Source organism: Canis lupus, chromosome 1, assembly GCF_011100685.1.
Source record: "Canis lupus familiaris isolate Mischka breed German Shepherd chromosome 1, alternate assembly UU_Cfam_GSD_1.0, whole genome shotgun sequence".
Classification (NCBI taxonomy): Eukaryota; Metazoa; Chordata; class Mammalia; order Carnivora; family Canidae; genus Canis; species Canis lupus.
In genome coordinates, this window is record NC_049222.1 from 35,826,856 (window position 1) to 35,954,801 (window position 127,946).

The window sequence follows — 127,946 nt, forward strand, 5'->3', positions numbered from 1 at the left end:
TATTTACTGAGTTCTTACTTTCATGTCAAGCACTCTCAGATCTTTACATAGTAAACTCACTAATCCTCATGTAGACCCTATGACATATGTATCCTTTTTACCTTGACTTTCAACTTTCAGATAATGAAGGAAGCAGAGGAAGGTGAAGTAATTTGGCCCAGGTCATCCAGCCACTATGGGCAGAGCCAGACTCTGAGCCCTGATGGTCTTACTCTTAATCTCTGCATCATATTGCCCTCCAGCCCTAGCCTTTATCAGGTCCCTTAGATGCAGTCCTGTTCACCTGATATCTCCTTCTAGAGCAGGAGCCATTTGTACCAGTAGAGGACCCAGTACCATGAATACTCAGCAAACTCTATTGTATGAATGAGAGAAGGAAGGAGGAATGAAGGAAGTATACAAACATGTTCTGAGAAGTTGGAAAAAGAAGAAATTCATTTAGAGTAGGTAGGGTAGGAAGAAAAATTTCTATCAAGAAGCCTTGAATAATGGTAGAATTTCTGTAGGCAGAGATAAAGAAAAGGGAATTTCAGGTGGAAAAATGATACAAATTCAGAGACATTGGAAAGCCTAGAGATACATTCAGGGAATAGCAAGTTGTACCAATTGGCAGTGGCTTAGTCTTCAGCTAACATGAATGAAGGTAAAGCAAGGAAAGGTCTGATCAGGTTAACTTGAGGTTATTTTGCTGAATGTTTTTGGGTTTGTTTTTTTTTTTTTATCTTAGCAGTTTTTATTTAAAAATGTATGTAAGATTACTTTATTCCTGAATCTTCCCAATTGTTTCCTCCTTATATCTGCCCTTTTCCTTTCCTACTTGGCGAGATTTGGCTTTATATTCAAGGATCTTTTCGTGGCCTTTGTCCACTGTTAGTCTAGTGATAACCACCTTGTAGGGTGAAGGCCCAAATGGATAGTTGTGCCATTTGCCTTATCTCACTGTACTCATTCAATGTAGATGACAGATTTCTTCTTGTAAACCTGGACTATTTTGCCAATTTGCTGACCTTTATGGTATTCTTGCACAACCTGTACTTCATCATCCTTTTGGATGGGCATGGATCAAATATTGTACCTCTGTCTCAGCTCTTTGGGAAGAAGGGAAGACATAATCTTCCTGTGAATGTGGGAAGGTTCATTGAAATGCCTTTTATGGTTCTTGCTCCTTCCTTCAGAAGTCAGAAAAGGATTAAACTTCATTTTGGCCACTAACGCTTCAGCAATGGTTGCAAAAGGAAAGAAGTGCTGAACGTTTTAAATAGACTGAACGAATTACTGCTTAAGGAACTGGACACCTCTGGAGGAGTAAGACTATAAAAATTTTGAGACTGTGCTTTTGGGAAACTAAATGTGTCAGAAATTCAGAGCAGGGGCTGCTGCCCTATAATGAATGAATACCTGGATGAGTCTTAGGAAGTCTGTGGAGCCTTGATAGACATACAGAATTTTGTCTGTATTCATGTATGCACACATTTCTACTGAGGCTATACCTCTTAATGATTTTCAAAAATTATGACCCCCTGCCCCAAACAGGACTGCCCCAAGACAAGCTTCTGAATAGATGCCACCATTCTGTATATTTAAATATCTTAAGATTATAAATGAATTTAAACCATTAAATAAAATCTGTTCTTCATCCCATCTTAGCAAATATAATCTCACAACATATAGTATAGTAATGATATTCAAATTTTACTTTGAATTTACTTTTATCAAAAATGTAAGTTAATGTAAACATTCAAAATCTCAAAATATTAAGCAATATATTAAAATTATCTGTTAAAACTAAAAAGCAATTAACATAAAAATGAGATACTACTACACACTTATTAGAATGACTAAAATCCAAAACACCAACAACACCAAATACTGGTGATGATGTGGAGAAACAGGAGCTCTCATTCACTGCTGGTGGGAATTCTAACACCACTTTGGAAGACAGTTTGACAGTTTTTTTACAAAACTAAACATACTATTATCATATGATCTGACAATCCTGCTCCTCAGTTGGTGAGTGGATAAACAAACTGAGCGCATCCAAACACTGGTATATTATTCAACAACAAAAAAGAAATGAATTATCCACCTACAGCACAGAGGAAATTTTAAAGCACATTACTTAGTGGAAGAAGCCATTCTATAAAAGAATATACTGAACAATTCCAACTATATGACATTTTGGGAAATATCAAGACTGTGGAGATAATAAAAAAAAAAAATTAGTGGTTGCCGGGGGTAAGGGAGATAGGATGAATAGGTGGAACACAGGAATTTTTTAAGCAGTGAAGCTATTTATTATGATACATATGAATACATTTGTCAAAACCCAATTAAAGAAAAATCACACATACACACACATACATGCACATACACTCCAGAGAATGTACAACACAAAGAGTGATTCCTAATATAAACTATGGACTTTAATAATATATCAACAGTGGCTCAACAATTGTAACAAATGTACCCCACTAATGAAAAAGGAAGGTGGTGGTGGGGGGAGTACTCTATACTTTCTGCTCAATATTTCTTGTAAATGTAAAACTACCCCTGTAAAAATAAAGTCTACTAATTAAAAAATTAAAAGGAGGGCAGCCCTGGTGGCTCAGGGGTTTAACACCACCTTCAGCCTAGGGTGTGATCCTGGAGACCTGGATCCTGGGATCGAGTCCCATGTCAGGCTCTGTGCATGGAGCCTGCTTCCCCCTCTGCCTGTGTCTCTGCCTCTATCTCTCTCTCTGTGTCTCTTGTGAATAAATAAATAAAATCTTAAAAAAAAGTAAAAGGAAAAATGCAAATTATAATGGATATAAAAACTTGAAAATTATTTAAATAGATTAGAATTTATTAATTTATCACTTCATACATTTGGAAGCTGATATTGGTACATAAACCTAAGATTATTTCTTTCGAGTTAATTGATTTCTTTACCATTATGAAATTACTTTCTTTATACTACTAGTATTTCTGCTCTGAAATGTATTTTCTCTGACATTAATGGAACCACTTTTGCTTTCTTTTGGTTTGTGTTAGCATGCTGTATCTTCTTTCCATTCTTTTACTCATTTTGAGTCTTGATAGTTAATAAGTGATTTTCTTGTAGGCAGCATATTGTGGTTTGCATCCAATCTGACCATCTCTGCCTTTTAACTGGGAAGATTAGACCACCTACATTTAATGTAATTATTATGTGTCATATTGAAATCTAATCTTGCTAGTTGTTTTCCAACTGTTCTTTGTTCTCTTTTCTCTCTTTTTCGGTTTTTTTTTTTTTTTTTTTTTTTTTTTATCAATTGAGCATTTTAATGATTCCATTTTTTTCACTTTTACTAGCATGTTATTTTAAAATTTTAGTTGCTTTGGGTTTATAGTATCCCTCATTCACTTATCTCAGTTTACTTTTGAGAGATATCATAACACTTTACAAATGGTTTAAGAACTAGGATGGCTGGGTTGCCCAGCAGTTGAGTGTTTGTTTGCCTTTGGCCCAGGGCATGATCCTATGAGCTGTAGTCACCTTGATCTCCCTGGACATTCAGCTTCATCTCTTTAACTCAGGGAATCTACCTGGCTTCTTCTCTGGGCCATGTACTTGAAACTCTCTTCAAGGAGCAAGCTGGGACAGAAAGGGCTGACCTTGTGTATTTTCCATATCTTGGAGATCACAGTCCTTCATTATTTAGTGCTGAATATCTTGAAAATTGGTGTTTATATATTTTGTCTTTGCTGTTGTTATTAATTTGGGAGGATACATCTGGTCTCTGTTACTCCATCATGTTTGGAAGCAGAAGTCAATGTGTAAGTATTAACTAAATAGTAGAGTATCAAGGCTCATTTTACTCAGTTGGGGGCAGAAAAATGACTTAATAACCAAGACTTACAGTGTAATTCCATGAGTTGCTGAATTTAGTATAAACTTTTAGAACTAGAAAGATATACAAAAATTATGTGGCCTAAAAGGATATGATGCCTGTGAATAGTCTAGGGCAGAAGGCATAAGAATGAAGGGTTTTACTGACCATGAACTAATAAATATCTTAACTTAGAGATTAACTATTCTAGAGATTTTTGCACAGGCCCAACATTGGCTATAATAAAAAGTTTTAAAAATTATCCAGTCCTACTTTGATTTGGTAAAAGAGAGTATGATCTGTAAAAGAGGGTAGGTATGTGGCTCTGTTGGCACTAGCATGAGGATGATAATAGTATCATCATTTCATCCTGCACAAAACAAAGAAATAAAAGAAGCAATGAGTGTTTGCAGAAAGGTGAGTAGGTCTGATTTATTGTGATGAAAGTTTGTGATTGTTGCAAATAGAGCTGAAAAGTGATGATGATAATCATGATTATAGCAGTTTACTACTTTCTAGGCATGGTTTATGAGCAGTTTGCATGAGTTATCTCATTAAATTCTCATAACTTTTATATATATGATAGTCTGCAATTCATATTTTTTCACATTTTGACATTTCCAAGGATGGGTCTCTTGACTGTTGGTATAGTAGAGTTACTGTTAATCTGGATAGTTTAGTATTTTCAGAGAGGGTGTGCCTTTGTTTCAGTCAGTCATTTGGTAGCATAATCAAACCAGTCCATTATAAATTAGGCTTGAGGCCCTTTGTCCCATACAGGTAATATGAATTCAGACTTAAAATTTCCATGACTACCAACTTTATACAAATCTCAGAGGAGATTTTTACCCCCTTACATCTAGTGTCAAATTGAATTACAAATAGGACCTGGACTGAGACAAGATGGTGGGCCTGCAATGAGAAGTTGTCAAAGGATAAAAATTGGTGTGATTAGAAGTAGATTTTTAAAATTTTATTTTATTAGAAGCAGATTTTATTTTATTTTTTTTTAATTTTTATTTATTTATGATAGTCACAGAGAGAGAGAGAGAGGCAGAGACACAGGCATAGGGAGAAGCAGGCTCCATGCACCGGGAGCCTGATGTGGGATTCGATCCTGGGTCTCCAGGATCGCGTCCTGGGCCAAAGGCAGGCGCCAAACCGCTGCGCCACCCAGGGATCCCTAGAAGCAGATTTTAAAAGCGGTTTCTATCAACACATTTTTTTCCACTATACATGATTAGCATCTTGATTGTCTATGGCAGTAGCAGCAGTAAAATAGGCAATATTAAACAGAACTATCTTGAAATAGTTCAATTTTATTTCCAATTCCAAATGGAGCTTTATATTGTGTTTGCCTTAAATTTATGTATCTTTTCTTCCAGATAATTATAAATGCAAAGTAGAGCTTGTTTTGAACTTTTCAACAATGAATACATCATCCACACAGAAAATCAATACAGAACCATTGGACTTACACTATGTATTAGAACAGATGGACTTAACGGACATTTATAGAATATCCCATCCAACAGCAGAAGAATACACATTTTATCAAGTGCACCTGGATGTTCTCCAGGATACATTATTTGTTATGCCACAAAACATCTCTTACTAAATTTTAAAAGATTGAAATCATATCAAGTATCTTTTTTGACCATAATGGTATAAAACTGGAAATCAGTTACAATAAGAAAATTGGAAAATTCACAAATATGTGGAGAGCAAACAATGTGCTACTGAACAACTAATGTATTAAAGAATAAGTCAAAAGAAAATTCAAAATTCCTTGAGACAAATGAATATGGATGCACAAGCTACCAAAACTAATGTGATGGAGCAGAAGAAGTTCTAAGAGGGAAGTCCATAGCAATAATTGCCTCTATAATAAAAAAAAGACCACTTAAACAAACACTTTTACTTAAACAAACAATTTTACTCTACCCCTCAAAGAAATAGGAAAATAAGAATAAATCAAGCTTAAAGTTAGCAGAAGAAAGGAAATAACAAAGATGAGAGTGGAAATAAAGGAGGTAGAGACTAATAGACAATTGATCAATGAAACTAAGAGGAAGTTTTTTGGAAAAGATAAACAAAATTGATAAACCTTTATCTAGAGTCACTTACCAAGAGAAAAAGAGAGAAGACTCAAAGTTAGAACAAAAAAGGAGATGTTACAACTGATACCACAGAAATACAGAGGATCATGAGACTAAAAATAAGTATATGCAAAAAAATTGGACAACCTAGAAGAAATGGAAAATTCCTAGAAAATATACCCTACCAAGACTAAATCATGAAGAAATACAAAATCTGAACAGACCCATTACAAATAGGGTGATTAAATCAATAATAAAAAACCCTCCGAACAAAGAAAATCCAGGACCAAATGTCTTCATTGGTGTATTCTACCAAGTATTTTAATAATGAGTACTAATCCTTTTCAAACTATTCCAAAAAAATAGAAGAGAACAGAACACTTTTGAACTCATTTTACGAAGTCAGCATTACTCTGATACCAAATCCAATCAAGTACAACTACAAGAAAACAAAATTACAGACCAATATCCCTGATGAACATAGATGTAAAAATCCTCAACAAAATATTAGCAAACTGAATTCAACAATATATTAAAAAGATCGTACACCATGATCAAGTGGAGTTTACTTCAGGGATGCAAGAATGGTTCAACATCCAACATCCACAAGTCAACGCATGCAATACACCACATTAAAAAAGTGAGGAATCAAAATCTCACAATAATCTTAATAGATGCAGAAAAAGCATTTGACAAACTTCCACATTGATTCATGATAAAATCTTGTAATAAACTGAGTATAGAGTGAATTTACCTCAGCATAATAAAGGCTGCAAGTGACAAGCCCACACCTGTCATACTCAATGGTGAAAAGCTGAAAACTTTCCTTCTAAGATCAGGATCAAGACAAGGATGCTCACTCTTGTCATTTTTATTCAGTTTAGCACTAGAAGTTCTAGCCAGAGCAATTAGGTAGGAAAAGAAATAAAAGTCATCCAAATCAAAAAGGAAGAAGTAAAACTTTCTCTATTTGCAGATTAAATATAATAGAAAACCCTAAGAATTCCACCAAAAATTGTTAGAAATTATTTTAAAAATCAGTAAAGTTGAAGGATACAAAATCAATATACAAAAATCAGTTGTGTTTCTATATCATGCCAATGAACTATTAGTAAGAGAAATCAAGTAAACAATCCATTTACAATTACATCAAAATGAATGATATACAAAGAATAAATTTAACCAAAGAGGAGAAAGATGCACTGAAAATTGTAAGATATTGATGAAAGAAATTGGAGAAGACAATAATAAATGGAGAGATATTCTTCTGTGCTTGTGGAATTAGAAAAATTAATATTGTTAAAATAGTCATACTACCCAAAGCAATTTGATAGGGATTTAATACAATTCCTATCAAAATTCCAATGGTATTTTCCACAGAAACAGTATGGTATTGGCATAAACACAGACACATAAATCAATGGAACATAATAAGAGCCCAGAAATAAACTCATGTATATGTGGTCAACTAATTTTCCATAAATAAACCAAGAATATACAATGGAAAAAAATAGTCTCTTCACTAAATGGTGTTGGGAAAACTGGACAGTCAAATGCAAAAGAATGAAATTGGACCTCTGTCTTACACCATACACAAGTCAACTCAAAATGGATTAAATACTTGAATATAAGACCTGAAATTATAAAACTCTTAGAAGAAAACATAGGGGGTAAGCTCCTTGACTTCAATCTTGGCAGTGATTTTTGTTGTTGTTGTTGTTGTTTGACATCAAAAACAAAGATAATAAAAGCAAAAATAAACAAGTGAAACTACATCAAATAAAAGCCATAAACAAAATGAAAAAGTAACGTACCAAATGGGAGAACATATTTATAAATCATGTACCCTATAAGGGGTTAATATTCAAGAAATATAAAGGATGCATACAACTCAAGCAAAAACAAAACAAAACTATTTATTTTTAAAGATTTTATTTATTTATTCATGAGAGGCACAGACTGAGAGTCAGAGACATAGGCAGAGAAAGAAGCAGGCTCCATGTAGGGAGCCCGATGTGGGACTCGATCCCAGGACTCTAGGATAGTGCCCTGGGCCCAAGGCAGACATTCAATTGCTGAGCCACCTGGCATCCCAAAACAAAACATTTTAAAAATGGACAGAGGAACTGAACAGACATTTCTCCAAAGAAGATCTACAAATGGCCAACAGGTAAATGAAGAGGTGCTCAACATCACTAATTATCAAGGAAATGCAAATCAAAAGTACAATGTTAGAATGACTGTCATCAAAAAGAAAAGAGATAATAAGTTGGAAAGGATATGAAGAAAAGAGACCACCTGTGCATCATTGATGGGAATGTAAATTGGTGCAGCATCTATGGAAAACAGCATGAAAACTCAAAAAATTATGGGACACCTGGGTGGCTCAGTAGGTTAAGCGGTCTGTCTTTGGATCAATTCCAGGATCCTGGGATTGAGCTCCGCCTAGCTCCCTGCGCAGTGGGGATCTTGCTTCAGGATCAACTAATTTTTGCTTCTCAGCCTTTTGGCTAAGATCAAGTGTAAGATAAAAGCATCTGTTTCTTGGTTTGTCTCTTTTTTTTCCCCCTTTGTGTGTTTGTTTCTTAAATTCCACATATGATTTGTTTGAATTTTATAGTTTTCTAATGATGCTGTAATCATAAGGAATTTATATCATGTTTATGTAAAGTATTTATGTTATATTAATTTGTCAACACTGAGTGCCACAATATTCTTTTTCTCTGAAGAGAAGTCTACTCATTACTTAAAGTTGGAGAGTTGATGTCCTAGGCCCTTGAAAGAAATAAGGCATGAATGGATTATATGCAGTACCCACATTTGCATTGTCATCAATTACGAATTCTGATTTGCCTGGGGGCATTTGTTTTGTAAATGTTTCTTTGTTACTAGGGATGTAGAGTTGTGGCAAAAGTTCCTGTTTCATAACTGATCTTTACCCATCACCAACTTGTAGAAAATAGGGTTTAAAGAAATCGGCTAGAGTGGCCTGCTTTCAACACTGAGTGATGCAAAGCCATGTCAGCTCCTACCAAAGATTCCTATTTACGCCCTAGGCACATAAGTAAGGAAAGGAGCTGTGGACTGAGAGGTACATCTGTCAGCTTCCCCAAGGTCTCTTCAACATGATCATCATTCCAAGAGCAGGTACCTGTAAGAAGGCTGTCCACTGAATCTGTGAGTTTACTGCTGAGACTTCGATCTGTTTTCACTGTGTCACTTTTAGTAAGTTCATCTTTAAAACATATTCGTCATTTGAAATATGTTTGCTTTTGGAAGTGCCAATTTGTACTTTTAAATTTTCTTTAGAGTTATGGGAGGTTGCTGGCCATGGTCCATGCACTCACAAAAATTATAAGCCATTTTTGAAGGATTCAGTCTACTTGAAGATTGTGCTAAAGGGAAAAGTAAGACAAAATCATGGAGCTGCAAGAAGAGGATGAAATGGATGAAGAAAAAGAGAAAAAAACCATGTCTCATCCCCAAAGTAAGGCTTTTTGGTCTAGAAAGACATAGTTTCTAAATGGATGACACAAATTCATCTAAATGACCAAAATATGGATTATAAAAATGTTTAGTCTGTCTGTGAAAATTATGCTTGTTGAGAACAAATTTAATTATTCCAATTCAAAAACAATATTTAAAGGCTTACAATGAAACTATTACTTTATTAGTAATAGGCATGGCTTATTTGTTACATTCTGTTTATGCTTTTGCTTTTTCTGTTTCACTTTTATCAGTTCCGCAGGGCAGGGTGATGGTGCAAAATGAGTTTACCAGAAGTGAGTATTGAGCAACAGTCTCGTCTTAAAATAGTCTTGCAACTTGTTATGCAAAATCACAGTTGCAGAAAAATCATTAAGAGCCATTAAGCAAATCAATTATACTATCTCTAGACTTGGTATTTTTTATCCCATTCTCTTTCACAGAGAATGTTCTATTTGCATGCATAGGACAGCCAGTACATGCTCACCTTCAAGCCTCTTGCAAGTATGCCAATGTATCAGAGGGAAGTTTTCACTTAATTGTAAATTGGGCTAAAATAAAAATACAACCATGTCATTTCAGGAATTGCTGGCAGGAATAAGATTTAACAATACCAAAATAGTACATTTTCACTGCTAATTTTCTACTCCTCCTTGTGTACCATGCACAGAAAAATAAGCTTCCTATACAATAAGAAATTTGCTTTTCTATGAGTTATCTGTTGCATTCTTTTCTTTCTTTCTTTTCTTTCTTGTCTTTGTCTTTCTTGCTTTTCTTTCTCTGATTTCATTTTCTTTCATTTCTTTCTTTCATCTTTCATTTTGACGGACGTGCCTAGCCTTCCTTCCTTCCTTCCTTCCTTCCTTCCTTCCTTCCTTCCTTTCTAGTTCCTTCTTTCTTTTTTTCTTCTTTCTTTCTTTCTTTCTCTTTCTTTCTTTCTTTCTTTCTTTCTCTCTTATTTTTTTCTAATTTTTTCTAAGCTTATTTAGATTTAGACATCGCTCTTTGAGTATAGGTAAGAGGATAAAAGAAATCATTTGCTTTGGATAGTCCTTATTTTTTGGTTCTTCTGTGGTCTTTGATGCTGTTCTTGGATTCTTTATTGGCAGTTAAGAACATGGGCAGCTGCAGTGGCTTAGCGGTTTAGTGCCGCCTTCATCCTGGGGTGTGATCCTGGAGACCCGGAATCAAGTCCCACTTCAGGCTCCTTGCATGGAGCCTGCTTTTCCCTCTGTCTGTGTCTCTGCCTCTCTCTGTGTGTCTCTCGTAAGTAAATAAAATCTTTAAAACAATGGACTTTTGTGTTGGACATGAGGATCTGAATCTAGGGTCCTTTGCTTGCTGGTACTGGTGCAGTGGACAGGAGACTTTAAGGCTCATTTCCTCCTCTGTCAAATGGAGTTGAGTTGTATACACCTCATATATATATGAGGTTATATATGACCTCATATGAAATATATGAATATGAAATATGAATAATATTTCATAAATATGAATATGAAATAATATATTTATTTCATAAATATATGAAAGTGTTAGCATAGTGGTTGGCCCATTGTAACTGAGCAGTAAGTTTCAGTTATCTCTAATATAGGAATTAGCATTATGGGGCTTATATATTTTTAAATGAGCTGCTACTAATTGCATATTTAAATATTGAGCTTCAAATGGTGTCTTAGTCCATGTAGGCTATATGCTATAGCAAAAATACTCTAGACCTTATGGCATATAAATAGCAGAAATTTATTTGTCACAGTTCTGGAGGCTGGTAAGTCTAACATCAAGGTGCCAATAGATTTGGTGTCTGGTGAGAGCCTACCTCCTGGTTCACAGATGGCTGTCTACTTGCTGGTGTTCTCACATGACAGAAGTGGCAAGAGAGTTCTCTGGGGCCTCTTTTATAAGAACATGAATCCCATTCTTGAGGGCTTCATCTTTATGACCTTATCACCTTCCAAGGCCCCACCTCCTAATATCATCACATTGGGTATTAGATTATGATATGAATTTTGGGAGACGCAAACATTCAGTGTATAGATAGAAACCATGTTCTCTGGTAAGTTGTGTATACTGAGTAATGAAGGTTTGTTTGCAGTACTGAGGTACAGATTTTCTCACATATCTGGAAGTAATTTAAAGCTTATTGGATATTAAAATATTTAATATTTTAAACTTTAACCTATTTATTTTATAGTTTTCTTTATATATTTTCATAAACAATATTTTATGTAGAGAAGCTATATCCAAAAAGATTTGCCTGTGATTCAGAATATTTTTCTAGTCTGTTTACTGGAGAAAAATTTATTTATTGTATGACTTACAACATAGTTTTTTCATAAAGCTAACTGGTGGATTGGGATAAAGAGATGCTAACATTATCAGGGAACATTTTTTTTAAAAGATTATTTATTTATTTATTTATTTATTCATTCATGAGAGACACACACACAGAGAGAGGCAGAGACACAGGCAGAGAGAGAAGCACGCTCCATGCAGGGAGTCTGACATGGGACTCAATCCCAGGTCTCCAGGATCATACCCTGGGCTGAAGGCAGCACTAAACTGCTGAGCCACCTGGCCTGTCCTATCAGGGAATATTTTTGTAGGACTGTAGGTATAAAATATTCAAAGCAGGGATTTGGACACTATGTTCTAACTGATTAAGGATCCTGTTCAGTGTTCCAACATGAAACAGATGGCACATTCAAATTAGAACAATTTAATGAAGCTTTATAAATAAAGGTAATATTATAAAGCTATAGGCAGAGTGGAAACCATAGGGACTCCTGGGTTGTCATACCCCAGGCCTGAGAACCATGAGTAGGGAGAGGTATTCAGAACCAGGAAGGAGAGGGAATCATATAGAACAGACCATCTTAGAGGAACCTTCTGTTGAGGAACACAGACAGCCTTTTGGCTTGGAATACCTCATTCCCTGCTTCCACTCTCCTGCTAGATCTCCCTATGGGCTAAGCCCAAGGGCATAGAAACCTATTGCAATAATCCATTAGGATTAACCATCCAGGCTAGAGAGTAGAATGGAGGGAGGTAGAAAGTAGATCTGAAGGGGCAAACAGAAGATAAGATGTCTGCACACATGCTGGCATTATTAAAATCTAGAATTTCTTTCTTTTTAAGATTTTATTTATTTACTCATGAGAGATACAGAGAGACAGAAAGGCAGAGACACAGGCAGAGGGAGAAGCAGGCTCCATGCAGGGAGCCTGACGTGGGACTCAATTCCGGGACCCCAGGATCATGCCCTGAGCCAAAGGGCCATAGACTTTTTAGGCAGCATATGTGCTCCCTCCTAAAAGAAAGACTTTTATCTTAAATTTTAAGCTGGCCAATTCTGGAAAAGATTATCCAAATATGATTTGTGAGACAAAGCCCAGGGTACTAGCAGGATCTAGAAAGCACTGCCCAATATATAGTAACAAAAGAACTGGTAGCATTCATGATGATGTTCTGGTGATGTTCTACTCTGTACAGTCGAATGTAGTGGACACTAATAACCACTAGTTATGGTGGCTGTTATGCACCAAAAATGTCACTGAGACTGAGGACTTGAATTTAAATTTTTGCTTAATCTTAATTAATTTAAATTTAAATAACTACCTGTGGCTACAATAATGGGCAGCGTAGATCTACAACAAGATGTGCATGTTAGGGCTTGCTGATTCATTTAACCTCATTTCCCTTTCCAACAGGGTTAACAATTACTGTTTGTTGACTCATACAACATCATGTGCCTAGCAGTATGTCACACAGAGAGGAAGTCAACGATAGGTTATAAGAAGTAACAAGTGTTGGCAAGGAGGTGGAGACATCAGAACTCTTGTGCATTACTAGTATGAATATAAAACAGTGCAACTACTGTGAAAAATGGTGTGATGATACCACACACAACAAATTACACAGAGAATTGCCATATGATTCAGCAATTCCACTCATGGTTATATACACCAGAAAAATGAAAGCAACAACTGAAAAAGAACTATTTTTCAGCCTTTAAAAGGAAAAAGATTCGGACACATATGCTATAACATAGATAAACCTTGAAGACATTATGCCTAGTGATACAAGCCAGTTGCAAAAGGACAAATATTGTACCATTCCACTTATACGACATGTCTAGATTAATCAATTTCATAGAGGCAGAAAGTAGAGCAGTGGTTGCCAGGGGCTAGGGAAAGGGGGATTGGAGAATTAGTGTTTAATAGGTACAGAGTTGTCAGTTAGGGTAGATAAAAAATTTTGGAAAAGGGTGGTGATGGTTACATAATAATGTGATTGTACCTATGGAACTGAACTTTACGCTTTTAAAAGATGACAATGGTAAATTTTATGCCACATATATTGTATCACACACAAAATATCTTCAAGGACTTTGAAAACTAGCATGGCAAAGAGAAATGGTGGTTGCTGAATGCTACACAGTGAGGGGATAAAATATGACTATTTAGCTGAGGGCTATGGAGTAATTGTACTTGAGAGGGTTGGCTGGGCTAGATGACCTCCAATCATGAAATTCAGTGGGTTCATGAGCACTTCAAATTTGGGATGGCAGTAGGATATAAGATGGTGTATACATAGGACAGGACTTCATGCAACAGCTGTGCCCCTCTCCATGTACTTGTCCTGCTTTATTTGGGTTTATCCTTGAGTCCTCATCCATACTCATGGTTCAAAAAATCCAAACTGGAGGTGAGAGCCAACCTCTCAGAAAAAAAAAAAAAAGTATAAAACATAGGACACCCACCTGGGAGCCTAGAAGGAGTCGTGCACATCAATTGCAGAAAGCCCAGGTCCATCTAGACTGCCATTATGTATCTTCATTCCTTCATCATCTAAGTCTCAAAGATCTCACTCTCTGATAACCAATTTGCATTTTTCCAACTGAATCTCCCTAATCCCCTACCGTGTAATTCCTTGACACCCCAGAACCTCTAATCCATTAACCTAACACCTTTTCACTTTGCCTCAACACCATCATTCATGTCCTCTCTTCTCTCTTTCCTTGGTTTAAATGCCATGGTTGTTCCTTGTAATCATTCCCCTGCACAGATGCTCCACACTCTTGTTCCTCTCTCCTCCATGATGCTCAGACTCCAGGCTCCGGCTGTATCTGGATCTCTGCCTAGCACTATTTGTACCCAAATAAGCAAATGAGGCTAGTGAGAATACACAACTATACCAACTGCCCCCTCCCCCCCCATATATCATGGTCCCTGACTCCAAGTGAATCTTTAGTATTATCCAGCAATCTGACTACATTTTCAAAATCTATTTACATTCTCACTGTCCCTGAATGATATTTCATCCTTTCTACCCTCTTCTCAAACTTCCTCTCTCCTCTTCACTTTCTGCTGCTAACCTTGTTAACTTCATCGATAAAACATGTTTCTGCCTCCACATTTATCAGCATCTGTGCCCATTTGTTCTGCCTCCCCTCCAGCTATCAGAAAAGAATTCTCTACCTTCTCCAATTTAACCCCAACATTCCTTTTGCATTGGATTCTATCCCTGCTCATCTACTCAAGAACATTGCTACACAGTGATTTTAGCTCTCTTACATCATCACTTTTTCCTTGTCTTTGGCTCATGCCCATGAGCATACAAATAGGCATATTATCCAATTAAAAATAAAAATCTCTCTCTTGACCATATATTTCCTTCCAGCTATTGTCACATTCTTCTGTCTCCATTTACTCTTTTTTGATTCTCTCTGGGCCTAATCGGAGTGCTAGCAGGCAAAGTACCATGAACATTACCAGTTATTTGGTTACTATATTGGGCAGTGCTTTCTAGATCCTGCTAGCACCCAAAGAGGATCTGGGCCCTTCTTGACAACTCCAAACTTAAAGTGTCCAAAATGGAGCTCTTAATCCCCAGCAATCCTTCCCTCCCCTCCCCCAACCTTACAACTTGCTTCTCAAGTAGTCTTCCCCCATTAGCATAAGGAACCTCTTTTCTTCTAATTGTTCCAAGTAAAAACCTTGACTCATCCTGACTCTTTTTACTCTCTTATGTCCTACATCCAATTAATCAGCCAGTACTGTCATCTTCTCCTTAGGAATATATCCAGAACCTGCCCACTTCTTACCAGCTCTACTGCTAGGGTTTTTAAATCAGTGAATCAGAGAAACAGAACCATGTATTTATAAATTAAACATATATATTATGGAGGCTGAGAACTGTCAAGAACTGTAGTCTGCTAGATGGAGACCCAGAAAAGTTGGTGGTATAATTCCTGAGTCCAAAGGCCTGAGAAGCAGGAAAGTAAATGGTATAACTTTCAGTTTGAGGGCAAGTCTGTAGGCAGGAAGAAATGGATGTTCCAGCTCAAAGACATGTCCAGAGAAGACAAATTCTCCCTTACCCAGCCTGTCTGGTGTTCTATTCACTGCTTCAAGACTGGATGAGGCTTACCCATACTGGGGAGGGCAATTTGCTTTACTCATTCTATAGATTCAAATGTTAATCTCATCTAAAATATCCTTACAGATACAGACACATCCAGGATAATCTTTAACCAAATACCTGGGCACCCCATTGCCCAGTCAAGTTGACAGACAAAATTAAACAGCACAGCCTCCTAACTGGTTGGCCTTCCTCCATTGTTTCTCCTAATTTGTTAACATAATAGTAAAAAAAAAAAAAAAAAAAAAAAAAAAAAAAACCACACACACACAAACAAACAAAAAACTCAAAACCATGAGGTCACTGCTGTACTAAAAATTCTTTGACGTCTTCTTTTCAATCAGGGTAAAATATTAAAACTGTCATGACCACCAAGGCCCTACATACTCTGTTCCCCACCCCTAGCTCCAAGATCCATTGCTCTTCCCACACTCATTTTGTTCCAGCCACACTGCTACTACTCCAAGCATGCTCCTGCCTCAGGGCCTTTACATCTACAGATCTCTGCTTGAAATGGTCATAATCCATATTGTTTCTTCCCTCAAACTGTTTTCTTATCTTAGAGGTCTTTGAAATAAACCTTTTGTTTTGTTTTTAGTTTATTATAGCACCCCTCATCTCTTATTTTCTTTTAAAATAAACTTTATTTTTTTAACAGTTTAAGATTTACAGAAAAATTGCAAGAGTAGTATAGAGGGTACTCATAAACCTTGTTCCCATTTTCCCCTATTATTACCATCTTACAATTAGTATGGCACATCATCATAACTAATGAGCCAATCTTGATACTATACTACCAATGAAAGTCCATACTTTATTCAGAGTTCTTTGTTTTTTTTTTTTTAAGACTTATTTATTTATTTGCGAGAGAGAGAGAGAGAGAGAGTGCAGGAGTATGAGTGGGGGGAAAGGCAGGGGGAGAGGGAGAATCTCAAGCAGACTCCTCACTGAGGGGTGAGCACTCTAAGGTTCCATCTCTCAACCCTGAGGTCATGACCTGAGCTGAAATCAAGAGGCAAACTCTTAATTCATTCAGTCACCCAGGTGTCCCCTCTTTAGTTTTTTACCTAATGGCCTTTTTCTGTTCCAGGATCCCATTCAGTATACCACATACATTCAGGTGTCATGTCTCCTTAGACTCCTCTAGGCTGTGGCAGTTTTTCAGACTTTCCTTGTTTTTGATGACGTTGACAGCTTAGAGAAATATTGGTCATGTATCGTAGGATGTCCCTCTTTTGGAATTTGTCTGATGTTTTTTCTTATGATAAGCTGGGGGAAGAGGTCACAGAGGTAAAGTGACATTTTAATCACACATCAAGAGTGTATACTATCAATATGATCTATAACTGCTGCCGTTGACATTGATCATTTGGCCAACCTCTTGTTTTTAGGTGTCTGGGTTGTGAAGTTACTCTTTTCCCTCCTTTCCACACCTTACTTTTTGGGAGAAGTCATTAGGTGCACCTCATACTTAAGGAGTGGGAAGTTATGCTTCTCCTCCTTAAGGTTGGATATCTGTAAATTTTTACAAATTCTTTTGCAGGGGAGATTTATCTCCTCTCCATCATTTATTTATTCATTAAACTGCTTATATCATTAGGCACTCATGGGTTTTCTTCTTACTTTGTAGTCTAATACTACTTTATTAATTTTGTTGCTCAAATTGTTCTAGCTTCGGCCTTTTGGGAACTCTTTTAGTTGGCTTCTGAGTTTCTCTGAAATTTTCCATCAGTGAGGGGTTGTTTTGTTTTGTTTTGTTTTTTTGGGGGGGTGTGTGGTTAAGCAAGTCCTAATTTTGAGCTTCAGTCTTTTTTTTTCCATTAGAAAAGATACCATTTCGCATAATACACACTTTATCTGTTTCTCGTTCTGCAGTGGAACGCCAGGTCTTTGAGGGCGGGGTCTTGGAGCTATTTTTAACCAGGGCAAGTATCCTCAGCCCTCGAGTGGACGCTCAGTTGGGAATGAATGAATGAATGGATGGATGAATGGATGGATGGATGAATGGATGAGTGAGTGAGTGAGTGAGTGAGTGAGTGAGCGAACGAACACACGGACGACCCGGCTGGGGCTCAGGCCACTGGGGAGGGCTGGGTCTGCGGGCCCTGCAAGGCGGGGCTGCGCCCGAGCGGCCTCTCCCAGGCACACCCACACTCCGGGCCGCCCCGCGTCAGCAGCGCCCGGGGATTCCCGGGGAAAGTCCGGCGCCTCCCGCCCGCCTGTCCGGGCGGGGATGGGGGCAGGTGCCGGGCGGCGGGCGGCACGCGGCACGCGGACGGCGGGGAGGCGCTCCTGCGGGCGGGGGAGGCGCGGCCGCTCTCGCTCTCGCTCTCGCTCTCGGGGCGCAGGAGCTCGGGGGCTCCGGGGGGGCGGGCGCTGCGGTCCCGGGGCGGGGCCTGCTCCCGCGGCCGTGGGCGCTCCCGACGCCGGGGCCGGGCGGGCGGCGCGGAGCTCAGGCGGCCGACGAGGAGCCCAGCCCGGGCCGCGGGAGGCGCCCGGAGCCCCGCCGCCAGGAGTCGCGCAACAGGTTTCCTTCCTCCTCGCGGCGCGCAGCGCGGGACCGGCGCCCGCGCAGGACGGGGCTTCTCGGCTCGCACGCTCCGTCCTCCTGCGGGTTCGTTTTCCCCCTCTACGTCTTCCTCTCTCCTTACTGCCCCGGGAGCCGAGGGTCGCCGGGGGCCGGGGGCCTCGCGGGCTGGGGCTTCGAGCGCTGTCTGGGGGGCACTTGGGGTCCGGCCCCGGGCTCACCCCCCGCTTCGCGCCTCCGGGCACTCGGCCTTGCCTTTCTCCTGCACAGCGGAGTGATTTCTCCTTTTTTTCGCCTGGTGGGCAAGGGACTGCGCATTTAGGGCTTCGTAGAAACTATGTCAGGTACCGGTGGGGAGGCTTCCCTTGCAAAGTGTGCGCCTAAGACTGCTTTTGTTTTGATTCGAGAAGAAGCTGAAGTTCTTTGGACGAATTACCGGGGATATCACTTAGGTGTGATCACCTGTACACTCCCTTGTTTTAGGTTACACTTTCTTAAAAACCCCAGAATGGGTACTTCTTGACTTGAACTTGACAGTAGGACTCAGGAGCCAGGAAATACGGATAAATTGATACTGCCTTGAAATAGTTCCTTCCAAGCCCACATAAGAAAGGCTCTATTTTTAGAAGAAGGAAGACAAGCAGCAGTGGCAACGTGACAGCAAGAGCCACGCCATCCTGGGAGGGAATGAATACTGGACTCCTCTGACAATAGCTAAGGCCTGTATTATTACTTCCTGTGGTTCTCATGCACTTGTTGAGCCATTTCTCAGCAAAGGGAGGAGTTGTTATTTCCACACGGGTATCCAGAAATGACTCACAGGGCTGCTCTTTTAATTGTGAGACTTTGTTAATGAACTTTTGAAAAGTGAGGTTTTTTCCTGGGTGTGTGTAAAGTGAGATTAAGATGTAAAATGCATGCACGCCTAAACTGGGCCGGGTGGTATAGGAAGTAACAGTTCAAGCTTTCAGTTTCCTAAAACGACAGATGGTACCGCCGACCAGCTAGGGTCACTGAGCCGATATAAGATAATCACTCACATCCTGTGCTTTGCTACAGAGGCCCAAGAGAAAATTAAGTTTGTTATTCAATAACCATCTGTTATTACGTTAATTGGTATGGTATGGTAGAAATATATCATCTTACATAGTGATTGTCACTCTCTGAATCCACATATTGGAGACAGATTGGGCCAAATCACAAACCCTCATGTGCCATGTTGGACCTGTGACTTTTTCCTATAGAAGATTTCAGCAGGTGAATGATATTGTCAGACAGGCGTTTTGGAAAGACCATTTAGAATTAAGATGGAGGACAGATTGGATGAGGACAACCCTAGCCTTAGGGGGACACATAGGAGATTACCGTAATATTTAAGAGAAATTGGAAAAGGCTTGAGTCAAGCTGTGATAGGAGTGGAAAAGAGGGAAGGAGCTGAATGGATAAAAGGCAGAACTTGACCATATCTTTAGGGGTGGGAAGTGAGGGAGAGGAAGGAGTTTAGGATGATTCCTACATTCCTAGTAAATGACTAGGATTGGAATGCAAGTAGAAGAATAGGTTTGTGGTAAAGGACCATGAGGACCTTAGGCTGAATTCACATGATGAGTCTAGAATAGTGCCTGGCACTAGGCACTGTGTACATTTTAGCTATTATTATTATTTATTTAAAAACTTTCAGGAGCACTCATTATTGTGAATTCAATCTTTAACTCCTTACTGCATTGCTGTGGGTTAGGTACTATAATCAACTGCTTTTGACAGGTGAAAAAAGTGTTATGTTAGTAATTGATAGAGCTAGGAACTGATCCCACGCACTTGGTTCCAGAACTTACATTCTGAGCCACATTGCTTTGGTATGATATCTCTAACAATGAATAGATAATGAATGAGTGAATGAATGAATGAAATCTCCGACACTGTGATAAACTCAAAGTGGAGTCACTGTCTTGATGCCCACAATTCTTTCTCATCCAGGAATGGCCTCATATATAAGATGGGCCCTGAGTGGCCACATTGTGCTGCATGGTACCCATCCCCCTACCTTCACCCCAAAATATATTTGGTTGATCTAGGAATAGGCCTAGAATAATCAGAAAATTTCTCCTGTGAATTGTAGACACTTTTATGGAGACTCACTTTGGCTGAGAGTTCCCAGAGCTTCAACAAATGTGCCTTTAGAGCTGCTTAGGATACGACTCTCACCGAACACTGAGTGTTGACTGCTTTGCATTCCTTAGATGCGGTCAGTGATCTGTCACTGAAATCTGTAGTATCCCTCTTGTGGGGAAACAGAAAGGCTGGCCAGGGGTATTAATCCACAGAGCAGTGCCTTCTGGGGCCTGTTTTATTCTAGTTTTACCCTAAGCAGGTGTTTACCTGCCTGTCTTGCCTCTAACTTCTAGAATCTTATTAATTAAACTGGCCTGCAGTATCCCCTGTCCTCTTGATTTTAGCTGGGCAAATGACTCAGATTTCTAGGGGTTAGGGCCTGTTTTCTATTTTCAGAATCCAGGTAGATTCCTTTGGTCCCTATAAATTTTTGACAAACAAGCCTAGCTCCCCCGCTTCCTCCCAGAATCTGGCCTCAGCTCTTCACTCTTCTCATTGTTTCATGAGTTGGATTAAGACTTTGATTGTTCACCAAGCAGGGTCTAAATTATCTTTTCCTCAAAAGCCTCTACTTTGAACTATTTAAGGATTATGAACAGTGAGTTAATGTTCTACCTAAACCGAATCAGCAAACCATTTTAAGTTTGAAGGTTTTTTTTGTTTTTTTTTGTTTTTGCTTTTTTAAGAATTTACTTTTTCATGAGAGACACAGAGAAAGGGACAGAGACATAAGCAGAAGGAGTAGCAGGCTCCCTGTGGGGAGCCCGATGTGGGACTCGATCCCAGGACCCCAGGATCACAACCTGAGCTAAAGGCAGCTGCTCAACCACTGAGTCACCCAGGTGCCCCTGAAGTTAGAAGTTTTAAAGTTTTTTCTCCATGTGTGAAGGAATGTTTCATTCAGCATTTCTTCAGATTTAGCAGGACATCAAGGAATTTATAGCTTCCTATTATATGAGATTGACAGGAAGCCTTCCAGAATGATCCAGCCCACATGTTCACACCTTTGTCTGAATTCCTGTATGCCTGTCTGTAATTCATTCAGTGCTCAAATAATAAGGAAGGGTTTTGGTTAATATTTCATGTGGGTTTGTTTGTCTTGCCTCTTCATTTCAACTGTGGTTTCTCTGAGAGCAGAGAATCACTCAAGTTGGGGGCTTTATAGCTCTCTCAGCTTCCTTCCTTCCATTCTGTGACTTCTGCTAATAATAAAGCCATCGGTCAGATTAAGTCATTGTTAGCCACTCCTTCTGAGTCTGTGAATAGCAGACATTATTCATTTAACCTCTTGTAAGTCTCAATAATTTGGTAATTTTTCATATAAAGCATAGTTTTAGAATTGATAACTTCCACTTATCCTTCTTGAGCTGAGTGCTTCCAACTTGATTTTGTATTGTTGTGTTTTTTTTTTTTTCTTTTCAGTGGATACAGTATCAGGGTAATCCAGAAAATATTAAACTGCCCAAGAAAATATTCATCATTTTGTATACTTGTTTCTGTATTCAGAGATGTAAAATGTTATTCCATTACTCATTGCATAACTAACTTATTGGGTAAAAATGTGAATTCTGACTTTACAGAGTAGTGGAAATTGCTCTCTTGCTATCTTCAGATGGAAACAGAGTGAACAAATATGGTTCTGTCTTCTGTTTCAGTTTCAGGATTGCAGCAATGCACAACTCACCTCTTGGTTTTATTTCTAATTTTTTATTTTAATTTTTTATTTTAGATTTTATTTATTTATTTGACAGAGAAAGAGAGAGAGCACACAAGCAGGGGGGAGCAGCAAAGGGAGTGGGAGAAGCAGGCTCCCCAGTGTGCAGGGAGCCCAATGCAGAGCTCAATCCCAAGACCCCGGAATCATGACCTGGGCTGAAGGCAGATGGTTAAGCAGCTGAGCCACCCAGGTGCCTCTATTTCTAATTTTTTTTTATTATGTGTCCGGCTGTACTGATTAGTGACACAAATCTGTTGATTTGAGAAAGTGACACACAGTGTGTAAGCTGAATTGTACCGTATTGGTAGATATCCTCCATCCTCCTTCCCTCTTCCTTGATTACTACATGGTAAGCCAGGATGCAATGATGTTAGCCGATAGTATCATACAGCTCTTCTTCATTAGTTACAAAGGACTCTCATATATATTTTCTCTTTTAATTCCCATAAAAACCTGGCAAAACAGAAATGGTATTATTGTTGCTGTTGTCATCTGTATTTGAATTCCATACTTGAGGAAAGACACACTTGGAGAAATTAAGTGACCCCTTGATTACTCAAGAAGTCAGGTACAGAGGCCCATGACCCAGTGCTGTTAGTGCTTAACTGAAAAAGGCAAGTTTAGCATCTTAGGTCACATTCCCTGCAAATAGACGGTGAGATTTGCATACAGAAGGTTTATGGGAGATGCCGTGGGAATAACACTTGTCAGGGAGAAAGCAGCAGGATTATGCAGAGGGAGAAAATGAACTTTAGCGCCTGTACAATGGAGGCCTCAACAGCAGGAAACTTTGAAGGAGGAATGGCCCCCTCAGAATTGTTCGGCAAGTAAGGGAGCTAGCTAGTCATCTGCATTCTCTGCAAGGACTAGTTAGTGGCCGTGGGCTACACCCAGGCACGAGGTGCACTCTTGGACTAAGCAGCTTCCTTCAGTCAAAGGCAATTCCTGGAACTCTGAGCCTTCAGTAAGCCAACGTTTCTGGCAACTGGGGGACTGAGGGCCTTGGTCCTGAAGGAGATCAGCATACCACATAATCTACAACCTTTGTGTGCAAGAGAGCATCCTCCTCCACTAGAGCCTTGTTTGTGTCTTTCTGACCCAAACTGTTGCCCTGCTGAGTGGAGCCCAGAAAGTTGTCATTTTGTCCAAAGCCCTTAAAGGCTTAGAATAGCTGACCAGATAGCAAAAAGACAAAGTAGCCTTAATCCTAGGAAGATTAGGAGCAGAAGGGGAGCCCGGTGAGGGAAGACTGGGATGAAAGCAGTGATGTGCCTTGTAGAAAACTAACTTCTGATGCCCATGGCTAACAAAAGGCCCTTGGCTGTCCAGACCTAGAACAAAAGTGTAACGAATTGTGGTCTTTGCTGTAATTTGGGCTTTATCATTGTTGAATGGTAAACAATTTTGTGATATTGACCTGCATTTCCTCTGTTTTCTCCTTTCATCCCCCCTCATCTTTCTATGCCTTTGAAAAGCCTCAGACCAGTCCAGTGACTCTCAGTATGTAGCCTGTAGATTGTAATCATCAGAATTACTTGGAGCCTCTAAAAAAAAACTCCCCAAAACAACAACAAAAAAGAAAACAAAGTCCAGGCCCACATTTGATATCTATTGGGACAGAATCTTTAAGAGTGGCGCATATGAATTGATATTTTCAAAAAAATTTACCCAGGTGATTTTTATATGTGTTCTACTTAGAGAACCATTGACCTAAACTATTATGCTTTTGATGATGACTAAGCCTATTGGGATTTTTCAAATTAGCAAGAAGTTACAAAAAACAGTGGGATAACAGAGCAACACATGAGCCTTGATCCCAGCAGGTTTAATAATTCACCCCTTGTCTTTCATAGCAAATTCTTGGTGTGGCCATGAGAGACTGTCCCCAATTCCCTGGCTGGCTTCTGCCCAAAATTTCTAGAAAGAGAGAGGGATGAGTCTGATTTGGCTTTTTAGTAGCTAAATGAGAGATGCCAAATTCTTTGAATAGTCATAGGGGGGAAGTCAGTGAATTTATAGGAATCAGTAAACTTTCTAGGAGAATAAGAAAGTTCCAAGACATTTTATCTCAGATGAAGCTTTGAGGTGCTGCCTTATAACTAAATCCACTAGGATGAGAGAGAACTATGACAAGAAAATATATTATCTTCTTCATTGAAATAGGGAATGATTATTGTTCATCAAAGGGAAAAGCACTTCTAAAACTACCAATTCTGAGTCTGGTCATTGCAGGAAGTATCAGACTCACTTAAAGAGTCTGATAAACTCCTAGGGCATTTTGATGCTCTGTGCTGGGTGCTCTGGGGTATATGCCAAATGCAACAAGTACAGCCCCTCATGGAACTTATAGGCAAGCAGAAAGGATGGGCAGTAAAAAAATTAACAATAGAATATAGTAAATATCAGGAAAGAGGAAGTACCACAAAGTGTGAGATCATAGAGCCAGTCCAGTTTAGTCTAAGGTCAGAGGGTTTTCCATTCTCATGAAACATATAAAAATAGAAGCTGTGAGGCTGGCTTTGGTTATAACACAAAGGGCCTCTTTGTAACAAAGGAAAATCTTTTGATCTATCTAGTTTAAAATCGACCGATCCTGCATGTGTGTGTGTATCTGTCCAGTATGTGAGCACACACATTGGTAAAGAGAGGTAAGAACATGACTCCTTCACTTAATGAGTATAAAACACAGAGCAAGGAACAGAGAAGGAACTCTCTTGGTAACTCATTCGATGTACCATTGCTTGAAGTTGATTAATGTTTTAACATGTAATATATGGTAAAAAGAAAATAAATTTAAAGTCTGAAAATCATGAACTTGTATGACAACTTTTAAAAGTTAATTTTAAGAATCTGATGATTATGGCCTAGGAGGGTACTTGACAGATTTGCCTTCGGGCTCTGTTTCAGTTCAAGTTTGAAGCACATTTCCTCAGAGGTCAGCATGTGTTCTTGCTTCTCATCTTCCTGCTTCACATTCTTGACCCTGGTGAGAGAAGATGCAGCAATGCTGTTGAAGTTTGTAGCTTCCGCCTGGCTTGGCAGGTCATGCTAAGTTCTTGTTCCTTTTTTCTGGCCAGTTCTTGCTCTTTTAGTATTTCTTTTTTTTTTTTTTTTTTTTAATTTGCTCTATTTATTCATGAGAGACACACACACACAGAGAGAGAAAGAGGAAGAGACACAGGCAGAGGGAGAAGCAGGCTCCACGCAAGGAGCCAGATGTGGGACTCAATCCCGGGTCTCCAGGATCATGCCCTGGGCCGAAGGCGGTGCTACATCGTTGAGCCACCCAGGCTGCCCTGCTCTTTTAGTATTTCTGTATCTGCTTCTTTTCTCCCCTTAAATTATAAATTTAGTCTAGGGCAGGGATTATGATTTCTGGATTTTTAAATCTTTGAATCTCCTGCAGCTCTTCTATTATACTTTATTACATTAAATAAATAACCTAAAATGTAATATCTGGGTTAAGAGGTGATCCTTGGGTTGAGAAAGTAACCAAATGGGTTCTCTATTAAGAACATACTTGTTGGGGATCCCTGGGTAGCTCAGCGGTTTAGCACCTGCCTTCGGCCCAGAGCGTGATCCTGGAGTCCTGGGATCGAGTTCCACATCGGGCTCCCTGTGTGGAGCCTGCTTCTCCCTCTGCCTGTGTCTCTGCCTCTGTGTGTGTGTGTGTGTGTGTGTGTGTGTGATGAATAAATAAATTTTAAAAATCTTAAAAAAAAATCATGTGTCTCGAAGATGGGGGAAAAAATCATTAAAAAAAAAAGAACATACTTATTTAACCTGACATCACAAAGCAGATATGCCAAGTGCAAACATGCATATTTAGTCTGTGAATGTCAACGTTAATTACTAAAAATACCATCCACTTGGCTGAGTGCAGGGAAGGGATCATTAAGTCATCATGGAGCAGCACTTATTAGATGTAGATGGTGGTATAGAATGTCCTGCCGGGTCTCACTTGAATCAGCTTAGACACATGTCTACACCATCCAGCATCTTAGAATAACACTGATTTAAAGATTAGGATTTAAAACCATAGTGCAAATGAGAATATAACTCAGGCTTGAAGTGTGACTTCAAGTGAACAGACATGTGATGTCTTATGATGACCATTGACCATGTTTTCTTACATCTTTCTTCCTCTGCTTTGGCATGTTCCTTGGCTTATTTCAGGTATGACTCAATTTATGTTCTAATGTTTTGTCTTACTTTTGCTGTATATAGGAAGTATATGAATAGTTAGGAAATCATTCTCAACATTTGTTCTTCCACTTTCTATTTTGTATAGTTCAAACTTGATTTATTGCTGAAGTACAGGTTATGAGTTAGTCCACTCTGAACCCGGTTGAATACTTTAATTGTAAATTAGCTCAACTTTTAGATTTTCGTTAAGAATTGGAATTTTTATTTTTTTAAAGATTTTATTTATTTATTCATGAGAGACCCACAGAGAGAGAAAGAGAGGCAGAGACACAGGCAGAAGGAGAAGCAGGCTCCATGCAGGGAGCCCGACATGGGACTCGATCCCGGGTCTCCAGGATCCAGGATCATACCCTAGGCCGAAGGCAGGCACCAAACTGCTGAGCCACCCAGGCTGCCCAGGATTGGGATTTTTAAATTCCAAGGCTATGTTGGTGGGGTGCCTGGATGGCTAAGTTGGTTAAGTGTCTGCCTGTGGCTCAGGTCGTGATCCCAGCGTCCCAGGATCCAGTCCCACATCAGGCTCCCTGCTCAGTGGGGAGTCTGCTTCTCCTGCGCTCTCTCTGCTCCTCCTCAACGCAGTCTTGTATGCTCTCTTTCAAATAAATAAATAAAATCTTTTTTTTTTCATAGAAAAGACTATCTTGGTGAAATGAAATATTTTTCCTTTTGAAAACTCTTTAGAAGATAGAGCTTGTTTCCTAAAGAATCAAAATGTTGGTAGTGTCAACTCATCTGAAAAGAAGAAAGCCCCAGTTAGGCAGTATACTTTTGTTGTTTAATTGGAAAGTTTGTCGAGTTATTAATTACCCTTGCTGAAACTCAGAATGCTAGAGACACTTTCTCCTGTTGACATCTGGTTACCTATACCCACCACTGATAACAGCATGAACACAGAATGAGGATTTTTTAAAAATTTACTTTCAATTGAAGCATAGTATATAGAATATTGTATTAGCTTCAGGTGTATGACATAGTGATGTGAGATTTATATACATTACAAAATGCTCACCACAGTAAGTATAGTTACCATCTCTCGCCGTACAACATTATTGCAGTATTATTGGCTGTATTCCCTGGACTGTACTTTATATTCCTGTGACTTATATATTTTATAACAACCAGTTTGTACTTCTTCATCTCCTTCACCTACTTCTCCCAGCCCATCACCTCCCATGCCTCTGGCACCATCAGTTTGCTCTCTGCACTTATGAGTCTGTTGCTGTTTTGTTTTTTCATTTGTTTTGTTTTTTTAGATTCCATGTGCAAGTGAAATCATATGATATTTGTCTTTGTCTGACTTTCTAAAAAAGATTTTATTGATTTATTTGACAGAGAGAGAAGCAAGGAAAGCAGCAGAGGGCGAGGGAGAAGCAGGAGCAAGGAGCAAGGAGTCTGACGCGGGGCTCGATCCCAGCACCCTGGGATCTGACCTGAACTGAAGGTAGTTGCTTAACCAACTGAGCCACTCAGGTGTCCCAGAATTGTCCCAGGTTGTCTTTGTCTGTCTTATTTCACTTAGCTTGCATTATACCTTCTGTGTCCAGTCATGTATACAATATATGCTTTCAGTTTGTATTCTTTCCGTATAGTCTTAGTAACTAAAGCATAGATAAGTCTTATATTCTGATTATTAAGATAATAAGTCTAAACTAATGTATTATTTTTAATTTGTATTTATTTGCTAAACAGTAGATAATAATTTCATATTTTTATTAAGAATATTTTGTCTCCTGTGAAATACCTTTCTATATACTTTGCTCGATAATTTGTCATGTTATTTTCTTACCAGTTGGGGTTGTCTCTGCATATAATATTGAGTACCTATACAATGTTTGTTATATTTTGTGTGAATATTTTCTTCTGTCTTTTGCTTGAATCCTTAATATTTGTTATTCTTTTTTTTTCCAGAGAGATTCCACATTTTATTTAGTCAAATTTGGTTATCTTTTTTCTTTGAGATTTCTTCCATAGCCTCACATCTCATAGAAAGTTATTTTCCCAGATTACTGATATTCAACTTTTCTTTCCATTAGTGTTTCTGTTACATAACGATTTTGCATTTTTAAGTCTTTGATGTCTCTGAGGCATATTATAGGGTCTCCAGTAAGGATTAGAGAGGAATAAATTCTTGCTGCTCAGTTTTACCAGCCTAGTTGTTTACATTTTTTCCCCTCTATTACTTTTTGGTGGTTGCTTCCTCATATACTAACATTTTATATATAATTGGTCTGTTTCTCAGTGTTGTGCTCATATCCATTAATCTAATTTTTATGTTTGTAAAAAGATTATGCTTTTAATTACTGTCTTATGACAAGTGGTAATATCTGCTAGGGCTTTCCTCAATCCACCAGTGCTATTTTCTTTTCAATTTAGAAAAAAAAAAACTTTAATCATTTATTATTTGAGTTTTATTTAAGGATCATTTTCTTTTTTTAGAATTTTTTTAAATCCTGGTGGGAATTTTGGATTTAGTTCAGTCAAAAAATTAACTTGGGGAGAATTCCAGATTCCATTTACAAATGTGTCTAGGTGTGCGTTCTAAAGTGGAATCTGTGAAGAGATGGTTATGTGAGAGAGAGAGAGAAAGTAGTAAGCAGGCAGGATTGAGAACTCCTGGTTACCCTCCAGCCAAAATTCACAACATTACCCTGTTAGCATTACCAAAAAGCCCATTTTGTTCTTTTTTCCTGTTTGTTTCTCTCTTTCTCCCTGCCTCCCTTCCTTCCTTGCTTTCCTTACACTTGTCTTCTTTCTGTAGTTTTTAATTTTATCAAACATACATACATAATTAAAGAGTCAAAAAGTTCTATAAAACTAATGAAAAATGAAAGTCTGATGGAAAAAGGTCAGTCCCTTTCTATTTCATCTCACCATCCCCTAAGTCAACTGTATTAACTCTGTTTACATTTTCTTTTATGTTTACTATGTTTACTGATTCTTTTGGTTTTTATATTTATATCTTGAAATAACATACTATTTCTTGATTTTTCCATTTTGGGCATTATCTATTGATTTTCCTTACTGAAGATAATTTAGCTCATTTTAGTCCTCTCTGTTAGAGACACGTACCCCTCTTGTTCCTTTCCCCATCCTTCCAATACAGCAGAATCCCAATTTGAGTTAGATCAGTATTTAGTAATTATAGGCTTATGATTAGGAAAATGCTAATCACAAGAGATCCATGGTTTATATCAGGATTACTGTCCTCTGACTACATAATCTGTTTTAGCTTTCCTGGAGGTTAACTGTCTGCATTTTTTGTTGTTGTTAATAGTTTAGTTTTATTTATGGTTATAATCTATTCAACCCCAAATTGTCTACATCTCCTCCCAAGGAATTTTGACCCATCAGGAATTTTGAGTTTCATCTTTCTGAAGAGATCTCTCCTGTCATCTCACCTAATCTAGACAGATGGGCTTTCCAGTCACGTGCCAGCTCTTATCTTAGAATTTCCCATTGCCGTCATCCTGGGATGCCCTCTGCCTCTCTCCTCTGCTGGATTTCATGTTAGGATTCTATAGTCTATCTTTTTTGCTTCACTTCCTTGTTTTGTTGGAACACATTCTCCACTCTCTTCCTGAGAAAGGGCATAGGAAATGTTTTTTGATGCTTTGTATAACTGAACATTATTTATTCTACTTCATATTTGATTGATGGTTTGGCTGAGTATAGAATCCTGGGCTGAAAATACATTTTCCTCAAAAATTTAAAGGTATTGTTTCATTATTTTGTTGTTTCCGATGTTGCCGTTTAGAAGTCCAAAGCGTTTTGACTCTTGTTGCTTCATAGGTGTGTTTCTGTGCTTTCCCCCTACCCCACCACTATATGATGTCTTCTCTCTGAAATTATTGTTACGCAGAATTTTAATTTAAAGTAGTGGACCTCCAAATTCTTCATTTTCTCTATTATTTTTCACCTCTTTATTTCTCCTTTGTACTTAATGGAAAAGATCTCTTATTGTCCTGTCTGTAGGATCTGGGTTGGTTTGCTGGACAGTAGGTGAAGGAAGAGGGCTTGAAGGTCCACATTTCATATTAAAAAACATTCTTCTCATCCTCCTTTCTTCAGATAAGTACCTCTCCCTTGGTATAGGTTCAGAATCTAGCCTGCACTCTCATGCCAAGATGGGATAAGGGATGACAGATCCTTTCCTTTTCTTAAAAAGGCTTTAACCAAACTCAGTTGTTACTCCATCACCTCCTTTTTCATAGATACTTGGCCTTCTAATTTGGATTCCTGGGTATTTATCTTATGCTTGTTTCTTAGCTTAGGATTCAAATTTTAAAATATCTACTATGTTAGTTATCCCTCATCCACTTGCTTTACAACTTTCAGAATTTTATTGTTGATCTCTTCTCTCTGCTCTTTCTCCCTGTTGGTGTATGCCTTTGTGAAAGTTCTTTTAGTAGGATCTTGGAAGGGAGCAGAAATACTATTTACTTTGCCATTTTATCCAGAATACAAAGATCATCTTTAAAAATACAAATGTGCGGGGATCCCTGGGTGGCTCAGTGGTTTGGCGCCTGTCTTCAGCCCAGGGTATGATCCTGGAGACCCGAGATCAGGTCCCACATTGGGCTCCCTGAATGGAGCCTGCTTCTCCCTCTGCCTGTGTCTCTGCGCCCCTTTCTCTCTCTCTTTCTCTCTTTCTCTCTCTCTTTCTCTCTCTCCCTCTCTCTCTCTCTGTCTCTTATGATGAATAAATAAAATCTTAAAAAAAATACAAATGTGTTTTCTAGAATAAGCGTGGTAAATTAAGCTACAAGCACATAAGAATGGATATATTCATCAAAAATAGCTATTATTGCCTTAAAAAGCAGAGGCTGGAACATAGGACTGCGATGTTTAAGTGGACAAGTTTGGATTTGCATGGGGTTGGGGCGGGGTGAGAGTCATCTCTGATTGGAAGGCATGTCTAGAAGGAAGGCAGGATAAAATGGCGGTAGCGAAGCTTCTATAGGCCAAGACAGATTGAGGGCAGTTAAGTAAAAAGCAAATAACTATAATCTACAAATTCTCTGTTGATGTTCATGGAGAGTGTGTATATTGACCATCAGGAGTAAAACTATAGGTCTTGCATTTGTTGAGAATTCACTCACTGTGTATCAGGCACCTTAGTGAGGACCCCTTGAGGTTGGTAGTATTATTCCAGTTTGCTCAGAGCTGGGAGTCCAACGCAGGTTTATTAGACTTTGCTCCCTCTTTTAAATACTAAGCTATTATGTCTTTGTATCATAGCTGACACCAGTTACTGAAACTAAGAAACTTTTTGCCTTTGCACAGAAAACCAAAAATGTATCTCCCTTCATTATCTTCGTAGTTCTGTCTTTAAGTGTGTTGAAAATCAGGAAGTTACATAAGTCAGTTTTGTTTCAGCTATCTTTGTACTTTAAATATATCAGAAGCCTATTTCACATTTCTGAATTTTCATTTCTTTCTTCCTATAAGTTTTTTGTGCTGTTGTTGCTTATTAAAAAAAAAAACACTTTTAAGGAACTGAGACCACATTTCTTTTGCTCATTGAGCTAACTTCATCCTCTCATATTGCCTGGCACACAGTAGGTACTCACTAAGTACTTGTTGAATAAATGCATTAAAGTCTCTGTCATAGTAGTCCATGCAAACACATATGTCCTGAAAGATGTGCACAAGAACAGCAACCCCATAGCCTACTTTATGAATGTGACTTAAAGGTTAGTTAACAGGGTGCCCAACTTGGTTTATGAAAATAAAATAAATCTAACATGCCATCATTTGTATGCTGTTATATATAGTTTAGCTAATAAAAGAGATATTTTAATATGATGCTAAAATCTAATAAATGCTCAACAGAAAGTTATGGTATTTAAATTTATGCATTTTACAGTTGGAATGAATCTACGGGGATATTGACAGTCTGTGCATGGGGGAATAGATAAAACTATTCTTTAGAGAATTTTCTACAATCTTGAATAGATAGGAATTTATTTATTGATTCCAATTATGAATGTTACCAAAATAGAAGCTCCCCAATAAGGGAATATGTAAATTCTATTAATATTAAAAGGTCTGTAGGATTACTTTTCAATATCTAAAGGTGTTGATTCTATATAGCACTAAACAGCATGACTACTGCATGGAATGTTTATATTCGGGTAAACGTGTAAGAAATTTGGTCAGCTCCGCTTTTTAGTTTGTTAGTTTTGCTTTGCAAGGAGCTGGTTTTCTTCTTTGACAGGCATAATGTGAGATATTCACTTTGAAATAAAAGTTTTCATTATAAATGAGTTTATTCCCTTGGCCCTCCTTCATATAGTAAATGAAAAACATCCACATTCCTGGGGTTCTGAGTGAATATAGGGCATTAATATTCTGTCCCCTGAGTAATTTAATAATATAGAAATTGCTACTAGAATAGTTCTGTGGTTTTATAGAGTCATTTTATTTTTTTTCATTACATAATTTATTTTATTTTTTTATTTTTATAAATTATTTTTTATTGGTGTTCAGTTTACCAACATATAACACCCAGTGCTCATCCTGTCAAGTGCCCACCTCAGTGCCCGTCACCCAGTCACCCCCACCCCCCACCCACCTCCCCTTCCATCACCCCTAGTTCGTTTCCCAGAGTTAGGAGTCTCTCATGTTCTGTCTCCCTTTCTGATATTTCTCACTCATTTTTTCTCCTTCCCCCTTTATTCCCTTTCACTATTTTTTATATTCCCCAAATGAATGAGACCATATAATGTTTGTCCTTCTCCGGTTGACTTATTTCACTCAGCATAATACCCTCCAGTTCCATCCACATTGAAGCAAATGGTGGGTATTTGTCGTTTCTAATGGATGAGGAATATTCCATTGTATACATAGACCACATCTTCTTTATCCATTCATCTTTCGATGGACACCGAGGCTCCTTCCACAGTTTGGCTATTGTGGACATTGCTGCTATAAACATCGGGGTGCAGGCGTCCCCGCGTTTCATTGCATCTGTATCTTTGGGGTAAATCCCCAGCAGTGCAATTGCTGGGTTGTAGGGCAGATCTATTTTTAACTCTTTGAGGAACCTCCACACAGTTTTCCAGAGTGGCTGCACCAGTTCACATTCCCACCAACAGTGCAGGAGGGTTTCCCTTTTTCCACATCCTTTCCAACATTTGTGGTTTCCTGCTTTGTTAATTTTCCCCATTCTCACTGGTGTGAGATGGTTTCTCATTGTGGTTTTGATTTGTATTTTATAGGGTCATTTTAGATCACATGGTCTATACGTGTTTCTTAAGGGGTAGTACTTGTAGTATTTTGAATAAACTACCTCATGAAGTAAAGTGATTATAGGTAGCAAAGGTATAAAATAATAATTCCTAATACTATGTTTGTAAAATACTTTAAAATATATAGAGTGCTTTTACATGCATTATTTGCATTTAATGGTTTCCTTCATCCCCACCCACACCCCCACCCTAAAAAGATCATTGTGAGAAAAGTAGTGTTACTACCATTTTACAGGTGAGGAACCTGCCACTCAGAGTCATGAGATGTTTTGCTCGATTTTATATAGCTGAAGATGGAAGTGGGGCTAAGACCTCTGATGGCTAGCTGAGCACCCTCTCTCCTATACCACATTTGCTTTCAGGACTCATATCAGTTAGCTGAGGAGCAAAACATCTTCATGCTCCTGTATCCTACTGGAAAGCAAAACAAAGCCCACCACTACTACCAACAGAACTTTACTAATGTGGTGGGGAATAGGGCGGGCTTACCTTCCCAAGACAAGTATGAGGGAGATGTTCAGTGGATGTTTATGGAATTAAAATTGTTAATCGGCTCCCCAAAGAACACCTGGTCACTGACTTCATAAACACTCAATCTTGAAGATACTGGTCCTCAGACTGACTTAGCATTTCTACCATCTCTGGGGTGTGTGGAATTAGGGTCACCATTTTGAGATTCTTTTTTTTAAAGATTTTATTTATTAATTCATGAGAGACAAAGAGAGGCAGAGACACAGGCAGAGGGAGAAGCAGGCTCCATGCAGGGAGCCTGAGGTGGGACTCCATCCCAGGACCCCAGGATCAGAACCTGAGCCAAAGGCAGATGCTCAACCACTGACCCACCAAGGTGCCCCACCATTTTGAGATTCTTAAACATGAAAACAAAACAGAAGGATTCTCTTCCCTTTTAGAACTCCCTTTCCATTTCCAAGTTGTTTTCACTGTTCCTGATTTCACCTGCACCAAAATGTGGATGGTAGAAAGTGCAGTGACACCAGCCCTAGGGACCTGCATCGCTGAGGGATGCCTCTGGCAGGAAGAAACTCCAGAGAACTCCTGTGGTTTACTGTCGAACCATTTCATATGTCAGTGTCAGGATCAATTCAATGCTGTCTCTTAAGTGTTCATGACCTTATAAGATAAAAAAAAGAGTCTGGATTGGTTATTTTATATGGTTATATATATTATATATAGTAGTAGTAGGTGATGTGAAATTTTTTCTTTCCATGTAAAAAAATTCTGTATCATGTGATTTCTCTTCCTCCTCCTTTTTCTTTAAAAAAGAGCATGTTTTGCATTTTCACTCAAGAAGAGATTTCACAATAAAATAATTGAAACAAAAATTATTTAAAACCCCCAATATTAGTGTTCTCTTACGACTGTAGGTGAGATGGGCAATAAACTGTTAGTAGTATGTTAGCAAATGCATTATTTATAATATTAGTTGCTGAATATCCATTGGTTTGAGTGAATTAAAAATTACAGAAGAGACAATAGTATATACAGAGAGCTTACTCCACCAGGCACTCTTCAAAGATCTTTATGTGAATTATCCCATTTTATTTTCTCTACCATCCCATGCAGAAGGTATTTATACTTGGGGAAGATAAAGTAGAGAGAAGAAATGTGATATAAACAGAGCTTTGAAAAGCACCCATCTATTAGGCACTGCCCTCTCTTACTGCTGGGAACTCTGCAAGCAGGGAGGCAGTCAGGATAGACCCAGTGGTTGCAGAGCTGGCTCAGTGCTTATAGCCACTCTGTTATAGTTCCCTGAGCATATGCCGAATTCTAAGCAGACTCTACAACTCTGAAAAGAAGTATCCTGATTGCCTTTAACACTCGGAGAGATTAATAGGACCATAATCAATTTCTGATGTTTCTTATAAACCTAGTTCATGTCCCACTATTTTTTTTTTTTTTTTTTTTTTAGTACAATAGCAAGAAACTTCTGTGGTCATCCTGGATGGCAGAGGAAGGTGTGGCATATGGCAGTGGAGTCATGTTTGAAAGTTGCATTTTGTCTGCCCAGTGTTCTTAATTTTGGCAATCTGAACAACAGACTTGTGGCACACTTGAAACCATCTACCTCCATTTCAAAACTGGCTCTTCAAGTTCTCAGAACCTCTTATCAGACTGAAATTAAGCCAAGGTTAAAAGTGCTGTGTCTTTGTGCTGTCCTGCCCCCGCTGCTCAAGAACTCTTACTTAGCACACTGCATTACTAAACAGTTTCTGGCCTTTCTTGTGGAGGCTGCTTGTGTCTGAGATCATCTTTTTTTAGCATCGTTTTTTTTTTTCTTTCTCTTTACTCTGATTATGACCACAATCTTCAAATGAAAGGAAGGCTGTCCTCAAACATGTTAAGAAATACATACTTCTTTTTTGTTTACGTTTTATATTAATGTTTGCATGCAGTATGAACATTATTATATATAATGAATATTATAAATGTACAATCTATTAAAATTCAAGTATGTAAATGAACCATGATCATCAAGTAGGTGACATAGAGCATCAGGAGAATCATTTGGTACATGCTGCTTATGTTTGTGTTTTTAAAATACAAACGAAAAACTTTCATGTTAAATGCCTGAGCATTTATTTTTTTTTAAATTGTGGTTTATCCATGATTCATGTAATTCTCTTAGGTCCTCTTTAAAGAAGGAAGTACAGAGAAATCTAAAGTGGGGCATGTCAATTAGCTTTGTCAGTATAACAAATCATACTGTTATTTGTCACAGGAGGATTCAATGAGGTCATTCATATAAAGCTTCTACCACAGTATGTGGCAGAAAGTAAGTACTGGGTATTTCTTCTGCTTGGCTCACCTGAATTCAGTCACACAGGTTAGTGGTGGGTGACCTGGGAGCTGCCTTTGTCTCCCTGGGGTCCTCATCCTCCAGGATGCTAGCCTAAGCTTCCATGTAGTGGTTTCAGTATTCCCAGCAGTAAGAGAGGGCAAGCCCCAGTATGCTGTGTTTTTCAAGCCTCTGTTTGCATCATGATTTCTATTGTTTTCTTGGTCAAAGCAAGTCTTACAGCCAAGCCCAGATTCAAAGGATGGAGAAGTTGACACAACTTCCTGCTTAGAGGTACAGCTAGAATTTGTGGACCTTTTTGTGCAGTTGAGTATAGTCTGCCTCTGGCAAAGTGTATTCACATTTCTCCTATGCTTCCCCCCCATCCTAGGATTCCCAGAAGTCTCATTATGGCATCAGCTTCTAAGTCCAGAGGCTTATCCATGATCTACATCACATCTGGACACTTCTGGGACTTCTCAGATACACCTCTTTGAATGTGGATACTCTTGATCCTGAGACAATAAAGTAAAAAAAAAAAAAAAATTAGTTACCTCCCCATACACACCCAACAAATAATGACAAAATATAGGGAAAGTATAACCAAAAGACATAATCCATTAAAACAAAAACTAAAACACATTAACAGGGTACAAATAACCATCACAGTTCCATGGCAGTTCTATCTAGGTCCATGTTGCTAGGTACTCCACTCCTGGGCCAGGTGGTGATTGGTTAGGGCCCAGTTATGCATCTCAGGACTAGTTCACTGGTACCTATTTCTCCAATGCTCTTGGCTCCATCTTCTGAAACGTTCCTCTTTTCCTGTATGAAGTGGCTTATTTCTGCTTCTAAATAGCTTCTTTAGCCCACTTCCTGCTCCTAGAAAAGCAGGCACACAGAGGCCTCTCTTCCTCTGAATAATTTCTGTCTTGATTTTGTCCTCATCAGGAAAACTTTCTTTAAAACCTTGTGGATTCTTAAGAATCCCATAGAGTCCCTGCCCCTAAAACTCACATCCACATTTCTTTTTTCCAAGACAGATTTCTCTCTCTCTCTCTCTACTTTGGGCGGAGTGTCACGCTGCTGTGAGAGAGCCCCTTCAGGCATCTCAGAGACCCTTTTATCCAGCTGAGAAGGTCGATGAGGCATCACAGTAAATTTCACAAAGGTCTTTACTCTGAGGCCACTTTTTCCTATAAAAATCTTTCCTTTCATTATGCTGAGTGAAATAAGTCAATCGGAGAAGGACAAACATTATATGGTCTCATTCATTTGGGGAGTATAAAAAATAATGAAAGGGAATAAAGGGGAAAGGAGAAAAAATGAGTGGGAAATATCAGAAAGGGAGACAACATGAGAGACTTCTAACTCTGGGAAATGAACTAGGGGTGGTAGAAAGGGAGGTGGGTGGGGGGTGGGAGTGACTGGGTGACGGGCACTGAGGGGGGCACTTGATGAGATGAGCACTGGGTATTATTCTATATGTTGGCAAATTGAACACCAATAAAAAATAAATTTATAAAAAAATATTTCCTTTCAACTGAAGAGACTGAAGGCAAACGGTTTTATTTTCCAATCTTGTGAATACTGGCTCTATAAAATGCTTATAAATTAGATCATGTTTTAGCACATCTGTCTCTTGCAGAACCTTATATGCAGCTAGAAGCACTCAACAAACACTTTCAAGCCTTCTGCCTGGAGACCTTTGCAGCTGGAGCCAGCATTCACTGTGTGCATTTTCAATTTTCTGTGCTGCTACAAATACTGCCTTGCTGCTACATAATACGTGTTGCCTTTCCCCCAACTGCTGCATGGTTTTCTCATCACCTTCCCTACCTCCACTAACATTTTGAATGCCATGTTCCCAATTTTTGCTAATAGCTACCTCCCTGCTTTTCACCTGCTGTCTGGTCCCAAAGCCATTGATGAATGTTTTAGGTTTTTGTTATGGCAGCGTGCTACTTCTAGTCACTAATTTCTGTACCAGTTAGTTTTTGCTGTGTTTTACTGCAACTCCCTGTGGCGAGCCCTCTTGCACAGTGCCTTATGAGACTTGCTTGCATCATCATATTTGCTGATGTCCCATTGACCAAAGCAAGTCCATTGACCACAGTCAAATTCAAGAAGTTCAGGAATAGTCATATATACCTCTTGATTGAAAAAACTGAAAAGAATGTGTAGTGAATTTTTGTTTCAACTTTCCCCAAAAGAGTATGTACAAATTTGGAGAGAAAGAGTGAGGGCACTTGGGAGGTCAGGTCAAGAAAACAGGATGTGAATTGATGGTCATCACATCATGGAAATTAACAATTTGATGCTTTCATAGTTCAGAGACTATGTGGTACTAAAATAGTAAAATTAATAGCAATTATTTATTGAGGTTCCTTTATTGGAGTTCCAACATATGCCAGGCTTTTGAAAATGCTTTACATATTTTAGAATCTTTTTGCTATAAATGGAAACATCTTTCATAAGAGTTTCCCCCTTATTAATAGCCATCTCTTCACCATTATTTGTAGGTTACTTAAATACAATGAGCTTCTCTTTCTTCATCTTTAAAATTAAGGCATATAGGTACAAGACAATCACTAAAGTCTTTTTCTGCTTCTCTGATTTTACTTAACATAATTATTGGGTTGATTGAGAAGGGAACACAATAAATAGCTTCCCCTTTACTCATCTGATTTCCATACCAATTGAAATAGGAAAAAGCAGTCAGAGGCCAAAGTGTTTGTTACCTTTGTTACCAATAAAGACAAGGTTGGAGGAAGTGGCTTCATTGAAGGGGGACTGTGCTTTATGTCTCTGAACCTAGAATTAGATGGACTTGCCCTCTCCAGCAGCAGACATCTCCACTTGCACCCAGGAGCAGAGCAGAGAACACGGGTTCTTGGTGGCAAACCAACTTTCAAAAAGAAGAGGGAAAAAGAGGCTGGGCTGCCACAAGTAATTTCTCTTTCCAGATTCACCAGTCAGATAAGCAACTCTATGTCCTTTGGCAGGAGGAAGTGGAGAGAGATGTCTATAGGGAGGGAAATGTCAGAGTGGTGACAAATATTTGTTCTTAACAACACTTACATCATATACCCTGAACTCTCCTCAGAGCTTCAACGTCAGATTGAGTGGACAGAACATGAACATAGGATCTGGACAGATGTAGGCTACATCCCAGCCTTCTCACTTGCTAATGAGATGGCTTGGATAAGGAACTTAACTTTTCCGGGATCCAGTTATTAGTTAATTGAAAATTTTGTTATCCTCCTCACATAGTTATTGTGAGATTGTTGACGGATTGTCTGTCAGTTGTCTGGCACAGGGACTGGCTGGTATTGGACACTCAGTTTGTCACTGACATTTGTTTTTCCTTCCTTGCTTTACTTCATAGGTTTGATTCCAGAGGGTTGCTGACCTACATGTAGCTTTCCAGTATTAAATGTTTGGCTTTTATATAATTTCTTTTTTTAAGATTTTATTTATTTATTCATGATAGAGCGAGAGAGAGAGAGGCAGAGACACAGGCAGAGGGAGAAACAGGCTCCCCGCCGGGAGCCCAATGCGGGACTCGATCCTGGGACCCCAGGACCACGCACTGGGCCAAAGGCAGGCGCTAAACTGCTGAGCCACCCAGGGATCCCCATGTAATTTCTTACCTAATTTCTGTTACCAATGTAAAGGGAATGAGAGGAATATCCATAGCAGTAGCAGTATATAACCTTAGTTATAAGGTAAGGTTTGACATTTTAACCCTGAGGCAAGAGAAACATTTGAAAACAAATGCAAGTGTACCACATGGTTCAGTGATGTTAATAATGACAAACTGAGTCACCAATAAATTGTATCCAAAGTCCCCTCTTTGAAGAAGAAAAGTACATCAGTGCATTTTATTTTTTATTTTATTTTATTATTTTTTTTAATTTATTTTTTTATTGGTGTTCAATTTACTAACATACAGAATAACCCCCAGTGCCCGTCACCCATTCACTCCCACTCCCCACCCTTCTCCCCTTCTACCACCCCTAGTTCGTTTCCCAGAGTTAGCAGTCTTTACGTTCTGTCTCCCTTTCTGATATTTCCCACACATTTCTTCTCCCTTCCCTTATATTCCCTTTCACTATTATTTATATTCCCCAAATGAATGAGAACATATAATGTTTGTCCTTTTCCGACTGACTTACTTCACTCAGCATAATACCCTCCAGTTCCATCCACGTTGAAGCAAATGGTGGGTATTTGTCGTTTTTAATGGCTGAGTAAGTGCATTTTAGAAGAGGATTTCCAACAAAAATGAATGAACACCTCTCATCCTCTCATATTTGAAGGGAGAAGACTCACTTAAGTAAAGGTCATTTACAGGGAAAAACCTTCATTGATGATGTTGGGTAACAGATTTTTCTGCAATCATGTACAAATTATCAGCTAGAAATAATAATTTGTTTCCTTGAAGAACTGAAGAGGAGTAAGCAGCCAACAGGATGAGAATCAGTGACTCACAAGACTTTGTCTCAGCGAAAGAGGAAGAGGAAAAAAAATCTAAAAATTCTTTGGGATGGTCCTCAGCTGCTATTATGAGTTGGGAAAGAAAAGGCCATTAATGATTCTTGAAAACTCTACTGATTTCCTTTTTTTAAACAAAATACCCTGTGGAATACTTATAAAATATGAAAGTTTAATCAAAGACATATTGGACTAAACATTTATTCCCCACAATGTTTTCTTTCTACATTGGATTCCTTCTGTATTTTGCTTCACATTCCAGGGCCAAAGCCAAATCAGATGTGGAATACAGTAACTGGTTCTTGTTTGTAAATCCTCATACAGATAAGAGTGGAAAAACTTGTATAGACAATTCAAACCTTGACCCTGGAATTCTATTACCTTTACTCTTTCCCTTACCAACCTCATTCATTAGCCTTTCTTCTGTTATCACTTCCATGCTCCTGGCTGTAAAATTTCTATTCCCAAGATCAGTGCTAGGTTATTTCAACAGTTGAGTCAGTCTTAACTACAGTAAATCTTTGTTATAAGAGAATTATCTATGACTGTTAATTCTGTGGACTTTTGGCAAATTGCGATGAGTTACTCTTGTCTGATAGGGTAACAGAGGCTCTAATAATGAAAGCTTTGCAATGTTGGGGAAATTCTGATGTGAGGAAGTTTATGAGAAAGAAGGTAATGGTTCTGATGTTGCAAAAGTTTCCATGAGTTCATTCAGATCTAGGTTTTTAGATGCTAATAATTGTTGCACATATAAAACCTTGATTGGGGAACAGTATGGTCTGAATGCTTGGGTCCTTCAAAATTCACATGTTGAAATCCTAACCCCCAACAGGTCTTTGGAAGGCAGTTAAGTCATGAGGGTGGGGTGCTCATGAATGGGAGTAGTACCCTTATGAAAGATGCCCCGGAGAACTTGCTTGTTCTTACTGCATTATGAGCACACAGAGAGGAGACAGCCATTTATGAACCAGGAAGCTGGCCACTATCAGATGCAGAACCTAACCATGCTGGCACCCTGATCTCAGATTTCCAGCCTCCAGAGTTATGAGAAATAAATTTCTGTTGTTTATAAGCCACCCTGTTTGTGGTATGTTATAGCACCTCAAATGCACTAAGACAGGGAATGGTTTGCTAGAAGATTAAAGATTTCTCCCCCCCCCCTTTTTTTTTCAAATTTTGGTTTAAATTCTAGTTAGTTAGTAGCTACAGTGCAATAATGGTTTCAGGAGTAGAATTTAGCAATTCATTGCTAACATGCAATACCCAGTGCTCATCAGAACATGTGCCTTCCTTAATATCCATCACCCATCTAGCCTATCCCCCACACACCTCCCTCCATCATCCCTCAGTTTGTTCTCTATCTTTAAGAGTCTCTTATGCTTTGTTTTCCTCCCCCCGCCATCTTCATCTGTTTTATTTCTTAAATTCCACATCTGAGTGAAATCATATGGTATTTGTCGTTCTCTGATTGACTTATTTTGCTTAGCATATAATACACTCTAGGTCCATCCACATTGTTGCAAATGGCAAGATTTAATTATTCTTGATGGCTGAGTAATATTCCATTTTATAATGGTATATAATATATATTACATAAATATAATAATGGAGTATGTCACAGGAAGAGTAAAGATTTCAAAGCCTTTATCAGGGAATCACTGGAAAAAGAATCTAATGTAGCTTTATGGTTTACAGATGGGCTCAAGTCAGTTTTTCTGGATTCAGGCCTCAGCTCCACATTTATTAAGTGTGTGACATTAGGTAAGTTGCTTAATTCATTAGGCTTCAAATTTCCTCTCCTGTAAAACAGGGATGACAATAGGGCCTCATAGGGACTGCACATTCTTAGCACTGTGTTGGATGCTCTACAAGTACTGATATAGCTGATCAATGTAAGCTCTAGAGCAGAATGTATAGGCTGATGAGTAGAGGAGTAGCTACTTTGATTTACAGTGCATATCTGCAGGATGCATCTGAAAGCATATTGCTGCAAGTAAAGTTCCTACTTCCTACTGCCCACTGGCTGTTTACTGGCCATGCATACGGGATTGCCTTCTCTTCAAACACTGGCTGAAAAATCTGAGGGAACTGAAAAGTGAAAGTTTCAGGAAGCATCAAATGAATAGAGTGACTAAAAAGTGGAGGCTATCTGCTCTTTTAGATTAGATTCCCCGAAAAATGCTTTGGAAAAACTTCTGGTTTTGCTTTAGCGAAGAGGGGGAAAAGAAATATTTCTAGCCTCAGACTTGTATAATTATAATTCATCTCTACTAACACTCCTCAGACTCTCAGATTGTACCTTGAGTGAACCGCAAGAAATTAAACAATTAAATGTGTTCTTGCCAGTGCACTTTGGATTCGATACAACTTTTTTTAAAATTAACTTTAGAACAGTAAGAAGATAAATCTTTTTAGGAACTCTTTCTATTTTAGCCTATAATTTTCAGAAGCTCAGAGAAGGATTTTTACCTCTTCGATGTGTCATTTTTTAAATCAAGAAACAGGGCAGAATGCCAGGTTTTACTCATTTGACTGAAATTATTATTTGTGGATCTGAATCAACCCGTTTGTGAAAGTACACTTGTTGTGTTCCTATGCTGTGTCCTGGAAGGTAACTAACTGCTAACTTACCATGACATGGGACCTATGGGACTTCCTGGCCCCTATGAGACTCTCCTGGCAGGAGAGTCAAGAAGGGAGTACTCAGGGTGACCACACAGGGCTGTGCAGACTGTGCCCAGTACAAGGGTTGACTCGCCACGAAGATGAGAGCGACTGGAAGCCCATCCCATACCCAGTTCTCCAGATGGAGATGCTGTGCCCTGATGCAGGGCCGCATCACTCAGAGAAAGGGGCACCCTTCTAGCATTCACAAGAATGTCATATGGACCCTACACAATGGCTCTTAAGGTTCCATATGGACCAGTGGTGGGCCTAGACATAAAGACACATTCTGATTTGTAATCATCATTTTATGTTTACAAGACTTAAAGTATTGCCGTAGAATCAGGACATAGGAGATACAGATTATACAATCAGAAAATGAGAATATGGACACTTCATTATTGAAGTAAGGGAGTCAAAAGTCCTCATTTGGAGCATCTATTATGGGGCTGGATCTTTTTAGTTTCATTAATGGCTGATGACTTTATACAAAGCCTATATGTGTGTGTGTGTGTGTCTCTCTCTAAATGTGTTTTTTTAGTTCCCATTGAAGCAAGAATCCTAAACTTTCTGAACTCAAGTAAAGAAGAATAAAGTTTCTTTCTTTTTTTTTTTTTTAAGATTTTATTTATTTATTTATTCATGAGAGACAGAGAAAGAGAGAGGCAGAAACACAGGCAGAGGGAGAAGCAGGCTCCATGCAGGGAGCCCGACATGGGATTTGATCCCAGGTCTCCAGGATCATGCCGTGGGCTGAAGGCAGCGCTAAACCACTGAGCCACCCAGGCTGCCCAGGAATAAAGTTTCTAAAACATTTCTTTGTCATAAATACAGAAAGGGAGGTCCTTCCGTGCTTTTGGATTTGTTCACCTCCTGTAATCTACAAGTTGATCTTTGTAATAAACCTCACATGGTTGACACATTTCCCTGCATTGAATTGTGTATCCCCACATCTGAAGCTTCTCACTACTTGTAAAAATACTTTAACATATTGCTGTGAAACAAAGGAAGTTTTTGTTTTCTGGGAGTAGGTAAAATTTGCTTAATGTATGTATTGCTTAGGGACCCCTGGGTGGCTCAGTGGTTGAGCGGCTGCCTTTGGCTCAGGTTGTGATCCCGGGGTCCTGGGATTGAGTCCCACATTGGGCCCCACAGGGAGCCTGCTTCTCCCTCTGCCTATGTCTCTGCCTCTCTCTGTGTGTCTCTCATGAATAAAATAAATAAAATCTTTCTAAAAATGTATGTATTGCTTAGTGTATAATAATACATAGATTATATAAAGACATCCTTTTAAATTCTCTCTTTAAAGACCTTATCTCCAAATAAGGTCTTGCATTCTTAGGTGTTGAGGTTAGAGCTTCAATATATGAATTTGGGTGGGTGATACAATTTAGCCTATAACAATGTATGAGCATTTTTGTTCTTGTTTCTCTTAGAGTAAGTAAGCATGAAGTTTCTCTTTTACAATCAGAGATATGACCATGTGTTCTGTTTACAGCTAGTTCCCTTAGAAGCACAGAAGAGCTTTCGTGGTTGTTCTTTGTAGCACCGGGCATATGGGTTATTTATGTATTCAGACCCCCACTCATTGACCTTCTGAGTATGTGCAAACCTGACTTCTGAATCTTTCTTATCCTGTCTTTCTGAATCTTTTCCTATCAAGTTTGCTCATGAAGACTGCCCCCCAACCTGAGGACTTTTATAAGTTGTCCAGAATTGCATTATGTTTATAAATAAGAAGCTGTCATGATAGTTATCTATAGCATGGGTCACAAGTTTGAGTGTACAGTGGAATCACCTGAAGATCATCCTAGAAGTACTGAGTCAAAAACTCTAGGGACCCAAGCATCTTTAGTGTTTGCAGCTCTCCAGAAGATTCTATTGCCTCCTAAAGTCTGGGAACCTCTGAGCTACCATCAGTTCTCTGTTCCTATTTTTCTTTGTACATAAACTAATTGCTCAATGAAAGAAGGTTTATGCAATTTTCCCTTTCTTCCTTGTGGGACCTTGTTCTCAGGACAGATGATATGCATGCCTGAAAAAAAAATTAAAAGCCACAAGATTTCTGGTAGTTGGTCATAAAATTTAGTTTGAATTTTTCATCTTATGTAACTCAAAGCAGGATTTACTTTAGCAACTTTATGAATATAATTTACTAAAATGTATTAGATTATTCTTTACCATACTGAGACAGGATGGTCAATAGAATTGTTTAATTTTTCCTTCTCATTTGTTGTAGTTTCCTTCTTAGTATTTCACAGTATAAAATCAAGCTACTGGAGGTATAGGTTAATTTGATGTTCTTTTGGTGCCTACTTCTGTATTTTGGTATAACTACAGCAAGGAATACATTTTAACCTTTTGAGGCGAGATTCTTAGAAATAAGCAGCTTCTTGGTTGACTCTTTTTCCTCTATTTTTTATATTTATATTTTATTTTTAAATTTTTTCCCCAAATTTTAATTTAAATTCCAGTCAGTTAACATAAAGTGTAATTAGTTTCAGATGTAGAATTTAGTGAGTCATCACTTACATATAACACCCAGTGCTCATCACAAGTGCCCTCCTTAATACCCATGACCCTCTTAACCCACCCTGCCACCCACCAACAACTCTCTGTTTGTTCTCTATAGTTAAGTGTCTGTTTCCTGGGGGTGCCTGGTGGCTCATTGTGTTGAGTGTCTGACTCTTGATTTCGGATCAAGTCACGATCTCAGGGTCCTGGGATTGAGTCCTGCATTGAGCCCTGTGTCAAGCTTCCTGCTCAGTGGGGACTCTGCTTCTCCCTCTCCCTGTGCTCCTCTCCCCTGCATGCCCTCTCTCTGTCTCACACACATAAATAAATAAAATCCTAAAAAATGATTCTTTATATATTTTGGATACTAACCCTTTATCAGATATGTCATTTGCAAATACCTTCTCCCATTCGATAGGTTGCCTTTTAGTTTTGTTGATTGCTTCCTTCTCGATGCAGAAGCTTTTTATTTTGATCAAGTCCCTGTAGTTTATTTTTGCTTTTGTTTCCCTTGCCTTGGGAGACATATGTAGTAAGAAGTTGCTGTGGCCCATGTCAGAGAGTTTACTGCCTGGGTTCTCCTCTAGATTTTGATGGTTTCCTGTTTGACTGGCTTTCTGTTGTAGTTTTCTGAATGCTCCCTGGCAACCAGGAGACCTCTGGGTCAGTGGACCTACTAATCTGGGTTGGGCTGGGTCAGGCAAGGTTGGTAGGAAGGCAAGGTAAAGGCCACCTTCTTGTTTATACCTCCATAGAGAATCTTCACTTCCCTACACTGTTCCTTTCACTCCCCTTACCTGATTATGGACTTGAGCCTTCAAATGAGCTTAGGCCTGCACTTGATTTAGGATCCATGCCTTTATGGTTTTCAGGTCTTGAGAAGGAATAACTATTTCTGAACATCTTCCAAGGCCATCTTCTGTGTGATTGAAGTGTGTTTTTCTCCTGATATTATAAATGAGATGATTCCCCCATGGCTTTTTCATGGCTTTAGGAGTGCAACCCAGAGCATGGGACCTGTCTAGGACTAGTGAGAGACCAACAAATGGGTTCCTAATGTTGTGGTGTGTGGTGCTTTACCTTAACCACCCGTTACCTTGTAGTGCCTCCTAAGTCTTGGTCAAGAAGCAAGGATAACACCTGTTCTTACCTTGTTCTCAAAATGTATACATTCTCTGTACTATTTACCTGATGTGTAGTAGAATATATTGGATACTAACCTAACCAGATAGATACAGCTCAACTCCATACCAGCTAACTAATGTATTTTGTCCACGTCACATAAGGCATTAAGACATATGCATTGCAATCAGTTGCATGTCTTAAAGAAGGATGTTAAGGGTTTAGTCCTTTAAGCGAATAACATTTATAGCTTTGTGAGATTTTATTTAATTATAAAATCTACATGGGCATCATAAAAATTTTGGAAAATACATAAAAGCACAAGGAAGTAATTAAAACCATTTATAATTCCACAATTCAAAGAAAACAACTATTAACATTTTGATGTATATTATTCAAGTCTTTGTTTCAGCATGTATGTGTAGTACCGCTACATGTTCTCTTTTCCTTACCTAGCTTTTCTACCTAAGATGGTATTTATTCTTTCCTACCATTCGGTAGCCTTCTAAACTGTGATGATTTAGCAGCCAGTACCTCATTTTTTTACATTTAAAGCATTTCTGAATTTCTGTAAAAACATCATGACTATGGAACTATTTACAGCAATGGGCTTCACACACATTTGCATATATATTTTAGAATAAATGTACATGGGGCAAAACAAATACACATTTTAAAAATACATGTTGCTCACCTCCCCTCCAGGAAGATTCTATCAATTTGCTGTCCTACCAGCATTTTTTCAGAGTTCTCAGAATCCTCACCAATTTTAAACAGTATTGTTATTTTTTAAATCCTGGCAGTTTGGTAGGAGGAAAAATTGCAGTGGTTAAATTTGCATTTCCTTGTTTAATAGTGAAATCCTTCATGACTCTCTTTTATATATTTATTGAAGAAGTTTAGTGTAGTGGCTAAGTAGGGCTGCTCTGGGGCCCAAGTGTTCACTTCCTGACAACCATGGGTAAATTCTTTAATCTCCCTCTGCTCACGTACCAGCTCTGATAATGACAATACTTACTTCATGGAGTCTGTATGAAGATTAAAGAGGATATCACATGACAAGTGCCTAGAAAGCAGTTGGTATTACAGTAAGTACCTGATATGTATCAGCTACTCCTCTAGCATTTAGCTTTCTTCACATATGAATTGGCTTTTCATTGTCTTTGGGCAAGTGGTTTTGTTTAGTTTTGTTTTGGCAGGAGGTTTTGGTATATTAATTAAGTCTGTTAACCCATTGCCTGCCTATGTTGCAGTTTCCCCCAATTTGTGGTTTGCCTTTAGATTTTGTTCAAAGTGACAACATTTTTGGGCATCAGGAAATTCAGGCTGGGGGATGGCATAGTTGTCGTCCAGCCTGGATCTTTTTTTCTGCCGCTCTGTCTTGCCTCTAGGAGAGTCACTTCCTTATCATTGAGAGGTTCTGGTATTGATTCTTGTCACCAGAGCAGAAATGGCATTTTAAGCAGGATGTTAAAAATCATCATCTTGAATAAAACCTCTGCTTAATTTATGTAAATAATGATCATAGCAGATGAGAGGCCATGGTTAATATTTCACCACTTGCCATTTATCACTAAATCCAACTTGTCAGCATTTCATGGTGAAATAAAATTAATTACTTCAACTTGAGAGAAGCTTTAAATTTGAGATTAAGATCCCTCATAGATTGAGTATCCGTTAAGTGCTACTATATTTTCCTTCTTTCCTACAAATTATGTAGTAGAAAGAGAATCTTTCTAGCCACAAAATCTTGTGCGTAAGGGGAAAATGTTCATTATTTTGGCATATATACATGCTACTAAAAATGAAAGTTTTTCACTTCCCTGGAAAAAATGTGGACATAGAAAATATTATTTTACTTCGTATGTAGAGACAAATTAGAACAACCCTGATCGGGGGATCCCTGGATGGCTCAGGGTTTAGCGCCTGCCTTCAGCCCAGGGTGTGATCCTGGAGTCCCGGGATTGAATCCCACGTCGGGCATCCTTGCATGGAACCTGTTCCTCTGTCTGTGTCTCTGCCTCTCTCTGTGTCTCTCATGAATAAATAAATAAAATCTTAAAAAAGAAAAGAAAAGAACCATCCTGATGAAAACATGGGAATTCTATATTGCAGATAACACCTGAATGTATACACAGATGCACAATTCCACTATAAAAGTAGTATCTGTGTTCATCGGTGTGTACATCTGATCCAGATCCAGTTTATACTCCTCCAGTTTATACTCCTCCCTGATTTGCTGAGTCTCAACTACCCTCTAGTTCTTGGCTGTCTGATCAGAGAAGAACCAAGAGCCCAGCTCCTTCCTCTGTCACCTCATCCCCTAACACTGCTATCTTTCTCAGCCTTCTGTGAGGACCAGACTTTGGCAAGGCCTCCGTAACATCCGCTGTGGTGGAGGCCGCCACAGCTCCAGGGTGACCTCTGCACCCACAGAGGCTTAGGTGCCCTTATGTCTGGTTTCAGAGAAGCACCAGGTCACGATGGGCATAGGACTTGGTTTCCCCAGTGGCTGCCCTGAGGATGTGGAATACACAACCTGAAAGTGTACCGAGGTTTTAATGTCCATTGGATGAAATTTGACAAGACAGGAGACAGGAAGGAACCAATAAATAAATAACTCCCTTTTTCTCATCCTTGTGGACTATTCCAGGTCTTTCTGGTGACTTCTTGTGAGACTAAGCAACTGTTGTCTTGTGACGCTGAAGCCTGCTTAGTACTTGTCTCAATTCTTTCCCACCTCACTTCCGTTTTCTGCCTCACCTTGGTGGCCCTGGGATTATATCACTAGTAATAATATGTTGGCCCATAAAATTTGCTTCAGACTCTTTCTTGGGAACTGAGGTTAGGCAGCATCTGAGAGCCTTCATATGCATTTAAATGAATATTGTATATTTAAGTAAGGTGCTTAGCATTCAGATGTGAATAAAATACCAACATGTGCATAACAACAACAACAAAAGTACAACTATTGTTACGGTGTGATGGTTAAATGGAGTGTGTTCTGTTACTGCTACTAGGGTTATGTGTAATTGAAATTTTCCAGGGGTGCTTGGGTGGCTCAGTCGGTTAAGTGTTTGCCTTCGGGTCAGGTCATAATCTCAGGGTTCTGGAATTGAGCCTTGCGTCAGGCTCCCTGCTCAGCCGGGAGTCCGCTTCTCCCTCTCCCTCTGCTGCTCCCTGTACTTGTGCTTTCTTTCTCTCTCTCTGTCAAATAAATAAATAATATCTTTAAAAAATTTTTTTCTATTAAAAATTTTTCTTAAGTAGTTAATGCTTTTTGCCACTAGGGACCTTGGGAAAAACTGAACGCCTTTCATTTCTGACTCTTCATCTGGTTCTGCTATGTGATTGCTGCCTAGATGGGTATGTTTCTGCTCACTTCTCCTACTTATTAAAATCACATTAAACACTTAACTACTTTATATCTCTTTCACTTTTAATATCTTCCGTCAGAATATATTTTCAGATTTCCCCCCACCCCCAAAACAGGCACTCAAACTGAAGTCTGTATCACTGATAATGAACAGAAGAGCAAGGAAATTTCAACGTCCAAATATTATACTTCCTCATTAGATTTTTGTCTTTATTTCATTGTTTAACTTCAAGCATGTTTTACTTGTATAACCTTTTTGAGAGAAAGAATTTTTAAACCATGATTGATATATATATGGTAACTGTTTTAAGAACTGTGACACTGCATGGGACCGGGCATGCTCACCAGTTGCGGCAATAGACAAAACAAAACAAAAACACAGCAGTTAGAGCTGGCCCACACAGTCTTGTCCTCGTTTAAAAATTTTTATCCTTCCAAATATTGTCTTCTCCTTTTTCCTTTTAACGTGCCTCTTTTGATTTGCGATTATTGCAAAGCATAAAGCAAGAAAGAGTGACTGGTTCCTGATGCAATCTGAAATTTTACATTGCTGATGGAGTGCCGGGCGCCTGTAACAATGAGCTGCAGATGCCTTATGGGCTGTGAAGTACAATTGTGTTCACGCCCCTGGGTCACGTTAGCCCTTTTCTCGTAAGCAAAATGTCCTAGAATTGTTGCCTGCACCCAAGAACAAAGACTCGGGGGCAGCCCTGGTGGCGCAGCGGTTTAGCGCCGCCTTCAGCCCGGGGTGTGGTCCTGGAGGCCCAGGATTGAGTCCCACGTGGGGCTCCCTGCGTGGAGCCTGCTTCTCCCTCTGCCTGTGTCTCTGCCCCTCTCTCTCTGTGTCTCTCATGAATAAATAAATAAAATCCTAAAAAAAAAAAAAAAAAAAAAAGAGAACAAAGACTCGGGAGCGCGTGCACAGGTTTCTCTATTTTACGCCGCAGCGCCCGCCACCCCGCAGTTGGCCCCCGGAGGCGTCTAACCAGGTCTCTCCTTGCAGGCACGATGAAGGACCGGCTGGCCGAGATGCTGGAGCTGACCAAGAGCTATGACCAGCAGTTCCCAGCCAGGGACGCGGAGTTCGACCCGCCCCACGAGGACGTCGTGTTCGAGACGGACCACATCCTGGAGTCCTTGTACCGAGACATCCAGGACCTCCAGGAGGAAAACCAGCAGCTGATGACCGACGTGAAGCGGCTGGGAAAGCAGAACACCCGCTTCCTCACGTCCATTCGGCGCCTCAGCAGCATCAAGCACGACACCAGCTCCATTGCCAAGGACATCAAGGCCCGCAGCGAGAACATCCACCGCAAGCTGCGCGCCCTGAAGGCGCGGGGCGAGGAGGCCGAGGAGGTGCACGGCGCCCACTCGGCGGTGGCGCGCATCTCGCGGGCGCAGTACAACGCGCTCACGCGCACCTTCCAGCACGCCATGCAGGGCTACAACCAGGCCGAGGTGAAGCAGCGCGACAACTGCAAGATCCGCATCCAGCGCCAGCTGGAGATCATGGGCAAGGACGTCTCGGACGACCAGATCGAGGACATGATCGAGCAGGGCAAGTGGGACGTGTTCTCCGAGAATTTGCTGGCCGACGTGAAGGGGGCGCGGGCGGCCCTCAACGAGATCGAGAGCCGCCACCGCGAGCTGCTGCGCCTGGAGAGCCGCATCCAGGAGGTGCGCAAGCTCTTCGTGCAGATGGCGGTGCTGGTGGAGGAGCAGGCCGACACCTTGAACGTCATCGAGCTCAACGTGCAGAAGACCCTCGACTACACCGGCCAGGCCAAGGTGCAGGTGCGCAAGGCCGTGCAGTACACGAGGAAGAACCCCTGCCGGACCCTCTGCTGCTTCTGCTGCCCCTGCCTCAACTAGCCGGTGGGCCCCCGCCGCCGCACCCCGCCGCACCCCACCCCACCCCTGACGGGAGTGGCCGGGAAGCGCACCGGGGAGGATTTGGGGGACCTCTGCACAGGGGCGAGCTGCCCCAGAAGTCTAGGGCCTTCTGTCCTTAGAGCAAGAAGCATTTTGAGGTGCGAGAATTCCAACCCAGCTTGTGTTGGGGAAGGTGGCGGATGCCATCCGGTGTCTCTTCAGTGAGGACAGACACCTGCCGGAGTTGTGCGAGGTCATATGGCACGCGGCACCCTGAGGCTGTAAGCTTGCTGTAGGCTAGATGCCCAAGGCTTGCTTCCTAACAAAACTCTAGGAGGAAGTCAGTTCTGTATTGGCGGATAGTATGAACGCATTATCAAGACTTAAATTCATTTACTTTATCCTGAAAGTCCCTCGGTTCTGTTCAAGTTCACATGACATTGATCTTGGAGAAAACCGTACCTCTTCCATGTCTGATTCTTCATCTGGCTTGTCCTGTGAGATTCCTGCCTAGAGGTATACCTTTTATCTGCTCACCTCCCCTACTTACTAAAATCACATTTAACAAACTCATTATTTCCTTATATCTTTCACTTTTAGTATCTCCCATCACAGTATATTTTGGATTTTTTCCAAATACTTTTAAGCACTGAGTTTTGAGCAACCATTCAAATTGAAGTATATTGTCAGCCATGTTTTGTATATTTTTCATAAATGTAATACAAATGCACATAATTATATAAATGTAAAGGACTAATACTAACACATGTACATAATGACCAATTGGTTTGACTGGACTTTTGTAACTATGGTCTATAAATATTAACAGCAACACTTTTTTACTGATCATTGGTGTTGGTTTGCTTGTTTTGAGTTTATCTTACTCCCATCTCCATAGTCACGGTTCTATTTTGAACCATTCTGTGTTGGTTATGGTGATAGAGACAGATGTTAAAGGCTAAAATGCATAAAGAACTGGAGATAATAAAATAGCATTCTTGGAAATACTACTTTTGTTTTACTGTGGGACCATTCCTTTCATGTACTGAAATGGAGTAATTTAAAATAAAATAATCATGTTTTTCAATTCAGCCTAATAAACATTACATTATAATATCCCCTTTGTGTATTTATATCTTGACCATTTAAACCTTAATTTGCTTTTTCAGTTATTAATCTTAAAAATTCTTCTACTAGCTGCATGAGACTGCAATATCTGGATGGAACTCTGAATAGAAGGGGAAAAAATGAAAAAGAATTCACTTGTGGGTGTCCTGCTTTCTCTCCTGAGTTAGTTACAGTAGTTCACAAATCATCAGGTTTTAGAGATTTGGTTTTGTTTGCAAACTTTGTGACGCCCTTACCCACAATTACCGTATTTCCTGTCTTCCTTCTGAGTCAACTGTTAACCATTTTCAGTCATTATTTACTAAATGAGCAAGTTTACTCAGCAAAGTTCTTGAGTCCTTCAAACAGTGAGATTTTAAAAGGAGTGGAAAGAAGAGCATGTGGACTCTTTGAAACTCACTGATGAACCTGTTTGTGGCCATGAAAATCTAGCCTTGCACCTAATTTTAATTTCATGGTTAAATATGAGAATTATGGAAGCCAAGTTCCACCTGGCTCCTCTCAGATTTCTCCCAATTTCTTTCTCAGCTAACCCGATGGATATGTTTCACTTTTAACCAAATTCCTTTACCCTAAAAAGAAAAAGTCTTCACACAGCTCCATTGTTAGGTCTTTCATTGTACAGAAGTGATATTGCGAATATAGACCACGAGCTAGTTTCCCTGAGAGAGAAGAGTTCATGAATTTGACGTCTTTAAACCCATAGAGCATTTTCTTTGCCTAGAACCAGTTATAAAAGTAAACGAGTTTGCACACTCTGTGTATTTTTTAATTTTCCACATTTCACATTGGACAATTAAGTAAAGACAACTTTAATTTAGTAAGAGACTAGTGAACTGCTGCCTGTGACAAGGTAAGAATTTTTCTTCCTGCTTTTTAGTAACTCTCTTGAGTGTTGCATAGTAGTTAAGAGCACCAATTCATGACCTCTGTTCAGTTTAAATCCTGACTCTGCCACATACTAGCTGCATGATTTGGGCACAGTACTTAACCTGTTTGTGCCTCAATTTCCTTATCTGTAAAATCGACATAATAAGGCCTACTTCATCTAGTTGCTGTAAGAAGTAAAGGCCACCTGTGTTTATTATTATTATTACATAGCTTTTTGATAGACTGAGCTGTTACTTAGTAAGTTCATAGTTATTAACTTCTGAGGAAAAACAAATGCTTATTTTTCTGCTGATAGTCTTTAATAAAATGGAATAAAGAAACCAAGACCTATCTTCTTTGAATTTTAGGGCTTATTTTTCTACAACAACAACAACAACAAACATTTTCACTGTGGCATTTCTATTCTTTTTATATCCAAACATGTTCTGAAAAAGTATTAGATTTTCCGCTCAGTTAAACAGGAAGCAGCTGTTCTGTTCAATTTGGCAAGTATTTTCCTCTGATCTTCCCAAGCTGTGAGTCAGAAAGTCCCAGAAAGTGTTCAGTTTGGAGACCAGGTCACAGCAGACTAAAGGGAAGGGATCAGTTGGCTTTTCCCACATCCTGCCCTGTTTCCCTGAGGCCCTTCCTGGCTCTGACTGCCATGCCAGACAGTGTGTGAAATGCTGGCTTTTCTCTTTGGAAAGCGTACTCCAGTGCCACCAAGAGGTGCTATAGAGTTGGCTTTACAAGCCCACGATGCTCTCTTGGCAAACTCTGAAAGTTGACCTTGGGCAAGAAGAAAATTTTGTGGCAAAGCTACTAATTTCATCCACTAATATCAGTTAATGTACAGAATGGAAGAACCAGTCATGAAGAACAATAGATCCTTCAGGGGCTAGAGGTGGAAATCCATTTTCTAATGCTATTTTGACATATGCAGTGACTCTTTCTAACTAGCTAAATGCCAAACCTTACAGTCACGGCCACAGATTATATGCAGTGACAACTCCAGAAATATCAGAAACAAGAGAGATGCTCACCTAGGATGCATCAGTATCCAGGATAGAATGAGTTCAAATTTTTAAAAAGCTGATCAATAATTCACAAGTGCTTGAACTGTGACATCATAGGAGTAAGTTTATGGCCTTTCAAGATAACATCTTCCAAAGAAAACAGTGTTCTTCTTGCACCTGTGTTTCAGATTTATTTAAAAACAGTCCCAGTGCTTTACAACTGAATGTCACATGCACATATTTTTCAGGCTCTACGATATAAATTCCTATCTTGACAAGAAACTACTGAAGATTGTGTATGGCTTAAAAATAATAAAATATGGTAACTGTAGTCTTGGATTTTATGTATAAATCCCACCATTCTATTTTCCACCATCAGACATATTTCCACTCTTGTCTGAAATACACAAGGTATAGAGCATGCAGTTCACTCATTTGTAATCAGGATGATAGTCTGAAACATCCAATTGCAATAGAAATAACAGTTGACTTGCTTTTGATAGCCAGAATTGAAAATCCTTGCAATTAATAAATTGGGGCTATTAGAAACAAAATTAATAGGATCTAGAATGCAACCTCACCATCATTAAATATTGAGCATCTTTATTACCAACATGTGTTATAGGGGAAGGATGAGATGGCCTTGTATACTGGAAGCTTTTGTTTTGAAGATTATATATATATACTGGTAAGAAAGAAAGCTTTCTGACCTGATGATCTGGGTGAGACTCCATAGGATGCTTTTAAACCAGTGATACCCGAAAAACTAAGAAGTTAGAAACAACTCCCCAACACTATAATTTTCTAATTCTTTTTTCTTTTTTTAAGTAGGCTCCACGCTGGGCGTGGATACAGGGCTTGAACTCACAACCATGTGATCAAGACCTGAGCTGAGATCAAGAGTCGGACACTTAACCGACTGAGCAACCCACACAGGTGCCCCTCTAATTCTTGATATTTATTTTGAAAGTATTTTTATACCCCCATTTTAATTATAAGCATCATTTAGCCACTTCTTGACCTCTTCCATTTTTCCTGATCTATACCTATCTCTACATATTCAGGGTCTTACTTACAGCCCCTCTTTAGACATATCCTTCCCTCTGTATCCAGGTATCCCATAATATTCTGTAGTAGATACAAATAACAGAGCATGAACATTAATATCTGTCTCCTTATCTCTCTGTTTTCAGATGGGCCCAGCTATTTGCATGTACTTCGATTTGCTTCCCAAACAGAGAAGCTCTCAGAGCCATTTCACAGGAACACACATGCAATGCATTTGTTTTGAAATTTCTATGTCAGGATCTTTACACTTCGTAAGTGTGGTCTCCAGTTATGCTCCCCCTCCCCTTTCCTGTTACCTCCTGCAGATCTTGTATTCACACCTGGGGATTTGTTCTAAGCCACCATAAATCTGTTATGGACTGAGGCAGGGAAAGAAGAAGGAATGAGTCAATATCCACACCTATCAAAGCTCACTGGCTGCGGCGTAGTGCCTGTTTTCTGAGTGTTCTTGCAGATGGATGGTGCCTCACAGCTGTTCTATACTCATCCCCTCTCTGCTTCTTTGTTTTGTTTACTGCGTGTGTGGATTTTACACCTTCCCACCCGATGGTCTTGTTTCTGTTTGTTTGCTTGCTCTGATTCTGCAACCTGACTGCTGTCCATCTGCAAGTTTTTCTGGCTGTTTTTTTCACCCTGATCTTCCACTTCTGTACACTGCTGGCACTACCCTCAATCTGACCACACTTCGCTCAAAAGTCATCCCATCTCACAACAGGTAGACAATGAAACCCACTGGTATAACACCTGTCAGTTTAGAGGGTGCTTTGATCTCATTTCCCACCCCCCCATGGTAATCCTGTGAAGTAGTATTACTGTTTCATTTTTTCTAAGAAGTGGGAACTGAGAATGCAGTCCTCTAATAGTTGACAAAGTTATGTATTTGTGAGTCTGTTTCTTACTCTCATATTGCTAAGCTTCTCTCTGCACATTCACACTGTCATCAATCTAGGAGCATAAATTGCATGAAGGGAATATGCATTTTCCTTGACTGATCTCTGTAACATTAGCAAAACCAGCTCTTCCCTTGGCTTCTGGCTCTGCATTTTTTTTCTCCTACCTTTAGCTCCCTCTTCTTCATCTCCTTTACAGGTGTCTCTCCCTCTTCCCAGCCTTCATTGTGAAGTCTTCATCCAAGGCCAACTTCCCTGAGCTATTTCTTTCACTCTGAAGTTTTCAGATGCCACCTTTCTAAACGCTAATGGTTTCCAGATCTGTACCTACAGCCCTGATTTTTCAACTGAGGCTGAAGTCTGTACATCCAACCACCAGCAAACATTTGTAGTTAGATGTCCCACCAGAGCTTCTAATGCTAGGGTCCCTGCCATCTTCCCTGTACCCAGTGCCTCCTGCTCATCCTATCCTGCAGGTGACACCATCCATCACTTTCTACCCCACAGACCAAACCGGCACCCTGCTGCAGCCCCTGTCTCTGTCCCACTTTGCCTCCCCTGGAATTCACATACTTCTCTTACACACATGGCCACCTGCCCAGGCCAGACAATCATCCCTTCCTGCCTCAGTTACTTTAGGAGCTTCTAACTAGTCTCTGGTTTCTAGTTTTGCCGCCTTAATTCAATTTCTATATTACAGTCATAGCGCTTTTTCTTTTTTCTTTCTTCTTTCTTTCTTTCTTTCTTTCTTTCTTTCTTTCTTTCTTTCTTTCTTTCTTTTCTTTCTTCTTTCTTTTTGTCATTACTATGCTATGCTGGGATTATTTTTTAATTGTGGTAAAGTATATATAGCATAATATTTACCCTTTTAATCATTTTAAAGTATCCAATTCAGTAGTATGAAGTTGTTGTTGTGCCCCCAATCTCCAGAACTCTCCTCATCGGGCAAAATTGAAACTTTGTACCCATTACACAACATGTCCCCATTGCCCCCTCCTCTCAGCCCCTGGCAACAACCCTTCTATCTTCTGTCTCCATGAGTCCACTACTCTATGTGCCTCATGTAAGTGGAGTCATATAGTATCTGTCCTTTTGTGACTGGATAATTTCCCTTAGCGTAATGTCCTCAAGGTTCATCCATGTTGTAACCTGTGTCAGAACTTTTTTCCTTTTTATGGCTGAATAATACTCCCTTGGATATGTGGCTGCATTTTGTTTCTTCATTCACCAGTTCGTGTCCTTAGTCGGCTTAGCTTCTGACGGTTGCCCCTTGCTGTTGGCCTAAGGATTCCAGCCCCACCAGCTTCTTCAGCCTCACCCCTCCCACTGTTGGTCCCATCCACATTCTTCTCCAGCTCTTGCCATCCCTGTGGGCTGTTCCTCTACCTGGACAACTTCCCAGGATTTGTCTCCTGTGTTAGTCCAGGTGCTCTGAGAAGCCTGATTCCAGGAAGGGATGAAACATGCAAAACTTCTGTTCAGGGAGAAGTGTTAGAGAGAAATGGAGAGAAAATCACGCCTGCCTTCGGGTCCCTGCAGCGCTGCATTGTGGAGGGCGGCCAGGGCCTGGGTAGAAATGCATGGCTTCCAGCACCCAGCCCTCAGCTGCACTGGTGCATCTGTGCAGTGCATTCCTCCGGCCAGTTTGCCCTTCTCTTCACCCAGCTACCTGTGCTTCCTCTGCTAGGCTGCATTTTGATTTTTAAGGGCAGATAATAGCACCTTAATTATTCTTTGATCTTAGTGTGTTGTATGGTATCTTTGGCTTCATAGTATTCAAATATTTGTGGTCTAAATGCAGAAACAGAAATATTCAGTCTGCTTTCTGTTATGGATGACTTTGTGTATACCTTTAAAAAATGTATTGGGGCTCAGTTGGTTGAGTGGTGGACTCTGTTTCTACTCAGGTCATGATCTCAGGGTCCTGGGATCAAGCCCTGAGTCAGGCTCCATGCTCAGCCGGAAGTCTGCTTGAGGATTTTTTTCTCTCCCTCTGCCCCTCCCCCACTCACGCTAGCTCTCACTCTCTCTCTCAAATAAATAAATCTTTTAAAAAATGTTTTTAGGGGATCCCTGGGTGGCTCAGCGGTTTGGCGCCTGCCTTTGGCTCAGGACGCGATCCTGGAGTCCTGGGATCAAGTCCCGCATCAGGCTCCTGGCATGGAGCCTGCTTCTCCCTCTGCCTGTGTCTCTGCCTCTCTTTCTGTATATATCTATCGTGAATAAATAGATAAAATCTTTTTAAAAATGTTTTTAAATAAAAATGTGTTTATTTTACGGCATAAAGCCCAATATCAAGTCTCCCTGCCCAGTGGAGGGTCTGCACAGGTGCTGGGCCCCCGGTGGGGGGTGGGGTGGGCAATGTCCTGGGAGTAGGGATAGAACTTGGCCAAAGGCGAGAGATAAGATTGGAAAAAAAACTGCATTAGGAAGAAACAGCTTCTCCAAGAGAATGGTCAATCTGAAAGGGCTGTGCAGAGAGACAATGAAGGTCTGAGTCACTGAGCAAAGCCAGCAGAACCAGGGGCAACCCCCCAGACAGGAATCAATGTTTCCAGGCAGAGTTTTATTAAAGGTACAGACTCCAGTTGGATGCAAAGAAACTTGTAAAACTACATTTCATTGGGAGGGAATTATTTTCTTTTTATTCTTCCAGCCATAGAAAACAAAGATTATTTTTTAAATTGGGGGACAAAATGTATCGGTTTGAGTTTCAACTATACACATACCTCTCTTCTGCGGCATCTAGTAGGGTAATTGCTGTGACATACCTAGTTCCTGGCTCCTAGGCATGAAAGGCTGTTTCAGGGTGATGGCTTTGGACATCAGTCCTGAACTGTCCTCAATCCCTGAGGTCTCTCTATGTCTGAGGATGCCCTGAGAGGCCTCCATCCATTCTCCCAAGTATTTTAGGAAACATATACATACAGACCGCCTAGGGGCCGATAGTGCTTATTCAGTACAAAAATGTTCAACTGCACGTGTTCCATGAGAGAAATAAGAGCAAGGCCACTCCTTTCCCTGCAAGAGTTGAAGACCAAGGAAAGACTGCAATGACCCTAAACTGCCCTTCCTTTTATCTGTAGCTCTGCCCCCACTGAAGTGGGCCTGGCACATGTAATGCTGCAGGCCCAAGGTGCCTTCCAGCTGACGGCAGCTGGTGCTCCAGCTCTTTCTAAACACAGTTGGGGACCAAATCATGAAGAGAATCTCCAGGGGTAGACAGGATATACAAGGAATGTCACCCCCAGATAAAAAAGAAATTATTTACCCTTCTGTGACACAGGCAGGAATTCCTCTTGCAGCTAGGAATGTTTAACTAGTTCATTCTTTTGCCCTGCCCTGTGGCTTGCCCTGGTCTAATGCGCCCTTAAAGGGGCCGACCTGAGGCAGCACGACTTGTCTTCATAATCTACATCCCTATTTTGTAATGGGGTTCATGGAAGAAACCTGTCAAACCAGAAATGCTACTAAGTGGCAAGATGTTAAAACATGTACTCACCTAGGAGAAAGTAAAGCTGTCTGGGAAATGGAAGAAAGTGCCTGCTCTTTTAATGTGATAACTCATCATCAAGGGAGCTTCTGGGGCTTGGCACCCCGTGTTGGCTATTATCAATATTTGAAGTAACTCTGCAACAAGTTCACATTTCCAAAAAGTTAAATTAGCAAAAGTTGCCTTTCTTCATGTTGCTAAGTTTCAGTGCTAAAACGGACCAGCAGAAGAACATGCTCTGGGGGATGTGAACGTGGTATAGAGCAACCCTTCCCTTCTCGACAAGAGACAAAGAGGTTTATAGGAAATATTTTTGGAAGGAATTATCTAGAAGGGTGAATGAGTTTTAGATTGAAAATAAAAAGAAAGGGAGAAAGGATGACCCCTTCTTAATAGGAGGTGAGTCAGAAAGCAAGAGAACTGTGGACATCCGAAAGTGCAGAGTGGAATTGGGGGGGCGTGTCAAAGTGGACCAAAATTTAGAAGGGGGAAACTAAAAATACAAAAAAGTAGATTTTCCTGTGAACTAACCCGGTTAATCTTCATCGATGTACTAAAAAAGAGAAATTACGAGTCAAAGACTTACTTGGTTGGCAATGGTTACAACGAGAGGTTGGGTAGGCTTTCTTTTTTTCCTCCATGTAGGCCTTATGAGTACAGCTTGGTAAGATTGTGTACTTACTCTCTAATATAATTTTTGGGGGCTTAAATTCAATGTGGTAAGTGGGATGAAAATTTTGGAAATTTCTCAACACCTCAAGGTCTTTGTAGATTTATGATAAACCAATGCCTTTATATTAATTTGCATATTGATTTCTTTTCCTGTTATTATTATTTTTTGGTAAAAAAAAAAAAGAAAAATATCTGCCCATTCTCACAGTTTGATAGAATATAATATAATTTCCAACCCTTTCTTCATCCTACTATGGTGTTGTTGTTTAACAAAAAATAAAACTGAAAGAGAAGGATACTATTAAAGCCATTTAATTTATTGTTTCTTTGCTTGGTCTGCTTTTTCATTCAGAAGAAAAGTAAAAATATATATTTCCAGTTCTGAAATTTTCACGGTCTGAAAAACAAAGTTGATACTTGCAGTCTCTACCTCAAATGAAAACTTATGTAATTAAAGATATCTCACACAGCAATTGAACAACTGAATTACCTCCTTAAACTATATTGCAAAAACAAAAGGAAAAATTCATGCATTTAGATTCATATTACCAACTCCTTTGATTTATTTGACAGGAGAAACAGGCAATAATTTGCCAAAGGCCACATACCCTGTGTGGGCTGGTTGACAGTATTTGCCTTCTCCACTGCTGCACATGCACACCACACAACCTTAATAAATCATCCCATGTGGTTAAGGCCACTAAGAAAAAGGAGGAGGGCAATCGTTGCTCCCCAGTGCTTAGTAGCATAAAAACACAGTTATCTCATATCTGTTTCAGGATCTTGGGTCAAATGAGTTAGCCCCACACTGACATGAGAAATGGCCTAGAAATCTGCCCTTGACTCTTCTCTATACATCCTTTGTGGGCAATATCATCCATCCCAAGGCCTTGCTGTCTCACAGTGGTGATTTCCAAAACTTTGTGGAGAGAAGACTGACCACTGACGGCTCCAGCAGCTCCCTTTAGTTTGCCTAACAAAGAGCAAATACACAGTCTCAGCTTCACCCAAGGGCCCCTAGCGCTGTCAGCATTAAGTAGGCAACCTCCCTGAGCAATTGGCATCCAAGCTAGACTCTTCCTTCTGCTTGCAAGACTGCTCTTATTCTCACCTTTGAAAAGTATTATTTTTGAGCAGTGGGACTCACCTCATAATGTATCCAGCTTGGTCCTGCAAAGGATACCATGGGATGATGTAAGACGACATGGATATCATTGTGGGGCTACCCCTCTCCTTGCACTTCTGGCCTGCACCATGACAGTGTGGTATTTGCCTAAGCCATTTACTCAACAATCTCTATCCGTAGCCTAGATCTGTCACCTGAGCTCCAGATTTTAATACCCTACTGTCTGCTTGCCTTCCCTTCTTGAATATCCCACAGATTCCTGAGACTCAGCATTCTCTCCTTCCCTATGGACCTCCTTCAGTTAATGGAATCATTATCTTCCCAGATCTAGAGGCAAAACATCAGAATTACCTTCACTCTCTATAACCATGTGAAATGAAATTTAAATTGTTGCCAATACTAAAAAGAAAGAGAGAGAGTGAGAGAATAATATTTGTGATTTGTGTAATCCAAAATGCACACCAGGTACTTGAGGTGTGGTGTGAAGGCTGCTACAATTTCCTGTCTGGACTTTCCTTTTTTTTTTTTTAAGATTTTATTAATTTATTCATGAGAGACACAGTGACATAGGCAGAGGAAGAAGCAGGTTCCTCACAGGGAGCCCAATGCGGGACTTGATCCCAGAACCCCAGGTTCATGACCTCAACCTCTGAGCCACCCAGGTGCTCCCTGTCTGGACTTCCTTTTCTTTTCTTTTCTTTTCTTTTCTTTCTTTCTTTCTTTCTTTCTTTCTTTCTTTCTTTCTTTCTTTCTTTCTTTCTTTCTTTTTTTTTTTTTCTGTCTGGACTTTCTTAACTGACCTAGTATGAAAGTGTTTCACATATCAGGAATTGTATTTTTATTTATATTTAAATTGATATAATCCTTCATGTTATCGTAGTTGATCACTCAATAAATGCCTAGGGGCGCCTGGGTGGTGCAGTTGGTTAAGCATCCAACTCTGGGTTTCCACTTAGGTTGTGATCTTGGGGTCCAGAGATTGAGCCCCAGTCGGTCTCTGTCTCTGTGCTCAGTGGGGAGTCTGCTTGAGATTCTCTCCCTCTGCCCCTCCTTCAACTCACTCGCATGCTCACTCTCTCTCTCTCTCAAATAAATAAATAAATAAATAAATAAATAAATAAATAAATAAATAAATCTTAAATAAATTGTCTACCAGGTGCAGATGTGATATTAATTAATTTGGGTTTGAACTTTTACACATATTTCTTTTACATACATAAACTACCCAGGACAGTTTCTGCAGGCCTGGTATCCCAGCATCATATTTAATAGCTCCTTTTTTCATTTTCACAAGTTGTCTGGGTTTGGATGACAAATTATATGGTCATCCACATTTATCAGATATATAATCTGGGTATCACCTTGCTTGGCATTCTCTAAGCTGACCCTGCCCTATAACATCTAACCAGTTTAGGGGCAGCTGGGTGGCTCAGTCACTTAAGTGTCTGCCTTCGGCTCAGGTCATGATCTCAGTATCCTGAGATCAAGCCTCCTATCGGCTCCCTGCTCAGGGGGTTGTCTGTCTCTCCTTCTGCCTCTTCCACTTCCCCTCCTTTCCCCTCTCCCTGCTTGTGTGCATGTTCTCACTCTCTCTCAAGTAAATAAAGTCTTAGAAAGTAAAATTAAATCTAACCAGTTTAATCTGAGCTCCCCATTCTGAGTAAGTGCAGGAAGACCCAGCCTTTTGTTAGATTGACCTTCTCCTTGGTGTGAAGCCCATGGAGACTGAGGATGTAGCCTTTCTTTCCTTACTGCCTCTTCCCAAGGCTATTTTTCTCTAGCCAAAAACACAAAGTAGAAGAAATATTCCTGGGATCCCTGGGTGGCTCAGCAGTTTAGCGCCTACCTTTGGCCCAGGGCGTGATCCTGGAGTCCCAGAATCGCATTCCACGTCAGGCTCCAGGCATGGAGCCTGCTTCTCCATCCTCCTGTGTCTCTGCCTCTCTCTCTCTCTCTATCATGAATAAATAAAAAAAATTTTTTTTAAATTAAAAGTAAAAAAAAAGAAATATTCCTAAGGACAAATGAGAACTTTAAAGTAAAATAACACAAGGAAGGGAGAAAATTAAGAAAAACTAAAATGTAGAAATTAAAATATAAGGGCTAAACTACACATGTAGTGAAAACAAGCTGTTAAAAGATCCAATGGTCACATTTAACTATAAAATAAAAAATTAAAGCTACCATATGTAAAATAAAATAAAAATACAAACATAGAGTCAAAAAATTCTCAACTAAACTAGAAATAAGGAAACATTCAAAAGAATGAAAATGCAATAATATTCTTAATGGAAATATAAAGACAATGTGGGGAAGACAAGATAAAAGCTGAACACTTAAAGGCTCAAGAACTAAAATAGGAATGAAGGAAATTAGATAAAATGAATGAAATGAAGTAACACATGTACAACGCTTCTCACAGTGAAGCACTGTTGACAGAGTGCTCCATCAAACAAAATTAGTCTCTAATAAAGTTGGAAAACAAAAGATGAGATGGAAAAGAGGGGAGAAGGGAGTAAAGAGCCCCAGTGAAACAAGCTGAGTGCCTGGCAAAATTCCCACTGAGCCTTCTCAGTAGTTGACTCCTGGATAGCTGGGAGATAGGAGGCACAGGGGATACAAGCTTTCTTCCCATGGTCGTTGTCCCATGTCCCCTGTCTCCTCTCATGTCTTTATGTATCTATGGCCCAGAGCTGTCTGAAAGAGCTTCGGCACAATTTTGGGAGAGAGTCAAGGTTGGTTAACTTCACACATGCTTAGCCACCAACTCTGTTTTTGAAATCCAGAAGAATAGCATGCTCAGGTATCTAAAAGTGTCTGGCAAGTATGTGGTAATCCCCAATGTAAGCAAACAGATGGCTTTGCATGCTCACCTTCAGATGAGTGGATATATCCTAGTGTTGACGCTATTTAGTGATAACATGTTATGATCACTAATTTAAATAATAATGAAAATCTGTGCTATATTTCTTCATAATATAATTGAGATAAAAAATGGGTTTTAAAGTAACCTGGATGTTGAAGCATTTAACTGATATTGAAATAAGAGGGTGTTATACTGATGTTGTAGCAATCAAAACAATATGGTATTGGCACAAAGATAGACACATAGATCAATGAACTGAACAGAGAGCCCAGAAATAAACCTATGCTTTTACCGCCAATTAATCTATGACAAAGGAGGCAAAATATGCAATGGAGAAAAGACAGTATCTTCAATAAATGGTGCTGGGAAAACTGGACAGCTGTGTGCAAAAGAATGAAATTGGACCACTTTATTATACCATACATAAAAATAAAGTCAAAGTAGATTAAAGACCTAAGTGCAAGACTAGAATTTATAAAACTCCTAGAAGAAAATATAGGCAATCATTTTTCTGACATTGGTAGTAGAAACATTTTTCTAGATATGTCTCCTCAGGCAAGGAAAACAAAAGCAGAATTAAACTGTTGTGACTATACCAAAATTATAAGCTTTTGCACAGTGATGAGGCAATCTACTGAATGGGAGAAGATATTTGCAAATGATATAGTTACGAAGGGGTTATATCCAAAATATATAAAGAATTTGTATGATTCAACACCAAAAAAAATCAAATAATCTGGTGAAAACTGGGCAGAAGATCTCAATAGACACTTTTCCAAGGAAGATGTACCAATGGTCAACAGTCTAATGAAAAGTTGCTCAATATCACTAATCATCAGGGAAATGCAAATCCAAAGCACTATGAGACATGACTTCACATCTGTCAGAATGGCTGAAATAAAAAAGATAAGAGATGACATGTTGCTGGAGAAAAAGGAACACTTCTTGTGTGCTATTAATGGGAAAGCAAACTGGTGCAGCCACTGCGGAAAACATGATGAGTTTCCTCAAAAAAATTAAAAATAGAATTACCCCCCCCCCCCAAAAAAAAAAAAGAATTACCCTATGATCCAGTAATTTCACTACTGGATAGTTACTCAAAGAATAGGAAAACACGAATTTGAAGTTATATACACACCCTTATGTTTATTGCAGTATGATTTACAATAGCCAAGATACAGAAGCAACCCATCGATGAATGGATAAAGCCGTAGTATATAGGGATGCCTGAGTGACTCTGGGTGGCTCAGCGGTTTGGCGGGGCTGCCTTCGGCCCAGGGCGTGATCCTGGAGACCCGGGATCGAATCTCACATCAGGCTCCCTGCATGAAGCCTGCTTCTCTCTGCCTCTCTCTGTATCTCTCATTAATAAGTAAATAAAATCTTTAAAAAAAGACATAGTATATATACAATGGAATATTTCTCAGTCATAAAAGAGAATAAGATCTTGCCATCTGCAACAACATAGATGGATCTAGAGAGTATAATGCTAAGTAAAATAAGTCAGACAGAGAAAGACAAATATCATATGATTTCATTCATATGTGGAATTTGAGAAACAAAACAAATTAACAAAGAAATTTAAAAAGAGGCAAACAAAAAAACCAGACTCCTAAATATGGAGAAAAAAAAACTGATGATTGCCATAGGGGAGGTGGGGGAGGGGGGCGGTGCGCAGGGGATGAGTAAAATAGATGAAGGAGATCAAGAGTACGTTTATGATGAGCACAGAGTAACGTACAGAATTGTGGATTCATTATATTGTATACTTGAAATTAGTATCACTGCATGTTAATTCAATATTTCAATAAAAATAAAATAAGATAAAAGAAAAGGAAAGGAAAGGGGGAAAAAAAAGAATAGGTCTAAAAGTAACCTGGACTTTGAAGCACTCAACTGAATAGAAGAGTGTTAGAATGATGCGAGGAAGTCGAAGATTTCTGGTAAAGTGAAAGTAAAGATTCTCTTAAGGACAAGACAGACCAATCTCACAGAGGAAGACATAGACATGGCCAACATGCATATGAGAAAATGTTCTGCATCACTTGCCATCAGGGAAATACAAATCAAAACCACAATGAGATACCACCTCACACCAGTGAGAATGGGGCAAATTAACAAGGCAGGAAACAACAAATGTTGGAGGGGATGCGGAGAAAAGGGAACCCTCATACACTGTTGGTGGGAATGTGAACTGGTGCAGCCACTCTGGAAAACTGTGTGGAGGTTCCTCAAACAGTTAAAAATAGACCTGCCCTACGACCCAGCAATTGCACTGTTGGGGATTTACCCCAAAGATACAAATGCAATGAAACGCCGGGACACCTGCACCCCGATGTATATAGCAGCAATGGCCACGATAGCCAAACTGTGGAAGGAGCCTCGGTGTCCAACGAAAGATGAATGGATAAAGGAGATGTGGTTTATGTATACAATGGAATATTCCTCAGCCATTAGAAATGACAAATACCCACCATTTGCTTCAACGTGGATGGAACTGGAGGGTATTATGCTGAGTGAAGTAAGTCAGTCGGAGAAGGACAAACATTATATGTTCTCACTCATTTGGGGAATATAAATAATAGTGAAAGGGAATATAAGGGAAGGGAGAAGAAATGTGTGGGAAATATCAGAAAGGGAGACAGAACGTAAAGACTGCTAACTCTGGGAAACGAACTAGGGGTGGTAGAAGGGGAGGAGGGCGGGGGGTGGGAGTGAATGGGTGACGGGCACTGGGGGTTATTCTGTACGTTAGTAAATTGAACACCAATAAAAAATAAAAAATAAATAAAAAAAGGACAAGACAGACCTTAGGCGGAGGCACACACAATAATTTACACACCTATTTAAATACAAGAAGACAAGTATGCCCTCAGGAGAGAGGTTTATCTAAGAGAAAGAGGTAAATGATAAGAAATCAAGCCAAAGGTGGGGAATCAATTGAGGAAGCAGCTTCTAAAGAATACTTAGAGCCCTTCCTGCATTCCACACATACTGTAGGAACCCTCAGGAATGCTTTGGCTCAGGAATGCTTTGGCAGAAACCCTACTGTGATAACTGAGACTCTAAAACCCGAGCCTGCCTCAGATCACGCAGCTCTAGTGTGCGTTCAAGAAATTGGGGTGGGCACGTGAATCTGCATTTCTAACAACTTCCCATGTGGTCCAGATACTCTGAGAGCCACTGGCTTACTTTTAAAGACATGAAGTTCATTTTCTTGTATAAGAAGCAGATTGGAGGTGTGTGGTTTCTGGTTGGCTGTGGCTTACTAAGGTCTTTAAGGGCAAGCACTCTTTCTAATTTACCCTTCTGACTTCTTGTACCTTCATGGTCACAGTATGGCTAACACGGCTCCAGTTATTTCATCTTCACACCAGCTCATTGAAGGCAAAGAGAAAAAGAGAGGGAATGGCACAAGCTTTTACTTCCCCAGGCTTTGTTTTTTTATTCCAGAAAGGACATCTGTTTCAGAATCCCCAGCCAACTTCCCTTATCTCTCATTGGCCAGAACTGGATCGCTTACCCACTTTCCCCCTTAACCCTGCCACAGATTCATTATTGGTAGAATGGATGATGTAATAATCACTGGCTTAGACCAATAGCAATTTGTCCCCTGAGACGGGGGGAGGCATTTACATTGCCTGAAATAAAAGTGGGAATGGCTCTTCAGAAAGTAACAAATATTAGGGCACTTGGATGGCTCAGCCAGTTGAGTATTGGACTCTTGATTTCGGCTCAGGTCATGATCTCATGGTCGTGGGATCCGCTCAGTGTCGGTGTCAGGCTTTGAGTTCAGCAGAGTCTTCTTGAGATTCTCTCTCCTTCTCCCTCTGTGTCCCCCTCTCTTCCTCTCCCTCCCTTTCTCTGAAATCAATCAATCAATCAAATCTTTTAAAAACGTAACAAACATTGACTAGCACCCCATAGGAACCTACCTCCAGCCAACCTTCTAGCTGGATATTTTGCATACATTAATTCACTGAATTCTCACATTTCTCTGAAGTAGACATTCTTATTCCCATTTTATAGGTGAGGAAACTGAAACTGGAGGGGTTAGGCATTTTGCTCACATGGCTAGGAAAAATTTAGAATTTGAACAAGGTCCACCGATTCCATAGTCTAAACAGTACCTTTACATTATGATGTGCTGCTGCCTCTTGTTTTAGCTATAGCTCAGAAAAATCGTTGCTATCATAATGACAACCCTTGATTATGGGCAGAAAGACTGATTTATATTTTGCTTACTATATAGGATATATGTGTACTCTATTTCACAAGATTTGAGACAAAAATTTAAATCTTTGTGTTCTTAAACAGGAAATCCTGTCACCAAGAATAATGTATCCCTAATGATAGGACATAGCTTAATTTTTATGATAATAAACAAGATCCAGCAGAGTGAGAAGGATACTTCTAAAAGTCTAATTTGGAACTTCCCAAGTTTTTTTTTTCCCACTCATATTTGCAGGAAAGTCTAACTTATACTTCTTCATTTCACCTACAATTAGATGTGAGGTGGGAAGGGAGGATTTCTGTGGAGGAGGATTAGGCAGATAAAGGCATCATGGGAAAGGCAGGAGAGAGAGAGAGAGAGAGAGAGAGAGAGAGAGAGAGAGAAAATGGCTTAGCATCTTCAAGGGACAAGAGGTCCCAACTTGTATGACAGGGATTTCAGGGGTTGTGGAAAGGGGTTACACATGCTGCTTTAACTTTTACAACGTCAATCTGGGGCCACCTGTGTGGCTCAGTCTGTTAAGCAGCTGCCTTCAACTTAGGTCATGATCCCAGGGTCCTGAGATTGAGCCCCACTCTGGCTCTCTGCTCCGTAGGGATCCTGCTTCTCCCTCCGCCTACTGCTCCCTCTGCTTGTGCTCTCTGTCAAATAAATAAATAAAACCTTTTTAAAAATGTGAATCTGTTTTAGGAAAGATATTTTCATTCTGAAAAAATAAAGACAGAGAGAGAAGGAAGGGTAGAAGCCACAGGTCCAAGGATTCCGGGGGAAAACTGAAAGTGAATGGGTGTACTTGGAAAGTATGGGTAATCCATTCAACAGCTTGAGAGCAAATGGAAAGAAGAACGTTGAATGTTTGCAAAGGGGTCAACAAGATGATTCTTTTAGAATATATATATATATATATGAAAAAATATATGCTCATGAATACATCATCAAAGCTAGAAAAACTAGCTAATATATATGTGTATTAGTCATCTATTAGCTGCATAAAAGTAACATAAAACTTAGCAGCTTAAGACAATAAATATTATCTTACATAGTTTCCGAGGGCCAGGAAATCAGAGCTTGGCTGGTGGTTCTGGTTCAGGGTCTCATAATTACAGGGTGGTAGTCAAGATGCTGGCCAGGGCTACAGTTATCAGAAGGTTCAACTGGGAGGGAGGATTCATTTCCAAGCTCGCTCACGTGGGATCTCAGTTCCTTGCTGGCTGCTCTTTACCCCGTGGGCCTCTCAAGGGGCTGCTCATGACAGGACTGCTGGTTTCCACCAGAGGGAGTGATCCAAGGGAGAGAAACCAAGACATTGGCAGCATTGCCTTTTGATGACCTACCTAGTCTCTGAGGTTGCATATCACTTCTGTTTTATTCTATTTTTTAGAAACGAGTTGCTAGATTCAGCCCTCTGAAAGGGAAGCTCCATCTCTTGAAGGGAAGAGTGTCAAAGCATTTGTGAACATATTTTTAAATCACAAAAAAAATACATGGAGCACATCATGGCTCAAATAAACACACGCGCACAGTGAAAAATACTTTAAACAGAGTAAAACATTTGCCCATAAGAAGTATGCCAAATGCAATTTCCTGAACAGGAAGCCATTTCAATGTTGCAAAATTTGTCTTAATATTGTCATCTGCTTTCTAATATTGTCAGTTGTAACAAATGTCACTGCATAGTGCTTTTCACATTTTGTTCCAACACTCAAGTGGATATTTGTCATGCCTTGCAGTTGCCAGCATCTTTTGAACACCCTTCTTATGTTTGGGGAATGTCTTCCATTTTAAGGCCTGCTTCCTAAGGTAGAAGCCAGAATTCTGCCTCCTAATCTTCCTTGTGGCGAAGACCTCGCGATGGGACTTGTGTTCCTCCAACCGGAGAGTCCTAGGAAGAATGTCAATTTGGCGAGGGCAGCATGGCCCAGAAACCAGTTTCCAGTAAAGAGGAAGGAAAGGACTCCAGTGATGGACTTACACCTTGGCTTTTTCATCTCGGGATTCTGCTTTCTCGGGTTGGCTTTATTCCCAGATCCCGGTCTCCATGTAATACTCCTAGTGCTCCACTACACTATCTCAGTTTATCAATCTCAGAGTTTTCATGAACTATTGCTTCATTAAAACAAACAAACAAACAAACAAAACTTGGTAGCACAAAACAATAACATTTTTATGCTGCCCATAGATTCTGTGAGTCAGAAATTGGGAAAGGATCCAGTAGGGACAGCTTGTCCCTGCCCCATGATCTGGGTCCTTAGTTGCTAAGATTCAATGGCTGGGTCATTTGATGGCTGCGTGCTGGCATCACCTGAGGGCTCATTAATTTATATTTGCAGCAATTAATATTGACTGTTGGTCAGGGTTGTTGGTTGGAAAACCTACATGTGGCTACTTGGGCTTTGTCACAGTATGGTGACTGGTTTCCAAGCGTCCCAAGAGAACAAGGTGAATGACCTCAGAAATCACATAGTGCCATTCTGCCACAGACGCAAGGCTTCCCAGTTTCAGCGAGGAAGAACATAGACACTGTGTTTTGATGATACATGTGTCAAGCGTCCCAAGAGAACAAGGTGAATGACCTCAGAAATCACATAGTGCCATTCTGCCACAGACGCAAGGCTTCCCAGTTTCAGTGGGAAGAACATAGACACCGTGTTTTGATGATACATGTGTCAACATCGCAGTGGAAGAAGATGTCACATGTGGAGTGGGAGATACTGTGGTCCTCTTTGGAAAAAGACAATTCGCTACATAGCAGATTGAAACTTGTCTTCTCCAACACCTCAGAGTTACCTGTAACTCTGACTAGACTGACATGTGTTCCAAGGCCATCCTTAAGCAGTGGCTCAAAGATACTTAATATAATCTCAAGGCTGCAGGAGAGGCACTTCTAAGGGGTACCCTACAGTGCAGCAGTGTTGTTCAGAACCGTTTTATACTAGAGGCTTCTTGGAAGCTAAGTCTGGGGTTAAATAAAAATATCCTTCAAATAGTATATTCCCATGTTCCAGAAGATGATTGAGGATTTGACGGCTGCATGGTGGTGAAGCTGTATATTGGCCTTGAGGTGCCGCCAGCAGGTCTAGGAGGCATCTTGTTATATCTGAGTGAGTCTGTAACTGGGCTTCTATACTTGAAAATGGTGATGTAAACACTTGCTATGCAGAGTTGTTTAAAAAGTCAAGTTAGACAATATATGTAAAGAGCTTAGAGCAATGACTGCCCCACAGTGACCACCTAGTGCATTATTTTATTACCATTTTAAGTACTCTGAAAGCCCAATTTTATGAGATCTGAAGCCTCTTGACAATCTGGTGCAGTAAGATGGAGATGGCAGTAGTAGGAAGTGATCCTGTGTCATCGCCCCACGGATGCCTCCACATCCGGCAGAAGAGAAGTTCCCCTTCTTTCCCCGCCTGAGCGGGCAGCAGCTGAGGCACTGCCTGCGCCTGGCCGTCGTGCTCCTGCGGGGAGCCAGGCCTCGTGCTCAGCAGGAGGGACCCCGCGAGGCTGGGACCTCCCGATGTTAGGTGGCCACGTGAGCAGGATGCCGAGCCACCGGCTGTCAGCCTGGGGCTCTCGGGGTCGGTCGATGCGCTGGGCTGGACCCCAGGCCAGGGCCAGGCCCCCGGGGACCACCCGGGTTGGAGGAGGCGGCGGGGCCGGTGAGGAGCCGGTCGGGGCGGTCCCCCGGTCAGGTGCACTCGAGCCGTCCGCAGGACGATGGAAGCTCTTGGTCAGAGACAGCCGCCTGCACCCTAGGCGCACGGACGTGGCTGCCAGGTGGAGCTGTCCCCAGGCTCCCCGACGCTGCAGGACGCCCAGGCCTTGGCTCTGTGGAGGATTCGAGGTCCCGCGTGGTGGGGAATGGCAGCCCGGAGGTGACGGGACAAACCGAGTCTCCCGTGCACGGAATGGAGGGAGAGCGTTGCAGCAACAGTGCAGAGAAGGTAAAGGTCCAGGAGCACAGGCGGGTCGTGGGGACGCCGGCGGCCCTCGGTGCCTCGGAGGCGGTGCAGCAGCAGGTGCGGGGCGCGCAGCCGGCGGGGAGGCCGCTGCACACTCCCTGCCTCCGCCGCGGCGCCGGACACACGCCGCTTTCTCCGAAGCTTCCTTCCCGCGCCGCTGGCGAGGAGGGGCGGCCCGCAGGCCCGCGGGTCCAAGCACCCGGCAGCTGCCCGCGCAACTCACTCCCCCGAGATTTAGTCTCTTTCGAATAAAACAAACCAAACCCCACCCGCTGGGCCCCCGCCCTGCACCCCGGGCCCCCCGCGCCTCCCAAACGCGCCGCTAACAGCCGCCAAGTTGACGCGCGTGTTTGTTTCCCGCGCCCGCGCACGCCGAAACCGAAAGCAGGGGCGGCGGCGCGGGGGTGCGGCCCGGATCGGAGCGAGCCTCGCCGCGAGCCTCGGAGCGCCGGCCCCGGCTGCAGTTGCCCTCGCTGCCGCCGCGGGCCGGGGGCAACAGTGAGCTGCGGCGGCGGCGGCGGCGGCGGCGGCGGCGGGAAACCGAGGCTCCGGCGGGGAGGTCGCTCCAGCTCGGCAGGCGAAAACCGGGGAGGCGGCAGCGAAGGATCCTCAGAAATTCTTGAGGGAGGGAGCGAGGACGATGGGATACAGCTTGTAGGAAGAGCGAAAAGCAGACCGTTCGCCTGTACCAGGATGGCCGAGTGGTTAAGGCGTTGGACTTAAGATCCAATGGACAATGTCCGCGTGGGTTCGAACCCCACTCCTGGTAGATGTTTGGTTTTGCTTTTTTTTTTTCACCTAAACTTCTCATTTGCTTTTTGAACATAAATTTCACCGGGCACGCCACGCCTCGGGCCCCAGGATTCCGCCTTCTTGCTGGCAGAGACGCACCCTGTCCCCCCACCCCCGCGACGCGAACACGCCGCGCGGCCTCGCTTCCCGCGGGCGGGAGACGACGCGGCGGTCGGGTTGCGCGAGGGCGGGCCGCGGACTGGGGCGGGCGGGCGTCTCCCCGGCCAGGGCCGCGCGGCGCCAACGGCTCCCGGGGCCGAGCCCGGGTGGGGACTGGGGCGCGCGGGCCCGGCCAGGCTTCCCCGCGGACGAGCGGGCGCCGGGCCGGGCCGGGCGGGGCGGGCGGGCGCCCCTGAGCTGCAAGCCTCGCTCCAGGCCTAGAAAGCTGCTCCTGCAGAAAAGGCAAAGATCAATCTCGACCTTTTTCCTTTTCGCTAAAATTAATTGTGCGCGCGCGGTTCTTCCATTAGCTCCTTGAAGGCGGAGACAGTATGCATGCATCACAGCTCTAAGATGGACTCTAACTTGTATTCCGTTTACAATTTTAGAATACTAATGGCATGGTCTAGTCTTTATATATATATATATATATATATATATATATATATATATATATATATATATATATATTTCTTCAATATGAAAATAATCTAAAACCTAGAGGAAAAAGTTGCAATTACAGTGCAAAGAACAGTTTAAAAAAAAAATCATTTGACAGTAAGATGCCGACTAGATGCTCCAATAAAACTATTAAAATCAGGAAGTTAACGTTGATAATTTACTACATCTAGTGTTTAAACCGCATTCAATCACCAGTTGTCGTTTGTAGTAAAAAGCTCCTGTTCAGTATAATGTGTTGCATTTACTTGTCACATGTCTTTAGGCTTCTTCAATCTCTGACAATTTCTCAGCGTCTCCTGACTTTCATGATCTTGACACTTCCGAAGATAAATAGGCCAATCATTTTGTAGGATGTCCCATTGTTAATTTGGGTTTGTTTGATGTGATTCAGATTGAGTTTCTGTAGCAAGAGTATCACAGAAGTATCACATTGCATCTTCTCAGGTAGAGTAGTTTTGATGTGTCCTGTTAACGGACTTAATTCACCTGATTAAGCCTCTGCGGAGTCTTCACCACGATAAATTCACTCATTTTCCCTTTGTGATTAATACATAATTGGGGGGAAAGTGCTTTGAGGCTATATAAATATCCTATTACTAGTCAAACTTTCCATTTTATGCAGCTATTTAAAGGATCATAAGCAATCTAAGTGTGCACTCATGCTATCCTATTTGAATAAATGGTTACAATCCATGCTGTATTTGATGCTCAAAGTGTCCCAGATTGGCCAGTGGGAATCCATTCAAGCTTAATTTTGACGTGTCTCCATCATTTTTTAGCACTTCCTTACCTCCTAGACCAAGATATTCCATGCTTACCTTGTATTTGCTGTGACCCAGCCCTAGAATCAGCCATTAGAAACCTAGACCTCAGTGTTGGTGTGATCATTCTTTTGATATGTTATTGTTCCCAGGCCCTCTGAGTGGACAGAATTAGGGAGCCTGTGTCGACCTGTACACATCTATATTTATCTACTCTCCATTTATACTTATATCCAGGAATTTATAACAATATCTCCAATTCTCATGCATCGCTACAGATTTTTAGTTTTTCTATCCATAATTGTCATTCCCTAAATTTGCCAATCTAAAATTTATTTACCTTGCTTGAGCCTATACAATGGCTTTAGAATTGAATTGTTCAAGAAGGGAAGGGAAGAAAAGAGGAAAAGAAAGAGTGTCTGAGTAGTTTGGAAATGAGCACCCTGCCAGCATCTGAGAACTGGCTATGAGCCAGTCACTGTTAGACATTTGGGATGTGCAGATAAATAACCTAGCATCTGTCTCAAGGAGCTCAGTTAGTGAGGGATAGATTTCAATGAATCACATAATGACAAAATATGAATTATGTCCAAGAGGCTAAAAGACCAGTGTGAGAATTCCTAAGTCTTTCCTAGAGAGGCAGCTTTAGTTGGGAACTAAAGAAAGGGAAGTAGGGCTCTGGGAGGGGAGGGAGAGAGGTACAGGTGGGGTAAGCCATCTTGAAACCAAGCTAAGTATGGTCTCTGCACGAAAGGATTCAAAACAAGAAGCAACCTGATTAGTGTTGCATTTGGAAGTTTCTCTAGCGACACAGACACTCTCGGTCCATCTATATAGGTTTGGAAGAAGGGGGAATATTGAATCAGAAGGAAATATTTTTGGGTGAAGACTATCTAATACACTCAATAGCCAGTTCAACCGAGTTCAGTGTACCTCCCTCTTTCTCCTTAAAGGCCAAACAAGAGAAAAAACCATATTGATTTGAAGCCTTTCCAGCCTGAACTTAGGGGCTTGTGCTATTTAAGTATTCTTATTACTATGTCCAAGTGCAAATGTGGAACAGTACTACCAAGAACAGGCAAAGAGTAGTGTGGAGTTTTACTTTGTTTCTTTAAAAACTATATTGTAAATTAAGCTTCTAGTTTGTATTAACCAGTTACTGTGCATTAGAGATGGTAAAAGACTCATAAGTATTCTTGAGATTGCTGAAATTCGGCCAGGTTACTCTGAGATGCCACAAAGAGGGGTGAAATGATGTCTGAAGACTGCTGGCTCAGAAACAAGAGAATCTCTAAGATAGACATTGAATTCCAAGTTTTCCATTGATTAGTATGTAGGGACTACTTAACCACAGTCTTCACACACCAAATTAAGTGGAATCTTTCGCTTTACTCTTTCCTTCTCTACCTAATGTATTATGATCAGCAGGATTCCCTAACTGAATTTTGATTTACTGCAGCAAACATTAAGGATCCGATTCAATTTATAAAAGTTCAAATCATGTGGTGACTGAGTAGAAAGAACCCAGGCTTTGGGCAACACAGGTTTACCAATTTTCTCAGGTTACTAGTCTTCCTTTTCTCAGTTATAAAGAGGAAAATAATACTTACCCCACTGAATGTTTGTAAGGCTGAATCGACTATGATAATGCCTTCTTTGTGATAATAAGAAATATTAATAATATTATTAATATTAACTAATATTGGTCTCATAATAATGCCTCCTCACAAAAGCAGATGTTTCATACCTCTGAGTTCTCGTCCCCTCTGTGGGAAATACAGAATAACTACACTGTCCAAGTCGGAAGAAATCTTACCTTGCACGTAAAGATCACTTCGCGATTTTTCAAAACACTCTTACATTCACAATCTTCCTTGAGAGGCAGTTTTATGCAGGATCCATTGTACCTATGGGGTAGATACACTTATACACCATCTTCTTCAACAAATGTAAAAAGTAATGTTTTCTTTCACTCAAAATTATAGAGAGCTAGGAACATCAGTAGTTCTTAAAGATTGAAATCCTGTCCTAAAACGTAGCAGAATCTTTACTTTCCCATGAAAGTAGACCTGTTATATTAAACTCTTTATTTTTAAAAATTCTTAGAAGATTTTGAATTTGAATCATTTGTAGGTATACCACCACTAAGTGTAGACTGAGTTTCCAATAATTATTTGGACAATAAGAAATTAAGTCACTAGTTAATTAGAATTATAAATTATGAGTATGGATTGTAAGGCTTCTCTTTGTGAGTTTGAATTGGTTGTAAGTCATTCAAAATTATTTGATTATTTTCTGTTGGGCTTCTTTACAGAGAACTCTGTGGAAGACTGTTGCGAATGCATTTAAACAGTGACACCTACTGGTTAATTTGAGGCAAATATATGTGTTAAATTGCCTTATACGGACTATAAAATCCTGAAAAATTGTTCCTATGTCAACTATGTGTAGGAGCACATCAAGGCTATGTCTTACGCAGCCACTATTTTGACTTTCTTTTTTCTCTTTTAGTCATTGATGATAAATCTGCCATTGAAAAGATTACTAAGTCACTGACACAATTTGCACGGGCCATTATTTAAATTGTATGAACAGGGCCCTTATCTCATCATATCCATCATCTTTGTTTCAATTTTTTTTTTCAAACTCGGAAACTGTGAAGTTGAATAGAGATTTGGGTTAGCCACTAACTTGAAAACACAGAAACCACGCCCCGTTTGAGAAATCCTGAACAAGGAGCTTTCTTTGTCCTTTGTACCAAGTTGGAATTTGGAGATCTTAATTAGTCATTTTGTATTATATCTTGCTTTTAGGTACAATTGCAGCTAATTAATGAACAACTTGAATGCACATCGCACATTTGCTAATCGTTCAAGTGAGATAAATGATAATGCCTCTAGCCTTCATGAGTCTGTTCGGTTACAAAGATGCCAGGTAGGAGTCAGGGAACATAATTCCAGGTTCCTTACATCTACACTATTGCCAGAAAGAAGGTCATTGTGAACCACATGGTTGATTTGTGAACTACTTGGTCTCATTTTCATCTAAATAGATTTTGATGTCTCTGAACCACTTATTGGAATACCTGGCAGAGAAGCAGTGATTTAACTGGGTCATTACTCAGGTGGAAACTGCCTCAAAGAGTGTCTATAGCAAATCATATACATTGTAGAAATGCCTGTGGAATAAATGAACAACTTTGAAATCCACTGACTATACTTCACACTTCATCTGTTTATTGTACACATTAATTCTCATTTAGGGGGGAGGAGCAAGATGGCGGAAGAGCAGGGTCTCCAAATCACCTGTCTCCACCAAACTACCTAGAAAACCTTCAAATTATCCTGAAAATCTATGAATTCGGCCTGAGATTTAAAGAGAGACCAGCTGGAATGCTACAGTGAGAAGAGTTCGGGCTTCTATCAAGGTAGGAAGACGGGGAAAAAGAAATAAAGGAACAAAGGCCTCCAAGGGGGAGGGGCCCCGCGAGGAGCCGGGCTGAGGCCGGGGCGAGTGTCCCCAGGACAGGAGAGCCCCGTCCCGGAGACGCAGGAGCTGCACCGAACCTGCCCGGGCGGAAAGGGGCTCGCGGGGAGTTGGAGCAGGAACCAGGAGGGCGAGGATCTCCTCGGGCTCCCGGGGACACTAACAGAGCAACTGCGCCCCGGGAGAGTGCGCCGAGCTCCCTAAGGGCTGCAGCGCGCACGGCGGGACCCGGCGGGACCCGGAGCAGCTGAAGGGGCTCGGGCGGCGGCTCCGCGGAGGGGGCTGCGCGGCCCCGGGAGCAGCTCGGAGGGGCTCGGGCAGAGGAAGAGGCTCCGTGCAGAGGGGGCTGCGCGGTTCCAGGAGCAGCTCGGAGGGGCTTGGGCGGCAGCTCCGCGGAGGGGGCTGCGCGGCCCGGGAGCGCGAATCCACCAGCGCAGGCTCCGGAGCACAGGGCGCCGGGACACAGCCCAGGATCCCGCCTCCCCCGGGACAGGCAGAGGCCGGGAGGGCCCAGGACAGCGAGGACGCTCCTGCCCCAGCTGAGCAGATCAGCGGCCCCGCCCCGGAGCCTCCAGGCCCTGCAGACGGAGAGCTCTGGAGTTACTGCGGGGGCTGAATCCAGGTTTCCAGAGCTGCCCCGCCACGGGGGCTGTTCCTCCTGCGGCCTCACGGGGTAAACAACCCCCACCGAGCCCTGCACCAGGCAGGGGCACAGCAGCTCCCCCAACTGCTAACACCTGAAAATCAGCACAACAGGCCCCTCCCCCAGAACACCAGCTAGACGGACAACTTCCAGGAGAAGCCAAGGGACTTAAAGTACACAGAATCAGAAGATACTCCCCGGTGGTTCTTTTTTTGTTTGTTTGTTTTTGTTTTTGTTTTGTTTTGCTTTTTGATTTGTTTCCTTCCCCCACCCCCTTTTTTTCTCCTTCCTTTTTCTTTCTCTTTTTCTTTTTTTTTTTTTTTTTTTTTCGTTTTTTCTTTTTCTTCCCTTTTTTTTTCTCTTTCTCTTTTCTTTCCTTCTTTCTCTCCTCTCTTTTTCTCTTTTTCCCAATACAACTTGCTTTTGGCCACTCTGCACTGAGCAAAATGACCAGAAGGAAAACCTCACCTCAAAAGAAAGATTCAGAAACAGTCCTCTCTCCCACAGAGTTACAAAATCTGGATTACAATTCAATGTCAGAAAGCCAATTCAGAAGCACTATTATACAGCTACTGGTGGCTCTAGAAAAAAGTATAAAGGACTCAAGAGACTTCATGACTGCAGAATTTAGAGCTAATCAGGCAGAAATTAAAAACCAATTGAATGAGATGCAATCCAAACTAGAAGTCCTAACGACGAGGGTTAACGAGGTGGAAGAACGAGTGAGTGACCTAGAAGACAAGTTGACAGCAAAGAGGGAAACTGAGGAAAAAAGAGACAAACAATTAAAAGACCATGAAGATAGATTAAGGGAAATAAACGACAGCCTGAGGAAGAAAAACCTACGTTTAATTGGGGTTCCCGAGGGCGCCGAAAGGGACAGAGGGCCAGAATATGTATTTGAACAAATTCTAGCTGAAAACTTTCCTAATCTGGGAAGGGAAACAGGCATTCAGATCCAGGAAATAGAGAGATCCCCCCCTAAAATCAATAAAAACCGTTCAACACCTCGACATTTAATTGTGAAGCTTGCAAATTCCAAAGATAAGGAGAAGATCCTTAAAGCAGCAAGAGACAAGAAATCCCTGACTTTTATGGGGAGGAGTATTAGGGTAACAGCAGACCTCTCCACAGAGACCTGGCAGGCCAGAAAGGGCTGGCAGGATATATTCAGGGTCCTAAATGAGAAGAACATGCAACCAAGAATACTTTATCCAGCAAGGCTCTCATTCAAAATGGAAGGAGAGATAAAGAGCTTCCAAGACAGGCAGCAACTAAAAGAATATGTGACCTCCAAACCAGCTCTGCAAGAAATTTTAAGGGGGCCTCTTAAAATTCCCCTTTAAGAAGAAGTTCAGTGGAACAGTCCACAAAAACAAAGACTGAATAGATATCATGATGACACTAAACTCATATCTCTCAATAGTAACTCTGAATGTGAACGGGCTTAATGACCCCATCAAAAGGCGCAGGGTTTCAGACTGGATAAAAAAGCAGGACCCATCTATTTGCTGTCTACAAGAGACTCATTTTAGACAGAAGGACACCTACAGCCTGAAAATAAAAGGTTGGAGAACCATTTACCATTCGAATGGTCCTCAAAAGAAAGCAGGGGTAGCCATCCTTATATCAGATAAACTAAAATTTACCCCAAAGACTGTAGTGAGAGATGAAGAGGGACACTATATCATACTTAAAGGATCTATTCAACAAGAGGACTTAACAATCTTCAATATATATGCTCCAAATGTGGGAGCTGCCAAATATATAAATCGATTATTAACCAAAGTGAAGAAATACTTAGATAATAATACACTTATACTTGGTGACTTCAATCTAGCTCTTTCTATACTCGATAGGTCTTCTAAGCAAAACATCTCCAAAGAAACGAGAGCTTTAAATGATACACTGGACCAGATGGATTTCACAGATATCTACAGAACTTTACATCCAAACTCAACTGAATACACATTCTTCTCAAGCGCACATGGAACTTTCTCCAGAATAGACCACATATTGGGTCACAAATCGGGTCTGAACCGATACCAAAAGATTCGGATTGTCCCCTGCATATTCTCGGACCATAATGCCTTGAAATTAGAACTAAATCACAACAAGAAGTTTGGAAGGACCTCAAACACATGGAGGTTAAGGACCATCCTGCTAAAAGATAAAAGGGTCAACCAGGAAATTAAGGAAGAATTAAAAAGATTCATGGAAACTAATGAGAATGAAGATACAACTGTTCAAAATCTTTGGGATGCAGCAAAAGCAGTCCTAAGGGGGAAATACATCGCAATACAAGCATCCATTCAAAAACTGGAAAGAACTCAAATACAAAAGCTAACCTTACACATAAAGGAGCTAGAGAAAAAACAGCAAATAGATCCTACACCCAAGAGAAGAAGGGAGCTAATAAAGATTCGAGCAGAACTCAACGAAATCGAGACCAGAAGAACTGTGGAACAGATCAACAGAACCAGGAGTTGGTTCTTTGAAAGAATTAATAAGATAGATAAACCATTAGCCAGCCTTATTAAAAAGAAGAGAGAGAAGACTCAAATTAATAAAATCATGAATGAGAAAGGAGAGATCACTACCAACACCAAGGAAATACAAACGATTTTAAAAACCTATTATGAACAGCTATACGCCAATAAATTAGGCAATCTAGAAGAAATGGACGCATTCCTGGAAAGCCACAAACTACCAAAACTGGAACAGGAAGAAATAGAAAACCTGAACAGGCCAATAACCAGGGAGGAAATTGAAGCAGTCATCAAAAACCTCCCAAGACACAAGAGTCCAGGGCCAGATGGCTTCCCAGGAGAATTTTATCAAACGTTTAAAGAAGAAATCATACCTATTCTCCTAAAGCTGTTTGGAAAGATAGAAAGAGATGGAGTACTTCCAAATTCGTTCTATGAAGCCAGCATCACCTTAATTCCAAAGCCAGACAAAGACCCCGCCAAAAAGGAGAATTACAGACCAATATCCCTGATGAACATGGATGCAAAAATTCTCAACAAGATACTGGCCAATAGGATCCAACAGTACATTAAGAAAATTATTCACCATGACCAAGTAGGATTTATCCCTGGGACACAAGGCTGGTTCAACACCCGTAAAACAATCAATGTGATTCATCATATCAGCAAGAGAAAAACCAAGAACCATATGATCCTCTCATTGGATGCAGAGAAAGCATTTGACAAAATACAGCATCCATTCCTGATCAAAACTCTTCAGAGTGTAGGGATAGAGGGAACATTCCTTGACATCTTAAAAGCCATCTATGAAAAGCCCACAGCAAATATCATTCTCAATGGGGAAGCACTGGGAGCCTTTCCCCTAAGATCAGGAACAAGACAGGGATGTCCACTCTCACCACTGCTATTCAACATAGTACTGGAAGTCCTAGCCTCAGCAATCAGACAACAAAAAGACATTAAAGGCATTCAAATTGGCAAAGAAGAAGTCAAACTCTCCCTCTTCGCCGATGACATGATACTCTACATAGAAAACCCAAAAGTCTCCACCCCAAGATTGCTAGAACTCATACAGCAATTCGGTAGCGTGGCAGGATACAAAATCAATGCCCAGAAGTCAGTGGCATTTCTATACACTAACAATGAGACTGAAGAAAGAGAAATTAAGGAGTCAATCCCATTTACAATTGCACCCAAAAGCATAAGATACCTAGGAATAAACCTCACCAAAGATGTAAAGGATCTATACCCTCAAAACTATAGAACACTTCTGAAAGAAATTGAGGAAGACACAAAGAGATGGAAAAATATTCCATGCTCATGGATTGGCAGAATCAATATTGTGAAAATGTCAATGTTACCCAGGGCAATATACACGTTTAATGCAATCCCTATCAAAATACCATGGACTTTCTTCAGAGAGTTAGAACAAATTATTTTAAGATTTGTGTGGAATCAGAAAAGACCCCGAATAGCCAGGGGAATTTTAAAAAAGAAAACCATATCTGGGGGCATCACAATGCCAGATTTCAGGTTGTACTACAAAGCTGTGGTCATCAAGACAGTGTGGTACTGGCACAAAAACAGACACATAGATCAGTGGAACAGAATAGAGAATCCAGAAGTGGACCCTGAACTTTATGGGCAACTAATATTCGATAAAGGAGGAAAGACTATCCATTGGAAGAAAGACAGTCTCTTCAATAAATGGTGCTGGGAAAATTGGACATCCACATGCAGAAGAATGAAACTAGACCACTCTCTTTCACCATACACAAAGATAAACTCAAAATGGATGAAAGATCTAAATGTGAGACAAGATTCCATCAAAATCCTAGAGAAGAACACAGGCAACACCCTTTTTGAACTCGGCCATAGTAACTTCTTGCAAGATACATCCACGAAGGCAAAAGAAACAAAAGCAAAAATGAACTATTGGGACTTCATCAAGATAAGAAGCTTTTGCACAGCAAAGGATACAGTCAACAAAACTCAAAGACAACCTACAGAATGGGAGAAGATATTTGCAAATGACATATCAGATAAAGGGCTAGTTTCCAAGATCTATAAAGAACTTATTAAACTCAACACCAAAGAAACAAACAATCCAATCATGAAATGGGCAAAAGACATGAACAGAAATCTCACAGAAGAAGACATAGACATGGCCAACATGCACATGAGAAAATGCTCTGCATCACTTGCCATCAGGGAAATACAAATCAAAACCACAATGAGATACCACCTCACACCAGTGAGAATGGGAAAAATTAACAAGGCAGGAAACAACAAATGTTGGAGAGGATGCGGAGAAAAGGGAACCCTCTTACACTGTTGGTGGGAATGTGAACTGGTGCAGCCACTCTGGAAAACTGTGTGGAGGTTCCTCAAACAGTTAAAAATATACCTGCCCTACGACCCAGCAATTGCACTGTTGGGGATTTACCCCAAAGATACAAATGCAATGAAACGCCGGGACACCTGCACCCCGATGTTTCTAGCAGCAATGGCCACGATAGCCAAACTGTGGAAGGAGCCTCGGTGTCCAACGAAAGATGAATGGATAAAGAAGATGTGGTTTATGTATACAATGGAATATTACTCAGCTATTAGAAATGACAAATACCCACCATTTGCTTCAACGTGGATGGAACTGGAGGGTATTATGCTGAGTGAAGTAAGTCAATTGGAGAAGGACAAACATTATATGTTCTCATTCATTTGGGGAATATAAATAATAGTGAAAGGGAAAATAAGGGAAGGGAGAAGAAATGTGTGGGAAATATCAGAAAGGGAGACAGAACATAAAGACTGCTAACTCTGGGAAACGAACTAGGGGTGGTAGAAGGGGAGGAGGGCGGGGGGTGGGAGTGAATGGGTGACGGGCACTGGGTGTTATTCTGTATGTTAGTAAATTGAACACCAATAAAAAAAAAAAAAAAAATTCTCATTTAGGATGTGTGTTTTAAAATGTATTCTGGATTTGTTTTAGTTAAGTGTAAGACACATAAACACAGAAATGACTGACATAAGGGAACACTTTTTTATACTTACAAATCTCTAGAAACAAGAGTCATGGCATGCCATGTAGGGGCACATACATGAGGGATGTGTCAAGAAGCAGAGGAAGCAAAGGGCAAAGCATGGACAAAAACCTTTTATAGTGGTTTTCACAAGAAGGAATGGGTGAGGCAGGGTAAGCCGGCTTAGGTTTTGGTAGTTTGAATAATTTCAGTAGGCTCTGCGGTGTAGGGACTTTCTGAGTTGTCTAGCATCCCTAGGAATTAGCTAACCCAGAGAGGGGCAGTACCTCCCTGATCAGCAAAGGCCTAGATGCCAGAATGTCAGAATATGGAAAATAGGAAAATATAGTTAATTGAGTATGGGTTCAGGCATTCTCACACTTCTTTTTCTTCTCTTTCTCCTTCTTTTGCAGCTAGAGTGGGTCTCATCTGATTAGAAGAATCAGGATCCAGAAGCCCAAAGAGGCAAACACGTAAGTGGTTTTTGAATCATTCCTATCTGGGTAGGCTATATACACTGTACTTGTGCAATTCTCATCTCAAATTTATCTTTGGGTTTAGATTATCTTTTCGGCCATTTTATTCATGGCTGTAGTATAGTGAAGCTCACAAATTACTGAAAAAGGTAACTTTTTAAATTGTACTGAAAAGATGGATTATTAAGAAGTGTGTTGAATATTTGTCTCAATTCTATAATCTTCTTTGTACATAAATACAGAAGTATGTGCATTTGTGAACTACACAGAATAGGTCCTAAGAGGCAATGCAGAGCTGTGACTAGAAGTCAGCCAGCCCAAGTTTCAACCCCAGCTCCAACCCTGATGAGCAGTGTGACTTTGGACTGGTTATTCACCTTTGCCACATCTTTGTTTTCTCATCTGTAAAATGGGGGTGATAGTAGAAGTACCTATCAAGTGATTTCTTGTGAGAGTTAAATGTGCTGTTGACAGAATGCTTAGAAATTGCCTGGCATTTGGATGATCAATTAGAATAAACTATTGCTATACTTTAGGGATTCTGATATAGTGTACCTATAGATTGACTATGAGACCAGTTTGATTCTGCTTTGGAAATACATTGTATTTGCCATAACAGTTGCAGTAAAGTGAGATTGTTAGCAAACGACACGATTTTTTTTTTTTTAAGGGAGATAGAGTGTAGGCACATGTGCATGAGGTGCAGAGAGGCAGAGGGTGAGGGAGAGAGAGAATCCTAAGCAGGCTCTGTGCCCATCACAGACTCAGCACTCGGCTTAATTTCACGACTCTGAGATCATAACCCGAACCAAAATCAAGTCAGATGCTTAATTGGCCCACCCAGGCATCTCAAAAAATGCTATTTTTAAAAGACATGAAATTTGGGAGAAGGGCATAGATTGCATTTTTCATTTTGTTCACTAAACTTTTTTTCCCATTTAAAAGTCTTTTTTAAATGCCTAACTTTCCATCAACAATCTTTTCTTAAATAAAAATGGGTAATGCCTTGAATAAATTTTATGTTCAAAAAATAGCACAGAGTTCTAAACTCTAACTTTTCAAATTCATGATAAGTGAGCTTATTGTTTCCCCCTGGGTGTCACACCCACTGGGTTAGTCACAAACAGCTATATTAAGGATGTTGTTCACATTTTTTAAATGCTAACATTCTGGCCCACCCAGTTCTGCTTCAATTTTCAATGCAACCTGACTTATTTTTTTTTAATTTCACATAAAGAAAAATAAAGACCCCTATTACTCAGAAGATGTTTAAAAGAATATGTAATGTCATGCTTTTAAGTGTGGCAAAGTGCTTCATACAATATAGACTGACCTTGGAGTCTATGATTATGCAGAAGAATCCTTTTACTATGATTCAGTACAATGCCTAATTCTACTAGTACACCACAAAGAACAACACATAGAAGGATACATGGAACCAAAATGAAATTTTTAAATGGCTTAATGAGTTGAAATGACACAGTTATATACTAATTGTATCAATTTCTTTTTTTAAAGATTTTATTTATTTACTCATGAGAGACAGAGAGAGACAGAGAGAGAGAGAGGCAGAGACACAGGCAGAGGGAGAAGCAGGCTCCATACAGGGAGCCCGACATGGGACTCGATCCCGAGTCTCAGGATCATGCCCTGGACCGAAGGCAGCGCTAAACTGCTGAGCCACCCGTGCTGCCCGAATCAGTCAATTTCTTTAATGCTGACTTTAGTCTCTGAGGAGGTATCCTCAGACCAAAGTAGGATGAGGATGAAGTTGGATAATTTGAGGTAGAGAGCCTCGGGTAGATTTGGAGTGAAGCAGATGTTTCCCAGTGGATTTCTCTGTTTTGCTTCTACATCTCTGTGCCATAAGCCAGTCTAATGCCTGCTTAGAAAACACACAGCTACTGCTGCCTTTTGCCCATGTTTTCAAAATGTCTAGGAAAGTCTTGTAGAGAAACACCAGCACTGAGAGATGGGCAAACTCTAGTTCTAACTGAACAATTCATTCATTCATTCATTCATTCATTCATTCATTCAGTATTTTTTAAGTGATTAGAATGGACAATTCTCTGCTGGTTGCTCAGATTGGTTATGAATAAGAAAGACAAGGTCTTGTCCTCATAGATCTTACATTTAGGGAATACAGGCACCAAACAACTAATCATAATGTTAATTGTTTTCCCAGTCATAGTTTCCCTCCTAGAAGTGTGGGCACAGTTTGGAGCAGGAGAGGAGAAGCGAAGGCCTTTCACAGAACAGAAAAAATGTGAATGGATAGTAGCCATCTGCCCTTTGCCAGAAGAGAGCCTGAATTCAGCCCACAGACAAAGAAAGTGAGAGAAAGATGAGAGAGGGAGGGAAAGAAGAGGGGAGGAAGAAATAAAGACAGAGGATGAGCTAGAGGGAGGAGAAACAGACAGACAAAAAACCCAAGGCCTCAACCAATTTCCTGGAGCCAGTGGTTCTAGAATCGGCTCCACACTTGTATTTCCAAGTTAAGACTATGAATTCCTCTTTTGTGTGGCTTCCTATTTGAAGCTAAAAGAGTCCTGTCCTGAATAGCATAGCTTTTAAATATTGATATAAAGTTGAGTACCTTCTTGAATAGCAAAGGAGTTTTAAAAAACTGTAGTATTTCAGAAGGGGAACAAGTGATGGCTTTATGACATTTAATCATGGGTTTGTTGACTATAAAAGTTGGAAGGGATTTACTTAGACAAAGCTTCCAGTGAAGCAGAAATAACCCACTGACCACTCCCTGGCAGAGGTAAACTAATCTCTAAACCAGTGGTCCTTAATAGTGATAGCACTAACCCTGGGGAGCTTCTGGAAGAATGTGGTGGCACTCTGAGCTTGTCATGTTAATTTGGAGGGAGGTTACTGTCACTGGGGAAGGGGAAGGGATGCTGGGCATGCTGCAGTGTGTGGAAGTCCCACATAATAAAGAATTATCCTTCATCCTGCAAGAGTTTGGACTGTCCATCAGAATACTCCTGTAGGTTAAAAGTCTGTTTGTCTGGACCTATAACCTAACTGCATCTTCTATGTTAAACACAAAATGTTTTTACAAGCTTTCAGTATGCAGTGAATTTTCCAAGTACCCAGCTACCATGTAAATCAAGGAAAAATGGTACTTCATTTTATTTAGAATTTCATCAAGAGCTGGTTTCCATGTTAGAAAACACATCACTCATAGCAGCAGCACTATTTGAGTATCTGTTATTTGATTCACTAACTCAACACGCCTGCATCAGAATACATGTATTGCTGTTGTATTCTTCATGATTTGTTGGGCTCTATCTTCTATGGTATGTCCATGCTCTAGCACCTACATATTGAGATATCCTATAGAACCAGATGTTTTCCACCTCCTCACTCATCAAGCTGGGCCTTTCATCCAGCCCTGGCTCATTTGTTCTCTTGTTGACATAGGCACAGCCTGCCTGCTCATGCCTCTTCTTGAAACATCTGCTTCCCACATTTACTGAAGCCAGGTGGGCAGGATTACATCACTTCAACCTCCTTGCATCAGTTGACTCAACAGGGCCAATTATGTTCTCTTTCAACCATTTGCAAGGATCCATAAGGTCATTTTCTGCTATGTGCACAGAGAAGCAACACGATCTGATGTGTAAAGAGATAAATGGATGAAGCACATGCAGAGAAAAGCAAAGATGAGTGACCATGTGTCCAAAGAGAGGAAAAAACACCAGTGAGCAGCTGCTTTGGTCCCCAGTGCATTTCCTAATGCAAGTTTGTGACTTCAGGAAGCCTGGATGAGTACTCTTCTGCTTGTACCTGTGATCGAATGGTCGCTGACACAAAAGGTTGCCTTTGACCTGGTCATATCAGTGTACCAACTCTTTAAGACCTGAAAGTCAGATAGAATGAGTCTTGAGCTACTCTAAGGTTTGAGTTTCTCCCTCTAACACTGCTGATTCACGTGTCTCTATGTTGAACTTATGTAATTGTTTTTTAAAAACTTTTATTTGGGGGATCCCTGGGTGGCTCAGTGGTTTAGCACTTGCCTTCAGCCCAGGGTGTGATCCTGGAGTCCCGGGATCGAGTCCTATGTCAGGCTCCCTACATGGAGCCTGCTTCTCCCTCTGCCTGTGTCTCTGCCTCTCTCCCACTCTGTGTCTCTCATGAATAAATAAACGAAATCTTTAAAAAAGTAAAAATAAAAACTTTTATTTGAAATTATTTAAAACTTTCTGAAAAGCTGTAGAAACAGTGCACCCTTTACTCAGACTCCCCACTCTGTCAGTTTGTCCTATTTCTGGTGATATTGACTTTTAAACTTAGATAAAATTATCTTGGCCAGGTTTTTCTCAACTGTGAAGCTAATTACTGAATATTTTGTGCTTCCACTCACTAGTATTAACTTCCATTGATAATTTGTATTTGAATCAATTATAACTATGATTTTTGCCAAATGGTGTTTTTTTCTATGTCCATCATTCCTTTTATGTTTCTTAGTTAGTGTTCTACTGTAAGATAGACGTTTCTCTTCTCCATCACATAGTAATTCAATTACTCAATATAAGCTCAGAGATTCCTATTTTATTCAATTGGTTATAATCCATACAGTCATTAAAATTTGGCTGTTCAAAATTTCCCGGATTTGGCCAATGGAACCCCTTTCAAGTTGGTCATCTCTTCTCCCTAACTCTCTCCATGCAGACCGGCCAAGAGGGTCCTGTGTACTTCCACTGGTCATACTGACCTGACATTATCCCCAACCCCGCACCATATCCATATCCCAGGTAACTATGACTCTAAATGCTGAATTCAACACAGCTGTTAATAGCCTTTATTTCAGCTATTCTTTTAGGTTATTGAGATCATTTCTGAACTTTGATTCTCCTCAAAGCATTCACTTTCCCTCCAACTTTTAAGCTACCCAAGTTTTTAATACATTTTTATTCAAGCCAATGATAAAATCTTGAATACAACAGGGGCTAAGACTTTCCTGCTCTTAGAGATACTTTTTTTCAGGTGGAATTGATACATTAATACATACTTTTTGTATGTTGTTGTTCAGCCAGCTCCAAACTTATGTTTAATGACTATCCAGTTTGCATTTGTTCATTGTGACCACAAGCGTATCTTGAGTTTTTTTCTAATAGTGTGCTGAAATTAAAGTGCATTCTGTCTATGTGTAGTGTAGTGACCTTATTAAAAAATACAATTATATTAGTTTGACCTAAGATGTAGTAAATGAACCCATGCTGACATTTATTGCTTATTGCCTTCTTATAAAAGGAGTTAAGTGGGATCCCTGGGTGGCGCAGCGGTTTGGCGCCTGCCTTTGGCCCAGGGCGCGATCCTGGAGACCCGGGATCGAATCCCACATCGGGCTCCCGGTGCATGGAGCCTGCTTCTCCCTCTGCCTGTGTCTCTGCCTCTCTCTCTCTCTCTCTGTAACTATCATAAATAAATTAAAAAAAAAAAAAAAGGAGTTAAGTAACTTGCTCTAAGTATAACCAAGTGAAGATCTGGAATCTGAGTCCAGGCTGGTGTATCTGTCTCTAAAGCTTTGCTTTTTTCACAATGCCTCCATCAGTTTACATGGGGATGGAGAAAGATCTCTCCTCTTTCTGTTTTTACATTCTATGTTACTTTATTGAGACATTGCCAGTGCAAGTCTTGGCACTTAGGTGTGCTGGAGGGTAAGATAAACATTACCCTGGTAGGATCCAGGAGTTATCACTACCTCAGTTCTCTGGGGGTATACAGGCAGCATTCAGGCCATCCCTTCACAATGTCCTACTACATTGCCCATGTATAGATTGATACCTAGATTAGAAAAGCAGACATGAGTCTCTTAGAGTAAGAGCAAAGCATTTCTAAAGCACAATTAGGAAATTACATTATTTGTACTGTGAAATATTTATCCAACATTATTTTATGTCTCAGAACATCAGTATTTCAAATATGATGGGTTACTCTGCAGCCTTTGAGTTCATGGAAAGGTAAGTTTGTTGTTTCCTTCTTTTTTTAACCCCTATAATCTAATGCTCACCACAACTTGGAAATGCTACAAAAGCCATGAAAGGTATACCACTCAATGAAGGTAGCTTTGCTAGACAAAGAAGGAAGACGAAATAAGCAAAAATCTCCTTAAGTACTAGGAATGGTCTATTGAAGCTGTTTTTCTGGAGTGGGTGAATGTTGTATGCAAAGATCACATTCTTGTGGTTGTGGTCGTGTTGAAGGGACAAGAACACAGGAAGAGGAAAGATTCTGAACAAAGGAATATTTAAGTTAACTAGCAGGGAGAAAAATTCCCACATAGGAGTCAGTAAATTCAAGAGAAGTGGTGGGAGTCATCATTTCAATGCTGAGAGATGAACTGCACAAAACAACAGAGGCACTTCTGTGGGGAACACTCCCAAGCTGGCAGCCGCTCAGACAAGTCCACCCTCCAGGACTTGGCAACATATGGCTCTATGGCTTTCCAAGCTTCTGGGATAATGGCTCCCTGCCTACCACCTCTCAGGAAAATGGCCTGTGGGCCCCAAAGCCCATCTATCCTGTGATGCACCTGAGCTGAGTGAGCATGAGTACCCCTGAAAAGAACTCTGCAAGTTCATTGATTTTTTTTCCATACAGATATCTTTTTTTCTCTACAAAATCTTCATAAAGAAGTAGAATTTCCATCACCTGTTGTCATCAAATAAATCTAGATATTTTCTCCTGGTTTTATTCATTGTTTGAACAGAATATGGTTGAGACTTCTGGTTACCCACCTTCCCCTATCTATTCTCCGATTCATCCAAAGTAATTGAAGCACAATGTTGGACAGGGACACAGAGCTGCCTGGAGTAAAGACCACATTGTACAGCTTTTCTCTTACCAGCAAGCAGCAATGTGTGTAAAAGCCAGTGACATAGGTAGAAGTGCTACTGGAAAACTTCCAAGAAGACATCCTTAAAGGACTGTGTGACATCCCCTTTGTCTGCTCCTGTGTACATGGATAAGATGAGTGGTCATACTGGATCACAGGAAAGAGGCCACATACTGGGGTTGGAAGAAAAGAAAGCTAAAAAGAGCTTTTTCCTGAGGTCTTATCTTAGTAAAGCAAAACCACCATCCCAACTCAGGACTACCGAACTTTAAATGCCCATGAAGACTGAAATAGACTGTTACCTAGGAACTCCACTAGTCCTACCTGATAGTAGCACAAATCAGTATAAATATCATATTAGTATAAGAAATACAAGAAAGAAGTCCCTGACCATTGCTCTATACTGACATTTTAGCTCTTTCTTTTCATCATGTGTCCTCTCTGTCTTGCCCTGAAATACTGAAATAGAGTTTAAGAGAATTGTCAAATTTCCAACCTGTCTACCTGAATATTAATATAGAAAAAACATGGTCAGATGCTTGATTTTTTTTGGTTCTAAGTGAAATTATAGCCAATGATACCAACATTAAGATGCCAGGAAAAGCAGATAGCAGCCTCTACATAATTTTTTTTTTCTTTTTAAGTTTCTTTAGGACACTAAAGGAGCAACAGAGTTTCTGAAACTGAAGGCTCTGGTCTCATTTATGTGTTCCTCCTTTCTGGATCCCTCCATACTCTGCCTCCCCAAGGACTCTCAGTTATATGAGATTAAAACTGAGGAGGGAAATGGGTGGCTCAGTTGGTTGAGAATCTGATTCTTGGTTATGGCTCAAGTCATGATCTCATAGGTCATGAGATCCAGCCCCACACTGGGCTCCACACTTAACTTGGAGTCTGCTTGGAATTCTTTCCCTCCTCTTCTCCTTCCCCCTCTGACCCCTTCACTCCTTACCCCCATGCAAGTATGCACTCTTTCTCTCTCTCAAATAAATCAATAAATCTTTAAAAAAGAAAAAAGTTCAGGAGAGAGGCTAGATATACCAGATGGGAGTCATCAACCTAAAGGTGACAATGAAAGCAAAGGAATAAATAAAATTACACAAGAGTAAGGAGATGAGTAAGAAGAGAGTCCCTGATGGATTTCTGCAGAAAGCTCATATTTAAGTAATCCATAGAGAAAGAGACCTTCCTCATGAAGACTATGAGGGAGTAGTCAGAGATGCTGAAGAAAAAGCAAAACATTATCAATGTCTTCTATTGATCAACTGGTAAACAGCATCAACTTTCTGTGATCTGGAATATAAGACATGAATTGATATATGGTCACTTGGATCTAGAAACTAGGAGGCCACAGTGATGACCAACACAAGAGCAGTTTCAGGTGGCAGGAATGGGGCTTGGGGAGAGGTTCAGGCAAGAGTTGGGGCAGGCCAAGATTCTGCGCATCAACACATCCAAGACTATTTCCAGCACATAAACTATTGGGCTGCTTTTTGTTTGCATTCGCTGGCAAAGTCAGTGAAAAAGTCATTTGTTTGATAGATTGGACCTTTCGAATCCTGTGAAACAAATTAATATTTGTGTGCAAACCTAGTCTCTGTTAAGAGAAAGAGAAAACTGGCAAACAGCCTTTCTTGGAGGGTAAAATCTCCTTTATGGCACCACAGTCCTGCCAAAGTGCCTCTCACTGGCATCTGGAAAGGTAATGGAAGCCACCACTAGCTTGAATATTCACATTAGCCTTGAAAGGCTTTAGAGATCTAAGCAAGTGCTGCATTGCATCTAGAATTAAGCACTATTACCATATGGACAGAGCCTGAGAAGTTGGAAAGAAGAAATCCAGGCAAAAGGCCTGAGAAACTGACCTGCCTTTTGGGGGATAGAATTAGGGTGGAAATTTGGAGCTTGGAAGACTTTCTGTTATTTTTCCCCCACTGTTTCTATTTTCTACAATTATTTCTTTTTTGTAAAATCTCAGTATTTTGTAAAGTTCTTTAATCATGCAAAGACAGTTTCTTCTTTTATCTCTGTTTCTCAGTGCTTTGTATTATCGTGTGCTAAATATATTTCACCATTTTATTTACTTGAGGCTGAAGCACTGACACCATTATGTGACTTCTCCACATCCAACTCCGAGCTGCACATTTCAAAGATAAATCACTGTAATTATTTATCCTCTTAAAAAGGAGCAGGAGGTTTAAAAGCCAAACTAATATGCACCTTTAGCCCATTTGAATGAGTCTTTGAAAAAAACCAATTGCTTGGAACATTTAACTTTGACTCTGTTTCCAGATACTCTAATAGTATGAGATAATTGTGGTTTGTGGCATGAGTTGGGAAATTTTACTTATTTTTCCAACCATAGCTACATATTTATTAGGATTCTCATTGAGTCCTACAGTGTCCGTCCACAGGGTTGGTTAGCTCAACAACAACCTTACAAAGAACCTGAAAACTAGAGGTTTAGAATTCAGAGTGAACACTTTCAAAGCGGGTGCTCGAGAAGTTTCTATTTGGTTGCTTCTGGTTTATTTTTAGAAGGCAATTCTTGTCTCACTAGCGCTTTTCCTAGATAACTTAAAATGCAATCATTATCACAAATTTGAGTCTCCTTCCCTTCATGATGGCAGAAAATGAAGTTTGCTAAAATTTATTTCCTATTCCACTCTAAGATGGAAAGAATTTTCTGAAAAATTCTAACCTTAAGTGGATGGACAAAAAATTGCCCACATTATAACTTAACCTGACTTTGGAAATATAATGTGCATAAAGGCAATCACTATTTTTATTCAGGAAATGTACTATCAGGGCCTTCATGTCAAATACAACCTCTTACACCAACATAGTTAAAAGTCCTACTCCTTTTTTTATCTATTTGCTGGATAGAATTCAATTTGCTGTACAAATTTCTTGGTTCATTGTTGGAATTTCTCCCAGGTTCTTGGGAAAAACCTTGGCTGGTCAGAAGTGGTTCATAGTTTTCTTCTCTCTACTCCTGCCTTTTTTATTTTAAACACTTTCAAAATGCAGTCTCTTAATCACATGCTATACAAGGAAATCTTGATGGGAAATACCAGTTTAAAATTTCTCACATAAGCAAATTTTTTTTACATAATGGAAGCTAATCATAAGCAGAAGCCAAGAATATCACTTGCAGAATTCCAATTTGTTGAAGGCCAGTTTTCCAAAAGCTGATTTATAGAATATTCTGATCTATCACATTTATGGGAATTTTGTAAATTAAAAAAAATTCAATTTCTCAAAATTTCAGCATGTTCTGTGAGAATCCATCATACTTTTTTTCTTAGAATACAGGATCATTTTAGGTAAATTCTGATTCCTTTTAGATGGTTTTAAATTTGAAATAAAGAGAGATTCCTGGGTGGCTCTGCAGTTTAGTGCCTGCCTTCAGCCCAGGGCGTGGTCCTGGAGTCCTGGAATCGAGACCCACATCAGACCCCTGCATGGAGCCTGCTTCTCCCTCTGCCTGTGTCTCTGCCTCTCTCTTTTTCTCTATCTCTCTCTGTCTCTGTCTCTCGTGAATAAATAAATAAAATCTTTTTTAAAAGTTTGAAATAAAAATTTAAAGCTGATGAAGATGTGAAAATATTTCTGTTAAAGTTAAATATGTCAGAAATATCTATAAATCCGCTAAGGTGGTTGTTGAGTAAATTTGCTTGATGCTAATTTAGTGTGTGGTGACTAGATTAAGACATGTCTACCCTGTATAGTGCAGTATGTACATTGCATACATCTAGGACATTATTCACATAGACTATCCTGTGAATGGGTCCACTCTGAGTTGTATACCACAGTGATCCTAAACCTAAGATAGATCATAAGAAGTCAGGCTCCGGCCAAGTAGCTTGTTGGCAGCTCCATTAACCAGACCAGCAGTTCCAGTCTAATTCGGAGGGACACACATATCCTAGAAGTTCAAACTAAGAGGATAAAACAAGGCCAGAAGCATAGCTTTTATATGTTAGAATTACCTGGAGGAAATTTTAAAAATTCTTATATCCAGGTTGCACTGCAGACCAGTTAGTTCTTGGTGGGATCCAGGCATGAACTTTTTTATTTTTAAGACTTTATTTATTTATTTATTTGAGAGATAGAGAGCACGTATGCACCCATGGTACACATGTGAGCAGGGGTGCGGGGAGGGAGAAGAGGGAGAGGAAGAATCTCAAGGGGACTCTCAGGAAGTGAAGCCCTTCGCATGGCGGTATCTCATGACACTGAGATCATGACCTGAGCAAATCAGGAGCTGGACCTTTAACTGACTGAGCCACCTAGGAGCCCCGGGAATGAATATTTTAAAGAATTTCCTGAGTGATTGCATTATGCAAGTGTTATATAATAAATAATTTGATTGGCATTTCTCCCTGGTTCTTGAGGAGGAGGGAAACTCCAAATTCTTGGAATTCCCCAGCGTTAGGAGTGTCTTTGTTTTTGGTAGTGGGCCCTAGGACCATACCTGAGTTTATGCTAAGTAGATGACTCAGACTGGGGGCTGGTCCTGCCTGAAAGACCAACCATTAGATTAGAAGACTCCGTCTTGAGCCATAATGATATTAGCACAAACTTTCTTTTTTGTTTTTGTTTTTGTTTGTTTCTCAATCTCCATCATTTTATTTTTTAAATGGCTGTCATGCTCTTCTACCTATTATTTTTTAACAGCAGTATTATTGAGATATAATTCATATATCATCCAACTTGCTTGTTCATAAACTACAATTTAGGGTATCCCTGGGTGGCTCAGCGGTTTAGCGCCTGCCTTTGGCCCAGGGCATGATCCTGGAGTCCCGGGATCGAGTCCCACGTGGGGCTCCCGGCATGGAGCCTGCTTCTCCCTCCTCCTGTGTCTCTGCCTCTCTCTCTCTCTCTCTCTCTCATAAATAAATAAATAAATAAATAAATAAATAAATAAATGTTTAAAAAAATAAAAATAAACTACAGTTCAGTGGTTTTTAGTATGTTCACAAAGTTGTGCAACCATCATCACTAATTCCAGAATATTTTCATAACTCCAAAAAGAAATCCCATATTCATTTGCAGTCACTTTCTATTCCCTCACCCCCACATCTGCCCTAATCTTAGACTTGAATTGAAAAAATCAACTTAAAAAAATTTTTTTTAATGTTAAGTAGACTCTACACCCAGTGTGGGGCTTGAACTCATGATCCTGAGATCAAGAGTCCTACATTCTACCTCCTAAGCCAGCCAGCCAGCCCCAAATCAACTCTTTGAGTCTGGAGTCTGCTGTCTTTTGGACTTTACACTATTGCTTCTCTAGCTTGCCAGCTGCAGATCTTGAGATTTGTCAACCTCCATACTAAAGTGAGCCATTTCCTTCTAAACTTCCTCCCTCCTGCTACTTCCCCTCTTCCTCTTCTGCTCTCATTCTCTCTCCATAATTGGTTCTGTTTCTCTGGAGAACCCTAATAACAGCCACTTTAGACCAATCTGTATTTCAGACATTGAAAGTTCTGTCATTATTATCCTTAACTGATGAATCAATCTCTCTCATAAAAGAGGAAGCTGTTATCTTTTTTAAAAACACATTTTTATTTAAATTCAATTAATATATAGTGTATTATTAGTTTCAGAGATAGAGCTCAATGATTCATCAGTCTTTTTTTTTTTTTTGTATATTTTTTTGTTGGAGTTTGATTTGCCAACATAGAGTATGACACCCAGTGCTCATCCCGTCAAGTGCCCCCCTCAGTGCCCATCACCCAGTCACCCCAGCCCCCCGCCCACCTTCCCTTCCACTACCCCTTGTTTGTTTCCCAGAGTTAGGAGTCTCTCATGTTCCGTCACCCTCTCTGATATTTCCCACTCATTTTCTCTCCTTTCCCCTTTATTCCCTTTCACTATTCTTTATATTCCCCAAATGAGTGAGACCATATAATGTTTGTCCTTCTCCAATTGACTTATTTCACTCAGCATAACACCCTCCAGTTCCATCCACGTTGAAGCAAATGGTGGGTATTTGTTCTTTCTAATGGCTAATACTCCATTGTATACATAGACCACAACTTCTTTATCCATTCATCTGTCGATGGACACCAAGACTCCTTCCACAGTTTGGCTATTGTGGACATTGCTGCTAGAAACATTGAGTAAACATTGGGGTGCAGGTGTTCTGCCATTTCACTGGATCTGTATCTTTGGGGCAAATCCCCAGCAGTGCAATTGCTGGGTCGTAGGGTAGCTCTATTTTTAACTCTTTGAGGAACTTCCACACAGTTTTCCAGAGTGGCTGTACCAGTTCACATTCCCACCAACAGTGCAGGAGGGTTTCCCTTTCTCCACTGCTGCTAGGAACATTGGGGTGCAAGTGCTCTTTCGGATCACTACATTTGTGTCTTTGGAGTGGATACCTAGTAGTGCAAAAGCACAAACTTTCAACTTCCAAGGAGGGAAGAAAGGCTAGAGATTGAGTTCAGTCATGTAGCCAATGATTCAATCATTTATGCTTACATAATGAAACTTCAATGAAAACTCTGGACACCGCGGCTTGGTGAACACATTGATGTGCTAGGAGGATGATGGGTCCTGATCCCATGGGGAGAAGACATGGAAACTGTGTATGTGGGACCTCCCAGGTCTTACTCTATGTGACTCTTCATTAAAGATTTGTATCCTTTGCAATAAAACTGACAGTCATATGTATAGTACTTTCCTGAGTTCTGTAAGTCATTCTAGAAAATTATCAAACCTGAAAGGGGGTACAACCTCCAAAATTTGCAACTAGTTGAGCAGAAGTGCAGATGACCTGGGGACTCTGAACGTGCAGCTGGTCTGAAGTGAGGGCAGTCTTATTGGGGACTTCCCTGTGGAGTCTGATGCTAACTGTAAGTGATTAATATCAGAATTGAATAAGTAGTATTATAGCTATAAAGTTGAGAACCACTCTCCTAAGAAAAGATGCTTTAGAGCATTGAGAGAGTGCCAAAATCAAAATGTCCATCCATGTCAAGGCAGGGACACTATCAGGGTCCAATTAGCATGGGATAGTGTGAAAGGAGGTTGAGGACAGGCAGGACTGAGATAGAGGTGCTTGGCCCAAAGTTCCATATAGGAATGAGAGTAGAAGTTATGAACCAGGACACAGGTCAGTCATGAAAAGTACCTATATGTTGTGGGATACTATTGCTCAGTGCTCAAACAAATAAGCTCCATTGTCCCCAGAGACAGACACATGGTCCCCCAGAGGCTTTGACACAGCCACAAATTCTTGATGGTGGAGCACCACCACCAGCAAAAGTTGTTGGAAGGAAGCTCTCTATTTAACCAGGACCGGTTTTATGAGTAAGGTGGAATTGAAACAGCTAGTGCTGGAATTATAGTTGCTATGGCTGGATGGATCTGGAGTCAGTAAGTACAAGATTTAAATAATTTATATTCTTCCTATAAGTGGTTTCTTAAAAAAATATGCTGAACATACAATAATTTAAATATATCTTGTGTCTTGCATTTCTTGATATTGAAGGCTGAATGAGAAGCTCTTGTCAAGGTTGAGATGTCACTGAGCAAGGTCAGTTGACTGGCTGGCTTCCAAGAGGTGGCATTTATCCTGAAGAATTTGCCACAGTCCAGAGTCTTCCTCAGCTTTCCAGGTACATCATTTTCCTCTTGCTGCCACTCTAAAGTTGATTCTACTTGGAAAAGCTGACTCACACTGAAGTAGACCTTAGGAGTCCAAAGCATATAACCCAAATAACCCAAATGTGTGTGAATTCATAATCTATCAATATGAATGGGCTTTCTCTGTACACAAGATTAGTGGGAAAAAATTTATAAAAATGTTATATTGTGAGCATGCAGTTAAAACAAGACAAATCCATTAGACTGTAACTTAAATTGTCTAGTGCTCTGAAGTCCTGTGAGATGTACAGCATCCATCTCTATCATAGCGTGGGCACACCCACTCTGGGACTAGCCTTCAGCCTCACTGCATGGTATTGGTTAGGCCCTGCAACACTTGCCTCTGTGACTGTCCTTTTTCTTTGCTTTCTTTATTGATCGATGTTCTCTGCTGATTGATTCATCTTTCTTTAGGTGTGTTATTAACTGTAATCAGGCTACTGCCAAATCTTGCAGGCCCGAGAGCGCTTTTGTCTTTTTGTCAAGGTGACTTTACATAACTCTCTGCTGCTCCATCATATAGTGATGTTGTTTGATTCCTTTCAGAGTACAATTTTTCAAATTTTCTCCTGATTTAAAAACTGGAAAATGCATAAAAATATAAACATTATTCATAGTTTCACCACATATAATATAATTATATTCTCTTTACTATAAAATTTGTTTCTGGGTTGCTTTGAGTATTGTTTTATTTGTTTATTTAACCTACTGAGAGATAATTTACATATAAAATCCACCTATTTTAAGTGTACAATTCAATGATTGTTAATATATGGAGCTGTATAGCTATCATCACATTCCAATTTTAGAACATTTCCATCAGTTCAAATCGATCCCTTGTGCCCATTTGCAGACAATTTCCATTCTGACCTCCAGTTCTAATACCCACTAATCTATTTTCTGAATCTATAGATTTGCCTATCTGGACATTTCATAGAAATAGAATTATATGATCTTTTTGTTACTTAGCATAATGGTTTTGAGGCTCATCGATGTTGCAGCATGTATTTGCAATTTGTTCCTTTTTATTGCATAATAGGCTTCCATTGTGTGGATATACCACATTTTATTTATCCCTTCACTGCTTGATGGAAGTTTGAATGGTTTCCACTTTTTGTTTATTATGGATGGTGGTACTGTGAATATTTATGTGCAAGTCTTTGCAGGACATATGTTTTCATTTCTCTTGGGTAGATACCTAGAAGTGAAATTGCTGTACGACATGGGAAATTTATGTTTAACATTTTAAGAGTCTGTCAAATTCTCTAAAGTGATCATGCCATTTTGAATTCCCACCAGCAAAATATAGTTTCCAGTTTGCTCACATCATTGCTAACACTTGGTATTGTTTGACTTTTTTAATATAGCCACTTTTAATAGGTATTAATTTGCATTTTCCTAATAACTAATGATGTTAGATATCTTTTCATGTGCTTTTTTAGCTACTGGTATATCTTCTTTGGTGAAATGTTCATCAAGCCTTTTCTCTCTCTCTTTAAAGATTTTATTCATTTATTTGACAAACAGAGACACAGAGACAGAGAACACAAGCAGGGAGAGTGGCAGACAGAGGGAGAGAGAGAAGCAAGCTCCCCACAGCGCAGGGAGCCTAATGCAGGACTCTATCCCAGGACCTTGGGATCATGACCCAAGCTGAAGCCAGATGCTTAATCAACTAAGCCACCCAGGCACCACTTTTATCTCTTTTTAAAATCCAGTTGTCTTATTATTGATTTGAAAGAGTTCTTTATATATTCTAGCTACTACTCCTTTATCAGATATATGATTGACAAACAGTCTCTACCACTTATCCTTTCATTTTTTGAATGGCATCTTTTGAAGTACAAAAGGTTTTAATTTTGATGCAGTCTAATTTAGCATCCTTTTACAACTTGCTCTGTGATCTATTTTGAATTATTTTTGTGTATACAATGTGAGGTGAAGCTCTAAATTCATCTTTCTGCATGTGAATATCGAATTACTCTAAGACTATTTGTGGAAAAGATAATTCACATTGAATTTTCTTGACTCTTTTCCAAAAATCACTTGACCATAAATATTTCTAGACTCTAAATTCTGTTCCATCAATTGATATGTTTTTTATATTAATAACACACTGTCTTGATTACTGTAGTTCCATACTGAGTTTTGAAATTGGGAAATTTGTTCTTGGCAATTCTACTCTGTTTTTTGAGTTATAGTCACCACTTACTATGGTTTTTCTTTCACCTCTCCTGCTGTCAGTACCCACACCTGGTTGCTCTCAGGGTGTCTAATACTAGAATAGTCTCCCCCACCTCCTTCTTTTTTTTCTTCTTGTTCTTCTCACCACTCATGTTAATTATATGCCTTGGTCTGGAAACCAAAGAACACTGTCATATATTGATACCATGCTTTCTCTTTCTCCCAACATGCATGGGTCACCAACACAGAGAAATCATAGACCCTGGTATTGTTTCAGAATGAAAAACACTCTCTCACTCACTCCTATATTGACATTTGAAGTTCATGATAAAGGAGGCAACTGTCCTACTGTATTTACTGGTTTTACCTTACCCAGAGAACTGAGTTCATATCTGGACACACAATATGAGTTTTTCAAGTAAATACAGTTTGGTTTCCCTCTGAGACATCAACTTTTTCCTCATCTAAGGCCATGCACTTCCAGTAAAGTTGTCTTTATTTCTTACTTCTGACTGAGTAGTATATTACACTCTTTTGGTGATAGTGGTTGCCTCAGAAGACCGCATGCAACACATTCAGAGCTGCTAAGATACCAGGAGACTTTTCTGGATTGCTGAAAGATTCCCACTCTGCCCTACTAGACTTCAGATTACAAAAATGTAAGGCTGTACTTTTTAACCTTTTTGCTATTCTGAGGGAAAAGACTCCCTAGATTTCTTTCTTGGAGAAATGGGGCCTTGAAATGTGAGAGACAGTGAATTCTGATTCTGGTGATCTTCTGCGAGCTCCTGTTTCAAACCATGCCTTTAATGAAACTAACTCTGGAGCTTTTTTTTTTTTTTTTAAGATTTTATTTATTCATGAGAGACACACAGAGGGAGGCAGAGACATAGGCAGAGGGAGAAGCAGGCTCCCTGCGAGGAGCCTGATGCAGGACTCAGTCCCAGGACCTGAGCCAAAGGCAGACACCCAACCACTGAGTCACCCAGATGCCCCTAATCTGGAATTTTTTTAAATTACAGGAGCCAATAAAGTCTTTTTGACTAAGCTAACTGGGTTTTTTGTTTTGTTTTGTTTTTGTTTCTGTTTTTGCTACATGCAACCAAACTTTTTATTGATTCAGTTTAAGGGAGACACTAATAATTTAGAACAAACCCAGAGAAGAATTGCTGGCGGCAAGGGGGGTGCAGGGAGTGGGTGGGGAGTGTGACCAGAACGGTGTCAAGGGGGAAGAAATGAAAGAGTATGACTTGAAGAAAGAAGGTCTGGTGTGTACATGTTGCAGGAGAAGAAGGGTGTTAAAAGTATGGGGAGTAAACTAAAGAAAGGGAAGTATCTTCAAATATTTAATTAGAATTATGGATAGGAAAGTCCTGAGAAACATATTTCAACTCAAAGTGTTAAAATTTTAACAGCTGAATGTGTGTAAGTGGAATGAATTGCACTGATAATATTTGCTATATCTAGAAGGGTTTTAAATTATTTATCAGAGATATTGGAGAGTGAATTCAAGTGACCCAATGGATGGTTTTTTTTTTTTTTGGAACTTTAGTCATTTGAGTAAAGTTCTTCTTCACAATTTTTGCCCTATTGGAAAGGTACAACTTGTACCATTCATTGTTCAATATTTTCTTTGCATCAATTTTTTTTCTTGTCCAGACAAGTTTATTTTAGAATGAAAATTGAAATCAGTACAATAAATGAAAAAGAGTCAGAGGCCAAAAGGAAATATAATAAAAACAAAATGATGTTATTAAATCCTAACTAGAGTTTGCACAGCCAAAGCTCTGTATCTGTGATCTCTTTGTTAAATGGAAGATTAATAGTTGAAGATAAAACCAAACTGATCATTTATATTTCTCTAGTCAGAAAGATTAAACAAAAATTGAATAGGATAATTTTTTCTCACTAAGCAATCTAGTGTTTTTAATGGCATGCCTGTGCCACCTAAAATCATCAATCTAGTCATACATTTGGAAAGCCTACAGCCTGGGTGTAATTCACACCAGTGCTTCCCAGTCTTTTCACAACTCATCACACACAAAGAACAATATTATGTGGCACACTGGGGTAAACTTAGTCAGCTGCTCACCACCTGAGATGACTAGCTCAGGGGAGCTGGCGGTGGTCCATGGGGCCTGCCACCCCCATTCTTGGAGTGGAGGAGATGAATATATTGACACACAAATAACTCTTGAAGTTAGCATTCTACTAAGAGTTTTTGCCAAGAATCTATAATTCTATACTATTTATTCTTCAAGTTTCTGGAATCCAAAAATTCAGCTTGAAGTAGTTAGTTACTTTTTCTATGTATGTCTGAGAGCTCAGAGGCTGGGTAAAGACCATCTCTACACCTTCTGGAAAATTCTCTTGTGGGATATTTGGCATCTCCTTTCGTGCATATGACAGAGGAGCAGCACTGACCACCAAAGGAAACCACAGGCAACTTCTCTTCTTGGATTTATACTACCCTTTTCTCCAACTGATACACTGGAAAGTCTGACTCAGGAAAAATGTGGTGTGTGTGTGTGTGTGTGTGTGTGTGTGTGTGTGTGTGTTTAAAGAAACCTCCACAATCCTTCTAGTCTTAGGTGTACAAATGCACTTCAGTTCTGACAACAGTTCATTCTAAACATATAGACAATCAGGTAAGAGGAAATTGTTGTCTTTAAGAGAATAGCTTTTGGCCGGGGCTATCTTATTTGGAAGAATTTCAAATGTTGCTAGCGCTCCCTGTGGCTCTATGACTGGAGAACATCTGATACCAGTTTACAGATTCCATGATTCATTAAAGGATTTTGGTCTGTTCCCTACTCTTTTAGAACTTCCTCACAGACTTTAGGATTTTTCTAAATGGACAGATTATTTCTCCGAGTTTATTTCTGTCTGTTTTTCCTGCATTGTCTTTTTTTCTAATTGTGGTGATTTACTGTCACTGGTGTTTTCATTTGAGTTCTTTGAGTCCGGGTGGGAGGTCATTTTTGGCTTCAGACTGGAATGTCCCAGAATAACTGCTGTTTAATAGGCTACTTGTGTGTTGCAATTTTAAGTAACTCTCATGGTTGAGGCTGAGATCTATCTATAGGCACCAAATAGAGTGGGAATATTTATATTTGGGATTTCTGTTCTAAGACTCCAATCACTTCAAAGTACATTTAGCCCAAATCTCTACTGAGACCTGGAGGAAACAAAGCAGTAAGTGGACATTGAAGAATGTGCTATAGACTGTGTCACCTAAAATTCCTATGTTGAAACTGGTTTGGGGTAGTCTTGCCGTAAGCATCTTTGCCTCAAATGTTTTTGCTACATAACTAATTGGTTGTCAGGCAACTTTGTCATAAAAGACAAAATCATGCAAAATAAAAGAGGGACTTTCATTAAAAAGGATATAATGAAACATGAAAAATGAATGACAAAATTTTAAAGACTGTATTGCAAAATGCAAAACATTGGAATATATCCGAAATATATAGCACAGATTCATGGCAATACTGCCCAAATAACTGATTTTATTTTGTGAATTGTACCTAATTACTTGTCTTCAATCTTTAATTTAACCCCCCCCCAAAAAAAACAAATCTTTCATTCATAGCATTATACTTTTATTCTTGTTGATTCATCTGTGTTCAGCCTCATACTTTCTCTTTTCTCACAAATTTCTTCCTTCGTTAAGAGAAGTATCAGTCTCTAAATACTGGCATGCATATTTGTAGATGTGCTTTGTATTGACCTATGAAAGCCTTTCACACTGTTGTTTGTTTTTGACGTATTGTTACATGCCCATTCATAGATGTTCCAAAATCCCATGGGAAATGGGGGTTAAAACTCTGTGCTACTGTGTAGACCATTATGAAGGCCAAGATTTATATAATATATATAATACAATATAAAAATGGATCTCTGCATTAACGGAGAATTGATAATATCGATGTTATTATTTTTTTATCATTTACAGCAAAATTGCCTTATAGCCAATTAGTTATGCAGTGAAAATGCTTATATTGAAGATGTTTACAGCAAGGATACTTACAGCAGAAATACCTGACAAAGTTTCAGCTTCAATCCCAGATGTGATGATATTTGGAAGTGGAGTTTTGGGGAGGCAAGTAGGTCATGAATGGGATTAATACCCTTATAGAAAAGGCCCCAGAGAGCTCCCTTTCCCCTTCTGCCATGTGAAAACACAGCAAGAAGACAACTGTCTGTGAACCAGATAGTGAATCTGCCGACACCTCGATCTTGGCCTTTTCAGACTCTGAAACTACAAGAAGTAAGTGCATGTTGTTTAAGCCACTCAGGCTATAGTATTTTTATTATAGCAGCCCAAACAGATTTAGACTAAATGATATAGTAAGAGGCAGGATTTCAATTCTAAGTGCTTTTCAATTATCCTGGGATCTTGTTAAAATACAGATTCGGAATCAGGAGGTCTGTAGTGGGGACTGAGAAGTTGCCTCTTTGACAAAGTCCCAGATGCTGGTGCTGCTGCTGGTGTAAGCACTGTATTTTGAGAGCCATGGTCTAAGTATTTCCCAAACTTGCCTGAAGATAAGACTCACCAGAGGTGGCTGTTAGATATATAAAATACTAAATCTTTACCCTAAGAATATTGATTCATCGACACCTGGGTGGTTCAGCTGTTAAGCATCTGCCTTCTGCTCAGGTCATGATCCCAGGGTCCTGGGATGAAGCCCCACATCTTGCTCCTTGCTCAGCAGGGAGTCTGCTTCTCCCTCTGCCTCTGCCCCTCCCCCTCCACTCATGCTCTGTCTCTCACTTTCTGTCAAATAAATAAATAAAATCTTAAAAAAAAAAAAAGAATATTGGGACACCTGGGTGGCTCAGTGGTTGAGCACCTGCCTTCGGCCCAGGGGGTGATCCTGGAGCCCTGGGATCGAGTCCCAAATTGGGCTCCCTGCATGGAGCCTGCTTCTCTCTCTGCCTATGTCTCTGCCTCTGTGTGTGTGTGTGTCCTCTATGAATAAATAAATAAAATCTTAAAAAAACAAAGGATATTGATACAGAAGGGCACCCAGGTGGCTCAGTCAGTTAAGTGTTCAACTCTTTTTTTAAAAAATAAATATTTAAAAGATATATATAGAGAGAGATAGAAAAAAATTGATTCAGGGGTCTGCATTGGGATCTTTAGCCTCCCCTTTCAAGAGCCACTTCATGCTGTAGTTCCAAACTACCTCTTCACCTGATCTACTAGGACTCCTCTACTGTTCCATTTATTCATTTTCCTCCCACCCTTTCAATCTGTCTCTTTCTCTCCCCTCCCTCCTTTCTTTCCACATATATTTGTTGAGCATTTCCTTGGGATATAGATCTTAAAAATAGAGATAGACTCTACCTTTACAGACAATAGACAAATAAACATAAATAAATAGGTGAATTACAGCTTGTGATACAAGCTAAAAGGAAATAAATATGATGATATGATGTAAAGGGGTAAAGCCAAAGTAGGAAACCATTTAAGCCAAGGTTGTGAAAGATGTTCTCTAAGGAAGACAGTTAATTTGAAATACATATCCAACCCTCCAATCTAAGCCATACTACTTGCTGAACGTCTGCCTGTGTTTTAGGGATGCATTGCGTGTGTTCATGCTGTTTATTTCACCATGGATATCTTCTCACGAGTCCCATCAGCCAGTTAAAAACCAACCTAAATGCCACCCCCTACATCCAGGTTCTCCAGCCATATGTGAGATCTCACCCTTCTGAGCCCCCAAAGCACCTGCTACACCTGACTTTGTCTTGATCTTTCTACCTTAAATTGTAGTTGTTTTGTAATAATAGTGGCTGCATTTCCTGAAAGCACACTATTAATTTACATACGTTATCTAAATTATTCAACAACAGTGGCAGGTGATCCTATTATCTCCATGTCATAATAAAGAAACTGAAACTCAGGAGAATCTAAATGACCTGCCCAAAGTCACACAACAAATGAATGACAGAGCTGAGATTCAAATATGCCCTCCCAGTTGATCTGTCTTATTTCCTGTAGCAAATCTTAAGCAACATGGGAGAAGTGATTACTTTGTCTTTATATTCTTAAACAAACAAACAAAAAAATCAAGTTGCGGAAGAGCTCTAGCATTTGCGGAACACTAGGAGGAAAAAAAAAGAGAATAGAATTCCCCTCCCAAATTATATTAGTTAGGATGCTGTAACAAAGTACCAGATACTGAATGGCTTGACCAACAGAAATTTATTGTCTCACAGCTAGACAGTCTGAGATGGAGGCTAGAAGTCTGAGATGAAGGGGTCAATGGGACTATAATCTCTCTGAAGGTGCCTGGGGAGTATTTGATCTGGGTCTTTCTCCTACCTGACATAGTTCCTTGGCTTATGGAAGCATAACTCCAACTAATCTGAACAGTGTTTTCCCTGTGTGTGAATCTCTGTTCCCCAATTTCCCCTTTTTGTAAGAATGCTAGTCATATTGGATTAGTGGCCCATCCTACTGACCTTGATTAAACTTAACTGATTGCACATGCAAACAATCCCTGTTTCAAATACGGGCACATCCTGAGATAGTGGGGCTTAAGATTTCAATGCATGAACTTTTAAGGGACTCAGTTCAACCTACAATGCAGTTCTACCACATAGCATCTATCACAATGGTGACCCCTAAGCCAGACAATCTGGCATAGTTGTTCTAGTTGTCTTCTCCTAAAACCAACGTTATAGAGGGGTCACATGATCAACTTAGACAAATTTTATTATGTTAACATGGAACCTGGATTTAGCTTTGGTCTTCAAATGATTCCATCAATCTGACATCAATATTAGTTAACTTTTAGCATAAGCAAATGAAGTCATCTACTTAGTACCAAAACTTGGTCTACTTGAAGCTACTCTAACTTGTGATTCCTTCTGCCTCTCATGAAAGGGGTGAGTCAATTTCTGTGGATAAGGTTACAATACCTAGAGGTTACATTTGATGGTACTTAAAATATTTAAATTTTATTTCAAAATTGGTTTAGTTTAGTGGGTTTCACTAAGTTTCAGCAGTAAAAGAAATGAAATATTAATATCAGGAAATTTTCCCACCAAGAAAGAAGTAGGGCTGGTAATTTAGGAATCCCTAAATGGGAAATGGCCTATACAGAGTATATCATAATGCAAAATAAGTTAGAATGTTGCAAAGTCAAAAATGTAAAGTCCAACCAAGCACAAAGCATGGACATGTAAATGTGAAGAATATTGAAGAAGCCAATTTTGCTTAAGAGACTGCAGGATTCCTGAGGACAGGGACTCTCTCATCTGATTCAGCTTTGCTCCCCGAAAGTGCCTAGCCCAGGGCATTACACAGAATCACTTTTTAAAAAAGATTTTATTTATTTATTCATGAGAGACACACAGAGAGAGGCAGAGACATAGGCAGAGGGAAAACAGGCTCCCCGTGGGAAGCCTGATGTGGGACTTGAACCCAGGACCCTGGGATCACGACCTGAGCTGACGGCATACCACTGAGCCACCCAGGTGTTCCTATAATAGAATCACTTTTTTTAAATTTTATTTTTATTTTTTTATTTTTTAATTTTTTTTTATAGAATCACTTTTAATACATTAAGTTGAATGAAGTGTTTTTTGGTTTTTCTAAAATCTTTTCCTTCTTAATAGAGATAGGAAGCATTCACAGTTACACTGAAGAAGTTAAATAAAGATGGTTGTTTTACTATATTCCAGGAACCATTTTAAGTACAAGCAAGAAATGAGGTAGACTCTATTATCTCCATCCTAAAGATAAGGGAACAGAGAGATGAAATAGCTCACACAACTACGAAATGGTAGCCATGGAATTCACACATAGACTATTTACATTGAAAGCCTACCTTCTGAAGCACCACTGGTGAGCAGCCAGAGAAAGAAAGCTTTTTATTTTTTTCTTTCCATAAAGAATTCTTTAACTGAGATGTTTACTATCAGCTAATCAGTGTGTTACTCCTGTTGAATTTCACAAATTCAGTGTAGTCACTAAGCATTCCATCTTTGATGGTTCTCTAGACCTAAGTTTAAGTCCTGGCTTTGGCATAGCGTGTCTTTGTAATCCTGTGTTACAAACTTTTCCAGGACTCCATTTCATCATCTTTAAAATAGGCTGATGAGGGCAGCCCAGGTGGCTCAGCAGTTTAGGGTGCCACCTTCAGTCCAGGGCCTGATCCTGGAGACCTGGGATTGAGTCCCTTGTCAGGCTCCCTGCATGGAGCCTGCTTCTCCCTCTGCCTGTGTCTCTGCCTCTCTCTCTCTCTCTTTCTTTCTCTCTGTGGTTCTCATGAATAAATAAATAAAATATTTTTAAAAATAGAGTTGTGATTACATGTTTAAGGTGTTGGACATAGTGCTTGATACATGATAAAAACTCAATAAATAATATCTAAAATGTTTACCTATTTACAAGCAGTATTTTCATTGTATGGATATTTGATTATTCACTGTTGAAACATATTTGGATTGTTTCTAGCTTTTAACTATTACAAGTAAAACTACTATGAATATTCTTCTGCAAGTCCTTAATTTCCCTTGGGTAAATTTCCTAGCGTGGAACAGGAGCATATTCAATTTTTAAGCAACTGCCAAAGGAATTTAAGAAACTTTCCAAAGGAGTTGTACCACTTGATATTCCCACTAGCCATGTATGAGAATTCCAGTTCCTCTGCATTCAGTGCTTGGTATGGTCAGTTTTATTTATGTATTTGTAGAATTTATTTTACTATGGTAAAAAAAATTTACTATCTTCACCATTTTTAAGTGTACAGTTCAGTAGTGTTAAGTATATTTGCATTGTTGTGAAATTGTGTGCATAGTATTGTGAAACATCCTCAGAATCTTTTCATTTTGCAGAACTGAAATGCTATACTCATTAAACAACCACTCCACCCTACCCCTCAGGTCACCCCTGCCAACCAGCATTCTACTTTCTATCTCTATGTTCCTGACTACTTTAGATACTCATATAAGTGAAATCATGTAGTATTTGTCCTTTGGTGACTGGATAATTTCACTTAGCATGATGTCCTCAAGATTCACCCACATTGTAGCATGTGATAAGATTTCTTTCCTTTTCTTTTTTTAAGATTTTATTTATTTATTTGAGACAGAGACAGAGCATGAGTGCACAAGTGAGGGAGTGGAAAGGGGAGGAACAGAGAGGAGAGGGAGAAGCAGACTCTCCATTGAGCAGGGAGCCCAATGCAGGGTTCCATCTCAGTACCCCGAGATCATGACCTGAGCCGAAGGCAGACTCTTAACCAACTGAACCACCCAGGTATCCCAATTTCTTTTTAAGGTGGTATAGTATTCCTTTGTATGTATAGACCACATTTTGTTTATCCAGCCATCTGCCGATGGACATTTGTGTTTCTTCCCCTTCTGGCTATTGTGAATAGCACCGCTGTGAAGATGGATGTACAAACATCTCTTAGATGGTGCTTCTTTCATTTCTTTATGGTATATATTTAGAAGTGGGATTGCTAATCATATGGTAGTTCTACTTAAATTAAAATAATATGAATAATTAAATTAGTAGTTAATTTAAGGTATTAATTAATGAGTAATTAAAATGGTATGAGGACCTGCCATACTATATTCCAAGGTGGTTGCAACATTTAAAAATCCCACCAACAATGCTCTAACTTCACACCTCTGTCAACACTTGTTTGACTTTCTTTCTTTCCTTTCTTCTTTCTTTCTTCTTTCTTTCTTTCTTTCTTTCTTTCTTTCTTTCTTTCTTTCTTTCGTAGTCATCCTAATGAGTATGTGATGATATCTCATTGCGGTTTTAATTTGCATTTCTCTAATGATTAGTGATATTGAGCATGTTTGTTTGCCATATGTTGAACCCTCTAGGAATAAATTCTACTTGGTCATGGTGTACAATCCTTTCAATGTTCTGTTGAATTCCGTTTGCTAGTATTTTGTTGAGGATTTTTCAACAGAATTCATTGGGAATATTGGTTTGGAGTTTCCTTGTAGTGTCTTTATCTAGCTTTGGTATCAACCTAATACTCATAGAACGAATTTGGAAGTGTTCCCTCTTCAGTGTTTTGCAAGAGTTTGAGAAGGATTGGAGTTAATTCTTCTTTAAATGTTTGGTAGAATTTTCCAGTGACACCATCTGGTCTTGGGCTCTTCTTTGTTAGGATGTGTATATATTTTAGTCTTTGTCCTTAGAAACTATAGAAACTATATATGATTTGGAAATGAGACTACCAAACAATGGCTAAAGAGGCATAATCAATTCTATGGCTTCTTTTTTGTCTGGTCACCTAGACATGTGTTACCTGCTATAATGATCATTGCCTGTCACTTGGAATTATTTTTATCTGTGCATTCACTTGAATCTACTTTCCATCCCACATCAGTTCAAGATGCCCTTTCACCTGCTGGTACACCAAGTCTCTGAGGCCTGGCCGTAATACTGATATTCTGTGCCATGCTGTGTTTTGACTGACATTGCCCATTTGGTATACCGCACTTTCCTCTGATTGCCACATCTTATTTGCTGCTAGAGAAAATATTGTTGCTGGATTTTTTTCCTTCCACCTATATCATGACAGAGTCCTGACCCACTTTCTCAAATAACTGCACACAATTTAGAGATCTTTTGAGAACCAGACTACTAGCTATTTGAGACTCATGTCTTATAAACTGATGAATACTTGTAATTCAGGTCTTTGAAAAATGGCTTCTATATTTTCTTACAATCTAATCTTTAGTCTTTTCCTGATGCTCTAGCTCAGACATCTATGAGCCAGAGGAATCTGTTGGGAGATTTTTGTTTACTGATATAATCTTCTTAGGAGTTATGGTCTGTTCAGACTTTCTTTCTTTAAGTGATTCAGTCTCCTTGGTTGTCTGCTTCTAGGAGTTGTTCCATTTCTTTTAAGTTATTCTGTTTGTTGGCATATAATTGGTTGTAGTAGTCTCTTATAATCCTTTTTATTTCTGTAGCACTGCTAGAAATGCCCCCTCTTTCATTTCTGATTTTAGTTCAGTTTTTTCTCTTTTTTTCTTAGTTAATTTAATCTAAGGATTTCTCAATTTTGTTGACCTTTTCAAAAAGCAACTCATAGCTTTGCTGATTTTTTTCTATTCTCAATTTCATTAATCTCTGCTTTGATCTTTGTTATATCATTAAGATAATAAATTTTATGCCGTGTGTTTCTTTTATTACAATTAAAAAATAGTTTTTTTAATTAAAAAAAGAAAGTTGAGTGCCTGACTGGTTCAGTCAGTAGAACATACAACAGTTGATCTCAGGGTCATCAGTTCAAGTCCCATATGGAGCTTACTGAAAGAAAGAAAGAAAGAAAGAAAGAAAGAAAGAAAGAAAGAAAGAAAGAAAGAAAGAAAGAAAGAAGAAAACAGATCAGTTTGCTTGGGGGAAGGAACAGGAGGGAGAGAATATAAAGGGTCATGAGGAAACTTTTGAGGCTAATGGCTTTACTTGATTGTGGTGATGGTTTCACAGATTTAAATATATGTCAAAACTCATCAAATTGTACACTTTACATATGTGCTGTTTATTGTATGTCATTATACCTCAATAAAGCTGCCAAATTGTAGATTTTCTAAAAACCAGTCAAATATTTAAATTTCTAGATATATATTACTACAGGTGATTTTTCCCCAAGTGTAGTCTATTCAAAATTTCTTAACTAAAAAGTTATTACGAATATATTTGTCTCCTTTATGTTACATGTTCATAGCTCTCCAGTTTTGATCTTGATCTGCTGTTACAATTCTGAGTCCATTTCTCTCAGCTTTCTTCAGAACAGGCAGTACCTCCAAGGATTGAAGTTCAACTGAGATACACTTTCAACCATTTTTCAATTAGGCTTTCATCATGTCTTCAGATAGATATTCATCCCATCAAAAAAGATTGTATCGATGAGATGATATTGTTCACTTAATTTTTTAAAGCATACAGCATTTATGACATTATTGCAGACATTTCATATGTTTAACTTTGAAGTTTATTTTTCAAGAGCTTTATCAACAACAAAACCAGCAATGATGTTACACTATCACAGATGGCTTTAGGATGTAATAGTGCTGTAGAATTTATATAGTTTAAACCACAGATGTGACTACTTTTACACTATTGCCTTTAAAAAAATCTAAAACTCCTCTTTGTTAAAACAAATTGAACCTAAAACACTAATATGTGCTATATAATAAATGGAACTTTTTTTTTTAAAGTAGGCTCTACATCCAGCATGGAACCCAATGCGGGGAGGGGGGGCAGGGGGAGGTGGCCCCCGAACTCGTGACCTTGAGATCAAGACCTGAGCTGAGATCAAGAGCCAGATGCTCAACTAACTGAGCCACCCGTGCACCCCAAGATGAAACATATTTTAAAGCAGCCAAACCTAGGAGAAATTGGCATTTTTTTTCTTTGATTCTTAATAATTACCAATGTCATCACACCAGGTTCAATGCAATTGCAAGATTCTTCTCTGCTTTTGTCTTCAAAACTAGAAATTCACCCTGTTCATCCAATTAATTCCACTATATACTTTACTACCTTGGGTACATATAGCAACTTCAACTCCCCATAGTGGGTTCATCTGCAATTTAAATCTTACTAGTTCCAATCACCTCTGTTGAAGGCTATAGCTTCTATGTGATTTATTAAGCATTTTGATCAAAAGATGTTTATTGAGCATTGAACAGGGCTCTAGACCAGAGATGCAGTAGCAGATTCCATAGTCACTCTCAGGGAATTTATAATCTAATTGGAGGACAGATATTGAACAAGCAATTATAAGACTGATGAGTGTTATAATAAAGGAAGTACAAGATGTTCACTATGAGAACATTTCTTTTTCCTCTGGGCTTCAGGAGAAAAAAAACAGCAGGTTAAAAAGTGACTGTTTTTCCTCCAACTCCCTGCTCCTGGCCATCCAAAGGAAAGATTTCATGTAGAAAGTATCTGTATCAAGAACTCGAAACAAGTCTCCATAACTATTTTTTTTTCTTCCTTTTTTAGGAATGGAGAAGCAACCTTCTTAGCAACTGGCATATTTCCAGCTTAGCTGCTGACTGGGTAAGACCAGACATTTATAACAATTCTCTTGGTTTTCTCTTGGCGACTCCAGTTGTTCCCATTTTATTAGCTATCCCTGCCTGGGAGATACTTAGAAACAACCCTCAAAAAGAGGCTGCATTCCTATGTTTTAAAACAATGGTGAAGGCAGTTGTTTGACGGTATCTACAGATCAGTTTCATGAGAGCCTTGAAGAGATTTTTGTTTCCCCCTTCGGTCTTAGATTTCTTGAAATACCTGGGAGCTCTCAGAGAAAAAGCCTTTGCTGATTTTAAGGCTACATTTACAAGTCAATAGTATTTTTGCTATGAAAACCATTTGGTGGATCTCCATACACAGTTAAGAGTTACTTACTCTTATCGGAGAGTAAGTAAATGAACAACTTGGGTCTTCTGCAGGATCAGTGGGTTCAGCCTCAACCCCAGTGTCAGCAGTGGCCAAAACAACAGAAAAAGAGGGTCATGTCTGGTTAAGAATACAAAAGAGAGATAAGATGCTTTTCAAAAGGCTAACCTAGGATTATTTTTCAAACCGAGACTAAGCCAAATAGAAGATAAATGACATGTTTACGTGCAGAATCCTATAGAATTTATGCCAGGCCAAGAATGCAAGCCCGTTCAAGTGAGTTACCTTTTCTCCACGTGTGTCATCCTAGCTCACAGAGGAAGGGAGGTGAGCTCTGGCGCTTGCCACACAAGCCTTGCTCCTTCCCTCAGCTTTCTAACAGCCCTGGTACTTAGGAGGAGGGGTGTGGATGTGTGAGACTAGTTCAGCATTTCTAGTGAGTGTCTAATTCTTTTGGCTGGCAAGGGTGAAATACTGTCCTGGTGATAGACCTGGGATAATCAGGCGGGACATCGGTGTGAATGTTAACACCCTGTGGTAGAAAGAGTCCCGAACTTTGGGAAAGTCATGCAACCTCTCTGGGTTTTTCTCATTTTAAAATGGGCTCAGATAGAAAGCTGTGCCGCTGAGTCGTGTGGGCTACTTGTTAAAAGTGAGTATTTCTGACCCACCTGATTAGCAATCAGACTCGGGGGTAAGAGGTAGGAGCGGGGTGAGGGCTGGGAGTATGGATTGTGATCTGTTTTTGAAAAGCTCTGCTAGTGATTCTGCCGGTGACCGGTATGGTTCTGCTCTAAAATCCTCCGGGATGATTTCAGGAAACCACAAAGTTAATATTCCACAAGTAATACACTAGTATTGTACTAGATAAATCTCACAATCTACTCTGAAAAGAAAGTATTTGTTGCTCTTTCCTCCCTTGTCCCAAAGATGAATCTGGATTAATCCCAGGGTTATATAATTAGTAATAATAACAGTAATATAAAATTTACTACACTCGAGCCACTGTTCTAAGTATTTCATTTATTTCCATAAAATTCTCTCAACAATGCTGTGAGATAGACTATTACTATTATCCCCACCTTGCAGGTGAAGAAAGCAAGGAACAGAAAAGTCAAGTGACTTACATGTGGTAACACAGACAGCAAAGTATACTGGCTGGATTCAGGTGGGCTCTGGGGAACGTTCTATCTGGAGAAACCCAAGTAGTGTTCCTTCCACATTGGGTGGCAGTGGGGTTTTGTGGGAGAAGTGCAGGCTTTGGCAGCAAATAACCAAATTCTGATGCAATTACTTACTAGCTGTATGATCTTGGGTGACCTTACTTAGCCTTGCTAAGTGCCTTAGTCAGCTCAGACTGCTGTAACAAAATACCCTAGACTGGGTGGCTGCAACAAGATTTATTTCTCACAGACCTGAAGACTCGGGAGTCCAAGATGAAGGTGCCAGTGGGTTTTCTTCCTGGGGAGAGGCCTCTTCCTGATTTGCAGAAAGCTATCTCCTCGCTGTATCCTCACATTACACAGAGAGAGGGTACTGGTCTCCCTCTCTTCTTAGAATGGCCCTAATTCTACCATGTGGGCTTCATCTTCTTGGCTTCTTCTAAATCTCATCAATATTCAAAGGTTCTGTCTTTAAATACTGTTGCTTCAGGAGTTAGGTCTTCAACATATGAATTTTGGGAGGAAATAAGCATTCAGTCCATAGTGCTAAGGTTCAGTTTCTTTCTCTGCAAAATATATATCACACTTGTTTTTTTTTTTTCTCACTTGAAAATTTTATTGGTCAGGGAGAAAGGAAGTCAGGCAGCCCCCCAGCTTCCCGCCCAGGGTGCCACAAGCTCTCAGTGCTTCCCGTTGCCATTGACGGGGCGGTTCATGAGCTCGGGGGACACCAGGAATGCCTTGAGCTTGAGTCTGGTGCTGAGGCGTGCCACATAGGCCGAGAGTAGGAGGAAGGGGTCCAGCAGCTGGGGGCCGGGACCTGGTGAATCAGCAGCAAGTCCAGCAGGTTGTAGTCCGCAAAGGAGACCTGGTTACCCACGATGAAGACCTGGCCCCCCTCATTCTGGAACAACAGCATTTCAAAAGGCTTCAGGTAACCTGGTAGTGCCTTCACATACTCCTCCTTTCCTGCCTCATAGTTAGTGTAGATGAGGAGATCCTCCACACCATCGTTCACTACGTCCAGCAAGGCCGCCTCCTGCTGGTCCTTCCCGTAGAGCCCAAGGGAGAGGCCCAGGTGTCGCAGGATGGCATTGGACTGGTACAGGTGAGGTCTCCGTCCTGGAACTTGGGGAGCTGCCCATACACAGACAGGAGGCCTTGAGTGAGCCCTTCATCCAGGTCTCCATGGTCACCACCTCCTCCTTCCAGCTCTGCCCCTGGTCAGCCAGCAGCATGCGCATGGCCTCGCAGCACCCTTGAACAGGGAAGTAGATGATGGTGTAGGGTGGCATGGTGCAGCGTGGGTGATGGTGGCGGTGGTGGTAGCAGTGGCAGCGGCAGTGGTGGTGGCGGCGGCGGCGGCAGCAGACAGACATATCACACTTATTTGTAAGGTTTAGCAAAGAAGTAAGATTTTTATAAGGTCTCAGCTCAGTCTCATAATAAAAACAAAGTAAAGTATTCAAAACTTTCCTGACTATGTAGCAGGTACTGTTAAAGAAAATCTGAAGAATAATAATGATTTGTGGAATGCCATGCTTTCAGAACTATGCTACATGCACTTATGCATTGTATTCCCTGGATCCTTCATAACACCTGAAAAGCATTATTAGTATTTCTGTCACTATTTTATAGATGGGGAAACTGAGAGATTAAATATTTTCCTGAAGTCACAGCTGGTGACTAGCAGAACTGGGAATGGAAACACATCGTATGCTCAGAGTGCTAAGATATATGATATATGGCTTCTTCTGTTTATTTGGGAATATGTGAAATTCATTATTTGAAATTGTCATGAAATAAATAGAAATGAATATTTTTACCTAAGAGTTCTGAGTTTGCAAGAAATGTTTACTATGAGCCTCACAAGGAGAGAATTCAACTCTTTCTCTTAATGATGGCTTTATTTGCTGACTAAAAATAAGAATACCCAGGGAGGGGGAACTGGGGAGATACTAGTCAAAGGGCATACAGTTTCAGTTACACAAGATGACTAAGTCCTAGAGATTCACTGCATAGCACAGTGCATATAATTAACAATACTGTATTATATACTTAACTCTTTAAGAGAGTAGATCTTATGTTAAATTTTCTTTTTAAAAAAGGAGGAAAAAAATTAAAAAATTAAAAAATAAGAAAGAAGGAGGGTGGAACTTTCAGAGGTGATGGTTATGGTTATTGCATTGTTTATAGTGACAGTTTCAGAGGTGTATGCTTATTTTCAAACTCACCAAGATATGTACTTTAAATATGTACAGCTTTATTTGTATGTCAAGCATACCTCAAAAAATACATATAAAGATATGTAATCTTACAATGGGACGAAATGTCCAAAAAGGAATACAGTAGCCCATATCTCTGTTTTGTCCCTCTTTTCCCACCCTCCACTCTTGACATCTATTACCAAAGGCCAACTTTAAGGAGAGAAATATGGCTCTGAAATCATTTAGCCTGAGGGCAACATTCTTTTCTAGACTTCTTCTGTGTGTGAGCTGTCACCCAGCCCCTAGTTTTCTGTTTCTGACTCATCAAAGGAGTGTAGAAACATTTATATTCTCTCCTTTGGAAGAATTCTTCTGTGACCTCTTCCACCTCCAGTCCAGCCTGCAGGCTGAACGTGTTGGTTAAAGACAGAAACACTTAATTTTTAGAAAAACCGATAAACTGGGATTGAGTTTCCTTTTTAGGAGAATCTTCTAGATTTAAAAAAATCAGTATTAATTTTAATATTTAAAAAATGTGTTGGTTATGAAATTCTTGGAAAAAATATCATAGTAATATTGAAATTTTTTGAAGAAACTGCAGTGTAATCATAAAACCCCACAATTGGTATTAGAAACAAAAGCACTGACAGAAAATCCTCTTTTCCAACATAACCGGAAAAATGAATATAACCACCAAATCTCTCTTTGGCAGGATCCAAACACTTGGCTACTCAAGGTAACCACTGGAGAGGCAAGAGGTCAAGTCCAGGGAAATGCCAGAGTAACCACATGATTCATCTCGCCAACCCCAGACAGTTAATCAATCACAAAGACAGAAAAATGAACAATGAGGACTTCTAGAGTTTAAAGAAGTTAACCCTGGGAATCTTGGTACCATTGATACAATGGCCTCTCAAGTTAATATTGAACAAACCATATCATTAGCCGAAGAAAGATAAGCAAAATATGTAGGTTTCTGGTGCAGCTGGATTGAGCCACTTTGGGGGCTAGTTCTCAGGGAAGATTCTACTAGTAATGGCCTGATAATAAATAACATTTTGTGATAATTAAACAAGGATTGTTATTCACAAAAATTGTGGCACAATGCCAAGAAATGAGCCAACATTTATTCATATGTTTTTGTGTTCTAATTTTGTTACTGACCTTATTTTCCAACTTATAATTTTGATTTGGTCCAACTTTCCCCCTCTAGTTTCAATTTTATTTAGTCATTATATAACCTTAAGTCCTGTAGAGAAATTGGTAAGTCACTCAATAGTTAAATACTTATTAAGATAATGACAGCAAGAAATTCTCTTTTTTTCTCCTCTCTATTTTTTAAACAAAGATTCCTTGAGAATCTGGTGACCTCAGGCCTAAAGTATTTGGCTTTCCCTTTTGTTCAGGACTCTTGGTAAGCAGGGGTGGCCTGGTGATCTACAATTAAGATGACAATCCCCCTCCCTTGCCTTTTGCCCCAAGCTTTGCACGTAAAAATTAAGCCTTTGGGATTTTACAAGGTGCTTGCACTTTTAAAGACTGTTGATATTATTGTCTTTTTGGTTAACAGCTTTGTAATTCTTGTGACCAACCTGAGCCAAAAGATGAATTAGAGGTTTTTGCAAATTCAAACAAAACCTACTAGTATTACTTTGCAAAACAAAACCCAAACAAATGAAATAACTCTGCTTCCATAATTAATTTCAAAGGACAACCATCTACACGGTAGCCTTTCCCAGAAAGTGGGAAAGTTTTAAAAATATGTATTTTAAATGATTTTGTAACTGTGAAACAAAAAGAAATCTCCCCACTTAAAATTTGAAGTTAATAAAGTGTTTAGAAATCTTGCTAAGTTAATGAATGAGACCTGTTTCCTCAAGCTGTCCCTGATATGTTGTATCTCAGGGAAGAAAAGCCTCCTTTTCCCACCTCTTCCCCCATCCTGAAGAGCAGGAGCTAGAGGCTTGCTGAGAGGCCACACCTAAAGGAGGGGTTTATTCCTTCCCAGTGAGCCCGGGTACAGTGAGTCCCGCTAGGACAGGATGCAGGTTGAGTACAAGTCTGGCTGGAATTCCCAAAAAAGAGGCACAGCTAGGGTGGGGCAGAAGCACAGTTCTTCAAATCCACAGCTGTTTGAGTTTCCCAAACTGTTTTTAGAATCCTCAGGGCTTGGGTAGACTGGGTTATGCTCACTTAGGAGGGTTTGGTTTGCAAATCTGGGAAGAGAGCCAAATAGACCATTTTCTTCCATAATTCTGGAGATGATGTGTGCTCTCCAGAGAGATGTAAAATCATGGACTCATAGATTTTAGAACTGGGCCTTTGGAGATTATCTTGTGAACCCATTCACTCATTTTACAGACCAGGCAATGGAGGCATAAAAAGTTAAGAACTCAGGGTCCCTGGGTCACTCAGTCAGTTAAGCGTCTGACTTTGGCTCAGGTCACGATCTCAGGGTCCTGGAATGGAACCTCTGGTCCAGGCTCAGCAGAGAGTCTGCTTCTCCCCCCTCCCTCCCTCAGCTCATGCTCTCTCTGTCTCTTAGTGAATCAATCAATCTTAAAAAAAAAAAAAGTTAGGAATGTGCTCAAGTCATTACATAGATGATCTCTGATAGAGCTAGGACTTGAATCCTGTGTTTTCTTCCAAACCATTCATATTTGATAAACTAAGTAGTAGAAACTACAAGTTTCAGATATAATTTGAAGATATATAAAGCATGAACTTTGGGGTGTATATGTATGTATATAATTTTAATTATAAAATATACATAACATGAAATTTGCATCTTAAGCATTTTTAAGTGTACAGTTCAGTGGTATTGAATACATTCACATTTTTACCATGCCCTGTTTCTACATGGAAATGGAAGAAGTCAACCAAAAATATTTTCTCTTTATCAGTCTATTATTGAATGGACACATACCATGTGATCAACACTATGTTAGGATCAGACAGATTCTAGACCCTCAAGGAGCTTTTAATTTGTTCAGGCAACAAAGTACATAAATAAGAGGCTATAATTAACCATAAAAAACTGTGTATGATATGTTTTAAATGGGTATACTGACAACAAAATGTTAAGAATCCAAAGAACACAATCATTATGGGATGAATACTTAGGAAAAGCTTCCAAGAGAAGATGGACTGAGCCACATTGATAAAAGGGAAGGAGAAGCCATGAGAAGCCATTCCAAAAGAACGAACAGAGTGACCAAAGGCATGGGGGTTGCTCTAGAAAGGACTTTTTGACAAAAAGTGGATAAAGAAGTCTGAGAATAACAAGAGTAGTTTGCTACTAGACACAAATGACTGATTTTATCCCATAGGCAACTGCAAGCTGTTGGAGACTCTTGAACAGCGTCATTATCAAACTAACAAGTTGCTGTGAGGGAAAAGTATAGGATGGATTGAAGGAGGAAGAATTGGATGAGTGAGGCCAATTAGGAGGCCATGACAGAAGTTTCAGTACAGAGAAGAGAAGGGGCAATCAGTTTGAGAATGAGTAATACAAATGTGTGAAATAATTCGAGGAAGTCAATAGAGCTTACTAATCCATTAGATATTGAGAGTAGGGAGGAGAAACAAGAATACTAAATTCAAGCTAAGATCAAGCTAGAGCGACCAGAATTATAGCAATTGAATGGAGTGAGTAACTCAAGAGAGGGAGAGAATACTAAACAGAAGTTCCATTCTGGATAGGCTGAAATGGAATGATAGAAAGACATCCAAGTAAAAAAGATAAAGTACTCAGAGAAATGTATAAAGTTGTACAGCTGAGAGGTATTTTTGAAAAGATTTTTAAAGCAATTCTCTTAGTTTTCACCTCCATCTTTGGGAACAAAGTATTGATCTTTGCTTAATCAGTTGAAATGGGAATGATTAAGCTGATCACAATATATGACATAATCTTCATATGGACATATAAAGATTGTAACTCAAAGGCAAATGTCAGGTTCACTTTAAAATAATGGAGAAAGAATTGGAGGCATAAAAACCTTTTAAATTATACTCAGTTGAGAATAGCCCTATGGAAAATTGGAAATATATACAAATTCAATACTGATTTACCTTAAGCTGCTGGGTTTAAGTGTTTCAACATGATGGTATTGCTATGAATTAAGTTTAGAAAAATTAAGAGAAAAACATTGTGTAAGATGGTTTTGTATTAGCACTATTGGGATCACAGCAAATAAATCTTTATTGTTTATAAAGTCATCTAATTTGCCATCATTCTGACCTAGAAATTTTGATTCCTAGCAAAAAGAGCTTTGTTACTTAGAGAGAAATCAGAAATCTGCGTTTTCCTCCTTTCTTCTTCCTGCAGGGAGGATTTATCCAGGAGGCCTGGTGCTTAGGGTCAATGATATTTTTAAAGACCCTGTGAAATTTTATTGAATTTTGCCTAAGAAGACAAAAAACTCTTTAAGTATTTTAAATTATATGAAAAAATAATTTTAAATATGCATATTATAGTGGGAGGGGCCCACAAAGTCTGAAATGCCTAGGACCCATGTAAGTCATAATATATCCTGCCTCCTGTACTTAGATCTGGGTCTCTGGTTCTAACCATAATCCACCGCTCTTTGTACTATTTTGTATGAACTTACAAATTCCATGAGCTTGTTACTTTTATTAAAGTGAAATGTGCACAAAATTTTAACAATTAGCTAGTTCCATAAAGTTTGCAAAGACAAATAGTCTCTAACCATTTTTCTCCATATCCCCTTTTCCAGAGGCATTTAATCTACTTTGATCCTTTAAAGATACTTCTTTTTTTTTTTTTATCTTTTAAAGATATTATTGATGGTCATTTAGATCGATAGATGAATGGATAGGGAAAATGTAGTGTATATATGCTGGAATAGTACACAGTAACAAAAAGGATGAGATGGTGCCATTTGGGACAACATGAGTGGATCTAGAAGGTATTTCTAAGTGAAATAAGAAAGTGAAATAAGTGAAATCCTCTTATTTCAAAGTGAAACTCTCTTATTTCACTGCTAAGTGAAATAAGACTGAGAAAAACAAACTGCATATGATTCCACTTATAAGTGGAATAAAATAATAAATAAACAAAAGGCAGAATCAAATCATATAGATGACAAACTGGTAGAAAGGAAAGGGGGTGGGAGGTTGGGCAAAATTGGTAAAGGGGAGTGGGAGATACAGGGTTCCAGTTATGGAATCAAAAAGTTACAGGGATAAAAGGCACAGCATTAGAGGGGAAAAGCACTACTTCTTCTGTTATTACCTGGATATATCCAAGTATGAAGCTTGTGATATTACTTTTTTTTTTCAGATTTGGATATTACCTATTGACTTCCTATCATGAAGATGAGGATTTAGATATCTTGTCTCTTCCACTCTTACCAAACCCAGTCATAAACACTTCTCAGCTATTCATCCTGCTGATTGAGACTGATTGTAATTTTGATTGACTCAACGTTCAGGGTTACATTTTTATGACTCTGTAGGCTACTTGGTGTTGAGTCATATAGAAAACTATGATTACTTCTTTACTGCTCGACTTACAGTTTTCCTTCAGTTAAGAATTGTCTTGTTTTCTCATTTGCCTAGTTTTCTATGTACACATTTATTTCTGTGTACACATGTCTACTGGATGTTGAAATATCTTCTTGATACATTAATATGTGTTAGGTATTATATCAATTTGTATTTTCAAATCTCTTCTGAAGTCTTTAGGCGTAGATGAGTCCAGATGTGTTGCCACCATGCTTGATGCATCATCCTGGGTAAATACGATAATGCCTTGGTATTTTTTCCTGTGTTGGATCTCTTTTTCCTGTAAAGCATATCTTCCTTTTTCTTGGTTTACCTCCTTGTTTTGGTTGCACATATTCATTAGAAACTCTCTTAGAAAAGGTGTACGTGCATGTGTGTGTGTGTGTGTGTGTGTGCGTGTGTGAAGTGGGGGTAAAGTTTTTCTCTGAGAAATCTTTACTCTCATATTTAGTTGAGAAGTTAGTTATTTAATATTAGAAATAATTTCCCTTCAGAATTTTGAGTGCATTTCTCCATTTTCTTCTAATTTCCTGTGTTGCTGTTGAGAACTTTGGAGTTATTTGGATTCCTGTTACTTTGTGTGTGATCTTTTCCCCTCCACCTTTCTAAAAACTTACAGCATCATCTTCCCATTGTCCCCTAGGTCCTAAAATATCTCTGTGATGTGTCTTGGTGTGGGTCTGTTTTCATCACTGGACACTTGGTAAGCCCTTTCACATTGGAAATATATATCCTGAAATTTTCAGAAATCTTAAATTATTTCACTGAGGAAATCATTGTTCTCCCTAGTTTATCTTTGAGGTACTTCTCATGCACTGGTCTTTTAATCTGCTTATGCTTTCCCTCCTACCTTTCATGGTTTTTTTCTTTTTGTTTTCTTTCTGCAAGATTTATTCTACTTTCTCTTCTGGTCTGTCTATTGAGTTTTCATTTCTACAACCATGTTTACATTTGTTGTTATTGTTGTTCTCTGTGTCTTTTTTTTTTTTTTGGTCCTTCCTATTATTATTTTATTAATTGAAAGCTTTCTATTATCTTCTGCAGACACAAGTTAAATGTTTCTTTCCTTGGCGGCCTAATCATTGTTTCCTTTTTTTTTTTTTTAAGATTTTATTTATTTATTCATGAGAGGCACACAGAGAGAGGGGGGCAGAGACACAGGCAGAGGGAGAAGCAGGCTCCATGCAGGGAGCCTGACCTGGGACTGGATCCCGGGTCTCCAGGATCACGCCCTGGGCTGAAGGTGGCGCTAAACCGCTGAGCCACCGGGGCTGCCCTCATTGTTTCCTTCAAGTTGCTTTTTTTCTTTTTATGTATTTTATTCCAACATGTATGCAAGGGCTTATATCCTTAGATGACTGATAATTCTTTTTAAAAATTATTTATTTATTTATTTATTTATTTATTTATTTATTTATTTATTTAGAGAGGGAGAGAGGGCCAGGGGAAGAGAGAAAGAATCCCAAGCAGGCTCCACATCCAGCATAGAGCCTGGTACAGGGTTCAATCTCATCACACTGACATAATGAATGACCTGAGCCAAAATCAAGAGCCAGATACTTAACCAACTGAGCCACCCACGTACCCCAGAGGTCTGATAATTTTTAATTCTGAAGCACGATTAAGGGTGTTCAAATAAAAAGCTGTGATGTAGGTGATGTGAGATAGCTATTTGTCTTGGAGCCTCTATTGTCTACCTTTAAATGTCTTCTTAGGTTGTTCAGATTCCCTGCAGAATGCGCTTCCAGTCTCCTGTGTGGAGGATAAATGCCCATCTGCCATTGTTCTGGGAGTGAGAGGGGAGACTGGGTTTGGCAGCTTTGAATATGCATACCCAATCCCCCTGGTTCTGAGCACAGTTCTGCCCTTCACTTGATTTCCCAATCCAGGGATCCCCTGGTTTCTTGGGTCCAGAGAATACATTTCTGATGTTCTGCTGGGGGAGGGGGAGAGACAGTTGCCCTGCTGTCTTAAACAAGGCAAATGACCTGAGACACCTAACTACTACTACTTTTTTTCTAAACAGAGAGAGGCAGAGGCAGAGACACAGGCAGAGGGAGAAGCAGGCAGAGGGAGAAGCAGGCTCCATGCCTGAAGCCTGACATTGGACTTGATCCCGGGTCTCCAGGATCATGCTCTGGGCTGAAGGCAGCGCTAAACCCCTGAGCCACCCGGGCTGCCCCTAACTACTACTTCTTAAGACCAATCCTTTTTATCTTCTTCCTTTCACCCTCCTCTCCCAGGGTACCTAGTGCTTTTACTTCCTGGGATTCAGGCTGAGGTTTCAGGGGAAACTAGATTTATCCTTAGCAGCCATTGCTGCTGACTTAGAGTGAAGCCTATTCAGGCATGCAAGATAATTTCTACTTGACCATCTATGTACATCCTTCAAAAGTGTTGCTGTCATTGCCTTCTTCACCTTGTGGTCTTATGTCTTTAAGCCTCTCTAGTGTAGTTTCAGTAGGATTTTGGAAGAAGCAATATTAGAAGATGTTTTCAATCTCCATCTTTATCTGAAAGTAACTTCAAATCACTTTTTGATTATATAGTTTGAAGTATTTAGCTTTTATACAAACACAGTGACTTCTGAGGTTTTTGATGTTTCTGATAATATTTTATAAAAATTTATGATCATACCAACCAGCCTTAACACAGCTATTGTGTTAGCCGAGCGCTTTGCAAACTTTAGTAATGTTCTAACCCTATTCAAGGAAAAATAAAATCTATGGACTTCAGGCACTGAGTTACATTAAATCTATTACTTAAATGTGTACAAGTGTAAGTATAGATTATTTATACTTATAGCTCTTGTGTATTTATATG

At 39.9% G+C, this 127,946-nt stretch overlaps 1 protein-coding gene, 1 long non-coding RNA gene, 1 other non-coding gene and 3 pseudogenes across 12 annotated transcripts; 3 read left to right on the top strand and 3 right to left on the bottom strand.

Moving 5' to 3' along the window:
• Nucleotides 1-760: 760 nt before the first annotated feature.
• LOC100687865 lies at nt 761-1,200 on the bottom strand (annotated as a pseudogene).
• A 7,521-nt stretch (nt 1,201-8,721) lies between these two features.
• Nucleotides 8,722-53,637, top strand: STX11 (syntaxin 11). 9 transcript variants are annotated; one of them, XM_038526255.1, is made up of 3 exons: nt 8,722-9,175; nt 9,260-9,437; nt 51,651-53,637. In XM_038526255.1, exons 2-3 carry the CDS (start codon nt 9,371-9,373, stop codon nt 52,517-52,519), a joined length of 936 nt encoding a protein of 311 aa, XP_038382183.1. In that variant the 5' UTR covers nt 8,722-9,175; nt 9,260-9,370; the 3' UTR covers nt 52,520-53,637. The 9 variants fall into 9 exon arrangements, with proteins under 9 accessions (XP_038382183.1, XP_038382184.1, XP_038382185.1 ...); XM_038526256.1 differs by having other exon boundaries at nt 8,722-9,127; XM_038526257.1 differs by having other exon boundaries at nt 8,722-9,097.
• A 20,698-nt stretch (nt 53,638-74,335) lies between these two features.
• Nucleotides 74,336-90,207, top strand: LOC106558637. Of its 2 annotated transcripts, XR_005353620.1 has the most exons (4): nt 74,336-74,610; nt 78,832-78,952; nt 86,073-86,132; nt 89,568-90,207. It is a non-coding gene; the product is annotated as an uncharacterized LOC106558637 (long non-coding RNA). The 2 variants fall into 2 exon arrangements; XR_005353619.1 differs by lacking the exon at nt 78,832-78,952.
• TRNAL-UAA lies at nt 74,532-74,613 on the top strand. The gene has a single exon. It is a non-coding gene; the product is annotated as a tRNA-Leu (tRNA).
• A 22,866-nt stretch (nt 90,208-113,073) lies between the features above and the next one.
• On the bottom strand, nt 113,074-115,403 carry LOC100856481 (annotated as a pseudogene).
• A 2,667-nt stretch (nt 115,404-118,070) lies between these two features.
• On the bottom strand, nt 118,071-118,685 carry LOC119870746 (annotated as a pseudogene).
• Between the last annotated feature and the right edge of the window lie 9,261 nt (nt 118,686-127,946).

Excerpts from the sequence above, each read along its gene's own strand:
- STX11 (XM_038526255.1), top strand. The coding sequence starts at position 9,371 with ATGGAGCTGCAAGAAGAGGATGAAATGGATGAAGAAAAAGAGAAAAAA. Across the intron at positions 9,438-51,650 it reads AACCATGTCTCATCCCCAAA|GCACGATGAAGGACCGGCTG; the intron begins GTAAGGCTTTTT and ends CTCTCCTTGCAG.